The sequence below is a fragment of the Semicossyphus pulcher genome, unplaced genomic scaffold (genome assembly GCF_022749685.1).
Source record: "Semicossyphus pulcher isolate SPU_LCO1_2020_fin unplaced genomic scaffold, fSemPul1.0.p SCAF_20, whole genome shotgun sequence".
In the NCBI taxonomy this organism is placed as follows: domain Eukaryota; kingdom Metazoa; phylum Chordata; class Actinopteri; order Labriformes; family Labridae; genus Semicossyphus; species Semicossyphus pulcher.
This window is the reverse complement of record NW_027211694.1, coordinates 3,542,642-3,686,820: the sequence shown is the minus strand read 5'-3', so window position 1 is coordinate 3,686,820 and position 144,179 is coordinate 3,542,642. Positions and strand designations below refer to the sequence as shown.

General features: G+C 41.0%; 4 protein-coding genes across 12 annotated transcripts in view; 1 reads left to right on the top strand and 3 right to left on the bottom strand.

Moving 5' to 3' along the window:
* Nucleotides 1-8,827, bottom strand: part of gnsa (glucosamine (N-acetyl)-6-sulfatase a) — a 12,943-nt gene extending 4,116 nt beyond the window's left edge. Inside the window, exons 1-11 of the mRNA XM_069671402.1 lie at nucleotides 8,540-8,827; nucleotides 6,862-6,921; nucleotides 6,537-6,740; nucleotides 4,668-4,733; nucleotides 3,022-3,120; nucleotides 1,881-2,048; nucleotides 1,660-1,742; nucleotides 1,295-1,413; nucleotides 906-1,009; nucleotides 470-571; nucleotides 5-115 (exon numbers count right to left, since the gene is read on the bottom strand). Of these exons, the coding sequence (XP_069527503.1) occupies nucleotides 5-115; nucleotides 470-571; nucleotides 906-1,009; nucleotides 1,295-1,413; nucleotides 1,660-1,742; nucleotides 1,881-2,048; nucleotides 3,022-3,120; nucleotides 4,668-4,733; nucleotides 6,537-6,740; nucleotides 6,862-6,921; nucleotides 8,540-8,707 (1,284 nt within the window). The 5' untranslated portion in view covers nucleotides 8,708-8,827. The remainder of the gene's footprint in view (nucleotides 1-4; nucleotides 116-469; nucleotides 572-905; nucleotides 1,010-1,294; nucleotides 1,414-1,659; nucleotides 1,743-1,880; nucleotides 2,049-3,021; nucleotides 3,121-4,667; nucleotides 4,734-6,536; nucleotides 6,741-6,861; nucleotides 6,922-8,539) is intronic.
* Nucleotides 8,828-10,438: 1,611 nt separating this feature from the next.
* Nucleotides 10,439-33,991, top strand: tbc1d30 (TBC1 domain family, member 30). Of its 3 annotated transcripts, XM_069671499.1 has the most exons (15): nucleotides 10,439-11,062; nucleotides 13,622-13,786; nucleotides 22,197-22,258; nucleotides 22,528-22,593; nucleotides 24,328-24,453; nucleotides 26,143-26,328; nucleotides 26,438-26,507; nucleotides 27,013-27,111; nucleotides 27,340-27,508; nucleotides 27,693-27,798; nucleotides 27,891-27,997; nucleotides 28,258-28,397; nucleotides 29,559-29,795; nucleotides 30,515-30,601; nucleotides 31,825-33,991. In XM_069671499.1, exons 1-15 carry the CDS (start codon nucleotides 10,570-10,572, stop codon nucleotides 33,048-33,050), a joined length of 3,339 nt encoding a protein of 1,112 aa, XP_069527600.1. In that variant the 5' UTR covers nucleotides 10,439-10,569; the 3' UTR covers nucleotides 33,051-33,991. The 3 variants fall into 3 exon arrangements, with proteins under 3 accessions (XP_069527600.1, XP_069527601.1, XP_069527602.1); XM_069671500.1 differs by lacking the exon at nucleotides 30,515-30,601; XM_069671501.1 differs by lacking the exons at nucleotides 10,439-11,062; nucleotides 13,622-13,786; nucleotides 30,515-30,601 and adding an exon at nucleotides 18,783-19,079.
* Nucleotides 33,992-35,508: 1,517 nt separating this feature from the next.
* prkcq (protein kinase C, theta) lies at nucleotides 35,509-59,390 on the bottom strand. The gene is given in 18 exon segments (XM_069670984.1): nucleotides 35,509-36,493; nucleotides 36,707-36,835; nucleotides 37,128-37,316; nucleotides 37,723-37,861; nucleotides 38,004-38,066; nucleotides 38,566-38,657; nucleotides 38,749-38,922; nucleotides 39,292-39,458; nucleotides 39,546-39,675; nucleotides 39,735-39,922; nucleotides 41,747-41,876; nucleotides 42,225-42,310; nucleotides 42,418-42,449; nucleotides 42,539-42,719; nucleotides 44,873-44,933; nucleotides 46,705-46,904; nucleotides 53,174-53,525; nucleotides 59,334-59,390. Coding segments are annotated over 17 exon segments (2,238 nt in total). The 5' UTR covers nucleotides 53,292-53,525; nucleotides 59,334-59,390; the 3' UTR covers nucleotides 35,509-36,334.
* Nucleotides 59,391-83,431: 24,041 nt separating this feature from the next.
* On the bottom strand, nucleotides 83,432-140,466 carry sfmbt2 (Scm like with four mbt domains 2). Of its 7 annotated transcripts, none has more exons than XM_069671037.1 (21): nucleotides 140,302-140,466; nucleotides 133,206-133,386; nucleotides 130,906-131,000; nucleotides 119,202-119,442; nucleotides 115,720-115,740; nucleotides 104,078-104,166; nucleotides 102,578-102,827; nucleotides 101,833-101,930; nucleotides 99,543-99,644; nucleotides 98,177-98,407; nucleotides 97,211-97,337; nucleotides 96,908-97,021; nucleotides 96,745-96,805; nucleotides 94,553-94,620; nucleotides 90,753-90,889; nucleotides 90,225-90,334; nucleotides 88,165-88,340; nucleotides 87,834-88,003; nucleotides 85,549-85,821; nucleotides 84,843-84,992; nucleotides 83,432-84,408 (listed from the first exon to the last, which is right to left on the bottom strand). In XM_069671037.1, exons 2-21 carry the CDS (start codon nucleotides 133,294-133,296, stop codon nucleotides 84,268-84,270), a joined length of 2,745 nt encoding a protein of 914 aa, XP_069527138.1. In that variant the 5' UTR covers nucleotides 133,297-133,386; nucleotides 140,302-140,466; the 3' UTR covers nucleotides 83,432-84,267. The 7 variants fall into 7 exon arrangements, with proteins under 7 accessions (XP_069527138.1, XP_069527142.1, XP_069527140.1 ...); XM_069671041.1 differs by having other exon boundaries at nucleotides 84,843-84,965; XM_069671039.1 differs by having other exon boundaries at nucleotides 96,745-96,787.
* Nucleotides 140,467-144,179: the final 3,713 nt, after the last annotated feature.

The following is a 144,179-nucleotide window of genomic DNA, read 5'->3' as shown; positions in this document are numbered from 1 at the left end:
GTACCGACACTCCAGGTCCCAGCAGCGGGCAGGAGGGATCCGTCACGTTCCTCCCTTCTCCTTCGTACTCCACCAGGATGTCTGTTCTCCAGCTGCTGCTGTTCATCATCCCCTCCTGGTGACACACACAGGCACAAATTGTGTTTTTACTCATTCCCTTTCCATCGATCCTTTTCCATCAACCAATCTAAATTAAAGTCTGTCTTCTTTAAAAAATTATATACATTTGTAGGTTTAAAGTCATCATTTTGAATAATTAAAATCAATTTTAAAAATACAGTTATGCGGACAGCAGTCAGACATCTAAACCAGGCAAACTGTTGAATTGAAACCGAGTAAAACATTTAAGAAAACAATGAGACTCATCTCTGGATCAAATTCAGTGATGCGACATCTCTGTCGTCATGGTGACAGTCTGTTTCAGATCATTCGGACACAGAGAGAGAAACATTCAGTTATCTGTTCTCACCATGACGGGCAGGAAGGACATGCCGTCCATCTGCGTCTTGTTGACGTCGTAGCCGGCGATGTCCAGGATGGTCGGACCGAGGTCCACGTTGGCCACCAGAAACTGACAGAAAGATGAGCTCATTTAGTCTTTGTGTTTACTTAGAGCCTTTCAATTCATTACATGTATTATTAATTCATCCTGACAGTAATGTGTCAAGAGTTCTGTCCTATGTGTTAAAGCGAACCCTTTCTAGGTCAGTGTATATTTCATGTGAAAGTAAGTAGTTTCCTCGAGATTAAGGCTCGGATAATAAAACAAAAATGTGTTTAGTTTTACAGCATAAATCAAATAATGAGCATATCTTATATGTATCAGGTCATTGTGTAATCATCTACAATCACAGGTGCAGCGTCAAGCCTGGACACAACACTGCTTTGTGTGTGTGTTTGCGTACCTTGGTAGTCTGGTTGGGTTTAATATTCGGTCCTCTGACCATGAGAGGAACTCTGATGTCAAACTCGTAGAGCTGCCTCTTATCCATAGGAAGAGAGAACTGGCCTGAAAGATACAAAGACATGATGATTTCTTCACTGTTTTGTACGATTTCAAAACAAAAAAACATTAGCTGAATGTTCTCTCAATAAGGGGGGGACTCGAACCTCCACCAAAGCCCCATGCTTCACTAAATATGGACTTTGTGCCTAATCACACAATGTTAACAAATCCCTCCAACAACGTCTGAATCACTTGTTCCTTCTTAATTTAAAATTCTTCACATTCTGTTCAAAATGTTTTGATATGCTGAAGTAAAAACACCTGCTGTGAGTGTGTGCAGGTACATACCTGTGTGGTAGCCGTTATCGGAGGTAAAGAAGATGTACGTGTTGTCCAGTTCACCTCTGACCTCCAACCGATTCACTATTTTCTCCACCAGGTCGTCCACTGACAGTAAAGTTCTCCACCTGCAGTAAAACATGCACCAAAAGGTGAGAAAATTACTTCGAAAAATACCTGGAACGATAACAAAATACTTCAGTTTACTGGTAAAGGTCATTCAAAGTTTAAGGTTAAACTCTGAGTATCGACAGAAAAAAGGAGAAGAGGAGGAGAGGGAGAAAGTGCAAGGGGGGTTATAAGGAGGAAGAGAAAGTAGAGCAGCTGATGAAGTCATTGAAAGAAGAGGAAGTTAAGAAGATGTAAAGACTGACCGTTTCCTGAAAGCATCATCCAGAAACTGAACGGACGAGTTGGTCATGGGGGTTTTGGCCTGTCTGATCAGCCAGTGTTTGTCCTGAGGAGAGAAGGAAAAACAACAGGTTCCTCTCTTTTATTTTAAGTACTGAATCAACTAAAAACACACGTCAGGATACATTTAATCGTTTTCTTGTGTCTTGACATCATGATAATGATGTCCAGAGAGAAGGCGTACCTTCCCGTGGACGTTGAAGTTTGGGTCTCTGGGAGCTTTTGTGCTGTTGAAGCTGTCCTGGTACTGCGGGGCTGCTGTCCACGGGGAGTGGGGGGCTGGTGTGGAGACCATCATGAAGAACGGCTGGTAGCTGGATTTATACATGAGGAAGTCCAGAGACATGTTGGCCTGAGAGAGAGCGAGAGAGGGAACATTAAAAACAGGTTTCTTATCATCCTGATGCGTTAGGATGAAAACAGACTAAATTCAAGTTACTTAAAACGTGACTTCTTATATAAAAGTTCACTAAAAGGCAACAATAATTTCAAATCCTTTTATAAGTAGTTATTCAGATCCTGTGTCTGTGCACTATTTGCGCTGGCAGCGCCCACTACCTCATTTTCGGAGCGCTGCTCACCTGCGCTTACTGTTGCTAGGTTACGACAGTTGTCTGGCGGCACTTCCGCTTCCCTCGGTAGTGACCGTTAAGTCTGTTTTAAATCGCTCTGTATGCGTAATTTTTGCTTTTATTCACGGAAATTTTACAAAGAAAACGATAAATAAGTAATGACACCGTGTCCTGGCGTTAGCAGCAGCTACTGTAGAAACTGTGCCCTCAAAAAACGAAAGGATCTCCTCCGCCATTGTTGTTGATAAAATTGATATCTGATGTCCCGCCCCTTCTTGATTTTGATTGGTCGGTGAGGGAGAAGCGACATTGACGAGCTGTAGTTGGTTGTCATCTTATTTTTTGTCAATCGATTTATTGAGTAATTGTTTGAGCTGTACAAAAAACTGTTTGATACTTGAATTTAAACCAAAAGCATCATATTTGATAATTTCATCAAATGTGTAATGCAAAAACCTAATTTGTTAAGAATCTTAAGCGATCAGAATATTTTAGAAAAGTACAATATATCTCTCTGAGATGTGTTGGAGTAAAAGTATGAAGTGGCAGGAGAAGAAAAGATTCAATTAAAGTGTCAAATTAAAAGTATATGTTCAAAAAACATTGATAAACTGTAAATATATTACATATAGAAAATAATACCAAGAATTGACAAGATAATAGCTGAAGTTATTAGTTATGACAAAGCCAACAACAATAGAGAGCATTATACAGAAAACCTATAATAACATAAAATGTAAACAGTTGTCTCACCAGCACGTCTGTCAGGTAGTCTTTGCTGTAGTCGGCTCCGTGTTTCTTTGCTTTTCCATCCACAGACAGAGTGTAGTTGTAGTATTTCGAGTTCCTCTCCTGCAAAACACAAACAACTTTCATTAAATACTGGAGTTTTTCAGGCCTCTATTTATTTTGTAGTCAACAAACACACCTGTTAGGGATAGTAAGTACATTCTTGCATAAATTGCTTGATATTGGCTCTAAAACTGGTCATTTATCTGTAAAAGCTACAATCAAAACACGATTAAATCTGTGGTTTTATATTAAATGCGATCAGTTGTTTGCTGTTTCTAGGCCAGTTAATGTTTACATTTTCTGAAAGCAAGTTAGCAGATTTTAAAAGCTGTTAAGTTTTAATTTATTATGATCACATGTCCATACCGCCCTCTCTGCTCTTCACAGTAGCTGTTGGACATGATGTCCTCTCTACGAGTTAGAGACATTTAAGCTGAGAGCTTTAAGCAGAGTTAAAAGTCTCATGTGGGGCTGCAACTACAGATTATTTTTAGTGTCAGTTAATTTGCTGGATTGATTGATTAGTTCTTTGCCCTTAATAATTGTGAAAAACGTTGATCACTGTTTCCTTAATCCCAATATGATGTCCTCAGATGTCTTCTTTTGTCCACAAGCAGAAGATATTCAGCTTATCGTCATAGAACGAGAAAATATTCACATTTAAGAAGCTTGAATCAGACTATTTTCACTTAATTTTTCCTTAATAAAATACCCCAAATCCATTAATAAATCATCAAAATATTTTGCAATAGATTTCATAGTTGACAACAAACCGATTAATCATTGCAGCTGTTACCTCCTGCAACAATCTCTGCAGAAACAGACACTCTGCATGTGTCCATCTGTGTTATGATAAGCTGTCAGATCATGAGACCGTTTCTCACATCTGTGTTTGTTCAGCAGCACTGAAGATAAACTGCCAGACGTGACCTCTCTGTAATTACTTCTGTACAGCAGTTAGAGACGTACAGTAAACTCCAGATAATCGAATTCAGCTCGTTCATTAGTCTGGCTCCTTCTGCAAAGAGAGTCACATGACCTCATCGTCACAAATGACTGAACTCCGATCAGCCTTTCTGCAGTGATGTTAGAAAGCTAAAACCACCTCTGTAAACATTTGTGTACCATGCAGCAGGACACGGATTACATGCAGGAAGTGTGACAAATTATAACAAGCACCAATTTTTTATGTTTCTGGTCATTTTAACTTCAGAAAGGGTTACATGTTTCTTGCAGAAATCCTCTGAAAACCTCTTTAGTCTTTCTATTTCACACAGACAGCCAGTTGTAGAAAAGATCTTATATCAAAAAAGACCAAAAAAGATCAATATCAGTCTGGCTCATGCAGGAGAAATATCTATTTTTGTGCATTATTGCCTTTGCTCCCTGGACAGCAGGACATATTTCCACGAGTTTAATGGTATGGTGACTACTGAGAGCGAGTTCCTGGAACAAGCTGAGCTGGATTTAAATCGGTAAGAGTTTAAGGTTTTTAGTAGCAGGACCGATAGCTAAAGGCATAAATCTCTCACAAACTGGACCAGGATGTCAGACAGAAAAGAGCCTCGGGGGTAAATTTGTGGCTGTAAGGATTTAAAAAGTCTTACCAGTCCGACCCAGTAACTCCAGCCTGGAGGAACATGCTCCACTCCACCAGCGTCCGAGTGACCGTACTGAAACACACAAGCAGAATAATGAGGATATGTTTCAGGACATAAACACCAGCGGGAGATTTAGTGTTACAGCTGTACAAGAAAAACAGGATACAGATGAGAAGAAACGCTTTTACAACTAAACAGTGTGTTTCTCTAGACTGGTGTTAATAAATGTAATGAAACCATAGTTCCCATATTGCAATAAAAAAAATTTACATTTTCCCATTATTTGCACTTTTGACATTTAAACTGTCATCAAGTTTCAGTATTTTCCATAAGGTACAGGGTTATCCAAAAATAATACAAGCCGGAAAAGCTTTGAGTACACCGTTTACATCCATGCTAGCATCTCTGTTAAGCAGTACTCATGGAAAATGCTAATATCTGCATGCTAACATGCTCAAAACAACAATGCTAACATGCTGATGCTTAAAGCTCCTGTGAGGAGTTTTTCGCTGGTTATGAAGCAGACTGAAATTTATTCTGATTACTCTACAAAAGCAAACCAGACCCTCAGTAACAAGATGGTTATTTTTAATACCTGAAACCGCTGGCAGGGGGTAGGTGTCAGACAAAGCCATGAACTGAATGCTGCCTTTGTTTACATTTTCCAGGGCAGAAATTTAAAGCGAGTGATGAATATGATTTCATTTAAGAAAGCAGGATGAGGATTTTATGTTATAAAATACCACTTAAGCATGGACAGGACAAAATGAGCGAAGAGTTAAGAAGTACGGCTTTGTCCACAGGGGGCGCCAAAATCACACAAACCGAAAGTTCCTGACGAGAGCTTTAAAGGGGAACATATTTATAATGTTCGCATGCTGTCGCAATCTAATGCTGTGTTTGAAAAGTCACACTATACTAGCAGTGCGTAGTGATTGGGCCAAACTGTAGTATGTAAACAAAAGCAAAATGTGCAGTATGCCAAAAAGAAATACCCGGATATCGTACTGATTGGGAGAAAATCTCAAGTATGCATCGACCAGTCTACCTCGCCTACTGTATCCCACAATGCAAAGCGCTGGAACGTCACAGCGGCAGTTGAAATGACGGACAGCAGAAGCATTCCAACAGAAGGGGGCGCTGTAGCTAAAGAAGCAGCTGTTATTGTTTACTTCCACCCGGCGAAGCATACTGCAAAATTAATTTGAAAAGCTCCTCCATACTACATGCTACTGCCGAACGCAGTATGCAGTATATAGTATGTAGTATATAGTATGGCATTTTGAACACAGCCTAAGGCTAGACTAAAAGGATGACCTGACTAAAACTGACACATCCCTATGATGGATAAAAACTAAACTGCTCATCACTAACGTCCACACTAAGGGCCGTGTGTGTGTTGACCTGTGATAAGGAATTGACTGAAGATGTCACAAGTAAAAAAGGTTTGGAAACACAGAGATAAGGCGAGAAGGCAGGGTCGGGAGGGACAGAGTTAAGAGTCATTGTTTGGTTATTTGAGTGAAGTTGATGTCCTGGTTCCCTATTTGACTTTCTGTTAATCACAAGGATGGAGGCAATTTGGACTGTTGGACTGTTTCAACACAGTAACCTGCGTGACTGCTTTCACTTTTAGTAATCATCCGAAAAGGTCAACTTTTTTACGTGCGTGACATGTGACAAAAGACTCCCTTAACATGTTTTTAATTAACTGAAAGCAAATGAACAAGACCTTGAGATTAAATTAATCAGGGGCACCCAAAAGACCAATTCCTGCTTCCTTATCATGTCAAAAATTCTTGTATGTGAGCCTAATGCCTCTGCACGCACTGATAAGGACATTTAATGGCTGTAAAAAGTCCCATCGTCCTCTACCTGGTTGAGGTATTTCCCAGCGAAGAAGGTCTGGTATCCGGACGTCTTCAGCAGTGCGGGGAAGGTGTGGGCCTCCTCGCTCTTCTGCCAGGCTCTGCTGCTGCAGTTTCCCTCTAATGTGTTGTTGATGACGTGGTGGTTGTGCGGGTATTTACCCGTCAGGATGCTGGCTCGACTGGGGCAGCACAGCGGGCTGGCAACAAACTGGAGGGAGGATGATGACAGAGTGGAAAAGGCTCTAAACTTGAGCAATATCTTCTGTCCCAGCCTCTAAATGACCGCAGAGGAGACATTAAATAAAGTGGATGATAATGAAGATACTTACTGCGTTTGTGAATGATAGCCCTGCATCACCAATTAGCTTTTTCGTCTTCTTGAGCGGACTCTGGAAGGAAAGGATTTGTCGTGATGAAAACTCAACTCATAAACAGAATTTAGATCCATTTGGGAAAAATAAAAGTCTCCATCTGAACTAATACTGACAAGTTTAAATGTTAAACTCTCAAAGCTCAATCTCTTGAATCAAAGAAAACTGTAACCTCAGGAATATGACTCTGAGTAATATATTTTAACATCTTCATATTAATTTGACCTATTTAAGTAAATTTGGCATGTAGATAAACAATCAAAAGGCATAACATTTCAGTAAAACATCACATTTTACAGAACCATCCTTTACAGCTCATGATAATATTTAAAATATAGCCCACTCAAAAAAAGTACAAGTAAGTCTTTATTAAAAGCAGAACTACCAAAAACAGAAAATAGTTTCAGTTTTAAAAGAGTGAATATTTAGTCTCCTATGATAGTAAATAAATATTTTTAGGGTTTTGGACTCTCAGTTTTAAAAAACAACTAATTGTGGAGGCCTCCTTGGTTTGTAAGATATGGTGAGGTGCCCTTCCCCTCTATATCCTTAACTTTCATGTCAAAAACAATGAATCAATTGTTCCTAAAACATAATCAGCAGATTAATCTACAATAACAATAATCAGCACAAGCTGCAGCCCTACTTGTGATGGTAGTGTTTCGTTGATGTTAGGTTTGCAACTATTATATGAATATGGATTATTTGCAATAACTGTTTTCATTGTCAACAAATTATAATAAGTTTATTTAAAATAATTACATATTAAAAGAAAAGTATAAAATGCCAGAGCAGGAAAAAAACACTCTTAAATGTTGATCAGCGTTTACCAAAGCCCAACATTTATCTTATATCTTATGTTGTCTATCGTAGAGGAGTAAAGAAATCAGAAAATATTCACTTTTATGAGGCTGTTTTTCCTAAAAATAACTAAAGCCGATTATAAAAATAGTAGAACTTTATAAACACGGACAAAGTCAACGGTAAATATCAGTATTTTATGTTTTGCTGTAATGTGACAGTAAGTGTCTGGCAACCTTCGCAGCCAGACTTTTCACGGTTTTATTTTTTAAAGTGTAGATTATGTATCCATCTAGCAGCAGCCCTCCTGCAAATTGAATATGTATTTCTAGATGACAAGTCTAAATTCCCAATCAGTATTTATTGACATACTTGCATAAATCTGTCTCTTGTTCAGCACTGTTGATGTAACAAAACTTTAACAGAAAACATGCAGGCTGGTCTTTAGCAGTTTCAATCGTTAGTCATTGCATACTTTGATCACGGATTATGCTCGTAAATCAGCAGATATTTGAATGGAATCTGGTTACATGTAACCAGCTGAGGGGCTTTATAGGAGGGAGGGGTGTTTGCTGTCTAAACTGTGGGAGCAGATTGGAGCAAGTGATAAGGCTGCTGACTCTGTGAGATGCCTAAATGATGTGTCCAACCAGGAGGAATGCGAGCAGTCAGCCTAATCAGACTGCACTAAATGTAGCGCTAACATAAATTAATCACATATTTTACTATGAAACGGCTGGAATAAAGCTATTAATAGAATGTCACGACGGTCTATATATATATATACTGTAAATATATATATTAACCATAACGCATAACAATATAATTCACTTACCAGACCCCCGATAGCGATGTCCAAGTCGTCTGTGAGGATCAAAACAATGTTAGGTCTCCGGTATGATTTTGCAAACATCCCGCTGCCCAGGTAGCCCAACAAAGTGACGCAGATAAGGACACAATTTATTAACCTAAACGGACACGAGCGATTTAAGCCCAGTTCCATAATTTAATCTAAAACTACAGAAGCTGTCCGCCTCTTCCCTCAGCTCTATGTCTTATAAGAGCGTGAAATGTTGTCAGTGAGTCCTCTCCGGAGAAAACACAAGAACAGACTCGGCCCTGTTTCTGTATGAGACAACACTTCCTTGTTTCCTGGTCACGTGCTGCTCGGCTACGGAAGCCCGAGTCAGCTGATTTGAAGTCGTGACTCCCCCAGCATGACTAATGACTAGACATAACTGTTATTCTTTAATATAAAACATGGTATTACAGTCTTTTTTTTTGACATGTGGTTTATAACTGCAGTGTTGTATTTTCTGTCCGTATTTAATAAAAAGTAGAGCCGTTCTACCTCCAGAGTCCGTACAAATACACCTTGTTTTAGTATTTTTATTGTGTTGCTTTTGAATACCAATCCCAATCTGGTTTATTGCCAAATAGGTTTCCATATGTAGTCCATACGAATATGCAGTGAACAAGAAAATAAAAGATTTAAAAACACTTATGTCATGACCCGGCTCAAAAGAGAGACTACACCATGATAAACCTTTAAAAAATTCTTTATTAATTCAAATTAAACCAAAATAGACCATATTAAATATCCAACATTAAATATATAGCTTTATTTCATTGATTAAACCAAACAAAATATTTACAATATGAGGTGTGGAAATCAGTAAAGTCAGTGGTGTGTGATGTGTATGTTTGGAGAATGTGTATGTAGATAAATGTTGTATAATGCAAACACGAAACCAACCTCACCAAAACCAAATGCTGTGTGCCTGTGGAGCGGGCCAGAGGAGAGAGACAGAAAGCTTACTGCTGGAGCTAAGTAACCTCAGCACACTGGGCCCAAGCGTGCTGAGTTACCCCAATGAAAATATGTAATAAAAAAATGTATAGATGGACCACCAAATAATTTCATATTCTGAAATACAGTATATCTATTACTTTCAGCCATGTCATATTTTAACTGATTATATATTAAATAAACCACATAATTATTGTGTCATACTTATTAATAAGCCTAATATGATTTGACATCAACTTTAACATTCTTTAATCACCAAAAACAAAATGTAGCCCCTAAACCCCACTAAATATTTAAAAAACAAAAAATTGCAACACAATCAATAATGAGTAATAGGGACTATTGTATTATCATTACTTGATATATTGTATTATTATTATTATTATTATTATTATTATTATTGTTGTTGTTATTTTCTACGTTCTGCTTTCCAACTGCCGATACTAAAACATTTAGCCTAACTAGATATTAATTTGGCAACGGCAGGACAACATGAACAAGACAAATGGGGTAATATGTAACACAAAATGTTGATTAGGTACAAGAAACCTGATCTAAAATCCGTTGCAAGAAGTTTATTGTTAAATTAATGTTATATTTTGTTGTTTTCTAAATTAAATACTGTCAAATTATGCTTTTATAAAAGTACAAAACGACTTCCTAGCCTAGCCTTACCCCAAGGAAGCTGATTGGTCGAAATACTTTGGGCTCCCCCGTGATTGGCTAATCAACCACCTCCGGGACGGCTGCTGCACCTGTCGCGCGACCTGAGGAAAGTTTTTTAGCAGCCGTTTGAAAGTTCAGCAGAGTGGGCCGGCCCATTGTTCAGTCCTGGAGGAGGGGGGGCAGGATAATCGAATCCGGAACTTTCAGGAAGGAAACAAAAAGCTGTCAGACAGGTCTCCACCTTCCCGAGGAGAGGAATGGAGTGCTCCAGGAACTCTATCCTCCTCGAGACGCTCAAAGAAAACTTTAAAAGTTTAGTTATGTTCTCTTGAAATATGACTAGTCAAAGATAGAAAACAGTTACAGTAAGTTCGTAGCTAATTAGAAAAATGGCGTCAGAGGTGAATTTAAACGGGGATGAACTTTTGGAAGTTGACATATGCGACGGTGGCGTATGTTCCGAGGAAGAGAGCGGCGTTTTTGTTAATTCCACCGCCTCCATTCAGGATGATTTCTCCGGCTTTCATCAGTGGACGATCCGCCCCGAGTCCCCTAATGACACATCATCACCTCTGGCACAGCGGCAGCCTGGCACCGTTACTGCCACCCAAAGGACCAGCACAGCCGCAAACAGCAGTGACTCTGAATCCCATGGAGGAGAAGGGAAAGGTCCGAGGGCTTCCATAGTGGACTGTCTGTTGGTGGAGCTTTATGAGACGTACAGTGGAGGCGGCAGGAGGAATGTGGACAGCTGGGACAGCTCCACCGAGGCGTCCGGATCTGACGCCTTCCTGGGCCGCAGTAACTCCGGGTCCAGCTTCCTCCTGGAGCTCCAGCAGAAGCACACCAGGAGGCATCAGATGAACTACCTGGCTCAGAAAGGTGAGGGCAATGCCAGACATGCCAGACTGCAGACAATGCCCAAGAGTTTTCTATCGCTCGTATGCATGAGGCATTAGTTTTAAAACCTAACCCAATTCTTTCTGACTGTCAATATGTTTAAAAGTGACAATAAATCTTTAAATATAAGAGTTCCTTTATCAGGAATATGTCAAAAATGATGATAGAGTAGAATATACAAAAAAGTTATTAACATTACAGCTATTTATATGCAATTATTGATAAAACAAACAATCCCCCAGCACATAGATTTTTGTTCTGTTAGTATAACAATGACACGTGTTTACCACGGGTGTTCTTTACGTTTGATTCAAAGTAATGTGTGTTTATTTACTTCAATGATGCAGAAGATGTCCAGAAGCCACCTATCAGGCAGAGCAAGATGCCAAGCATTTACCTCAGTGGCTTTTCCTGATTAGTTTACCCTCCATAAGAGATGCATTATGGGTAAACAAGACCCCCCTGTGGCGATAGGAGTTCGCTCCCTTTTCCAATTTTAAAATCTTGAGATGATAATGAAATATTATGCATCAGAGAATGCTATGTCACAAAAAATTGAGCCAGTGGCCCTCCAGCTTCGGGATAGTTATAGCTTTGGTAAATAATTATCATTGTGCATACATGCACAGTGTTTCTTATTTACCTTCCAGCTTGAAGACAGACAGAAAATGGTAGGGGAGAAATGTCTGCATGGGTTCACTATAAACAAATATCAGGAGGAGCTAAACTATCTGTACGGTACGCAAGTATGCAAATGTTCATATACAAACAGACCCTGATAAGAGCGTTGACAGCTTATTTACTGCTCCTCACTGTGTGCTGCAACGTTACCTCAGAGTCTCTAAAGGCATGTTACTGTGAGTGCCACGCCGCCATTGTTTCCTCTGTTTCAGTGGAATCCTTCAGTCAACAGAGCCAGGTCCGAGTTCACTGTTTGCCCTTTTGCACACGTGAGGCTCCGTCTAGTTAAACAATGCAGAGAGCGGCGATCAGGAAGAGGAAACACTGTGATAATTCCCTAAGAACAGATAAAATGTGAATACCTCTAATGCTTTTAGTAAAGGATTACTCAACAGGCTACTGGTGGCGTTGAGGCCTATTTGTTTAAAGGGGAATCTTTAAAGCTAGACCCTTTCTTTACTTTTACATATTTAAGGTCTAAGTTATAGCTTTTGGAATTTTTCAGGTAGATTACTTCAGCCTGCAGCCACGAAAGAGTCTTTAATGGCTGTGATGTTAATGCACCTTTTTAAAGCACGGCCACTAGAAGTGCTCGTTTTCGCTACTGACAGGCTTATATTGCTATAAAAATAATCTGATAACATGACAGTAAGGATCCCTGCACAGAAGCCATTAAAACGCTCTTTACAAACCACCACCAGACCCCATTGAGAAAACAGTAATTTTACCTTGCAGAACACATGAAGATTCTGGTCTACCGCTGCCTCGATTGATTCGTTTGTTTATTAATTCTGTGACTTTGCTGTTTGGTGTATGAAATAAGTAGTGATAGGCTGATATTCTGCATTTTGACGCATATCGGCATCGGCCTTTTTTTTTTTTTTTTAATCCGACGGCCGATAAGAGTTCATTTCTTTGCAAATTGTATTTAACTTTGTTTTATTTGCTTTATAAAACTTCAGGAAGTTATTTATTTATTTATTAAAATTTGCAGTTAACTTTATAAGAGATGCTGCTGACCCTGGGAACTCCCTGCGCTTTTTGTTTGTTTGTTTAATAAACATATGCTTAAAGGCATTCAAACAAAGTTAAGTGTTGGAGTTTGTATTATTCAAAGTTTTGACGCCAATTTTTTCACTTTTACTGCAAATGAATATCGGCTCCAAATATCGGTTATCGGCCTCCTTGACTACTAATAATCGGTGTCGGTATTGGCCCTGAAAAAAACCATATCGGTCTATCTCTAGAAATAAGGAAAAGCTGCTCTCTATTTTGAAGCTGAACAGAATATAAAAGTATTTTCTCTCTTCAGTTGATACAAGACGAAAAAAGAACAAAAACAACAATGAACTCCGTCACCGAGCTGTAATGATGATGATGCAATCTCAGATTTGTGTTACCTTGAATTTAAAATAAGATTTTCTTCAGCCTAACACGTTTATTCTCTATAAATGTGAGGAGGATGTGTGTGTTTATGTCGGGCGGTGCTCTGGTTTTCATTTGCTCTCTGCCTGCAGCTTGGAAAACAGACAAATGGCGGTGATATTCTGATGCAACAGTGAAGTGCACACCTCACGTGCTTTTCAAACTGTATCACGTAGATTTATATAGAATACTAAATGAAAGCATCTCTGTGCTGTGAGCAGGAAGACATTAGGATATTTGTATTTCTAACTTCATATAAATATAAACCTGATTTAAACGAACAAGATAATATGGGAATCATGTTAATAAATCTCCTAATGATTGCACCTGTTGCACATTTTTTATGGATCGATGACAAACCTTTGAAAAACAACAGAAAAACTTCTACGACAACCCCGATTGAACTTTGACCTTTCTGTCTTTGTGTCTTTTCAGCCCCACAGGAGCTGCAGTCAATCATCCAGGAGGTCAAGTATCGAACAGGCCTGCAGTCGGCCAAGCTGCTGCGCCAGCTGAAGAGACGAGACCGACTCTGTCACAAACTGCAGAAGAACTACGACTTCATCACCGCCTGCCTCCAGGCTGTGTCACAAAAACGACGTAAGAATACACATTTATTCTGATTTCTTACAATCTAAAAGGCTTTAACTCCAAAGTGTGTTCTTGCTTATCAGCCTATATCTTCATGGACTCAGTTCACAACCAAACGAGCACAAGAATAAAAACATTTTGCCAGTCTTTTTTTTTTTTTTTTTAACTTTCTTATTATTGATTTATTTATTTTTTTCCAGAGAAAAACAAAACACAAACATACAAATATGCACACAGAACAAGTACATTAGACAGGGTCATCTACAGCAAGACACAATGGTGGGCTTTATTCAAAGCAAAGGGTTGGCAGAAATCAGGCTGATGGAAATGAAATAAATATATATTTATACAGAGAGAGAAACGCTCATTACCCAGAGCAAAGTTTCACTGTCCCAGTGCAGAAAAATAAAGTAAAAGACACACATTTTCCCCCACACAGAATATGCATTCAGTGGTAAAATCACCTCTCATCTATGTAGTCCCTCCATTTCTTCCAATATTGTCACCTTTTTCAGTATTGTATCTCAGGGAAAATGTCAACCTTTCCATGTTGTGAATTTCTTCAACTATTCCTATCCAGTCTGAAATTGTCGGACACTCCTTGCTCAGCCATTTCCTGGTTATTGCCTTTTTGCTACTTGCCAATAGTAGTTGTAATATGTATCTGTCTTGTTTATTTATTTCAGTTGGTATATTTCCTAAATATATAACACTGAAACTGAGATCCGGTTGCAAATTGATTATTGATTCGATTGCTGCTATAACATCTTCCTAATAAAATGAAATTATGGGACGTTCCCAGAATATGTGAAAATGGCCAGCTGACATATTGCCACACCCTCTTCAACATTGTTCTTGAGCTGGGTTATTGGTTTGTAAACTTTTGATTCTGGAAGTTATAAAGAATCTCAGAGTGTTTTTTCACATTTTGCCAGTCTTAAGTCTTAAGTCTATTTTGGTGAAAGGTTTTTCTCTCTTTTCTGTATCTAGTTTTTGTTATTAGAGAACAAATAGGTAAAAAAAACAACAACAATCCTGTTTCATATTGTTTCAAAGTGCAAAATAGTCTCATAAACCATTTTGATCCCACTGAAACACCAGTTTCTAATCCAGTGCTGTGAGGTAACCTACAAAAACACAATAACACGTCCACTATTTGCAGAACAGTGAATGCGTTTGCAAGCTACTATAGATTTACATGTTTGTACACTGTGTAGGACCCAGTCCTCAGTCGTCATATCACACGCAGTATGGAAATAGCTCTCATATTTACATAAACGACTGTCGCATGAACCCAAAGCGAATGACTGTGGGGGAGTCGTGTTTTCATTTTCATGTCCTGAATCTCTCCGCTCTTCTTTTCCTAAACATCCTGAAAACATCATTTAAATTCCTCCGACTCTTCTGTTACGTAAGAAATGTTGGGAAACAAGCGAATGAGTTCCTCCAGGGAAGAGATTATGTTTTAATCCTCATTCTGATCAATAGATTAATTTAAAATATCAAGACTATACTAATCTGGAACAAGGTTCAGCTGCAACTATCAGGTTTCACCCGATACCTGAAGAGTTTGTAACAACGTGGTAAGGTTAAAGCCCAATAAGAAGGCACAAAAAATATGTTTTTAGCTTCATTTGAAACAATCATATAGTTTTATTACTGTTTTAAAATTGTAATTATTCAACTTTTATCTTATTATCTTTACTTTGTTATTAATTTCTCTTCTTTTTCTTTGATTATGTTGTTCCTTGTGCCATGATTTCTCCTTTATCGCTGAATATTTATTGATTATCTAATCCTTATCTTCATGTGTAATTGAAATAGCCTACTTTGGCATCAGATTTAGTCTGAAATTATCAATGTTTTTAGTGAAAAAATACATCAGCTATGCTACTTAAAAAAGACGGCTCATGTGCTGCTCAGGTTTTAAAATAAACGCGGACAAAACAGACGCTGTTGTGATATTAGCACGATGCTAACGTGACCCTTTCACTCCAGTAAGGCTATTTATTTCACTTCCTTAGCAGTTCAAGAGTGACTAGCTTCTGAATATAATTAGCCTCATAGTCACATTTTTATTCTCACATTAAAGCACAAAAAGACTTCACTGTGCAGGCGCTCAGAGTCGCTGAGTTTTCGCCGTTGATTATTTTTGAACTCTTTCTCGTCAAACAAAACTGTCTACTGTACGTGAGGGCTTATTTAGCTTTGATTATTTACTGTTCTTTTCTGTCTGCACACAGCAGAACTGAAGTTTTCCACTCTGGAAATATTTACACGTGGGGTCATGTCCAGGTTGTTCCAATATTTCTCTCGACACTCGTGCCGTCTGCAGCTGCACGTGAAACTTAAGCGATCATCTTCAGTCATTGGTTGTGGTTATAAAAGCAGCTGCCAATATCAACACTAATTTGCTCTTTAGTGTCGAATGATATCAACATCTTCACATCATGACATGTGACATGTGAAATGTCACATGGCATGATGTAATTGTTTTTAATATGCTAAAAGAAATTAACAGTCCGACTGTCATAATTGTAATTTATAACAGTTTTTGGGGAAATATGTGTCAGAGCTGTGTGTGCAGTGAACATTAATACAAATTACTTTTATTACTATTTTTATATATATATTTTTTTATTTTTAGTTTGACCAGGAGTCTCGTCTCACTGAGGTAATAAATCTTTTTCGAGTGTCTTGTCCAAGAGAAGCAGCAGCAGAATTACATCAACATTAGAATCATCTATAGCCAGATATATTTGCATACTAGGGATGCACGATATCGGATTTTTTGCCGATATCTGATATACCGATATTTTTTTCCCGCATTGGAATTAGCGTACAGTATAATGGTGATACTCTTATCACATTTGTCACAACGGTCGGGGTGACGGGTCTTGAGATGGTTAATCAAGTTTGTAGTGTTGAAAGACTTTGCTTTGGCTCCTCCTCGCATCACCGAAGCTGAGCAGTCATTGCAAATAGCAGTTTTGTTATCTATTTCGGACACTTTGAAAAACTTCCACACCACGGACATTTTGGCTCTTAACTCTCTCATGCTGCAGGTAGACACACGTGACGTCATCACACTGCGCCGCGCAGGTCTTCTTCGCGCCGGGGACATTGCGCCGAGGTCAGGCATTTAATCAAGTATGCAACAGCCCATTATTTTATCAGTTAATTATATCGGCGTGTTGGCCGATATCCGATAGTTCCTTTTTAAGCCAATATTGGCCGATATCGATAACGTGCCGATAATATTGTGCATCCCTATTGCATACAAGTTCTTGAAAATGGCTTTAAATGCAGCAAGTGATGCAGCTCCTGTAGATTGTAATAGTGCTCTTGAACGCCCCTTTTTTTCCAGTTCATTATAGACTTTAGAGACGGTTGTGTACAAAATAACTTCCCTTACTTTTTGATTGAAAGGTTCTTTAAATTCTTGTTACATCTTTATAGTAATAAATATTTCTGTTAGAAGTTTTAAAAGTTCAATAAAAACTCAAATCAGTGATTTTACTTTCACTAATGTTGAAGTGAACTTTTTAAAGGTGTGTTTACCAGCAGCATAAAGTAATTTGATATTTAACAGCAGTCATCCAACTGAAACACTAAGAGACAGGCTGATTTATTATGATGCATTACTTTTAGTCATGGAACATTATCATAAGGCCTTTTTGTGATCATCATCAAGACTGTTTGTTGATATTGATTCAGAGTGTCATTACCAGTGGATGTGTTTTCCATTCAGGAAGCTCTCACTGTACCTGTTAGTCTGAGTCATAGCGTCATGCATTATTGATTTCGCAGACGTCATTCCTTTCATTGCTCTCCTATTTTATAAAGTAGATGACTCTGCTGAATCAATGTTTCCTAGATTTTTATCTGCTGGATATTTGCAGTTGAAGCATGTTGTGGTTTTTTTGTTACTGAGGTTCTCCATCTTTTAATATGGTAAGGAGAATAGACCAACCTCATGTTCATCATATACCTCCTTTGAAAGGTGTCTTTCGCCTCTGTAAATCATTGTTTAAATGTTGGTTAAAAAATCTGCTTATCCTGAGATGTAGTTTAGCATCTTTTGGTAACTTGTGATAAGTCTTGAGATAATCAATCTTGGACCCAATCTGGGAAAGTCCAGCTTCCAGCTTGCGAGACGTCATCAGACCGTGTTGTTGTCTCCACTTCTATCCAGATGTCTGTATTGAGATCATGATGAATCGATGAACCCACGGCCTCCAGGATTGCATTTAGAACAAGGTGTTGTCGCCTCTTTTGCTCTCCAAGCGGACGAAACAGAAACCAGATTGCTTCCTACACCAAAAATCTTTTCCCTCCCCTCCATTATCTGTTGCATAGACGGTACTGCTTGCTTTCAATGAATCATTTCAGCTCCAATGAACATACTACATGTTTGGGACTTTCTTCTGTTCTTCCTCTTTGCAAGGGCTCCTCAATCCTTTTACATCTGCTCCTCTGTGATTGGTGCAAACTTAATCGATGAGTAATTATAGATTTAACCTGGATGCACTATAAGATGCTGCAGGAATAAAATCTTTCCTTGTCTCTTTGCTTCTTTTATTTCCTCTACTCGTCTTTCAGTCTGCGTTAATGAAACAAAAATCCACCCCTATACTCTTTAATCATGCTTTCTCATTTCCTCCTCTCTCCTCAACCATTACCTCATCCTCTCTGTCTCCTCCCCACGTGTCTCTCCATCCTACCGCATCCCTCCATCCTTGTGACGACAAACCGGAGGAGGATGAGGAGGTGTGCAGCATCATCAGCAGCAGCAGCAGCACTGCCGACTACAAGCAGCACAACCCGCAGAGCGAGGGGCTATTTTTGACGTTTTCTAAATCAAAATTTTATGTGGATGTTTGAGTCGCTTGAACGCGGCTTCCTGGACGCTGCTGCACCACTGAATGATGAGTTAAAGCTCTGTCGTTTCTTCGGACATTAGTGTGAAACGTAAGCGATCACCGGAAGTGATTTGAAACACGGTAATCACTTGAATCGATTAATTCGTCTTGAAGGAGCGTTTTGCGGAACAGCTGCGTCTCTGGCGGGCATGAATTCACCCTCACCGGGAAAGCAGGGTTTTTAAAGCGATGAGGTGATTGTGCGCTCCGGGTCCAGATGAGGCAGGAGCGGCTCACCTCCGCCGGCAGGAGGCCGAGGACGGGCGTGAAGCAGCGGCAGCAGGGCGCGGGAGGGGTCGGTAACATCATCAGCAACGTCCTGAAGAAACGGAACGGGATATCCCGGAGTGCACCGCGGCTGCTCTGCACCTTAGAGCCAGGTGAGCCGCCAGAGCTCAATGTCCGGATCACGTCTGCTTATTAATAGATTTATGTGCATTATCGTGGTCAATATACGTTACTAAAATATATGCATAGGGATGCATGTTCAAATCTGCAGCTGCTGTCATAAATGGCTTCATTGTACTCAAATGTTTCTTTGTTTAATGCTTAAACTTGCATGCTCTCATGTAGGCTACAGTATGTCCCAGGTAATGCAGCAAGTATTTTTCACATGTATGCGCACTAGTTTGTTCACATTATTGTAGAAGACTTTCAAAATTATGGCGGATGCATCAAACTGTCATTAATCAGGCGTAATTTTGATCTTTTAGTGCAAAAGTGTGCTTAGATTTAGCTGCATTTCCTTACATTTGATGACTGCTTAAGGCATACTTTACAATGTTACATAGTATAATGTAATGTGCAAAATAAAGTATAACACAACAACAGCAATAAACACAACATTAATATTACTAAAGGAAAAAGAAAAGAAGGAAAGTCATGAGAACAAACAAGGTTACCAATAATATAGTGCACATATATGTAAAAATATATTATATATAATACAGTTATTCATGCACATAGTATATATACATACACATTTGAAAATACCTTCACAGATTCACACAAAGACAAACAACCCAATTGTGAATTAAACCCTCAAAAAGTGCATGTGAACATTGTCTATATTACCATTACCATTACCATTTTTTGGCTGTTACAATGCAATGATCCTGTTTCCCTATAAGAAGTATAATTTTTAATAGAGACAATATTAATCCTTCTCAGTGAGTTTGAAATCAAATCATGAGAGCATCCAGGGCGGTGGTAAGCTGCAGGTTAGGGTTCATAAATCTAATAATGTATCACACTGTGCAGCAGGAGAGGTCAGATAACATCCATTACTCCACTTCTTCTACTTCTTCACCCATGATGCAGAGGACATGAAGCCAGCAGAGTTCATAGTTCTCTGTGCAGTTCTGCAGTTGTTTAAAGACATAGATGCCTCATAGTACGAGGACGTTTCAGATTTAGGAGACCTATCTGACTTTGGTTTGTTCGCCTTACCTTTTCTTGTTTTGCACCCATGGTTGGTCAAATTCAGAAATATAACAAACTCGATCAAATGATGAAAAAGAGTCAAATATATAAGGCTTTTTGAACCTTAAAACTAAAGCTGCTTATTCTGCTGTTTAAGTCAAGGACACTTGTTTTGGGCTGTTTTATTGTTAATGTGCTTGTTTGTGTGGTTTTTATTGGATGAAGCACAGATAATATCCATCAGTTTATCTGCTAATGCCAAGGTCTTTGTACACAATCAGATGTCAGCTGTTTTGTCTTCTTTGCGCCTTTCCTTCATTCAAGAATGAACATCCTTCTTCCTCTTTCTTCTGACCTTATTACCATCTGTCCTATCTTCTTTTCCTCCCATCCTTCTTCTTTCCTCTCTCATTTTTCTCCTTCTTACTCTCCTGCTTCCTTCCCATCTCCTTTCTTTCTTCGTCCCCTTCCATTTTTACTTCTCTATTTCCTTAATACTTTCCTCCCTCCTCCGCTTATTTCTTCCTTGCCTCCCTTTCCTCCTCCCTTCCTTTCCTCTCTCTCCTCCCTTTGTTCCATCCTTTCTTCCAGCCTTACCTGCTTCCTTTTTCTTCAATTCCTCCCTGCCCATCTTCTCTTCTTCCTTTCCTTTCACTCATTCCTTTCATCAAATTGACCCTGCTTACCTGCAATTTCTTATGTCTTTTCTCCCTCCTCCTCTCTCCCTCAGTTGCCTCTGATTTAATTTCAATTAACTTCAACTCTACACAGATTAAATCCACTTATTATAACGTAGTGTAGCCTCTGCCCTTCTCTCTGATGTCTGCGTCCTCAGCTGGCTTTGTGTCAGCTGCGTTGGTGTAATCTGTGACAGGGGAGGAGGAGGGTTTTCCGTGTTAATCCTCTCCCAAAGCTCTGACAGGGAACCGCGGAATAAAGCGACGTTTGTGCAGAATGGCGCAGGACAAAACGGCAGAAGCGGAACATGCAGGTTAAACACACATTTTATCCTGTTAGAGGGACTTTTATTGAAATTAAAACGATACTGCTCATACTTTTAAAGCGATCGGCTGCAGTTAAAGAGACCGAGAAATCCTCCAGAGAGGAAGGGGAAGAGCAATGGCCGCTGCTGGAGCTGTTGGCACTGTGCCGAAACATGTCAGGACCTGCCCTCTTAACTTCACATCAAAGTTTCATTTCCGTCTAGTCTTCTGTGGGGGGCGAGGGGGGTTTAGTCTAGTGAGCTAAATATCTGTAAAGACGTTGTTGTGTGCGTGCGGAGAGATTTTAAACGATTTAAAATGAAGCGCAGATTGAAACGCGGATTCAGCACCACGCGGAAATGGACAGCGACTCTTCCGAGGAGCGTCACCGAACTCCATTCAAATAATCGGTGTTTTAAGATTAAAACTACAAATTATAGTCTTATTCTATAAATATTCTTTATTTACCTCAAGTGGTTTAATATATACATTTCTCCTAGGGGCTTGGTGTACAGGTGAAAGAAAAAACTCGCAGCTTCCGGTGTTTGGTGGCTTTTTTTTCTGCATTTGTTCACCAACTTTTAGATTTCTGGAAAAGTCTGCAAGCAGTTACACACCTGTGAAACATCTGGGAACGAGAATGTACTTTTTATTGAGGAGATTTGTCTAAAGTCTAAAGAAAATAGTGTTTTTCTGAATGGGGTTTGGTTTGCTTTATAACATTTAGTCTACTAAAGTCGGCAATAAAAAAGATCTCCATATAAAATGAACCAAGCTGTATTTAATTATCTTCCTCCTATAACTCACGACCTTTGCAAATGTTCAATGAAGCGTGTAACAGCGTCTGTCCCGGCTGATCAGAGTCCATCTCCTGTTCATAATTACTGTGTCACGTTCTCTCACCTCCATGTTTGTTTTTGCTGCTATCAGGCAATTTTCCTGTCTGCATCCGTGTCCTGTGAAAGAACACAAAAAGGAATGGCAGTAAAAGATGGTCACTGACATATAACATAACCCTACGGACTTGTACGATGACAGTGACCCAGATCTGGTGTAGGACGAGTTTAACCAGGTGTCTCTGTTTGTTTTTAGGAGTTGACACAAGGCTGAAGTTTACCATCGAACCATCGCTGGGAAAGAATGGCTTCCAGCAGGTAAAACACACAATGCAGTCAACATGTTTATCTGCTGCTGCTTTGTTTCTTCTGTTATATGTGATGTTGTGTTTGTACTGTATGTTTTGCTTTGCTGTTTGAGTGATAGAAGCATCAAAGCACTAATTTCTCTTTACTTCAAACAGATAATATGTGGTACTAATACAGCAAGTATTGATATTATATTGCAAAGTTACTCTCAGACAACCATGGCCTCAGTGGGAGTTAATTAGAAGTGTAAATAAAACAGTGTGTTATCTTCCCTGCAGTGGTACGACGCCCTGAAAGCTGTGGCCAGACTCCCTACTGGGATCCCAAAGGAATGGAGGAAGAGGGTATGTTACTCAAATTAAGCATTGTTTGACAATTGTCTTTATTTCCAACGTTTGCGAGGTAGTAATTTGAGGTACTTTTCTGTAGCTTGAGAATAACCAACAAAACATTTAGCCTGCACAAAATATATGCAGGTACGCCAGGTTAATGGCACTTCAACTGATGCAAGGGGAGTTTATACAGATTTATGATAATTACTTTTTTACCATTTGTCATGGCTGACATCAATAAAAGGATGATAATTTCCAATTTATGCAAACTTGAAAGGGAGAAAGGTTAAAATGAAGCGAGCAAAGATGGAGGATTAGTTACTGTTTGCATCTCGTGTCATGTTCCTTCCTCACATTATTTTTATTTTTATTTAACCTTTATTTTACTAGGAAATTATCCCATTCAGATACAAGATCTCTTTTACAAGACGGTAGCATAAAAAGTTTCCCAAAAACAAACAGACTAAAAACAGAGACATAAAAGTTTCAAGCACAGAACAGACAACAGACTAAGACAGGCAAGAAATTCATCTACCAATAGCTTAGTAGCATTCAGCACGAGGACAGTTGCATTCACTGATCAAGTGCTCCTTAATTTGGCTTTTATAGTCTTCCAAGGTAATGAATTGCTCCAGGTTGAGGTGACCCTGTAGCTCAGGCCAACTGAAGGCACCGAAGGCAGATCAAGTTTGAGGAATGACAAACATGATATGTGCGTGTGACCGGAGGCTGCGGCCGGTGTGCTCTCTGCATGACAAACTATTTGAGGAATCCATTTCAATGTTTACTAAAATATCTATTCATCCCCTAAGGTGTATTAAAAGTTGGAGTTATCGTATTGGTGCACATCTAACAGCATGTTTTCTAAAACCTATACATACCCATCTAACTGTGATAGGCTAACAAGGTAATATGGACCGATCGTTTATCTGCCTAGGTACACTTTTCGGCAGATGCATTGGTGCATTCTACATTTTTTGGAAGAGAGATTTTGTAGCCTCGTTGCAGCTTTGTCATTGCTGCACATTCTGTAAATGTCTGCAGAAACTCCATGGCACACGTAAAGAAACACTGACGAAAGCCTTGGGCTGAATCAGCTGTTGATAAATATATTTTTTCATTAAAAGTGTTATACTTATTGCAAGTGCTGACATCTTTATGTCTACAGTGTTATCTTTGAGTCGGCACCAATAACGATGTGGAGTTTTTGAGTTGAGCACACCAGCTCTCTCTGTGTTTGTACACTTAAAGGAACAACATCTTTATTATGTCTCTTTAAGTGTCTCTCTTTGTCATCTCTGTGTTAAACCCAGAAGGTAATAAGTAAATGAACGTGGTGACCCAGTTGTTCTATCACAAGAAACGTCTTCTTTATTGTAGCTGACCTGCACGCAGAGTCTTACAGTCTGCAGAGACGTTTCAGTCTAATGGAACAATATGCAGAGGCACTTTGTCTACAACGCTCCATTCATCTCACATCATCATAACTTAATCTGTGCGAGGAGAGAGCCGGAAAGGGAAGTGATTAGTTTCATCTTGTCGGAAGGAATGAGATCTTGCTTTAACTTGGAAACTAATTGAATAACTGAACGAGACGCCTTTTAGACGAGAAACCGGAGAATGTTCTTGATGGTAAAAGAGGGAACTTATTTGTCTGTCCGTAATTCTCCTCTACATATAGCACATCCTTTGATATTATCCTTTGATTCATGTGTTTAATTCAGTGTGTATGTGTTGTGTCTGCAGGTTTGGCTGACTCTAGCAGACCAGTACCTCCACAGTATCTCCATCGACTGGGACAAGACGCTTCGTTTTGCCTTTAACGAGCGCAGCAACCCAGACGACGACTCCCTCGGCATCCAAATCGTCAAGGTAATCCCACTTTATTGTTAGCTAGGGGTTTGGGGGCGAGATAAACGTGTATGTGTGTTTTTTAAAGCGTGTGTCCTGAGTCAGCAGCAGGGTGCCCAGAGCTGAAGCCTCAGCGTTTTTCACAGCGTGCAGATTTAATTAAAAAAAAGAGACCGAAACAAAAAGTGTAACAGAGGCTTTTCAGGGTAAAACATAGTATCACTACTCAGTGCATTAGTCGCTCAGTAGCTTATTTAGAATGATATTCATGATACTATTATGTATCATTGGTGTGTCATGTGTAACTATGGTTGAATTAATGTGCTTTTGAAAGTGTTACTCAAAGTTTGGCTGATATTCAGCATTTTTAGTGTGTTATCGATTCAATAGGATGAAAAGTATCTGATGTTTACACCCAGAAAAAGCAATTAGATGATCAATTGGAACTGGTTCACAGACATAAATGCTGTCAAACTTTTCACCAGAACTGTGTCCCTTTTTCCGTCCTGCAGATCTTTATTAGTGTTAATATTATTTCATAGTGAACAGTGTAGAGACCAAGTCAATACTTTAAGCCACTGACGTCCTTAAACAAGCACGACCTAGTTCTCTACGCTCTGTGTTTACTGTGTCTGACCGCTTTAAGTCCAAGACAAACTTTGCAGTTAGACACTCCAGTCCGTTATTTTCTAACTTTGTGTCAGTTAAAGTCGATCATGTTTCCAATAAGACGAATACATCGAGAACAACAAGTAAACACTGACTGCAGCAGTTTCTTTACAGGAAGAACATCTGAGCGCACGATGATTAATTCACAACTTATTATTACTTAGTAGAGTTTTTCTTACACACCTGTATTTTAGTCCTCCTTTTTATTGTCTTATCTTTGTTTCTAAATCCCCCGTTCAGTGATTTTAATGGCCTTTTATCATCTCTCTCGTGGTTCTTTTAATGGCTTCTGTAATGGACATCGTGAATGATGGTTGCCCCTCAATGATCTCTTGAGTATAAATAAAGGTTGATTGAAGACGTAATCATTTAATTGGTGACATTACAGCTTAATTTAACATCAGAAACCAGTTAAAAGGTGGTTGGTTGACAGAAGCTTTAAAAATGTCACAGCCTTCATCAGCAACATGATGTCTGAGAAACTTGTATATACTTATGAAGGCAAAAAGATAACCCAGAGTTGAGATTCGTTTTGTCTGCCTTTTATGTTAGAAGAAGTTCAGAGGTGGAGGACGTGGACTATCTAAAAACAAATGTCTGGTCTAACTGTCCTGGCACGGGCCGATATGTGCAAACTACACACGTCTTATTTGACTAAGCAGTCAGCCTGTTCAAATATCTTATCTTCAGGAAGTGCTGAAAAAAACCAACATCTCTGTAAGATTTATAAATAAGCACATTCTGCTAAAAAAACCCCAATAATGTCGATAGGCTGGCGTGTGACCGTGGAGATCAGTGTCCTGGTAGAGGATGTTTGTTCATGACTGTGCGTCAGAGAGCGTGATGACTGCATCATGGAAACACTTCAGCTCTTTTCTTTTCCTCAATGACTCAGAGATTCAACAGAGTAACTCCTGTTTCCATAAACACATTAAAGTCCAGCCATCGACCTCTCCGTGTTTGTTGTCTCATCACTGCGTGTGTGCTGCACGCTTGAATTAATTTATCCAATTACTTTAATAAATTAATCCTCGTATCCAGGACCTGCACAGGACGGGCTGCAGTTCTTACTGCGGCCAGGAGGGGGAGCAGGACAGGGTGGTGCTGAAGAGGGTGCTGCTCGCTTACGCCCGCTGGAATAAAAGCGTGGGATACTGCCAAGGCTTCAACGTGCTGGCTGCACTCATACTGGAGGTTACCGAGGGCGATGAGAGCGATGCACTTAAGGTACACTCAAACACACACAGATGCGATGAATGGGTTACTTCCTGTTGAGTACGCACTTTGAATAATGATAAAATGTCACCGCACACGTTTTCTGCTCTTCTACATTCAGGTGATGATCTATCTGATTGACAAGGTGCTGCCGGAGAGTTATTTTGCCAACAACCTGCGTGCATTGTCAGGTAAACACAATTATAAAGGAAATTTAAGGAAAGGAAAAGATGGCACATACTTATTCAATGATAATTTCTATCGTGCAGTTACATTAGAGAAGGATCAGTCTCTGTTCGGATACTTAGGAGGATTCAAGTCTCCTCTGATAAAGGATGAAAACATTACTTAATTAACCGCAAATTTACCTGCAACAATTCTGATAACTGACACATTTTAAAGTTTTATTTTGCCATTATAAAAACATTTTTTCCTGCTTCTCGATTGTGACTATTGTGTGCTGGTTTAGTCTAGAGTTTGTAGACTGTTGCTTAGGGAGAGTAGGAAGTGATTAAAACTGTTGTTAAAGTTTGTTATTCCGGAGATAAAAAGGTTAACGGATGTGTTAGCATCAATTAAAGTGACGTAATGAAACATCTACCAGGCCTAGAGACGTGATGGATGATAGTCCAGTTCTTTTCATGTTGAGTCTCCTGTCACCGTGTTGTTTTAATCTGTATCATCTCCTTCTTTCAGTTGACATGGCGGTGTTCAGAGACCTGCTGCGTCTAAAGCTGCCCAGACTGTCTCAGCATCTCCATCACCTCCAGAAAGCTGCCAACAGAGAGGCTGGAGGTACAAATCTGTGTTTCTGTTCTACACAAATACTACTGGGTATAATTAATCGTTGCCAACAGAATTAAAAGCTTAAAGTCGTACATATTTACGAGAAAAATCTCAGGCATTCTCTGAGATTGAAGTTGTGAATTTACAAGAGATTTAAGTCACAAATCTATGAGAAAAAAATACAGTTCCTTATCTCAAAGAAACCACAACGCTTCACTGTGACATGTTTCCTCTCAGGCAGCTACGAGCCGCCCCTCACCAACGTGTTCACCATGCAGTGGTTCCTCACCATGTTCGCCACCTGCCTGCCGGCGCCCACCGTGCTGAAGATCTGGGACTCGGTGTTCTTCGAGGGTTCAGAGGTGCTGTTCCGGGTCGCCCTCGCCATCTGGGAGAGACTCGGAGAGTGAGTGAACCTTTAATTACAGAAATAAGGATTTAGATAATTTTTACGTTTGTATTCATTCAAACAAACTTAGAACCATTAGACACTCCGTTGAATAAGAAATGGTTGAACTACATCTGTTTAATTGTAGTGATTAAAGCTAATGCACGATTAATACTAATACCTCGGCTCTGTGTCTGAACAGGAGGATCGAGTACTGTCAGACAGCAGACGAGTTTTACAGCACGATGGGCTGTCTGACTCAGGAGATGCTGGAGCACAACCTCATCGATCCCTCTGAGCTCATGCAGGTACGGGATCAACAAAAGACCCGCGCACCTTTTTAAACCCTCTTTTGAAATGGATATACAAACTGTTAACCTGCTTCTTCTCCATCTCTCAGGAGGTTTACTCCATAGCCGTATTTCCTTTTCCTCAGCTGGCCGAGCTGAGAGAGAAATACACCTACAACATCACGCCGTTCCCTACCTCAGTCAAAGCCAATGGAAGGTTTGTTTGATAGTAATTTGTAATAAACTTCAGTAGCATTGTGGAAAACTCTCACCATGGTACCTATCATTGATTCCTCCAAATTACTGCCTTTAGTTCCAGCCAACAGATACTTTAAATCCACTTTAAACTAAACTAACCTGCATTTTTATTCTCCACAAACCGTCTGGAGGCACAAAACAGTGTAATGTGTAAAATAGTGAGAATATACTGTTTGTCATTGAAGCAGTTGTGTTGATGATGTTATTATCTTGTTTCAGTGGTGGTCTGGGCAGCTGGGAGAGCGACGACGATGCCGACATGGACGATGAAGACTCTGTGGTGACGGCGCTCGGTTGCCTTGGTCCCCTGGGTGGCCTCCTGGCACCCGAGCTGCAGAGATACCAGAAACATCTCAAAGGTCGGTGCAGCCGCGTAAATCTCTACACAGACTTTCAAAAGCAGCAGACAGCCAAGCGTTCACAGAGACAGAAGCCAAGTGGTCTAAGACAAACTGCCGCCCCAAATCCTCATGTTCTGACCTCGATTTGACTCCAATTACAAACCGTCTCTGATCTGTTTCCTCCAGACAAATCCCTCGCTTCCTCCTCTTTCAACGGCTCCTCCAAAGATGAAAAAAAGAATCAAACAGCCGGAGGGGTTTAGTTAAAAACATTCTGTAAGATCTGAAGCAGCAGTCGTTACTCTCAGGAGAGGTTTAAAAACAACTTCAGAGAAATGAGGGCTTCATTTAACCGCAAAATTAGATCCTAGTGCAAGAGACTTGACCTGGTTTATAAAGAGAAGTATGGCTCATTCACAGAGCTAAGTGTAGCAAAAAAACATGAATAAATCATTCTGATACCGCACTATAATTACAGTAAACAAACTAAACAGGAAGCCTCTTCTGTGTGTTTTCAGTTGTGTGCTGCTGCGGTAGAAATTATGCCGATGAAACACACTGACCTTTCCCAGTAAAGCCGAAATTCAGTGAAGTAAATGTCAAAAATGTTACAACAAACACACACTCTGACCTCACTTCAAACGCTGCTTTTTTCAAACAGCATCAAAGGAAAACAAACACAGGAAAGGCTGACTCAGTCTGCTGGGATGGTTTCATCCAGAGACCTAATACATTACCGAGGCCTGCACATTCTACTCACGTACATTTTGGGAAATATTTGGTCTTTCTAAGATAAGATAAATGCAACAAAGACTCCCCAAATTCTGTTATCATCGTCCTCTGATAGCATCTAGATGTTTTTTTTTTTATGCAGCACTTAGTTTTGTGTCCTGATTGGTCGGCTGGACTTGATTAAAGGGATATAAACGTAAAACTGGGAGCAAATAAGCAAGAAAAGGAGCTTAAACGGACCTCTGGATTTTGCCCGATTTGTGTATTTTGCTGGAGTGTTTCCTTCCCCTTTTTGGACCACAGCCCTCGACTCTTATCACTGACTCTCTCAATCATCAGCCTGTCAATCTTATAATAATAATGATTAGAATAAAACTTTATTTCATGATTGGCTAACCAACACAACATAAGACCTGATCAGTGTTTCCTCCTCTTCTCGTCCTCCAGACCAGCGAACGGAGCAGGGGAACATCGCGGAGCTGAGCCCCGGAGCGGTGGGAGCTGGAGGGGCAGGAGGCGGAGGAGGAGGAGGAGGAGGAGGAGGAGCCAGGGCAGAGCATCAGGCAGCGATCAACAGCATGATGATGGAGAGAATGAGCACCGACATCTACGCCCTGAAGAAGCAATACGCACGCATCAAGAGGCGGCAGCAGCAACAGGCTATGCAACTCTACATACGCACAGGTGGGGAGACGAGTGATCAATAGGTCATATTTAAAACTTTAACATCGTCATCATTTATTTATTTTTATACTGTTACTGCCTTTTCTGTTGATTGTTTGTTTACATTAATGTCAGCAGGGAATAGCTTCAATGTCATAAGAAAAAAGTAGTTCCCAGAGTGAGGCAACTTGGTGCTGCAAGATTTGTTGATTCCATTTTTTTATTGCACATTTTTAACATGTTTATCCACATTAAAAATAGGGAATCATCATTTTTTTAACAGAATATGAAAGCAGTACATTGAATTATAAACCGATTCTTAAATTGTAGGCTTGAAGAAAAAAAAAAAAGCAGTGCTGTTCGCCTCGAACTTTGCAACCCTCAAAATGCCTGTCAGATCGGGTCCCTATGATAAATGATCACAGCTTCTTTGTATTTGGAGGCTATTGCATGCATTTATTATAGAAAAGTGTATTTTTTATACTCTAGAAAGGGTAACGCAGAGTAGAGTCACTTGCAAACTGTTTACATACGATGGCAGTTGCATCCAAGTCGTTACCAAAACACAAAAACCAGTTAAGGCAGATCTCCGTCTTCTGCAAGCAAAACTGTGATCACACCTCCAGAAGCTCAACCGCAGAAAAACAAACACAGATGAGGTGATGCTGCCTCGGTGGTGTGACAGAAACGCAAGCACTCAGCTCAAAGTTAAATGCTGACGATGATGATGTGACTCACAGGACCTGAAACCGAAGTGACCACAAGTCCCAGGGTCCCTAAGGAGCATCCCGACAAACACAGCGACAGTACCGACCAACACACTGACGGTACTGGTGCCCAACCAAGGCCTCGTCTGAAACTGGGTGTTCTGGGGCGCATTTAAGGGCCTTTAATGATTCTTTATGTTTGGATTGAAGTCATTAAATTTAAGGAGGACGGTGGTGACTGTAAACACTAAATCAGGTTTGGGTTTACATAATGTGACTTAATTGAGTGGTTTGAACAAGAAGCATTATGTTTGGTTTGGGACATACGGCCGCTGGGGAAACTGGTGATGGTTTGTCGTAAACCAGCTTCATTCTAAGGATTTATTTGGAGACGCCTGTCACTACTGTGGAAGTCTGTTACATACCAAAACCTTTTAATATTGGTCAGCTACTGTCTTTAGTCATACTATAAATAATTCCAGTTCTAATAATGGCAAAACACTGTGTACATTTAATGAACCAAAGAGCTGATGTCTCGTTAAACTGAGGACATCTTCAGCAGTGACAGACGTCTCCAACGATGATTGATTTTGCAGATGATTCATGTTTCCTTGGCTGTGAGCTGCAGGTTCTTTCTGGATTTCTATCACTAACCTCTTCTTTCATCTATTTTCCTCTCATCCCATGCTAACGTATGATCTGTGAAGCTTGTATAACAGCATTACAGCGAGATTTGATTTTTTTCTCCCCCCCTTTCAGATTCAAACATCTGTCCACATGCTTAAATACATTCACCCCTCTCTGCCCACACTAATCATCAGTCACAGAAACAAGCTCTGTAATCAGCTTTTATAAAGACGTGTTTACATTAACATGGTTTACCCACACACAAGCCAAAATACTGTACATTACTGTACATGTTATGCAATATGAGCGAAATTAATATGCACTTGGCTTGTAATCCAAAATACTACACGTATAATTCTGTGAGAGTCTTGATGGAAAAGTCCATTTAAAGGAGGAAAAAACACAACTTTGGACGCCCTCTGGTGTCTGATGGAGGTGCAGCTCTTATGGCGGCAGCAGCTCTGAACAGCTGATCGATTTTTTAATGTGACTCAGCTGTTGCATCTGTATGATCAAACATAAATCAATCCTTTTAAAACTTATCTGACTAAAGTGAAATTGATTGATATCTCACCATGATTGAAAATACAAATCCATTGTATAAAGGACAAACCTAAAACATTAAAAGATTAAGTATAGCTTAACATATGAAACTGACATCCCTCTTGTAAGCCTGTTTTAATGTGTTTGTCCTCTTACCTCATCTTTCCCTTTAGACAAATGCCCTGCCACAAGAGTCCTGCCCTCCCAACTCAACCCATCCAGCACAGTAATCAACCACCTCCTTCTGGGTCGGAAACCACACGGAGCAAGCTCTAGACTATCATGCACTAGCACATCCCCACTACCAGGGTCCCAATCTGCTTCCCTCTCCCAGAATCAGGGCTCCCCGGCCAGGCAGCGCTGCGGCTCGCTGCCCTCTAACAGCACTGGATCTCCCGGGAGCTGTGGAGGAGGTGCCGGGTCACCCTGGCGCGCTCATGTCCGGGTACATCGGAGGAATATAGCCAGGGCCCGAGCACAGCTGGGGTTTGGAGATTCAGAAGAGAGGGAGGATGATGAGGAAGGTAGAGGATCAGCAGGATTGGAGGGTGAAGAGGAGAGGAAAATTGAGGAAAATGGGAAAGAAGATGAGGAGCAGAAAGAGGGGAGTGACTCTTCTTTGTCTCCATCTCTGGATCCCTCTGATACAGTATGCGAAGAAGTTCCCCAGGCTGCAGATGACACAAAAGACGCAGAAGTTGCTGAGGTTGTGGTGCAACTGGACTCTCTGGATCTAGACAGCCAATCAAACACAGATACACGACCCACACTTCCAGAGCCTAAACCAGAACCCCAAGTCCCGCTTCTCCCTCCTCCACCGTCCTCAACCCGCCACAAAGAGTCTGACTCCTCCGGTTCAGAAAGAAACACCTCCGACAGACACTTTCCCGCCATGGCTTTACCTCCACCTAACTTCAACATCTCTTCTTCCTCACCCTCCACCATGAGTCCATCAACTTCTCCAGACCCTACACCCACCTCTCTCAATCCGTCCTGCTCTTCCTCTCCCACACCTCCATCAACCCCAACACCAAGCACCACATCCTACCTACAATCATCTCCTTCAGCTAACGATCTCTCCTCCCTCGCTCTTCCCACATCCTCTAACTTCTACAAAACATCCTCCCCCTCCACTCCCTCACTTTCTTCCATCTCCTCATCATCTGGATCTCTCATATCCTCCTCCCCGTCGACCCCAGCTTTTCCATCTAACGGCACCATCGCTTCGAAACAACAGGTCTTTTCTCCGTTCCCTTCCGTGAAGCAGCCCAGGAAGTCGGCTGCAGCGAGGAATCTCGGCCTCTATGGTCCTACATCCAGAACACCCACAGTTCACTTCCCTCAGCTGAGCCGCAACCTCAACCGCAGTAGTGGTGCTGGAACCACCGGGAGAAGATGAACACCTCTGCACTCCTGAACTGATGCTAGAAACACACACACCATATGAATTCAAACTACACCATGTTGCCTACTGCATATCAAGAAAACACACAATCTTATGTGAAGTAGATGAAATGGAAAGTCCAGATCACTTTATTATTGATGTTGAAATGTGGAGATTGTGGTGCATCTGATGAAAGGGTCATCCTCGACGCCACAAACCTTTGCATACAGACGTTCAGTAACTAGGTGACTATTAAGTGTAAAGGAAATGTCTTCATGTATTTTAACTGCATTGGTACTGTTCTGCTAAGGTAACACAGGACCTAAGGTCTGTAACAGTTTCATGCCCTTTACAGTGGCCTATGCAGGTCCCTCTTGACCTTAATAGAAACATGATTAAAAAAGTGACATTGCATTTGTGCTGGAAATCTGTTTCTCTTCAGTAGGTTCTGAACCCTATGAAAGGATTCTTCCTGGACTGAAACACAAAGAGACTCAGTCCTGGACAACACTTTACTTTTGGACTCATGGACCATATATGGAAACATGATGAACTACTTTATTTTCCTCTGAGAAAACACAATAGCCATCCGGTTGTTCCTATGCCAAGTATTTAAAAAAAAGTAAAAACCCAGAAAGAAGATATACCTATGAACTGCTGTAAATGAAGAATCATAAAAACATAAATGTGCCCAAAAAACTTCCCAGTCTTTAACTTTCTGATGTCCTGAAGCACTTAACATAGTTTTCCTGTCAAATGGTGAAATAACTCTGTATGTGTCTGTAACTTGACTGTTTAAACACAAGGAATGTATTATCTCTGTCACTAATTAAGTACGTGTGAATGGGAAAGCTACTTTGTTTTAACCATTGCGATCTCAAAACTGTAAAATGCAATGTGGCAAATCAAAATATGAAGGCAGATGTTCACACAAAATAAACCTGCAAAGCACCTCAGTGTTGATTCCCAGTGTGTTCAGTGTAGTCCCATCACATTAAAAGAATCTTACTGGAAAGTTTCCACAAAGCAGCTGTTGTTACGTAGCTTCAGATAGAGTCCAGTTGGGTAAATACAGGAAAAATAGGATTCTAGGACAGTTATGCTACAAGCCAAACTTTGATAGAGGACATAGGCTTTTGACAACATTTATGGCTATTTCAAACATTTACAGATTGCTGAAGGCCCTACTTTGAGATTATCTGGTGGCTGCATAAAGAAAAACAATTTAAAACCATTTTCTGTGTTGCAAAATTTCCATTTAAACTACATAAACATTAAATATATACAGTATCAACAAAATGTCTTTCCTATTGTTTTACATTTTCATACCTTATAAAATCTTCTTTCTCAAGCTCGCGAGAAAAGAAGTGCGTCATGTAACTTCCGGTCGCCATCTTTGTTTACACTCCCAAACATTTGAGAGAGCTCAATAAATTAACTGTACAATGGCCAGTTTGCTAGAGGAATTTTTTAGTGATCTGGAAATGTCTTCAAAACGGCGGTAAGTGTTGTCAATTGTCCAGCGTGTTTTTTTTGATGAAGTTGGACATGTGTTAACTTAAGGCTATCTCAGAGCAAAGCAGGTTAGCCGCTAGCTAGCGGGTAGTTAGCCGTTAGCTAACGTTAAGCATAACATTCCAAAAGTTGTAAATGAAACCGGGGCGGAACTACGCTGCCAAAATCTGAATATTTAAATGCAGATTATTTTTTTATCGTGATACTGTGAAGTAAATTGTGGTTCAGCAAATGTAGTTAGTGCAAAACGGGGCTAAAGGGAAGTTAACTTTAGAGCTAGATGGCACATTCTCTAGTTGTCATTTTAAACCAGTGCTGTTGACCTAGTGTAGATGGGAAGATGGTCAGCAACACATTTCCTTCTGGCTATTTTCAGAGGACATTTTTTAATTTAATTTCCAGATTGTTGGAATCCTGATATGAAATTAGACATATATTATGATGGAGGATTGACTGTTTTCTAACAAAACAGAATTAAATGTTTTGTGAATTTCTAGGTTAATTTCCGTAATTTAGCAACTTTCTGACTCTTTATATCTCTTAGCTTATCATTTTGATACAACACCCAGAACTTTACTTTTACTTTACAAACTTGTTTTTGTTGTCTCTTTTCCCACATGAAGATAAACAAGGAATACACCAAGAGCAGTTCCCCTTTCACTGTCCATAAATGACCTTACATTTTGAGGGAAATCTAACAATTTTATGTTAGCAATAGAATATCAAGAGAAAGCTGCATTTATAGCTACAAATATTAGAATAATTAATGATGACACAAACTAATTTTTTTGATTATATAGTTTATTCAACATCACCATAGCAACATCTCGTCATGCATGTGGAGTGTTTGTTTGCTTTTCTCGTGCCGTCCAAAAGGTGTTGTCCGTCCGCCGTCTACCATCTGCCTGAATCCATGTGAACATGTGAGCATTAGTTTGACTCAGAAACTAGACCAACAGCAGTGTAAAAAAAACCACATTTTATTTAACAGGATTCACAATGAAGAGAACTTTAAAATCTACAGTACGCAGGGATCTAAAGTACCTGATCCAATAGACATCATCAGTAAAACTCCTGAGGTACGTTAAGAAAACACACGTAAACAAAAACCCTGTAATTCAACTCTGCTTCACATTAACAGATCTACAGTACATCCAACTTACATCAACAGTATTAGATTACATTTATTTACACAACAACGGGCTGTTCAAATACATTTTGTACAACTCATGAGGAGATAAAAGACTCATTAAGCTATGGAATAGGAAAAGAAATAAGACCGTTACAAGACAAAAGCTTGAATTTGATGTAACCAAATTTCTAAGTTTGCTTTACTTGAACTTCATAAAATATTATGAGGCGCCATTATTTTATTACAACACATCTTCTTTCAATATACCCACTCTAAAGGGCAAAAGGTCTAATTAACTAGATGCTTTTAAGCTTAAAGGAATTGACGAGTCTCTGAGTTTTTAATTACACTGTGAAAAATTGGACTTGGAAAGTGTAAATTATGATGCCAGGAGTCTTGATATGCTGTATGGTCTTTGTGGTGTGTGAAATTTAAAAAATAAAGAGAGAGAGTAAAGACTTAGAACAAAAATCCTTTCTCAGCTGCATTTATGTACCTTACATTCAGGACACACTCCTTAGTGGTTATATTAATATGTTTACAGTTGAGTTTTGTGACATTCATGGTCAAAAGTCTCCTTAGTTTGTTACGGTTGCTGTTTTTAAGTGCTGATTGTGACTTGTTTGTAGGTAGTAGATTGTCAGGCTGGTGGTCATGGCGATGGGATGCGGTTCATCCCCGGGTTAACAAAGGAGAAGTTTCTGAACATCGTCTGATCGACGCTGTTGATGAGTGTCCGGTCTGCACACGACAACCGGGGCTTCTCATTGATGAACTCTTTGTCAAAGTTGCTGCAGTCACTGGGCGAAGACTGTGAGAATGAAAGGGAAAACATTTCAACACACAATAATACAGACAATACAGAACTTGTTTAATAGACCAAAAATATTAAAATTCTAATATATCCATGCCAAGTTTTGTCCCAAGAAGAAGAAGCCAGCCCTCTCTATGAAAAAAAATCAAGCCCATTAAGATGGCGTATTCGAGTCGGACACTGCTGCTCGTAGACTGTGAATATACTTACTAAAGTTGGCTTGAATGGTGGCGCCACCTGCCGTTTTTCCAGGGCGTTCCAGTCCGTGCTGCTGAAGAAATTGTGCTCTCTGATGTTTCCTTTGACTCCCAGACGCTCCTCAGGCTCCCTTACAAACAACTGCAGAACAAGTTGGAGTCACCGGTTAGAAAAAGAGTCAAGAGTATCTTCTGGGGCTTCTTCATAGTGGATCTCAACATTCACTGGTGTGCTGCTGTCTTATTATTTTACAGAAATCATGTTTTCAACAATCAGCAGTCAAAGAATTTATCACTTTATAATTGGCTAAAAATATTGTGTAGCCTAAACCCATTAATGGAGTAGGAAGTATGTTTTAGGTTGGACTTGGTGATTAGTTTAGTACCCCCAATGCCCCCCAAACACAACCTTTGCAAAGCACACAGTGTCTGACCTTGACCAGAAGGTCTTTGGCGTCTTTGGTGAGCCAGCGGGGATAAACAGGGTTGTCCGTTCGTATGGATTGAAACAGCTCCTCTTCATCGCGGCCATGAAACGGAGACTGACCGATCAGCATCTCGTACAGCAGCACTCCGAACGACCACCAGTCCACCGAGCTGTTGTACTTCTGACCCAGCAGGATCTAAACAACAATCACACATAAGACTGTTAGAACAATCTGTCCTCAGCTCTGGTTTCAGTTCTTAATTTGCCTTCAATGATATGCAGGAGATATCCATTGCAGTTTTCTCGAGGGATACAAGAAGAATCTGTGCGAAGTGGCAAAAAACGGGCATGTTTTTCTGACATCTCAAATCTGTGACAATATTAGACATGCCTACAGGTTGTGTCGTTAAAGATCCCAATATCAGCATTTTGGTCTGTTGTATGTCCTATGTTTTGCTGTACTGAATTCAAGTTTGCGATTGAGTTGTGGCCAAGAGAATAAGGACGTTACAGTCCATGCAACTGTCTGCATTTGTGTGATTCAGTGGTTTTCAACCCATTCATCTATAGTTTAAAGTGTTTGTGTGTTAATGTGTGGTCACCTCAGGAGCGATGTAGTCTGGTGTCCCACAGAAAGTGGACGTCCGCGACTCTTCCTGCATGTTCTCCTTACACATGCCAAAGTCTGCTATCTTTATATGACCCTCAGAGTCCAGCAGCACATTATCTAGCTTCAGATCCCTGCAGAGGAACAGAAGGATATAAGAAAGCTTTATATATATATATATATATAACATAAACAGGAAGCAGTTCTCAGTTTGGCCTCCTATGTATTACTCATCATGAGTTTCAGTTCTTTTTCTGGCTCTAACTCAGCCTCTACCTGTAAATGACTCCTTTCGAGTGCAGGAACTGGAGCCCACAGATGATCTCTGCTGAGTAGAAGCTGCAGGAAGACACAAATAGGAGGATGAAAAAAAAACATCGGGGATGTATTACTTTTGTCTTTCTTTCGGCCTGTTTCATTTGCGTCAGTACAAAGTGTCTCTAACCAAGAATTACAAGGAAGAGGACAGGATGACTCCCTTAAAGATAGTGATCGTTTAACCAAACGTCCTAGTGACTCGTGTTTTTATTCCTTTTTTCACCTGCGTCATCGTAGCAATGCAGGACCAACATGTCAGGCTGTAAATGTAATGATGTTGACATTGATGACTAACTATGGCTTTGTCAATTTGCCAAGTCCTATTATTGAGACACAAACATGTTTATTTATGCTGAAACATTTTAACATGGGGTCTAAAGGGATTGACTTGCTTTGAAGCCAGTCTCAAGTGGCCATTTAATGACCTACAGTTTCTCTTTGGCTTAATTTTTCAGACTCTTTGTTTGAACTGGCAAGTATTTCACATATTGGACAGTGTGATTTTTGAGGGTAAACATACGTGGTCCTGTGAAGGTCAAACTTGTGGCAAGTCTGGATGTGGAACATGAGATCGCCTCCATTCAGATACTCCATCACGAAGAACAGGTTCTCCTGGACACAAAATTACAGAGAGGTCAGGGCCGCAGTTTGCTGAGGAGGGTTGGAGTGAATGTCTAAGTGTTCGAGTATACGTGGTTCTTACCTTTGTCTGGAAGGTGCAGTAAAGGTGCGTGAGGAACGGGTTTTCCCAGGCTAAAGAGAGGACCCTCCTCTCCACCATGGTGCACTCCACGTCATCGTCCATCAGCACCACATCCTTTTTCAGAGCTTTCACCGCAAAAAACTTCCCGCTCTTTTTCAGCTCGGCTAAAAACACCTGAATGCAAAGCAAAAAAAACAAGTTGCTGCAGCTGGACAGTTTCAGTGTTTTCTTTGCATGTTGTCCACTCATTTCTAACGCCTTCTTTCTCATGCTGATGCAAAGACTTTGCTGCCACCCACATCAAGGCTACAAGACGTCAGTCGTTTTTCTGTGGAAAGTGGATGCACGAATAAATGTGACGATGGGCTGCATTAAAGTTAAAGTGAGAGTATCCAAAATATGACTAAAGCCGTGTCTATTAATGAAAAACAATTCTACATCCCATTTTCACTTTGCATCACTTGTTGTAATTTCAGAAGTAAAAAAGCAGAGCATGTAATACTTTGAATTGTTTCTTGCTTTTAATCAGATCATCTCCTGTACCTTGCCAAAGCTGCCTTTCCCGAGCATCTTGTGCAGGACGAAGTCATCAACAGTGAATTTGGGGTGGTCCTTCTTTGGAACGGCGTAGAGAGGCTCTTCATCCGACACCGCCTCAGTGATCGACTTGCTGACGTCGCCTGGTCCGTCCCAGGAAACGCCCTGCGTCTCTGCAGGTCGGGAAGCAAGACATTACAAACACTATCAAAAAGGAAGTGAGGGGCTTGATGAGGGTGAAGATTTAAGATGTTGTGTACCTTTGTTTGCAGGTGTAGCTGTGGCCGGTGCATCTGTTACAAGCCCAGATGGAGCTCGGACCACTCCCGGCTGTCCTACACTTACTGGACCTTCCCGACTGATGATGTCAGAGTCTTTGGTGCTTCTGGCCTAAAGGCAAAGGTAGGACCAGCATCAGCATCATCCGACACTTACAACCCATCATCCACAAACGAAAGACCTTAGTAACAACCCTCAAAACAGGTGTTTTAGTAGCTTTGGGACAGGTTTTATAAGGTTGGTCTCACCTGCTGTTTGCTCTCGATGATGGCCAGAGCTTCAGCCATCAGTTTCTGGTTCACCCCGCAGAGGTTGGCCACTTTCTTCTGACATTTATGATGGACGTTCATGCTGCATTCTGCACAGAGACACGTCATGAAAACATGACCTTTGAGAACACCTTTTTGTGTCTGAAATGTACATGTCACTGATTGTTTCTCTGCATGTTTTCACACATAGTTTTTGATACAACAATGCGTCTTTAGTCGGTCTGTATTTAATTTGTTTAAAGAGGAAATGATCTACTTGTGGTACCTATTGTGTTGTTGCATGTTTCCCTCATAGCACATACTGGCCACATCAGACAGAATACTTTACCCTAACGTCTCGTACAACCTAACTGCAGGAGCCTGTTAGCTTGGATTGGACGTCTGATTAGTTTCACATTGAACACTTCGGCTTCCAGCTGCCGTGACAGCTGCACACTGCTTCTGGTCCAACATCCAGAACCATGCAAAACATTTGACGCTTTTTTCTGATGGGAAATGTTGAATTATCCGCTGACGTGGCAGCTGTTGGAAGGATATATCTAATTGTAGACACTGAATCGGCCCTGTGAATATCACCATGTCTTTGGACAAAGTAAAAGGTTAAATGTTTCGACACCTTCCAGCCGCTTATCTTTCAAATACCACATGAAGACCACTGACTCTGTACACGCTCTGCCTTGTCTCTGTGGTTTCTTCTTTTTTACCCGTTAATCTTTTAAATCTTTTTCTTATTTATTTATCTGAACAGAGGCTCTAAGAATACAGGATGTATGGTGCACAGAGTGTAGCTCCCTTTGTTGCAAATGATTGATTTTGGCTAATATAAATAGAGTTTATTGGAGTTGACTTGAACAGCCCCGCCGCTGTATACACAGGACTCTCATACACCTACAGGGCCTGTTGTTTCTTTATATTTGTTTATGTAATTCTTACTTTTACACTTGATTATTTTTGATTGAAAACCAGCCTTTTATCACATACTTAAAGGAGAAGTTCAGTATTTTTAAACTATGCCTTATATTTGCAAATTTGGGTGTCGAAATGACTCATAGGAACAAAAACGTCTGGAATCAGTCCAGTAGTACGCCTCCACCTCTGCCGTAGCAGCGATACAGCTGCGATGGCCGCAACATAATCATTCAAATTCAAAGTACGCCCACTAAAAGTGCTTGTTTTTGCCACTGACTCAGATTGCTACTCCAGGTGTCCGACAACATTACGGAAAACATCGTCCTTTTTTTTTTAAAGAGCAAGATCCTTTTTGTGTAACCAGAAACAGAAGTCTCGCTCAAGTGGAAGTCTCGCTCTGAAATCTCGCTGGTGGTGAGATGTTACCCGAACAGGACGGTGGAAACGTGAGTTAGAGTTGGAGAGAGGATTTGTTTACGTAGAGGACTGCCAGCAATAATATATTTCAAAAGCCGTGGCTGAATATTGACCGGACGGCATTTGAATTTGATGGCCGTCCCTATTTATTAGAGCCAGAGTGTACGGACGAAGAGCTCATACGAATTTGTAAACATAGGGCCCAGGTTTAAAAATGACGAACTTCTCCTTTAAGAGTGTGCCATCCTGCAATGTACTTTATATAGTGTATGTAGTGTATGCCGAGTAAAACATCTTTAAATTAGACCTGTGAATCGAATGAATGTGTTGTTATAAAGCTGGAAAAAAGTTTTGTTTGTCTCAAGAAAAGGTGCTGTTTCATTTGGACAAAACAGTTACTGAAAGAATTATTTATCTTTTATTATTATTAGTGTTTTTATTACTGCTTTTGTGAACCTATTCTTTATTGCAAAGGGGCAAAAGTTTCTTTAAGAGGTGACGCTTTAACCCGACAAAGCATCGGTCCAGTTTCTTAACACAACAAGACACATTAAAGCCACAGTAATGATAAAGCTCCTGCCTCTCACCCTCACATTTGAGCCCCTGCTTGGCGAGCCCCCACAGCAGAGTCCCGCAGTGTTCGCAGAAAGTCGGACTTTTGTAGTTGTGCACTTTGAACCTGTGCGGCATGTCGATCTTGAAGCGCTCTTTGTGGATCTGCAGACACAACGCATCACATCATATCCCCTTTAGGGATTTAGCCTTGCAAACATAGCAAAGAGCAGCTTAAGAAACACTTCCTGTATGCAGACAGTGGGCGGCAGATCTGTTCTTCTTTTCTGTCTATTAAACCGTTAGATTTTTTTGGGTTTCATGCAGTTTTCACGCAGCAGACATTGTAGAGGAAGTGAAACAAGAGAAAGAAGATTAGAGCAGCAAAGGAGACAAAAATGTCTGTCGTATGATGCCTCTTACCTATTAGTAAGCATTTTAACCACAGCGGGGTGAGGATGACGGACTGTGATGGAGCATTTATGTTGAACAAAGAGAGTCTGTCTCACTTACCATTGTTTCCTTGCTGTTTATGGCTGAACCCGTGCATTTGGCGATGACTTTGTCTATGCATTTTTTGTGGATAGCTGCATTGCACTCTAAAAAACCCCACAGAAAACACAGTTAGACAAACAGAAAAAGGGGAAAAAGTCATATTTCGAGCTTTTCCATCCAGAAGGTCAGTGGAAAATAAGTCGACACTCACGTCTGCACTGGTAGCCCTGCTTGTTGAGACCCCTGCGGTGGATAAAAACACATTCAATGACTCATTCGAAAAGGAGGAAAATGATTTGGTTTATGATGTGGTGTCTCCGTTTGTTTCGTACCAGACAAACTCTTTGCAGACGGAGCAGAAGGTCGGTTGAGGGAAGAACGTGGCGCTGAACTCGTGGCATTTCACAACGTGAACTTTGGCCTGTTTGATGGCTCCTCGGCGGTGATGGAGGGCGAACAGACCCTCTCTTTCCCGTTCAGACTCCGGGTCTCCCTCAGTCTGCCCCGCGGCGTCTGAAACACATCAAACAACCTTTTATTTAAAAAAAGAGCAGACATGTTGTTTGGCTCAGCTTGCATGGACAGAGCGATTGCTCACTGCAAAGCAGATTCACACATAGGTTTATCTTTCTCACCCTTGTGTGTTTTAAAAGGTGTTACTTCTAATTAACATAAGTTTGGTTTCAGCGTGTCCAAAGCATCTCACATGAGGATGAGTCATTTTTGTTGGTTGCTGTCCCACACACTGTTGGTCTAGTGTATTGTGAAATGATCAGAACTTAGCACATATAACACTATGGTGTAACGCTTCTGATGTGAGAAAATGTAGTTTTGAAATGTAATATTGTTTAAAATGGTACGTAACTTTTTGTATTAAATTCAGGTGTTGCCTTTATGAACTTGATAACACAAACGCAGTGGATTAAGCTGATTCTTTTTTTCTGTAATTTTCTTTCCCAACATTTTGCTGCTTTTTTCCTCAACATGTTCTGCTTAATTTGAGCGCATGAAAGTACAATGTAATCCTCAACTGGCTGAGCTGAATCAAACTAATTTAGCTGCATCTCGTTTCATCAAAAATGTAGTAACTAGATGACCAAACAATCTCCTGAGTCTTGTCGAGGGAGGGAAGCCAGTGGGCTTTCAAAGACGGCAACCGGTTTCGAGCGTCATCGGGTCTTCCTCAGGGCACGGAGAGGAAGAGTCATGAAACAGAATGCAAGGTGAGGTTCACTTCGTCAAGTCGCCTCAGTGTTTTACTGCACTGCACTTTTAATAGTTGTGTAGTGATAGTTTCTTGTGATGTTTTTGAAGGGGCTTTTTATTCAAACTGTGTAGTTGCTGAGACGTGTGTATCCACACTCTCTTTTGGCTGCAAGAAACAAGATGGCAACAGTCAAAATGCCAAACTCAAGGCTTCAAAAAGGTAGTCCACAGGGGCGCAGTTCAGCTCAGTTGGTAGAGCAGGCGCCCCGTGTACAGAAGCTACAGTCCTCGTCGCACTGATCGCAGGTTCGACTCCCAGTCTGCCGATCATTTGGTGCATGTCATCCCCCACTCTCTACTCCCAACATGTCCTGTCTATCTTTAGCTGTCCTATAAATAAAAAATAATCTTTAAGAAAAAAAAAGGTAGTCCACAAACCAACGGGTAATGATGGCTATGTCCAATTCTTATATACAGTCAATGGTAAGGACTTGTTTAGCATAGTTTAGCATTAAGTGGAAGCAGGTGGAAACAGCCTGGTTCGGATTTAGTCAAAAATATGCCAAATAGCTCCTTTTCTTTTTGCCTTAATTTGACAGTTTATATTGTAGTTAAATTAATTCGTGGTCGGACAGCACTGCGACGACAACATTCAGAAAGCTTTACTCAAAGCCACTTTGACCTGCCGCTGGTGGAAAACATTTAAAGTTCCAGTAACACACAAACAAAAGATTAAACTTACTCAACTTAAAAATAAGAACAGTCCATGTACTGCTGAATCATTACTCAGTGGTGGAATAATTGTCTGCTCGCATCACAGCGTGGAATTCATGAATCTTATTGTTAAACCACAGTACGGCAGTTTATTGTCTTTAAACAGGTTGCACAAGTGCTGCTGAGTGTCTGTTTGCATGCAGTCCAAGAGGATTGTCACAGCGAATGCTTTGCCACCTGTTGTTCTGAGCAGTGATTTCTTATTAGCTGCGTCTATAATTAGAAACATTCTTCCTATCAGTTCTCAGCGACTCCTCGGGTCTCTGTGTGGTGTTAATGTCAGCCAAGCACAAGCGAAAGGATCGAACACAAAGCACAGATGCCTCCTTTGACGCTGAAAGCGGCAATGACTCGAAAATCCATTTTTTATATTTGAGAAAATTTCAGGCCGGGAAGATTAAGGCTTTATAAAGACAAGAGGGTGCACGTAACAGAGGCTTTTCAAGGACGGCAAAGACAATTTGGATGATGGCTTGTGTTGTCTGATCACATTCACTATATTCATCCAGTATTTCACCATTTTTTAATCTCCCCAAAACAGAAATCATCCTTTAAAATCCTTTGAACAGAAACATGGAAACATCTAAAATAAGAAATCTTTTACATCAAACCGTTAACAACAGAATATTGTTGTCAGAACTGATGCAGAGGCAGACGGTTGAGATACATAGGTTTGAATTACTCACCACTTTTCTCCAGGTAATATTTGGCCTCCATCAGCAGGCGACCCTGCGGCTTCAGATCCAGCTGAGACAAAAAGAAAGAGAGAAACTGAAAACAACAGAAATATTTCACGACTCGATTTCATGAGAAAAACGTAGAGGATAAAAAGGGAAGGATGTGGATTCAGAGTGATGATAACGATGATGATGATGCATGCAATGCTGGCTTGAATGTGACAGACAGTCTGTCTGTATGGCGTCAACAAAGACCAACAGCCTGTGAAGGAAATTCAGCAGAATTGGATTTGATTCATCCACTGTACTTTATTTGTGTTTGTTTGACTCTTAGTTTGCTTTAAGAGACAGTTGGCAGGAAGTCTTTGATGAAGCTCAAAGTCTTCCTAGGGAAATACAATCTCTTCTTCCGATGACGTGATGCGATGTACAAACAAATTAGCAAGAACTGTGTAATATGCAAGAGCAGTAATGGTGTCTATGTCACTAACGTTGGGTTAAGAAGGTGACAAATTATTTAAATTCTTCATTAGATGATGAACAATAGAGACATGGAGAGGAAACCTGGATGGAGAGGGAGTAAAACATTTTAAGATGCATGACGTGTTAGATAGTGTACGGGAGGCATTAGTTGCTTATTTAAAGGGCCAGTTCTCCGATTTTCAACCTCAGGCCTATCATGCTACTATGGGGAGCTAATGCCATTATGGTAGGGAAAAAAATGCAATGTTGCTCTGTGCCTTTGGAGGACGCTAACGCTTCTCCAATTGGCCCTGGAAAACCTCCATCAGACTCCCTAAAACTGGTCAACTGGCGGAGACCAGGGAGCTCGCGAAACTACACTTCCTCAATCTAGGACACCCGCCTCCATTGATCGGCTGCAGCGATCTCTTTCCCTCTTGCTCTCCTTACACTCCAGTACAGCGCAGGTGGACACCATGATGCTCTGTTTTTGTTAAGTTTGTAGATATTTTAGGTAGAACTCGATGTTTTACCAACTGTAAAAAAGAACGAATAAAACAAACGGGAACCCCACTCTGTAACCACTCCCCTTGTTGGGCCGTTCCTTTCAGAGGGAGGGGCACAATGCACGCTGGGTGTTGTAGGAATGTAGAATGGGCGAAACCACGAGCTGTTTGAACTTTTATCCACAGCTATGGAGTCAATTTCAAATATTATTGCTTCTATCGATTACAGAGAACGCCAGCTTTGACTGACTCCTCCTGCTCCTTTGAGGTTTGGGAAAGACTGTGTATGATGTAGGGTCTCTATTTACAGAACTACAACTATATTGCTTTGGAGATAATTTCCCATCATGCTCCTGGTGGAAATTTAGAAGAAGAAAACATATGGAGCAGAAACAGAAGCAGCTTTGGCCACTGCTTCTCCTCCGTCAGAAGTGGTTTGCATTATCTGCAGTGATTGTGCCTGTAAAGTTAGCTGGGTTAGCAATATGAGCTTGAAGGCAGCTAGTGAGGCAGCAAGCGAGCGTTGAACTATTATGTCACATTCACGTGAGACACGGTGACAGCAGCCATTATGTGGGCAGTGGCTTTTGCTGTTAACTATCTGGTTTGCTGCTTCCTGTTGGTGTTGGAGTGTCTCTACAAAAGAAGCCTGCTGGTTTATTCTCTGAGCGATGCATGTGATGATACTTTGCACCACAAATGGACACAGTTTGTTTGTTTTTTTTCCCTAATGGCTAAAGTGTGGATTACCATTTGATATAAAACATTACCATTTGGTGTTTTGACCCAAAAGTGAGTCAGCCCATCTGGACTTCTGCTGAACAGCTGAACAGCTGAACAGCTGGTCACACACAGCGATGCAACGGCACTCACCCAGATCTCCAGCTTGCCGTTCTCCTTCTTGCACCGCGTTGCGAGCGTGTCCAGAGCCACCGTGGCCTCAGACTTCAGCTCTGCCGTCCGGTCCTTCACCATCACGTGCATGATGCGGCCGCGGTGGACGTGGGCATCGAACGTCGTGCTCCACGGTGGGTACATGGTGGGCTTCTTCTGCTTGTACACTTGGCCCTTTTCTGGAGGAACAAAAGCAGAAGACTTTTTCACTGGCAGGCTCTTTACTTTGACCTTTTGTTAGAAACAGGAAGTGGGATGAAAACAAAGCTAAAGGTGTTCTTGTTACAGGCAGGGTAGACGATGTGACAAGATGAAGCTGGAACTGGAAAGTCAAGTTTGCACAAGGTGTTTTGGTGTGTTCTACATTAGAGATAGACTGATATGGTTTTTTTCAGGGCCGATACCGATTATTAGTAGTCAAGGAGGCCGATAACCGATATTTGGAGCCGATATTCATTTGCAGTAAAGGTGAAAATATTGAATAATACAAACTCCAACACTTAACTTTGTTTAAATTCCTTTAAGCATATGTTTTTTAAACAAACAAACAAAAAGCGCAGGGAGTTCCCAGGGTCAGCAGCATCTCTTATAAAGTTAACTAAGTTAACTTCCTGAAGTTTTATTAAGTAAATAAAACAAAGTTAAATAAAATTTGCAAAGAAATTAACTTTTTCTCCTCTCCGCCGTGTGTGTGAGCACTCTGCATGCAGAGTAGTGACTGCAGACAGAGAGGCACGGCTGCATCAGAGCCAAAATAACCCAGTTTTAAATTGATCTCTTATCGGCCTTCGGATAAAAAAAAAAAAAAAAAGGTCTTAAAGGAATGGGACAGATATTTGGGTAAAATATCATAATAACAAGTTTAAAAGCTGTGAGGAAAGAAGCACCTTCCGAAGAGACGGACCAACGGCTAAAAACAGCTTGAGACATATTCTCAGTGGAAATACTGGCACATATCGTGGACCTGAAGAAACACAAATTGGAATGATGTTTAAAAAACACTGTTTGAGCAGCCTGGTTTCACAATGCCCAGCGAATATCTACAGTGCAGTTGCAGGAAATACTCATCAGGTTATTAATCCGCCACTGAAAATAGTCCCTAAGAAATTGCCTTCTTATTTCTTTTCAGTAATATTTTCTATAAACATCAACGCCCTGCTTATTAAGGAAAATACTGAGCATTTTAAAAATTAAAGTGCATAATCAGTTCATGTTTTAAAGTATTTATCTTCAGAATTAACTAAATAACTTGGTGCTAACAGTTACAGAAAGTTGTAAAGCATTGAAACAGCCTTTTTATAGGATGTGTTGACAATCATGAAAGTATAGAATAACACTTGTCTTACTCGTTGCAAGTTTTGATTAATAAAACCTGGAAAAGGGGGAAGATTTCCTGCCAGTTCTGAAAGCTGACACCAGGACTTAATCCAGAGAAGAGGGATGAACGTATAGCGTTTCACTCTCGGGGGATTAAAGGCTCTGTTACAGTCCTGAGCTGTCGCTAAAAGCTGAAATCCATGACTCCTTTACGTTATATTAATCTAACGCCATGTGTAAATGTTAGATGTCTTAACGTTACAGATATTTTCTGCTCCGTTATCTCGGGTAATAACTTCAGCATGCATTGCAGGATGTTTGATGCACTATGTGAACATTTCACCCCCTTGCCTGCAGGCCTTTATGATTATCGTCTCACAGTGTCGAGAGATTTCGATCGCATTACATGGCCACAAAATAAAAAAAAACCTCTCCTGGCCTTCATGATTGACATCTGGTGATGTTTCTCTGTGATAACATCCTAAATATCCACTTACATAACAGCCACATGCCATCCTGCTGCTCCAACAATAAAACCCGTTAAGCTTTTTTACTCCCAATGTGATCTGCGCCCGTTAACATCATCATCGTCGGCTCACTGCAGCTGCCGATTTAAGCACCCAGAGAGGGAAATATGCCCGTTTGTGTGCAGATACTTCATCAGACTCTGAGTGGTTTTCAAAGTGAGTTTGCTTGTGGCGCCGTGCAGAGTGAGAGGTGTTAGGTTTTTGTGTCAGCAGGTACTCTGTCAGTTCCTGTGTTGTTCTGTGAAGAAGCACCAAAGTGGCATTTACACTTTTTTTCGTGCCTCTGCTGCTCAGGAGTCTACATTTTTGTTTAATAAAGTCTATAATGGAGCTTTTTTTTTGTTTCATTAAAATCCAAAGTTACAGCATTCTCCTTCCCCGGGCGTGCCCTAATCCTGGTCACCAAATCCTCACTAAACAAAACATTAAATCCCTTACTAATGAAAGTCCATTAGCAGCATGTTGAGGCCTTGACTCAGCAGGTTTGCCTCGCTTGAATAGGATTTGAAAAGTGGAAGTAAACCAAGAATGGGCCACTGTTTGACTGCAGGTACAAGCTGTCGAACAAGACTTTCCACGAACACAGGTGGAAATACACAAAACGAAAAAAAAGGAAACTGCTCAGATTCAGTTACACGAGCGAATAACGACCAGTGGTTATTGTGAGAGCAGCTACAAAGCAGAATTGAAATAAAAGGCGTCCTCTCAATGACTTCTTGTTTTTGTTGCATTTTAATGACCAAGTTTGATATGTCTTCTTCTTCTGTGCTATAGAGCTGGTAAAAACAAGTCACTGTTTCCCGACATCAACAACCACACTTATATTTACTTGACCCGATCCCACACACGCCTTCCTGCTGCCCCAAATACTCACCAAAGACCCAAATGTGGATTAATCCAAACACAATTGCCCCCAATAATTACGCTGTTTACTTCTGATTGAGTAACATTCGGTAAACGCTAACGAGACCAGCTGTTTCAGGTTATGTGTGACCCATTTATAAACATGAAACTATATATCATTTGTGTTTTTAGAGGTGTATGTCTTTGGTCGGGCCAAAATGTTTGAGTAGGTAAGTCAGAAAGTATTGAGAGAAAGACTAAGGCTATGTCACTTATATATACTATTACATAATGAAAGTGTGCTTTGTGCTTTCTTTGAACTGCCACTAATACTAATTTCTTGTGACGGTTATGATCCTATAAGGAACCCAACATGGGTTTCATCATTTTCAAAAGTCTCCAATTCAACCCGCTCACACTGAAACCCATTACTAGTGTTTTCTGACTGATACTGGATCAGTAATGTTTGTAAAGTCTACTGCTGTGTTCAAAATGCCACACTATACGAGCAGTACGTTCTGATGGCCAAACTGTAATGATGCAAACAAAAGCAAAATGTGCAGCATGCCAAAAATACCCGGATGTCGTACTGATTTGGAAAAGCATTTCCAGTATGCATCGGACCAGTCTACCTCGCCTGCTGTATCCCACAATGCAAAGCGCTGGAACGTCACTGCAGAAGTTGAAATGACGGACAGCAGCAGCATTCCAGCAGAAGGGGGCGCTGTAGCTAAAGAAGCAGCGGTTATTGTTTACTTCCGCCTGGCGTAGCATACTGCAAAATGAATTTGAAAAGCTCCTCCATACTATGAACTACCGCCAACTGCAGTATGCAGTATGTAGTATGTAGTATATAGTACGGCATTTAGAACACAGTCTTTGTTTCAGGGGTTTGAAAACACCTGAGAATTTTTGGATCCCAAGGTAAACTTAGCTTAACTTCAAAATGCTAAAGTATTAGTGTGGATGTAGCTTAACGCAGCGTTGGATTTTGGTCTTTTCAATGACTTGTTGGCAGTAGTAAAAAATACAGAATACTGGGTGTATTGGGTTTAGCTCAGCAATTAAATCGGCAGCTCGTATACAGAGGCTATAGTCCTCGACTGGGTGTGTCATCCCCCTGTTTCCATAACTATCCACTGTTCTCTCACTCAAGACATAAAAGGCTAAAAAATACTGAATATTACCAGCTTTGTTCTCGAAGAGTTCACCAACAGGCCTTTGATATAAAAGGTACAGCTACAAAAGTTATAGGGGCGGCTGTGGCTCAGTGGTAGAGTCGTTATCTCTCAGTCGGTGAGTCGTTGTCTCTCAATCGGAAGGTTGGCGGTTTGATCCCTGACTGCTACAGTCACATGTCGAAGTGTCCTTGGGCAAGACACTGAACCCCAATTGCTTGCATAGATCATTAACTCTCAGATGTACGTCGCTTTGGACAAAAACGTCTGCTAAATGACATTGTAACATATAAGGCGTTGTAATTAAATATAAAAAATGAATCAGTACTGCTGTGTTGTCTTGATACGTACAGAACAGTATTTATCTTATCTTAAGTTTTGTGGAGCAAATCTTAAAATAATCATATTTAAACCATTGTAATCTTCATTTTTTGAGCAGAGGGAAGTCTGTTTGGATTCCTGAGTTTAGCAGATGCTTTTGGCCGATGAAGACACGTTTACTTTGAAAAGATCTTTAAAGCACTTTCGTTCAAAAGAGTCAAAAAGACTAAAAGGGGGGGCCTCTCAACTTTGTAGAGGACTTCAAAAAAGGGCTGTTTATTGAAGTATTCCATCGCTTTTAATTGAAGATGAGTCAGAGTGCATGATGGGAACTATCCTTTTTTTTGGAGGGAGTTTCTATTCACCAGCTTTTATGGTGTAAATGAGTCAGAAACGCAGACAAATCAAAACACAGCAAAGCTCATTATGTCATGTCCAGTTCTGTGCACATAATTCTTTCTGCTGTCAGGCACCAGTGTTTCAGTTCTCAAGTCCGTGTCGTTGAGGCATGGAAAAAAGTGTTTCGGGGTAAAGTTAAATGAAACTGGCGTCCTAGTTCTCAGTGAGTCAGGATATCGTAAGAGAAGCACACAGACGTACAGGAGCGTCTCTGTGCTGCCTCGTAGAGCCAGTTTTGTGGTTTTTCGAGGAAAAGAAACATCAGAAACCCTCTTTCCTCTCAGCGCCGCTCTGTTTTTAGCTCTATCCTGCACTCGTATTCACCCGGGGTTAAAGACAGACAGATGCAGAACAAAGATATCTGCGCAGAGTCTGTTATCATGTGGGACGTTTCCCAAAGTTGCGACATTTAATGTGAATCAACAACTGAATGACGATCACAAGAAAGGAAGGGTATTTTTATTTATATACATGGACCCACTCGCGTTTACAGAACTATCTTTATCCAGCTATATGACGCCCGACATCCTATATCTCCTGCTAGTGTTACAGTATAGTTTATATTTAGCCTAAGTCGACTTATTAGCTACACTTCTATATGACCTGTAGTATTCATATATTGTAAACTGAAAGTGAAAATAGCTGATCTGTTATAAATATTTTAAGATACTCTTGTTATTTATAAAACTGCATTTCTACACGGCTTTATTTATCCCAAACGCCCACTTGTGTTGCTTCTCTGGACATAAACTGCATCACTTCCTGGTTGGTGGAGGAGTTATTTTTTCAGAGAAAGAGTCAGTGCTCTTTATTTAGCAAATGATGCGTACAGGAGGAACTGGAATTATTGTTGAATTACTATTTTGTGCCGTCAGACTGTCAGAGAAAGAAACATGAGTCTCAATGTGTCCATCACAACACAGAGATTTGAAAATGTTCTTCTTTCACATTTCTGCTACCTGAAGCTATACCGGTTTAAGCTAGGGCTTGAGCTAACGATTACTTTCATTATCAGTTATTTCACTCAATAACTGATTGTTGACTGTTGCCTGGCTAACATGGGAAACCCCAAATATATTCATTGTTCTATCAAAATAGAAGACGAAAAAGCAGCAAATCATGACGAATAAAAAAGCCAATGAAAATTTGGCATTTTTGGTTGAAAAAGGACTCAAACTATTAAACCATCATCGAAATAAACCACCAAAACAAGTTTAAGGAACACACCTTTATAATTACACACCTGCTCTACATTAAAGTTAGATTTCATAGAGTTAGATTATATTTTTTGTATTGATTCTGATGCTTAATGTCTCCTGTCTTACACCGACACATTTGATGCCAATCTGGTAATAAAAATCATTTAGCTTGTAGCTGTTACTTTAATTGATTTGTGTAGTCACTAAGTGATTTACGCGTATTTTAACCGTCTAAACGTTTAACCCTTGTTAAACTAACTGATGGAAGAACCAATTCTTCAACAAATTATCATTACACACATTTTGTGTTAAAGTCTTTTCATCGACAGCTGAAGTGCAACTGTCCTCATCAATTTCGATATGTAAACATGTACATAACACATCTAACTCTTCATAAAATGTCCCAAAAACGCTGAGATGTTTGGTTTACATGTGGTGACATCCAAGTAGCTCTTAAACAACCAACGATTAGCCGAGTAGGCAGAGAGTTAGCTGACAATCAATCAATGGTTTCATTCAGTCGTCAATCAAAACCGGCCTGCGGAATATGATGATTGGCTGCTTTTCTTTCACTTTATACCCTTCAAGCTGAATGAAGTTGAGACTACGGGCTCTGGGAAACTGTTACCAACACTTTTACAATAAATACCAAGCCGTCACTCACCTGTGTCGATGGCCTCCTTCATGTACACAGCACAGTACGGGTTCAGCACCTCTTCGTGGTACGCCAAGCCCGGATCCATCTCAAAGTTGGAGAACCCAATCCGCAGGAAAGGCGACATGGCTGCAGGTTTTTATCCTGTTTCTCCGTGCAAATATCCAACAACAACCTCCAGGGAAACCTTTGCGATTTTTGCAGTTTTAAAGAGAAGAGATTCTGTGTCAGACACCTTTCCTCCGCCGCAGCAAACCGCCGACTGGACCTTTTCCTCCGGAGGAAAAAAGAGGCTGGCAGGGGAGGAGGAGGAAGAGGAGGAGGCAGTGGGTTTTTTTCAGCCCTTGACGCTTTAAAAAACCTGAGAGAGGAAGAGAGAGAGCAAGTGAGGTTTCATCACATTTGACAGCTACCTTCAGGAGCAAGTCTCCCTGCAAACTCATCATTACTTTCAGCAGCTTTGGAGTTATTTTGACCTAAAAAAACAACAAAGGAACACGACAAACATACCTCTGAACGTGACTGCAACACAAATAAAACCACGCATACCTTCAGGACTTGTCAACACCAGCTGTCACGCTTGGCAGAGCCTCCACAAAAACACAATCATCTCTCATAAATCTCCTTTCTTTGTGTGATATCTACACTCTTTCTGCCTCCACTGCAGCAGTCTCCACCGCGCCGTCTTCAACTTGGTGACGGTCGATGTGATATTTGAGGCCTGCCAGAGAGCTGCATGTGTGTGTTTCTGTGCGTTTGAGTCTATGTGAGTGTGTGTCAGTCCCAGTGGTGGAGAGGAGGCCGGGAGGGGACTATTAATAGAGCTGAAATACTAAACGCAGATCACCACCGCAGTCCGCAATGGTTGTTGGCGTCATTTTCGGAAGCTGGCACAAGTCACCTTCTTTACTGTAAACTCAGCTGACCCTGAGTCAGAGGTGTCATGTGAACAGACAGACATAGAAATACAGGAGGTGGATGAAATATTTGTAGTAAACTCTGATGGAATTGTTTTAGAGAGACTGTAGCAGGTACAAACTCACTCAAGTACATGTAACTACTTAAAATATATATATATATTAATATATATTCTATGTAGTGTTAGATCTATACTATCACTGTGCTGTTGTGTAGGTTAAATCTGCACTGATCAATATTTTTATATAAACATTCAAACGGACCGCCCACAGACGGTCGTGGGAGATTCTCATTTGCATAATCCTGTTTAAATCGCTCTAAAGGAATCACCATTATAGCTACAGCCTTCATTCTTTTTGCATCTGAAAGTTAAGACTTCCGTCTTTTTCGTCATCATGTTTTATGTTAGTTGATTATGTCTTTGTATTTTAATGCAAGCATAAATTATGTCAAAATGTGCGGGGGGCAGTGGGTGGCTGCGTTCTGGCCGCAGGTGCTAAATCCTGTTTAAATTGATCCATATAAATAAAAATCATAATAGCTACAGCTTGATTTACATAACTTACATAACCTGTAGGTTGGATGGGGTTTAAGGATATAAAGCATTTGAAGATATTCCAAGAAACCAGATCACAATAAGCAAAAATACCAGTGTAGGCATCTGATGCTGATGAAACCATCAAAACGCCTTTGCACACTGCGCGACAATATCTTATAAACTAGAAAATATACAGAGTTTGAATAACTTCTGGAGTGTTAAGAAATATTTTGTTCCTTTTTCTATATTTAGGCTTGTTTTGGATTAATATTTTTGTTTGTTTATTTACACAAATTAAATGAAAAATTTGGTGTTTTTAAGATTTTTAGGGATTTATGACACAATTTCAAAACTGTTATTTATTATTATAGTTTATTGACTCACAAAAAAGTTATAGCTTCAGCTGTAACGATTTTAGGAATATAAAGCTGTACTGTAAAGGTGCTTTTCGACCAAAAGTACCAGGAACTAAAAGTTCTTCTCTTTATGGAACTGAATGGTTCCTGTGGCCAGTTGTTGTCTGCGTTTCCACGGCGGCCCAAAGTCCCGGGAAGATTATGCAAATCAGGCCAATGACGTATGGAGAAGCAATAAAAGTAACTGCACTACACCTCCAGTCCAGTAGGTGGCGGTAAAAAGAAGATGAAGGCCATACAACAAAGATGACATAAAACGCGCTGAACGGGCCGGTATCATCGCTTGTGCGACGCTACAGTTAGCCTGTTAGCATGGAGGAGATTCAACTTGTGCTGGTTTTGATCGCGCTTTATTGCATCGCAAATTGTTTCAAAGCGCAGTGATAAACAATCTCAAAGCATGATGATAACAGTGAGCTTGCAGCTGCCGTCTTTTAAACATAGCGGGTGAAATAAAACGCTCGACCAATCAGAAACAATCAGCACTGAAAGTTCCTGGACCTTTGGAGAGTACTACCCCCCGAGCAGGTAGTAAATAAATTACCCCTGAACTAAATTTAGACCCTGGTTCCTGCTATCAAAATGCACAGAGTTCCTCAAAAGGTTCCTAGTTCCTCTGGAACGTTTCTGCTGTTGAAAAGCACCTTAAAATAATCCAGGAAATGACATCACAATAAGCCAAAATACCAAATGTAGGCACCGGACTATTTCTATGGCAGAGCTTTAAGGGTTAAACTTTAATACTCACTGCCAAGCTATTTTTTATAAACCAAGCATATTGCAATAAGTACTTATTCTATGTTGTTTTATCCCATTAAATCCTGTGCCATTAATCTTTCTTGCAGAAACGTTTTACATGTTATAGTGCATATTTTGAAAATCTCACCCACACTCTCCTGAGCCGACACAGATTGAAACATGTGAAACCTGCAGCGCTGCAGCCCTCCCCTGCAGCCTCACGGTGCTGCCTTCACGCAGGGCTGGTGGGAGTGAAACTTCCGGTGCCTAAGTGACGATGGTGTAACCACACTTCCTGTCTCTGGGCGGTTTTATTTGTCATTTTGAAGCTTCACAGGTGGGGCTGCTGCAGTTTGAAAAACACAACTTCGCTCAAAACACGGCTGAGACTGAGAAGAGCAGAAAAACAACTAAAGCTGAGAGTATTAATGCTAGTACTTGGTGTTAAAAATACTGAGATAGTTCGTTTATAAGCAACATCCCCAATTGATTGATTCAAAGTCCCAACATGTACACAATTTAAAAAAAGATTATTTTACTGCTTGGTTCTTAATGTTTCTGGATATCACTAGTTTACTTTTGTTTTGGTGAACTGTCAAGACAACGTTAAAAGTTAAACGTGTGTATGTTTTTGTTGATTTTAATAAAGTTTTAAAAAAATCATAAAAATGATGCAATAAACTCTCTGATGAGTAAAATCCAGTCTGAGAATGTCTCCTGCACGGCTTCTTGATCAGTCACGCTCTGTTTTTCTTCCTCTGTCGACATCCTCTTTGCATCTGCGACGATTTCACTATTGAGAATACCGAGCTAAGAATTGTTTGCCTTCAAAACTTTCTGCGAGAAACCTGTGCCTTAGAGCGTGACGCTCTTCCCCTGAGAGATCGTACCCACTCAACCCGAGTTAAATCGTGCATATCAGGTGCACTGTGCGTGGCACGGGAGGGAAAAAGGCGGCATTCTTCTGTGTGCCTTAAACATTATTGAAGCTGTTGTTTTAAGGTGAAATAGTTGATGTTGATTCATGTTTCTTGCACAGGTTTGAAGCAGAAAGGTCAATGTGCTTATCTGATGGGACAGATAGGAAAAACATGCATAATTTGACTTAAAGAAAATATACAAAAGAGAAGCTTATATAGCGTTTAAAGCCGATGTGATGTAAAAGCTGTGACGTGCTCCTGGATTTCCTCGGTGTATGCCCTCTTTCTTCCTCATGAAGTAACCGCTCTCTGGATGTAAGAGGATTTAAACAGCAGCAACACAGGGGTCATTGTTAGAAGGAGCTGCTGAACTTTCTACCGGTAAACCTTTGACGACTACTTTCAACCAAATGGGCAGATTAAAGGCTGTAAATCAGCTGCTGATGGAGTTTTATGTGCTTTTCCACACATGAGGACGTAAACACATTCTGTGTTCTTTTTATTCCGAGGCCGACAGAAGCTGTTGAATCTTTTTCAGCGCACAGAATAAACAGCCGCTTGTTATCTCTGAGATCACACTTTTATGTGTGCAGGCATCAAGGTGCCATCTGAGGCAGGAGATTCACTGTAAGCCACCACCCATGAGCACTCAAATGCCACCCCCACCCATCCTCAAACACACACACACAGACACGGGGAAGGTCAAGAGCAAGTGTGCCAACACCAGACCTTTCTGAAACCTTTCATGACGGAGGGCAGAGTCGATTGAGCCTCCCACCTGCCCCTTCTGTGCAGAGCACCATCAAAGCTCTGTGCGTGTGTGTGTTTGAAGTAGCCCTGATCTTTGTTGTTATTGACAGGTGGTCCATGTGTGTGACAGAAGCCTTTGACTGAAGCTGCACAGACGCTCTGAGCGTCCCTGAAGTGACCACTTATTCATAGATAGTACATACAAGGATGTGACCCTCGACAGCTTACATCAATGGATTATCTAGCGAGTGAGGCTGTGGGTTAACACTGCATCAAAGAAAAGAGTCAATTTAAAGTGCTTTTTATCATTAAAAGGGTCAATTTAATAAAAAAATAAATTCGATTGACTAAAGTTATTAAAGTCTTTTCCCTTGAATCATGCAAATGTCCTAAAATCAAATTGCTTCTGTGCTGCAAAAATGACCTAAACCTGCTGATCTGCTGTTTAATTTCAATGTCCAACGTTAATTTAGTGTCATTACATTTTATTTATTGCCCTTGCATACAATTTAAAAGTACATGTGTTTTATTTTATCCTTTTGATTAAATAATATCCCCGTTTGGCATCTATAAAGTACATCTGTCTGTCTCTGATTCACTACATTTCGGAGGGAAATATTGCACATTTCCTCCACTACAGTTAAGTTACTTGCAGACACACAAAACATTTAATCTTTTACTAAGACATAATACCTTATTATAGACTAAACTACCGAAAAATGCATAGTTAGTTACCGCTAAAGCAGCTACATTACAATGTTGCTAACATGCTATGTTTATTTGCAGGCTGGGATTGCAATAAGCAACATTTACTAAGGTATGAAGGAGTTTTTCCATGTATATGCTACTTTTTACTTTAACATTACACCTGTCACTCCACTACATTTGCAGAATTTGACAGCCACAGTCACCAGCTGCTTTGCTGCGTCAGGTTTTATTAACAAATATATGATGATGTAATAAAACCCACTTTTATGGATACAACAATAAAATGTATATAAAGTAGTGATTTCTTCCTGGACAGGTACACCATTTAAATTCTGCTTGTAGCTACTTTTAGTCAAGTAGTGTACATATATTACTACTATAGTATAATCTGTGGTGTACATCCATTTATATGCTACTTTTGACGTCTACATCAGTGTATTTGTGAAGAAAACATTGCAAATGTTTCTCTGCTACAGTCCCTTTAACAGAACACATGGTATTTATTTATATATAAGATGCCTTATTATGGATTAAACCACCTAAATGTATACACAGTAGAAAGTTACTGTACATTTCAAGCAGCAATAATACAAACTAAATAATACTACACAATTGACAGGGGTTATTTTGCTGCCTAATGTGTGCTTTCACTCTTAATAGTTACGTTATATTTAGCTTAAAAATACCACCTTATTTAAAGTAGTAGCATCATGTTATTTTTACTGTGTGGTATCTTAACTTTAACTTAAACATGAGATCTAAATATAAAGTAAGTGACAGAAGCAGATACTCTCTCAAAGATGCAGTAGTACATCACTAGCCTACCAATTTATCCCTTTATGACAGATTGCAGCTCAGTGTTTTACAAGCCTGTCATGAGTTTGTAATGTTGCCAAACAAGCTAATAACAATGAGAAGCTAATAGCCGTGATTAAAAACACAAGCGAGAACTTAGATAGAAACTACTTAATGCACCAGAGGCTAAATGTCAAACACATATGCAGCTGTTTGTGGTGTGTTTATGTTCTCATTACACAGTGAAAGCAACTACATGTGTGCTATAATTTACAACACCCCAACTCAGCAGACCGTAAATGCGGTAAAAAGCAGGAAGAGTTTAGTTTGAAAGAGCAGCAACTTTATAAATACGGTGTAAGATGTTCAAAACAGTAAAAACTAACCTGTAAGAGAGCACTGAAGTTTACTGTCCGCGGGCAGACGCTGTTCTCCATCCGAGCATTTCTCTGACAGACCGGAGGGAGCGGGGACGCTGCATTTAACTGTGATACCATGACGCGTTCAAAGACTGTCGGTAATATCAGAACTACCTGGAAATTATCAAACATGGTGGCGATTTAAAACAAAATTACAGACAAATGGGGATTTTTGTGATTACATTTTTTTAAATCATTAATTTAGAATAATATAGCAAACATTTAAAGGTGCAGTCTGCAATAAATGTGTAATACATTAGATACATCATAAATAAGTGCTCCAATTGATTTTGAACAAGATTAATCACAGCTTCTGCTACATCTGTGTACCATTTAATAAAAAAAATAGATTAACCAATTTATTTTGCTCTTAAATGTCAATATTTCTGTGCAGTAGTACATTTTTAACTTAGACAATTCAACGTCCGAGGAGGCTTGAACGCAACATTGTTCAATCCACCCACACACACAAATTGAAACTTCAAACAAAGAAGAGAAACTTGCAGGGCACATTCAGTGAGCTTAGGTGTGGGAAAGCCATACCTTCAGTGTTTTACACAGTCCTGAATTCAACATAAACGTAAAAACAAACAAAATTATTCTTTTGAAATGAATCTTTTATTGTTTGTTTGCCTGCTTTTCTCTTTCCAGTAAGTTGAGGGCGGTAGTGGGCGATATGAGACAGCTGCAGTGGTAATATTAGTACTGTAATATTATTGGGTTTTTTCTACAGAGCTGAATCATCTATTAGGTTATTGAAAATCAACATTTGTGGCTTACCAGGGGAGGATACCCTCATTTCTGCTTTTGAATGCCTAGTCATATGACAGTTTGGTTTTCTGTTAGTCACATTTATGGTGAAGTTGTTGATGCTCAGCGAAAGTTGGCTGTTGAATCACAAATGACATATGCCTAGTTCTAAAAAGCTATTTTTAGGGGAAAGAAAACACGCAGATTTGACTCATCAAATAACAAAAAGAACATATATTGCACTGTGAAATACAGAAGCCCTCAGTGGACATGCATCCATAGATTTCCCAGGTTGTTTTCTAGAGATCTCGTGATAAGAACGCTGCACCACCGTAACGTCACATGATCATAACTTGTATCCCCAGTGTTGCAAAAGCACAGGTCTGTAACATCACAGTGACCAGCCTGTTGTTCTGCTTTCTAGATTAAGAGAAAACCAGCTTTGTCATCTCAAAGTAACGAGAAAGATAAGTCGAGATGTCGAGAAAACAACCAGAAATTACTCACAGGAGTAAACAAAATGTATGGATGCATGTCCAATTAGGGCTTCCGTAGTGAAATACTAAACAGTATGAGGAAATATTCCTGAGTGCAGCCACATAAATTACTTTAATCAACACTTTCCTGCACGGAAATGTAACATTAAAAGCAAAGTTTTATTATTGCAGTGATATTATATTGCAGTGCATAATGTTGTGCATGTCCAACCCCTGAAACACAGTCTTTTATTTTCTTTAGATTCCTAAATCTATAATGTTTGTGGCTGACCGCCGGGGTCAGCCCTTGTTGCGGCCGTCGCCGTTCACCTCCCCATGTATGTGACTAATTATGTTGGAGTGTGTTTGATTGTGTGTGTGTGTGTAGCTGCCAGAGAGAGAGAGAGAGAGAGAGAGAGAGAGACAGAGAGAGAGAGAGAGAGAGAGAGAGAGAGAGAGAGAGAGAGAGAGAGAGAGAGAGAGAGAGAGAGAGAGAGAGAGAGAGAGAGAGAGAGAGAGACGTCTGCAGCGCGCACCTGCTTTCAAACACGTTGTCACTGGCCTTATGAGGACAGTCCTTTAACACATTGCCCACAAAAGCGCACACTGACCTGATGAGGTCAGCCACATACTAGGGTTTGACCTAGTCTTGTTAACTGACGTGGGAATGATTGGCCAACTTGTGCTTGTGTCTTCAAAGATAATTCCGTATATACAAAAAATGTAAGTCATCTAGTATCAAGAACTAAGAGGAATGAGTTTATGCATCATGAAACAAGAAGAGATAAGACACATTTCTACTTACTTTTAGAAAACAAGTTAATATGAACTAAAAACTGGTGAAAAACTGTAGGATAAAATCCCTTTCCAACATAAAGTACATAAACACAAGTTCAACACATAATAGATGTAATACTTCTCATTTTGTCCACCAGGAGGTGCCAGTGTTCACGTAATGGCCTTCATGTTTGCAGCATGCAGTAATAGCGTTTAGGTGGATTACGTTCAGACAAGGCCACGAGTAGTACCAGGAAAAAGTAATAACCTGACCTCATCAAGATTAAATGTTTTAGATTGAAATGTAGTTAAAAATAAAAGCAATATCCATTTCATTTCTGATTGTGCAATGACTCAGCATTATTATCTGGAGCACGATTACAGGCCCAGATTTCTCAGAATTCATCCATCCATCTATTTATTCATCCATCCATCACATGAAGAAAGAGCAGTCCAAACTCCTCTTCTCCTCCCGGACATCACATCCATCATGTTTGTCCTACAATAAGAAAAGGCGCTTGATTTTTTTTATTTGAATTTCACAGCAGGACAAGAGAGCCTTTGTGTGTGTGAATTCAGTCAATGATTTCACACTTCCTCTTCTTGTAGCTGCTGACAATTGTGCGCCTCTTTTACAGTTAGTGTAATCCTGCAAATACACACACAGAAGGAGCATTCATAGTTACTAATAGTAGTTCCCACAGAGAAAGAATATGATGAGCTTTATTTATTGAGCAGAAAGTGTCAGAAAAAAAGAAAATGACTGAATAAAGGATGGACTGTTTCTAATGGCCAGCAGGGGGCGACGCCACTGGATGCAAAACGAAGTTTGATTGTTTAGAAGTCTGTGAAAAAATGAGTTTATGGTCCTTATCTGTAGTTTCAAGTCTTCTCCTATCCAACATGATGCTCATTTTGTAACTCTTGGTCCAATTAAAAGTAACAGGGTCTCTTTTAGGGCGTCAACAAGGAAAATGTTTTGTACAGAGTCCTGTCTTATTCTGTTTAAAGCCGTTTTTTGCTAGCTAAAATTAGCATCCCACTTAATACCACATTTACTCCAAGTTAAGGATGAACCTTTCTAAGCTAGCTCCAGCTTTACTTAAAGGGCCAGTTTCCCGATTTTCAACCTCAGTCCTATCATGCTATTATGGGGAGCGAATGTCAATATGGTAGGAAAAAAATGCAATTTCGCTCTGTGCCTTTGGAGGAGGCTATCCGCTTCTCCAATGGGCCCTGGAAAACCTCCGCCAGAATATGTAAAATGTGTCATCTGGCAGAGGCCAGGGAGCTCGCTAAACTACACGTCCTCAATCTAGGACGCCCGCCTCTGATGTCATGTCTCATTCAGAATCTTCAGTTTTGTAGTGTAGACTGCAGACCTGAAGATTTTTTAGACGATCCACCGGTATATTCCTCGTCGTATTTCAGATTCTGTACCGCTCTCATTGCCTGCAGTGAAACAGTAGTTTTTCACTCCAGCGTCTCTCGTTGGGCCGTTCCTTTCAGAAGGAGGGGCGCAATGCACGCTGGGTGTTGTAGGAATGTAGAATGGGCGAAACCACGAGCTGTTTGTACGACTTTCTCCACAGCTATGGCGCCAATTTCAAATATTATTGCTTCTATCGATTACAGAGAACACCAGCTTTGACTGACAGCGGCTTTTTACAGGGACAAATTGCTCCTTTAAACTAAGTTTTGTTAACCCCTCCCTCCTCTCAAGCCTGATTGTGACAGCCAAAATGCCAATCTTGAGGCTTCAACCCACCCGTTGGTCAACTAAACAATGTATGACGTCACATTGGCACTGTTTACTCCTTATATACAGTTTACAGCTGCCCTGTACTGTCCTCATGAACATTTCAGTATGTTTAATTGACCTATAGAGTCTTTCACAGTCCTTTAACGTCCTCCACTGTCCTGCAAATGTCTTTGTGTTTTTGAAGTGGTAGGAGAAGTGTGCAGAGGCTTTGCTAAAGTAAAAGTTGTAATAGGAGCTGCTACAGGCTATTTTCCACTATCCTTTATTTTCCTATTGCACTCTCCTGTGCAATCTTCAGCCTTAATGTACTTTCTTCAAATGTACTGCCACGTCTTTACTGTCATTACCATCCATTACTGGTACTGTACTGTTCTCTACGGCTCTTTACTTTCTTCTATTAGACTGCGCTATACTCAGATGTCCTTGAAATAGCCTGTACTGTTTGTACTCTCCTCTGCTGTGCGGTTTTGTCTTTTAATTTCCGGTACTGTCTCCTTCCTTACTGTTCTTTTTCCTTATGCGCTGGACTATCATATACTTTATTCAACTGTACATGACTGTGCTATGCCTGTCCTGTATTCTTTACTGTCTTATACTCGTCTATTCTGCCATCTCCCCCTCCTTACTGTCCTCTAATGTCCTTTACTGCACTCATGTCCCATACTGTCCTAACCTGCCCCCTCCTGCCTCCAGCCGTACTGTACCCATGAACTTACAGCAGTGTGTTGTGGGAGATATTTGCCTCAGCAGAACAGAACAGTAGTTCCTTCAGCAGACAAATATTGCTCTTGGCCTGTCGCCCGTCTCGTAGCAGATGTTTTTAAAGCGTCTTGAATTTCTAAACCTGAGCTGAAAGAAACTTCTTTTGGGATTTAGATCATTTCAAATGTTTTTTTGTGTGGTGTTTTTAGCCATTTGTTGGATTATATCTATCCAGCTATCATCCGTCAATCTTCAGTCATATTTTGTGTAAAATCGATGTCATGGCATTAAAGTTGTCTTCAAAAATCTGGAAGGTTTTAATTTTCACAACTGCATTTTTAGTTTCTGTTCCTGGGGTACTTAATTTATAAAGTTTAAGACCACTCCTCTTTTTTATGTCTTTTAAAAAAATACTTTTTGGCCTTTATTGATAGGAAAGTGACGATATGACATGTAATGTGGGGAAGACAGAGAGAGGATAACATGCACCCAAGGGCCGAGGTTGGAGTTGAACCAGCAGCCGGTGAGGCGAGGACTTTGCCTCTGCACTTGGGGCACCTGCTCTACCGACTGAGCTAAACCAGCACCTCCTTTAATGTCCTTTTATAAAGGAAGACATCCACTAATAGTGATGTTTCTCTTCCTTTAAATCCTTCCAGTGCACTGCAGGAGTTTAGTTTGTTTGCAAAGATCAGCACTCCTTTTTCTCTTCTGCACGGTGAAGCAATCCGTCAGGATCCCTGCCAAAAACCAAACTGCTAATATAGTACAGAGGTCGCTCGAGGCTGACAGTCTCCTCAATATTGATCTCATACATTTAACTTTTAAACCTTTTTGCAAACTAGCAACTTCTTACATTTAGTCTGCATTCTTTCATTAACACAAAACACCTGTTCCCATCCTGCAAAACATATTTGGTTTAAGAAAACATTATGCATTTTAACAGAGATATTTTATTTATTTTAACTCTAATTTTTTCTTAGTGTTCACAACAAATAGTCGACAAAGTACCTTTTAGAATGACATGAATATCTTCCTCCCACTTTACAAAGGGATGCTGACTAAATTATTTTCCATGCTCAGTTTCTTGGTAAAAGTTTGCTGCCAAATTCACTCTCAAAAATGAGAAGCTGGCTCGAAATCTATTCCGTGTAGAGGTCCTCTGTAGGCGGTTTCATAAAACACACTGAACTATTTCAGTGAGCAGAACCACAACAGTCCTTTTGTGGGTTTCCCCGTGCATCTCTCTAAATTAATCATCCTGCATGAGCTGAAAACGAGCTGCAGAAAATCCTGCAGAGCCTTTTTTTCTCTCTCTAATCGGGCTCCTTTTCGTGGAATAAAATGAATTTGAATATTGAGATCAGTGGAAAAATATCAATCTGATTTAGATTGATGATGAAAGTCTATTAATAAAACTCACGTTTTAATAAAGTTGATGTTTTTTTTAAGGAAACAGTTCAGATGAATCTCAGTTTGAGTCGTGAGGAGGATTAGTGACAGACAGACACATACAGTGATGGAAAACATTATTCTTTTGTACAGAGCATCAATACGGGACTGAGGGGCGGAGCCTGTGAGTCCTTTTTTTTCCCCCTTCACATGTTGTCATGGAAACCAGCCCAGCAGCCAACCAGCTGCTGCAACAATCCAGAGGAACCCCCCCACCTCCTCCTCCTCCACACAGCCATGCTTTTACACACACGACCCCCCCTCCTCTCTCACATTCATGTTGCATACCAGCACATGGATTATTCTTAACTGAGCAGTGAGTGAAAAACACACACCTTCTACCTGACAATACACTCACACACACATTCACATAGACACATTTGCATGTACACTAGCAGTGCAGGGAGTCGATGCAAACTGTGACTTGGCCGTGCAGCTGTTGACTGTACTAAAAAGACCCAAAACAGGAAATGAGTCAGCTTTTTCAGAGTAAAAGAAAACCGCAACATTTACACACAAAGTTTACTAAAATATAATTTAGCTGCCAGGAGCATGAAAAGTTTTCCTTTGAAATTAGGAGCCAGAAAAGAAGACACACACATGCAGACACACTGGGTGAATATTCTGCATGCGTACATGTGCACACAAATAGAGCATGATAATTGCACCGCCTGCATTAACATCTGGTCAGTCCTCACTGTTTGATCGTACGACCGGTGAGGTGAAGAGGAATGAAGACGTGTTCGCAAAAAATAAAGACAATGAGGGAAAAAATTAAAAATAATAAGGAAGGCTGGTTTATTTACATTTCATACACAAAGAGGCAACTCAGTGTGCGTTACACAAATAAAACAGACATCCCAGGGGAGATAAAAACAGAATGCTTAAACAGAATATGGGAATATTAAGATATAGTTAAAATACTGAGTGTATGAAATTGTGCTAAAAGATCATTTTAAAAGGAATATAAAAATAATTGACAGAGGAAGTAGTACTTCACAGTTACATGACAATTAATTGTGTAGTGGTAAAAGCAAATTTAAACCACAGTACAGCATAAAGTCAGGCATTAAATATTTAGCTCAAACAAAATTGCAAAAGTGTTAAACAAAGAAGGCAACGTAAAAGTACTTCTAATGTAGAATCAGAATCAGAATTTGGTTTATTTATTTATTTTATTTAAAAGGGACCATGTACAGTTTAAAACATAAATGTCACCATTTCATGCGCCGTACCAGATTATAGCTTTAAGCTAATTTGCATCTGTAGTCCCTTGGCAGGTCAACACAAGACAATAACAAACAGAACAGAGTAAAACATACAACAAAGTAGCACATCATATATATATGCTTGTCAAATAAAAGCAAGCCGTATAGACCATAAGATGGAAGTCCAGGTCAGTGAGTGCAGAGCTGAGCAGCATTTCAGGGCAGTTTATACATGAAGAGGAACGTGCTTTGGTGTTTTGGTGCATCATGATCAAAACAGAAAGTAGAAAATATAAGAAAGTGTGAAAACAAGAATCATACATCGGAAATTGACGAAAAATTGTAAAAAAAAAAAAAAATTAAATGAAAAAAATACAAAACTATAAAAAAAAAAAAGGTAGAATATGACTTGTTCTTCAATTAGGGAGCAGATAATATGTATTGATTTTCCAGGTTCGTGCATTGACTTATAAACAGTTGCTGATTGAAATGGAGCTCATTTATAACGGACACTTTAAAGACTTATTGGTGACTATTTTTCCCAGAATAATGATGAAACAATTTATGTGACTGAAATACAATCATACGATTTTAAAGTCGAGGTCAAATGAAAAATGTCATTTTAATCCTTTTAGATCACATCCCCGGTAATATTGTGCATCTATTTGACAATATAGGCCAAAAAAAATACGCCTGCACGTCCTGTTTCACTCGGAAATACGTCATGATAGGGAAGCTAGATACTCTCGAAATGCTGTTACAGCTCGACTTTAATGCTGGTCTTCATTTTGTTGCTTTTTGTGCCACTATCATTTCTCCACATGGAAATGGCGTAGGCCTTTTTAAGAATGTGACACTCAGAAATGTTTTTGTTGACTAATATTGTTTTTGTTTTTTGTTGTTGGAATATTGTTAGTGGAGGAAAGTCTGTGAGATTCAAACTAGGAAAAAATGAGTCGACTTTTCTGCAGTTTGGTTCATAAAGAAACTTTCCTCCTCCTGATACAAACAAAAGTGCAGGATCAGTCAGATGAACCGGCTCAGTCTGACTGTTTTAAACGAGCTAACGTGTCGTCTGTGAGGTTTTAAATTTCCCTTACACAGTGAAGAAGAGGAGGGATGTGTTTCATCGACCTTCCTGAGACAAACCTCCCGATCATCAACACGGGCCGAGTGTCACATTACTGACAGTCCTACACACACACACACACACACACACACACACACACACACACACACACACAGAGTTTCAAGCCCCATCTGTGGTGCAGATTACTATGACAGGACGACAAGACTCTGACTTCCCTGTGAGGTGACTTCTGACAGCGTGAAGTGAGGTCAAAGTGTGACGACAGACTTAATGATATTCTCCTTTTACTTTACCGATTCTTTAACACATGTAAAACTATTGAACTTCTGTACTTGTTGCTACGTTTGCTTTGTAGCTCATAAAATCTCTGTTGTCAGGTGTGAATCAAATCTTCCCACAGTTTGTTAGCTCTTCAGGAAACTAAGAAAAAGTCTCTTTTTTTTTCAGCTTGACGACACAATCCACTGCAGAAAAGATCTATTTAAAGGATTTTATTCAACTTACAAAGAATATGTAATCCTTAAACTTTCTAAAAGTATCCAAACTGATGTAAGAAGGTTAATTAAAAACCTAAAACTTCATATTTTATAGATTACACCTGTTAAATTTGATCATTGATTCCTTGACTTTAAATCTGGATTTCCTTCCTGCACATTCTCACACATTAGTGCATTTTAACATCATCATTCTTCTTTAAACTAAAGTAGATTTAAATGACGTGTTTGATGCCAATTTTCTGACCTCATGTAGAGCAAAAGGAGGTCAGTTTCATATCCTCGTTTCACTGTGGGTAAAAACATCTCTGATCGATTTCATCTTTGATTAAACGTCTGCTATCCTGTCAGTCAGTGTCATCTGACTGTGGTCTGATGGATATGAGGCAGTTTGATTGATCATGTTCTGTATGCATCAAACAAATCAATACTGCACTGAGAGGCAAAGGAAAAACCTTAAACCCTGGAGTCAGTTATGTATTTGAAATGTCAATAGAGTGTTTTTACGATACTCTGCAGCCTAAAGTGTTAGTCAGGGGTCTATACGGGAGATTTAGCATTTTTACATGCTCACAATAAGCTTTCTCCTCTTATAAAATAACACACAATTACTCATTTGCAGACAAAGACAAAAAAAAAGTTGCTTCGAAACAGACAGAAAAAGCCGTTAAGCTAACGTCTTACTCCCAGCTTTTTTCTCAGCTACAAAGTCTCAAACTTTGTTTGACCTTTTGCGCACAATATCTGCTGCTAATAGCAATAAAGGCTCAAGAATGCATTACCAAAATAATTCAGTTAAGAGGATAAGAAAGTAATAAATGATACCAATGAATACGTTTCTCTCTTATGGTGTCAGACATTTACATCGGGGCCGTTTCCATGCACTTGTTGCCTTTCACGATCTGTCTTTACAAATGTTCCTGCACCTGGGGAGGAAAAACTTGTAGGTGTAAGGAGTAAGTGCGAAGGCAGACAAAAAGACAGCCCAGGCTATTTTAATCTTTATTCTATGCAACATCTGTCAGGCCTCCCGTAGAGTTAATTGTTCCACGTTTTAAACCGAGAATTCAGATGTATATAAAAGTTAGCTCTGTGGAAGCCGTTAAGTTAAATGTTAAAGAGCATGTAGGGAGGAAATGAAATCTATTTTCAAGCGCAAATTAAATCAGAATCTGTGTAGGAGCTCCGTGTTGGTGCACATGTAGTTAATTTAGCAGAAGTATCAAACTGTGCAGGAACACTGAGACTCACTTAATGGTTTCCAACAAACGAGAAGTAGTTAGATTTTTATATTAATGAAGTTTTTACCTCTATTTTCCTTCTGCCTGACTGAGCTGAGATAAAGGTGTTAATGAGAAATAAAACCAACATTGATATCGCCACTTTAGAGTCATCTTTTTTTAGCATTTCCTGTGTCAAAATATTCAATGTGATTTCCATGTAGGCTCGCTGCTCGGCCAACTCCTAATTATACACTTCTTTTTCTTTCTTTTTTTGAATCCCCTCCGCTGCCGCCCACCCGCAGCTCTCAAACACTCTTCTTCTTTCTTCCCACACCAGTCCTGTTGTGTCCCAGTCCTCTGCTGTCTCTGTTCAAAGCTGCAATTTATCTCCAGTTTTATCATTTCATCCGTTCCCCAAACGATAGCATCAACGAATGCATTACCTTTTGAAAGAGAGATGAAGGGAAGCAAAAAGGGCTGAATTCATACCCTCTCTCTCTCTCTCTCCACATATCAGATGTATGCCTCGCCCGGTCGAGCCAGGCGTATGGAAATGGAGCTGTAGCAGATGGGAGGGAGTCCCACAGGCAGTCCAGATGACTAATGAATAATGAACAATAGAGAGGAAAGTGCTCCGTCGTATAAACAGAGGTGTGATGTTCAAGATAGGCCACCGTTCAGCCCCCGCTAAACATTAATCAATAGTGAATCGTGTCTCTGCGTCTGAATCACACGAGCGCCGCATCAATTTGCCTCCACTCAGACGTCTATTAGCTTATCAAAAGCTCAGGCAGCGCATAATTTATGAGACATGCCTTGCTGGATTCAGATTGCGATCTGTTGATGCGGGGGATACAAGTATCTCTCAGTGCAATTCATTAGAAATGAAGACAGATTATTCCCACTGGGGAGGGATGTGGACAAGTTTGGACTCCGTCTGCAGGAGGGGAAATTAGCCGAGCGGAGCGGACTGTTTAATACATGCTGCTGCTGCTTGCTGCACTTTGAATTTCTCTGCCGATTTCCGTGTGTGTTTTTTATATTCATGTGGATACAGGCCAAATGCAGAGATTTCCTATGCAGCTACTGAATTATGCAGCTTGTTCACAATCTGCTATAGAAAAGCAGTAAGTTTTACTGTTTGACTCAAGTAGAAAACAGCACTGGATTCCTGTTTAAGCTGCCATTCTGAACACAGATTTCCAACATATATACATGTGATGAATTTGTTGACATAATGTGAGGGTAAGCTTTAACACCTAATACCAAAGAAGTACCCAAAATAAACAGTAGAGCTTGTGCTGTATCAAAGATGAGTCCTAACCGCAGCGGCCTGGTGTCAAATTCAACCTGCTGGGCCTTTTGCTGCATTTTATCCCCTCTCTCTCTCTTTCTCTCCCCAGCCACTCCTCTCTCTCTCTCTCTTTACTCTAACAAATGAAGGGGGAAAAAGAACCTTTAAAAAACCATCAATATTTAAATACCATGACTATTTTACTTTTGCTCAAGGGCGATCAATTGTTATGAAATGAAATGTTGATAAATCTAAAACCTCCAACATGAACATTTGATCCCTTAGCGCCTGTCTTCCTCATATTACACCTTTAAGTGGCTTTAACGTGGATAAATTCCTTGTATACTTTGCAGTCTGGCAGGGTTACACAGTTAGTCAAAGAGCTGAAAAAAAAATGAAGGGAAGGCGAGTCTTCTCCTTCGATAATAAGGACTGAATATAATGTTATTTGTAACAGAAATACATTCAAATTTCTGCCTGTTAGACCTCGACTGAATGACAGTTTAATGCATTGATAAATAATGGGTACTCCGTGGTCTGACATTTTAGCTTAAATCAGTTGCTACAGTTGTCAAGACGCATATCTGAGCACGCTGGAATTATTAACAAGAGGAAGCAACCTTTTTTTTTCTTGTCATAACATGATGACCATTTTATCATCTCAAAAAAAAAGGATAATAATAAGGATAATAATAATGAACATGTAATCTTCAGGTCGTCTTTAGCAGGACCTGATTTTGGTATCCAAAGTGTTCTGGTTTTTGGCTTTTAGTGTGTTTGTACTAAAAGTAGGGGTTGCATGAGATTTTTGCAAGATATTCTAAAGTCGATGCCGCCTAGTTGCTAATGATGTCATAAATAAAACCACAGGAGAGCTTTGCAACAACCAACAACAGCATGCAGCTTACACACATACTCTTTAGAAGCAAGTGGAAACACAAACAGGCAATAATGTATGCAACAATAACATAGTGTAGTAGTGCTCTGTTTTCCTCCCACTCTGAAAGTGTGGGCCAAAAAGCTGCTGCTCAAAATCTTGCTCCAGCCTGGCTTTTTTTCCCCTGTTTCCAGGCGACGATTTATCGTATGATAATCCTATAAACAGATATCTGCATACAAATGCAGCTAACAATCTTTTGTTTGACGTCATATCTCAGCCTTAACGCCGTCTTCGCTTCTCAAGTCGGACTGTAGACAATGCAGAAAAGGAAATCTTGGGTTGAAGTCTTTTATCACTAACCGCTGGCTACACCGGAGGCCCCTGAAAAGTTTGCCGTCGCTCCCGGAGGTTAAATCTTTGTGAGATGATATCCGATGAAATCTGAGATTGATCTTGATCATGACCTTTGCACAGCCTCTTTTCATTTTCTATTTTATTCTATCTTTATATATATTTAATATTTTTCTCACCGCCTTTTTAATTAAATCCTTTTTCAGCAAATGTATGTTATTACCACTCAGGTTTCTCAGTGTTCAAATCAAAAGAAGCATGTGGATAAAAATGCATCTCCTTACTTGCACAGTGAAGCTCCTTTTTAGTTAGTTCCTAATTACCCTCACTGTTTTATAGAAGCTTTATCAAAGCCAGACAAACCACTGCCTGTTGGAAGCCCCATAAAAACAAATTCCAATTGTATTTTATGTATTTATTCCAGTGATATTATCCTACATTTGCATCTTAAACCACTATATCGTCTGCATAATGGGAGATACGTTTGCCCTCAACATGAAGATGTGAGTTTTTTCTCAGCTACAGAAGCTCAGTCGCTTTTTTCTCTGTTCACACTTCCAACCCACAACCGACTGCAACAAGTTCACATGTTCACTGTGTTGAAACAAGGCAGGTTGAGAGGCTGCAACAGAAAAGAACATTGCAACACCTCATCAAAAAGCAACTTGTGAGAGGCTGCGAGCAACGAAACACAGATTAGATCTAACAGAGTGTTTTTTGGAGAGGGCGGTTTTCTGCTTTAAGGGTTCAGAGAGTCTGAAGTAGTTCAGCTGACAGATCGAGCCTCGTCTTCATCACATCTGATTGTTCTCTCTCTCTCTCTCTCTCTCTCTCTCTCTCTCTCTCTCTCTCTCTCTCTCTCTGTGTGTGTGTTGACCTAGATTTCAAGCCTACAGTGCAATGCAAGTGATGGTTTGTGTGTAACTTTGTGTGTGTGTGAAAAAGACAGAGAGCTCAGTCTTTGGTTAACCATACACCTCTCCTTCCCCCACATTCAATCATACCTACACACACACACCCACACACACACACACACGCGCACACACACACACAGTAACAGTAAAATTAGCTTCACCCAGCTGTGTCCTGTCACACACTCGGTGTTTTCAGTGTTTTGTCTGACCTGAATACAGTTTTTTAAAAGGCTGACACTGTTATGATTGTGAAAAATTATGCCTTTTTTTTTACTCCTTTTTTAAGCATTTTCTCTTTTTTCATTCCTGATTAATCCAGTCTTTAACTTCCTGTTTGGATTGATGACTTGATATACCCATGATCGATTTGATAGATGACTGAAAATAAGGACAGTGTTTTAATTGTTAGACTGTGCACTGTTTTTATTGAGCATTTCCCTCCTATATCTCCTATTTTTATTTTTTGGCGAGAGATTCACTTTTTGTAGTTTAATTGTCTCAGGCGTTTGACTTCTTATATTTAGTGTATTTGGTGCAATTTTCAGTTAGAAATTAGGTAATAGTAATCTAGATTTTAACATGTTTTACACACATTTTAGTGGATTTAATAACGAATTTTGGCAGATTAAGAAGTTGTAATCTCTAAGATCTCAGTTTCGTTCTCTTTGGCAACAACTATGGCGACTTGTGGGAGCACACTTCCAGATATCCAGACAGTGTCTCATGTGTGACGTCCACGGTTGGCTCCGGTTGTAACTCTTGATTTTCCTGGCTGACGGTCGCTTTCCTTTTCAGACTGTTTGCTTCATCTGAGCGTCGAGTTTGTTTCTTCTTCTTTGGATTTTCACTTCTTGTTGAAGTTGTATCTGTAGTCATCCATCTTTTCTTTGTTTGTTCAGCCATAGTAGATTACTGTTTACCCGCAACACTTGCAGAGAGCGGAAAAGCAGCCGCTTAGCTCCGCCTACCCTCTCTGGCAGACCAACCACTGCTGGCTGATGGAAAACGCGCCCTTGTGATTTTGACACCCAGTTTATAATAATACTATACACTGCAAATGCAAAGGCTTTCATCAGTGGGCCACAGGCTCAATCACCATTGTGTCACCTCATTGGGCGATAGATAGTGACTTAACAGACATTTATTTAAATGAAAATCCTCAAGATTATTACTTTAAGTGGTTAAATGGTGAACATAACGCGTCCTAGTGCAATTGATATGTAAGCATTTTAACATTCTGGCGAAGGCTTATTCTAACAGAATCTAAGATAAAACTTTATTAATCCCAAAGCAAATAGGCTACTCGTACCTGATTGCTTCAAAATTTCAGTACGAAAATAAGAGTAAAACCAAGAGCTCATCAGATATGAGTCGAATATATAATAAAGTGTAAGAGGGTTAAATGCAAAGAAACGGTGCCTAAAAACAATAATGGAATAACAATGGAGGTACAATAAGTTGATAAAGGAAATTAATAGTTTTGTGTTCTATTGCAGCATATTACATTTTAAAGAAGCATATTTTTTGTAGCATAAAACACAGTCAGATCTCGTCCTGTGATCGGCCAGTTGAAATTAAACCATCTGTAATCGATCTGAGTGCTGTAAATCCATCCACTCACACACTGACAGCAGTGAGTGGATCTGAAGTAGTTTTTAAAACATAAATATGTTGAGCCTGAAAGCTCACTTCTAACAAAACAGCTGCCAACAAAACAAGCTCAACTCAAGGTCCAACCACTCGCCCACTCGGGGGTTTGTAGTCCTGCTGCCTTTTCAGTCTTGCCGATCTGTATCTGCATGTTAAAGCAGAGCTTTGTGTTACTCCGGCATACAGTAAGTGACTTTTACAGCTTGACTTCGACACGAACTGACATCTACGGAGAGAGCATCATTTAAGTAACAAGAGTGTTTTCCAGTTTTATCATGCAGACAGTGCACAAGTATTGATTGACAGGATGTTAAATTGGCCCTAATTTCAATGCGCTCACTTGCTTTATATGCATTATGTTTGATATTTATTCATCTGGCTTTGCAGCTGGCAGAGAGACTGCTGGTCAGATTATTGCTGTGCTTGTAAGAGCTCAGTAAAACACTGGTTGGAACCAATGACTGTATATAAAGATGGACGCTTGTTTCCATCGTCTCTCGCCAAAATACCCCCGGAGCTGCCATCTTGCATCCAGAGAGTGTGTAGTGGAGATCGACTGGTGGAGATGCAGTATTGACGTCCAGCCTCTCCCTCTGCCCAAAACATTGTAATATATATTCTACACATCGAAAAATAAAAACATAACTGTGCTTGTTAGCAGCCGTACATTCAGATTAATTAAAACCGTACATACTGACATTATGAAGGACAGAAGTTAACACTACTAAAATCATAATAATCTAGTTTATTATTATATAGAACTTATCAAAACCAAAGTGCTTTACAAAACATAAAATCCCAACAATAAAGTACACAACGATGAAGGAATAAAACAGAGAGACATACATAATAAAACAGGATCAACTTAAAACAATGGTTGACTGAAAGAGACAATAAATAAAACACCATGGATCAAATATAAAAATTACATGAAGGCCTGTCGATAAAAAAGGTCTGTGATTCAAAAGAAGAAGCTGGAGTTCCTCAGGTTGGTCGTACCACGGCAGAGGAGCCCGAACAGCAGTATCTACTGACAGAGCTGCACGAGTTTTTAAATTGTATGCTCAACTTTAAATAAACAGAGCAACACTTTTAGTTCCATTTCGGCTCATGAACAAATTTAGCATCCAACTAAGCAACTTCGAGCGTTTTCACATTAGGTACGATTGCTTCATACCATACCCGGGTACGGTTGCCCCCCCCCCCCCCCCTCTCCCCCGCCGGTCAGCTTTCGCATTAATAATTTCGCTCCGTACCCGAGTACACTTGCAGTAGGACTCTGAAGCAGAAGGTGGCAGTAATGCACCTCAAAAACAAGGAGAAGAAGAAGAGTGTCATCAACTACGCAGCAAGGTTTATGTGTGAATCGCATGATTCCAAGCCCATACAAGAGGAGACGTTCTAACAAGCAGTCCACTTCCACTCGGCTCCGGGTCCCTAATGTGAAAGCCCCCTTAAAATTTGATTCTTTACCTGAATGTGGTGCATCATGGGTAATTTCAGTGTGTCTTTGGGAGTTGGATGGATAGGTCTATGGATATCTGACTTAACGCTCGTTCTTCCTCTTGGCTCAATCATCACGCTGCACTTTGTGCTGTTTTTTCAGCTGCTTGAACAAGTCAGTCGTGTTGCTTTGTGGCGCAGACGCAGGTTTCATGACCTCTTTGCTGATTATTTCTTCTTGCTTAACATCACTCGCCCTAAACCTAAAATACCTCATACCACAAGCGATGATGAGGCCGCTTCAGGGGACCAGCTCTTCGTCTTCTGTTCCAGACATTTGACTTTTTTTTCTCCCGACCGTCTCTGTTATTTACCCTTCCACTCTAACATGATGCAGTGAGGTAGGCGCTCATGACATGACATGCCAGCTCCCCCAAAAGTGAAGCCCAAGCCCCTCAATCGCCCCCTGGGGGAGCGGCTTTTAGTTTAGGGAGCGCTTGATTTGATATGCAGCAGAGTTTTCCACCGGTGGAGCATTTTAATCATGTTTATTTATTTGTGGAAAGCCAAAATGGTGATCGGGATTAATATTCAATTAACTGTGCAGTCCTATCTACTGAGATATGCACTTATTGTTATTTTCAGGCCAATTATAAAAATCTGTAGCCTACATTGTTAAAGACCCACATGTGGGAGTGATCTGTAAGGCTGCTTTTTCTCACCTTATCTCATACAAATGCTTAAAATAGCAAATATATATTTACACCCACACATTCAAGAGAAGGCTCCTGTTGTATGTTGTCAAAAAAGTCATCAACTAAAGTCACATCGGATTTTTAATGTCACAACAAGTGAAGCATCACAAATGGATATATGTGTAAATATTTTTCCGTTTCGTTCTCCTTTCCAACCACCAGACCTCCACCCGCCTGCTTCCCTCCCCCTCACTCGTCCTCCCGTGCTCTCCTCCTCTCCTCTTCAACCTCCGCCTCCCACCTTCTTCCTCTCAGACTCACCCACAGCCGAGTCCTTGAAGCTCTTCACCAAGCAGCTCCAGGATAATGACCCGATGGCAGCTCTTCTATGTAGCATCATGCTTAACTGAAAAGAAACATAGCTGTAAACGCGGTTTGTGATTTTAAATCAGATGAAGCTTTTCTCTGTGCGACCACTCAATACTTCATGTTCAGTCTGTGACTTCCTACATTACCCAGAGTGACTCTCACAGCCCACAGAGAGAGAAAGAGGGGGCACCGGCTTGTTCCATTCAGCTGAGGTTCAGTATGTAGGAGGAGGGAGAGATATCGAAAAGTTTCCAGTCAAGGAAAAAACACAGGGTCATACATACCACACATTCAAACAAAAATACATCAACATGTGCTCCGATCCAGGCTGGGCATTGCTTATTAGGAAAGATTGGTGTCTCAACTCGACAGACTTACACTAAATCACTCTCCTTACTCTTAAAAAACATAGATTATGTAGAATATCTGGCGGTCATCTGGGGTCTAAAAAGTGAATCCAGAAGATATAACTCCACTTCTCTGATTTATTCACTCAGTAAACATGTTTCTAATGACTTTTTGGTCTCAATCTGTAGTTTCAAGTCTTTTTTAACACAACATGATGTTCATTTTGTAAAGGGCCGTCCCATTTTGAGCAAAATAGACAATAGGATAAGCTAGGCATTAGCATGTGGCTACCGTGTGATGGACTAGTCGTTCCACTGCTACCTGAAAAATGTCTGGTTCAGCGTTCAGTTGTACTTAAAGACACTTAGGACTGTTTGAAGTTAGTATTATTTAAAGACTGTATTTTATTTGCCAAAATTTGCATCCCAATTACTACTAATGTTACCATAAATACAGATGCTCTCTAACTCTTTGCTAACAAAGCTAGTGCTAGCGTTAGCTGATAACTAATGTTTTTCTTTTTAATCTAAAATGTTGGCTGTGACCTATATATCGTAGCGACCAATAAACCAGTATAAAATGCAGAGAAAGGTATTTTATTGTGTTGTATTTTTCGACGATGGCGCTATAGTCTAGCTAAAGCTTCGCCACAGACATGTGTGGTCATGATCGCCAGTGTGGCTGCCACCCTCACAACAATCAACATTATCGTTGGCTGAGCTCAACTATTGCACCAAAAGCTAGCAGGATTACAAACATGGGGAAAACAGATGGTGGGCTGTCATTTGTGTGTGTTTTCAATGTGTTTTAAATGAAAATGTGTTGAAATAATTTACGTTTTCAGTAATAAATAGCTATAGAAAACCTTTTTTCCTCTGGGTTACCTCCAAAACAGACTGCGTCTGATTTTACGGTATATTTATATTCCGGGTTTTACGGTAATTGATAGTGGTAGGCAGACATTGGGTGTATATAAAGCTGCAACTACTCTACACTATTTATTTTGATGAGTCTGTCGAGTATGAAAGACGGCACAAAATGCTGATGCATCTTTCATTTTTCCAAAACTCAAGATAATGTCTTTACATCTGTTTTGTAAAAAAGAAAGTTAAAAATAGACAGACTTTGAATTAACAATGATTGAAACTCACATTTGAGAAGCTTACAGTGTTTGCTAACCCCTCGCTTATCTCCAGCTCTCCTCTCTTCCAAATACAGTCCTTCCTTCTTACTATCTTTCTAGCGGGACTTTCACCAGCATTTTCTGTCTTAGGAGACCGGAAAAGCATTTCACTATGCATTGTACTTAGTGTAAATATGACCGATGAGATTTTGAATTTTAGAATATCTCACTTGTGATTGCAGCCAAAATATCACCTTTGTACAGAGACGCTGGTTTTGAACTTCCCCTACATTTAACCACAAGTTTTCACGGGATGTCCCTCGAGTCAATCTTAGTTGGCGCTGAAGAATACAGTTTGAAAACAACCCAAACGTTTAATGAGGACTGTCTGAATGTACAAGAAATAATCTGTTTGAAATGTTGGGAGTTGAAAATATTGGCGAGTTTTCATTAAGAAAATCAAAAACAAAGATGCATCCTAAAAATCTGCTTAAATGTGTCACTGACGGATTGTTCCTTTAACAAAGACAATCTTTTATCAGTCAGTCTGACAGCATGGCCGACATTATACCGGCTCTCCTGTCAATATTATTGCTCCATCACATCTGCCACCACCTTTAACTAAAACAACAGAAGCCACATCACCTGAATATGAAGCATAAACTCCCTGTCTGCTTCCATTCAAGGCTTCCCTTTAAATCTAATGTGTGTTTACTCCTCTGCTGTCATGCCTTCGTCTGGATTCACACACAACACTGGGGGGAAAAAATCATGCAAAGCGGACGTTTGATTTGTAGTTTCCAGGCAACAGTATAAGGTAGCAGCTTTTCAGAAAGACTCAATACAAAGAGTGTGAGTTGGGGAAGCGTTTGTGTGTGTGTCTGTGTGAGAGACAGAAAAAGCTATTAAATTAATTCAGCTGCACCCGTACAGAGCGCTGGTGAGGCACGACACATCTCGCTGCTGAATGTGAATCACCGCCTCTTTGTGAATTTCTATTGGCTAATGTTACACAGGGAAGAGTGCAAATGAATCAGCATATCAGGCCATGTGTTGCATGCATGACTAACGCAGCATTACGTCCAATTATGTTGCTACATGAAACAGCTATCACCGCCTCATAGGGGGTAATTTCTTTTTATTTCGCCACCAGGAACTGCGCTGCTAATAACACACCCGCCTAATGGCTCCATCATCTCATATATAGAGTTTTAATGACGGTGCTGACAGTGTTTTCCATTTCTGTTTGTTTGATGAACTAAACTCTTTTATTCTTTTATCGATTGTGCCACAAACTCACCCCTAAAAATATTTAGTTTTAAAGATTTAGAACTTAATGGGATATATAAAAAATACACATGGAAAAATCCTTTGTGATAAAATCTAGCTGAACCAGATTTCCTTTTTATAATTCAGTTGTTTGTGCCCAGTCTTGTTGCATTATTCTGTTTATTTAACAGGGTGTTGCTGCGAAAGCCATTCTGCTCAGCCAACAAACCGTGTTAAATAAAGCTTAAATAAGCATGACTAAATCTGGATAAACATGTTCCAGTATCTTTTGACTGAAGAGGAAAGACTTTCTGAGAGCTTGCGTTGATTCCCTTTTGTTCAAAAGGACATTTTATTTCAAGCAAGAGAGATAAATTGCAGCTTTTGTTTGCACACTTCAATTTCTATTTTTACTCTCGGTGACATTTCGCTTTGCTTTGTTTTGTCGCACTTCGTGTGTAATTGCACCATCTGGTTTCTGTGGAATACATTAGTGTCTGTCAAGGCTGTCTGTTTTTGTTTGTACCACAGATTAAGTTTGGAAAAGTAATTTTAAAAACCAGCGTGACTGACATCGTTTGACATCCTATTATTAGTCTGGTGGTGTTTTCATTTTGAAATAGAAAAATATTTGTCTCAAAAACCTGATGATTTAGTTACAAATGTTATGATTAAGGTCTTTGTTCCAATCCACTTTGTTGACCGGATATGTTGCTATTTAAAGAACATAAACTATATTGTAACAGTCAGAGGTTTATAATGCAGTGTTTGTTTAAGGTACCACTGCCTTGAGAAGAACTTAACCATCATATTTTGTGTTCCATGTGTACATTTACATTGATTTTAAAATTGATTATTTAATGCTAATGATTGTAAAAAAGTTTTGTTATACTATTTTTTTTTTTATTACCTAAGTATCACAACCATTTATCCATTACCTTTAGCCAAATATTACAACCATTTATCCATTACCTTTAGCCAAGCATCACAACCATTTATTCATTAACTTTAGCCAAGCATCACAACCATTTATCCATTACCTTTAGCCAAGTATCACAACCATTTATCCATTACCTTTAGCCAAGTATCACAACCATTTATTCATTAACTTTAGCCAAGCATCACAACCATTTATCCATTACCTTTAGCCAAGTATCACAACCATTTATCCATTACCTTTAGCCAAGCATCACAACCATTTATCCATTACCTTAAGCCAAGTATCACAACCATTTATCCATTACCTTTAGCCAAGCATCACAACCATTTATCCATTACCTTTAGCCAAGTATCACAACCATTTATCCATTACCTTTAGCCAAGCATCACAACCATTTATCCATTACCTTTAGCCAAGCATCACAACCATTTATCCATTACCTTTAGCCAAGTATACAACCATTTATCCATTACCTTTAGCCAAGCATCACAACCATTTATCCATTACCTTTAGCCAAGCATCACAACCATTTATCCATTACCTTTAGCCAAGCATCACAACCATTTATCCATTACCTTTAGCCAAGTATCACAACCATTTATCCATTACCTTTAGCCAAGCATCACAACCATTTATCCATTACCTTTAGCCAAGCATCACAACCATTTATCCATTACCTTTAGCCAAGTATACAACCATTTATCATTACCTTAAGCCAAGTATCACAACCATTTATCCATTAACTTTAGCCAAGCATCACAACCATTTATCCATTACCTTTAGCCAAGTATCACAACCATTTATCCATTACCTTTAGCCCAAGTATCACAACCATTTATCCATTACCTTTAGCCCAAGTATCACATCCATTACCTTTAGCCAAGTATCACAACCATTTATCCATTACCTTTAGCCAAGTATACAACCATTTATCATTACCTTAAGCCAAGTATCACAACCATTTATCCATTACCTTTAGCCAAGTATCACAACCATTTATCCATTACCTTTAGCCAAGTATTACAACCATTTATCCATTACTTTTAGCCAAGCATCACAACCATTTATCCATTACTTTTAGCCAAGCATCACAACCATTTATCCATTACCTTAAGCCAAGTATCACAACCATTTATCCATTACCTTTAGCCAAGTATGACAACCATTTATCCATTACCTTTAGCCAAGCATCACAACCATTTATCCATTACCTTAAGCCAAGTATCACAACCATTTATCCATTACCTTTAGCCAAGTATCACAACCATTTATCCATTACCTTTAGCCAAGTATCACAACCATTTATCCATTACCTTTAGCCAAGTATTACAACCATTTATCCATTACTTTTAGCCAAGCATCACAACCATATATCCATTACCTTTAGCCAAGCATCACAACCATTTATCCATTACCTTTAGCCTAGTATCACAACCATATATCCATTACCTTTAGCCAAGCATCACAACCATTTATTCATTACCTTAAGTCAAGTATCACAACCATTTATCCATTACCTTTAGCCAAGTATTACAACCATTTATCCATTACCTTTAGCCAAGCATCACAACCATTTATCCATTACCTTAAGCCAAGTATCACAACCATTTATCCATTACCTTTAGCCAAGTATCACAACCATTTATCCATTACTTTAAGCCAAGCATCACAACTATTTATCCATTACCTTAAGCCAAGTATTACAACCATTTATCCATTACCTTTAGCTAAGTATCACAACCATTTATCCATTACTTTTACCCAAGCATCACAACCATTTATCCATTACCTTTAGCCAAGTATCACAACCATGTATCCATTACCTTAAGCCAAGTATCACAACCATTTATCCCATTACTTTTAGCCAAGTATCACAACCATTTATCCCATTACTTTTAGCAAGCTAACTATTTTGGTTATGCTGCTTATTGTTCTGTTACTATGCTAACTATTCCGGTCATTTGGCCCTGTACTTTTTAGTGTTTAAACCATTTAATTCTTAATTTTGCTAACTATTTAGACAAATTATTCTGTTACTTTTTTGCTAGCTAACTTTTCCAAACATTTATCTCATTACTTTTAGCAAGCTAACTATTTTGGTTATGCTGCTTATTGTTCTGTTACTATGCTAACTATTCCGGTCATTTGGCCCTGTACTTTTTAGTGTTTAAACCATTTAATTCTTAATTTTGCTAACTATTAAGACAAATTATTCTGTTACTTTTTTGCTAGCTAACTTTTCCAAACATTTATCTCATTACTTTTAGCTAGCCAACTATTTTAGTCCTTTTCACAACCACCCTGGCATTTGCAGAAGTATGCCTTTTTGCTAGTAATTTAATGCAATGCTATATGCTAAAATTAAATTATTTCCATTACTGTATAATCCATGAATTACTAATGATTTATCCCGTTTTAAGTTTTAAAAGATGAAGATTGACGGCCTACATGTGTTCGATTGTTTCAACAGAGCAGCAGGGAGGAGTGTGGTTCCTCTTTAGCTGTGACTTTGTGCATCACTCTGTTTGTTCTGTTAACCACAGTCAGGTCTGACTTCCTAGATCTCACCATGTATGTTAACCCCTACTCTTCCTTGTCACAACTATAGCTTTAGATATGAAGAGCTGTCCTGCAGAGATGTGTTTTTATTGCTACTCAGAAGATTATTTACAAGACACAGTGAGTTCAGGGTGAAAAACAAAAAGCCTTCCTTTGCTTGCTTCTGAGAAAGTTGCACGTGCCACTGATGCTGGTGATACAAGTAGTTTCACACCTTTTAGAAGCATTCGGTATTTGGTAGCTTTAGTATTAACAGTAGAAATGGTTGTACTGTGAAAGAAAGTTGATGACAAACATAAAAATCAATAGAAATTTATTTTCTCACTTATCAAAAATATCTGCCACACATTTGCATAGATGGACACAAAATAGCTTACATGATTGTTTCATGTGATTGTAACAATGAGGGAGCAAAGCTGGGTTTTTAAGAGGTTGGGTATTTACCCAAACAACACGTGGGACGCCTTTTTTTTCCTCCGTAAACACAAACTGAAAAATAAATGCACATCCTGGTTTCTGTTGGGGTTTGTTTCAGGTTGATATAACGTCAATTATTTTCTCTACATCCCATTAGATAACTCCTTATAAATTAGGATAACAATAAATATTCCAAATATATTACTTCTTGGTTCATTAAATACTTATTGAATATATTTTTCCGGAACCAATTATATCACACAAAAAGGGGAAAATCTTCATGGTCACTAATTATTTTTAACTTAAATGCTAGAAAGCTCCTCTATCACAAATAAAAATGGAAACAAAAAGCAGAAAATAAACACAAATGTCTTCAGGAACGAGTCCTCAGCTTCTTCTTCTTCACAGATCAGTCAAGCACACGGATCGTCCGATGCGATTCGTTCTGCCGGAGTCGGCAGGTTGGGGAAGTGTTAATGGGTACTGCATCACATTTTTGCACAAACAATATCCCAGAAAGTAATCCTTCAACTTCTCCTCTTGTAACTCAGTTTGTTTCTTTCCAATGCAAACACTCCAATATAATCCACAGAAAATCCACATTGCCAAAAGTAATCCACCAGGAGGCTCCGAATCCAACCGTTCCCAGTCGTGCATGTCCGCATTATTTCCTTCGTTTGAGCGGGTGTTCAGTGGGCAACGCGTTGCACGTTGATCAGTTGGCGTACTGTCTGTAAAAGGCCACCTTGACGCGCTCGATCTGGTGACACAGTTTGATGGCTGGGCCGAGCTTCAGGTCCATACACTCCTGTACGGTGGGCAGAGTGAGTAACAGCAGGGCCTGACCGTCGATGTCCTGAACAGGAAGAGATACAAAGAAACGGAGAAAGATATAAGAGTTCAAATGTTGCTGGTGATGTTTTTAAAGCTTTCAACCTTTAAACGACATATTTCTGGAGTGTATTTACTTTTCCTTACTCCTTAAGTATTTTACCAACTTCAGACTAACTGCTTTTGTTTCTACTACACTAAAATGAGGGCAAATGCAAATTAAATGGGGAAATGAAAAGAGGTTTCATAAATCAGATTTTTGCCTGTTATAGATAATAAACGTCAACCATCAAGAAAAAGAGAGGTTTTTAATCAGCATGTTGTCAGGCATTAGCTTAAAAAAAACGCTAATCAACCAACCCATTTACCCCGTCAATAAGGGGGTCAGAACAATTTCATTAAGAGGCTAAGGAGTGAATCACATCGACAAATGTCTTTACAATGAAGTGCGTGTTTTACCTGCTCCTGGAAGATGCTGGCCAGAGACGCACAGTCAGTGGAGTTGATAAACTGAACGACTTCATCCACGCTCCACTCCAGAGGGTTCCTGTCCAACACCAGCTGCCCCTCCTCCTCCTCCACCTGACACAGACGCACATTAAAGACACCCTGTAAACGAGTCAAACACACAGGCCCGCTTCGTTTGGGTAAACCTTTCATTAACTGCTGGAGCTGTCCTTTTCTGTTGATGGTTTACCTGCTGTAAATGTTCAAGTTGGAGCAGCGTGGTTGTACCAAATTGAATTTGTGGTATAAAGCTGCACAGGCTGTATTGTGTATTCATTATGTAACAAATCAACATTAAGTAATTTTGTACACACACTGCACGATCGTCACTCTGCAACCACAAAAGTGCAAAGAACCTATTAATATGGCAAAATGTGTCAGCTTCTTCTCTTTGTGTTGATTAGCTGCTAATGCTAACACAATTATAAAAAGGTCCCAAATGCTGTTTCAGAGAATAAAATCCCTAAATACATTTTTGGAAATAAAATATAACAAACACACTTGAGGCTTGTGACATTTTTTGGACTTCTTTTCTGGTTGGAAAAGAGTTAAAGTGTGTTCTTTGGAAAGGTAAAGTATAACGTTATATTTAATATATATGAACATGACTTATCGTGAGGTGCTAAACACTGTCAGGGTGTTCTCTCTCTGTCCGTACCTGCATGTCTTGTCCTTTAGCCGGCTGATATTTGTTGTTCTGGCTGTAGGCAGACAGCGAGCGAGTCGACCTCCTGCGGCCCTCTGGAGCCTCCCGGCTGCTCGTCGTGTTTCCGGCGCTGAAGGCCCTGCGGAGTGTGGCGGCCCGGCGAGGTCGGCTGCTGGTCACCTCCACCGAGGAGGCGTCTGTGTGGTCCTCACGAGGCTCCGAGCTGGTGCCTTCACTGCCCGACTGCATTGCCATCTCCTCATCCTCCTCTCCCTCGTCACTGTCCTGATGGAGGAAGAAAAGGCTCAGAGTCAGAGAGGTGAGGTGCACGTGATGTATCTGAACAGGAAATGGGTTTAACAGTCTTTTTCTTGGACAATGTTTGAAGAATATTTAGACACATCTTGATATAAAATTGTAACAGAACAGACGGCAAAAATAATGGTCGAACCCAAGCAATCTTTAACTCCATTGTCGTCGCACAGGAGGAGATATTTGAGCTGACAGGAACGGAGGTAAAATGAGTCTTAAGTATCTTGTAAGTGACGCCAGGCGGGACTCATGTTGTCCTGACAGTCTCAAGTTTCCACTAAGAGCAACGATCAAGAGTCTAACGAGGAGTTAGACACATTTGTAATCTTTGGTTTGATTCCAGATGATAAAATAAATCCTGGTTGTTTTTGTTGTTATAGAGCAAAGGAAATGTTCTGAACCTTCAGATAATTATTTGGCAAAATAGCAAAAATACACCTGGAATAACCTGTTTTAGTTCTTTAAATGTCAATATTTGGTACTTAAATATGACTTTTATCACTTTTGGTAACCAAAAAAGGCTGTACTTAAAGTGCTAATCTCAAAGATCTCAGTTTCGTTCTCTTTGGCGCCACCTATGGTGATAAACGGTAACTGCAGGAGCACACTTCCCAGATATCCAGACAGTGCTGCATGTGTGACGTCTACGATCAGCTCCGGTTGTAACTCTTGATTTTCCTGGCTGACGGTCGCTTTCCTTTTCAGACTGTTTGCTTCATCTGAGCGTCGAGTTTGTTTCTTCTTCTTTGGATTTTCACTTCTTGTTGAAGTTGTATCTGTAGTCATCCATCTTTTCTTTGTTTGTTCAGCCATAGTAGATTACTGTTTACTCGCAACGCTTGCAGAGAGCGGAAAAGCAGCCGCTTAGCTCCGCCTACCCTCTCTGGCAGACCAACCACTGCTGGCTGATGGAAAACGCGTCACTAACTGGGCGTCTGTAATACTGCAAATGCAAAGGCTTTCATCAGTGGGCCATTGGCTCAATCACCATTGCGTTACCTCATTGGGCGATAGATAGAGACTTAACAGACATTTATTTACATGAACATCTTCGAGATTATATCTTTAAATATGACCTTTATTACTTTTGGTATGTAAAACAAGCTATACCTAAACACATTTTATGTGTTTATTTAAACTAGTATCATGTTTAAGATTTAATGACTTTCAATCAAAGTTTAATTGATTGATTAAATGGTTTACAGAAGTTAACTTAATCAAGTTCTGGTCATTTTTAAGACAAAAAACGTGATTCAGTCTCTCATCTGAATTTTTATACTCAATAAATCTGCTCATGCTTTCTTGATTGATTATTGGGGCTTTAAAATGTCAGAAAATGTTTCCAATAGCCCGAGGTGTCGCCTTTAAATGTCTTATATTTGTCCAATTCACAGTCTTTAAGCCAAAGATACTTTGTTTACAAGGATAGGAAAGTGGAGGAAAGCAGCACATTGGTGGAATTTCATCCTTAAAAAAAGACCTTAAATGATTTATTAGTTATCAAAACAGTTGCTGTTTAATCTTTTGTTGATTAAAAAATCAATTTGGTGTTTTAGCTTCATAAAACTTATGAATGATGAAGATAATCATGTTGCAGCTCTTCTTAGCACAATCTGTTAATGTGTCTCTTGGCGACCAAAACCAGCTAAAATATTTTCATCCTCAGACGTATAAAATGTATCGCACATAAAACCAAAGTACATAAAAATGTAGATGTATACAATGGACATTAAAAATGTCGGGCCTTTAAATGTAAAATGTAAAATATGTGCGAGTAAACTCAAAGCTGAGCTGCATTTCGTGCCTGTGCAGCTCCTCCTCCTCCTGCTGCTTCTGTCTGTCTGTGCATGTTTGTATTTTTTAATTTGACAGTACACTTAGTCACCACCTGTTTGCATGAGTAGGACGCCTGTTAACAAAACAAACTGAGGAAGAACGACAGTGACAAAACAGGCTTCAAGTGGAGGAGAGAAGTGTGCTCAAACCTGCGGTGAGCCAGCAGGCGTGTAGTCCACGGCGGACGAGCGTCTCTTCTTCTGCACAAAGATTGCTTTCCTCTTCTTCCTGCGGCGCGTCGGCTTGGCCAGCTCTCCCTCCGCTGTCTCCTCTCCTCCCGGAGGCTTGGACAGCTTCCTCTTCTTCCCATAGTAATAAGCTGCGGGACGCAAAGCAGATGTTGAAAACAATGCACCCAAAACAAACTTTACCCACTCATCAGAGACAATTACACACTCTGCAGCCGTGTCACAGGCTTTGATTTGGCTGCTCCTCATAGCTGTGGTGCAGGAAGTGATGCGTTTAATGACACACACTCACTGTATTTGGTTTTGGTCTGGACGGAGCAGTTCTCTGGGCACTTGTCGGTGACGAGGACGGGGCTGAACAGGTTCGGGCAGCACTGCAGCTTCACACACACCTTGCGGCAGAAGTCTGGGATCTGGTCTGCGAGGCGGACGATCCGGATGGTGGAGCGATACGTTTTCCCTTTGTATCTGCGAGGAAGAAGGGAGCAGGGAGGGATGTCGTGACATTGTCAGGCACTTTTATTTATGAGATCGATGCGTAATTAAAGTATCTGTAATCCATCACAGCTCTCAACGGTGAACGATGATTGCTTGCGCAGCAATGATGTGAAAGAGGGCTGTTTTAGGGGAGCCGGCGGGAATTTAGATCGTCTACTGGAGGAGGGAGGAGTGTGACGCAGGGTCACTTCTTCAATTTTACATTTAATGGTGAAGGTGACGAGAGGTGAGCTGGTCTGTGTGCAGAGCTCAAGGACAAATCTGATCTGCAATCCCATGTGGCTGTTCTGAGTCAGACTTTGTGGGACCAAATCTTACTGAGGATTTTGTGCAAAGTTAGTTTTTACTCTTTTTTGATCATTTTACAGCTTAAAAACTTAAATAACAAGAAAGAAGGCAGAAAAAGAGCTCCCTACTGTTTTATGTAACTAAGAAGTCTTTAAAAAATTTTATTGATTGATGCACTTTCAGCCTGCATGATTTAAAGTAATCTTATAGATTTTCATGTAAATAAATGTCTGTTAAGTCTCTATCTATCACTGAATGAGGTAACACAATGGTGATTGAGCCTGTGGCCCACTGATGAAAGCCTTTGCCTTTGCAGTATTACAGACTGGGTGTCTGGGAAAAAAATCCCAAGCGGCGCCCAGTTAGTGACGCTTTTCCATCAGCCAGCAGTGGTTGGTCTGCCAGAGAGGGTAGGCGGAGCTAAGCGGCTGCTTTTCCGCTCTCTCCAAGTGTTGCAAGTAAACAGTAATCTACTATGGCTGAACAAACAAAGAAAAGATGGATGACTACAGATACAACTTCAACAAGAAGTGAAAATCCAAAGAAAAAGAAACAAACTCGACGCTCAGATGAAGCAAACAGTCTGAAAAGGAAAGCGCCCGTCAGCCAGGAAAATCAAGAGTTACAACCGGAGCCAACCGTGGACGTCACACATGCAGCACTGTCTGGATATCTGGGAAGTGTGCTCCTGCAATTACTGTTTATCGCCACAGGTGGCGCCAAAGAGAACGAAACTGAGATCTTTGCGATTACCACTTTAAAATAAAGCTTCACCAGTGTGAGTAAGTCAAATCCAGTGCATGTTTTCCAAAGAAAAACTGTCCTTTTTTTGCTGCAGTTGAGGGATTGCAACAAAAAGGAACAGTTGGGAAAAACTCAATCTTACAAAATGTAAAAACTGCTGAGAACAAATCAGGTTGAGATTCCTGCAAAAACCCTCTAAACATAAGAGCCAATTAAAATAAAACAAACAAGAATTCTGACATGTTTTTTGTTGTTGTTGATTTAGTGCTTCTACAAACAGAGTCAGACATGACTTGGCTCCATGGGCAGCAAATGCAGCAGAAAATAGAGTAACTCCTTTGTTGAGTCGTCAAAACACTCATGCATGAATGTGATCACTGTGCCGTGCAGCCCGCCGCAGGTGACTCACTACAACCTCTGACTGGCCGATTCTTCCTCGCTGCAGCCAGAAAAATGGGGCCGTTTTTGATTAGAAAACATGGAGCATGCAGCCCGGAGCTGTGGAATAATTTGGTCTCTGCGTGCAGCCGGCAGTGGAGGAAAATGTGGACCTCACAGAAACCACTGCAGCAACAAAAAAATCACATCAAAAATTCAATGGAGGGGCTGCTAAGTGGACTCATAGGGACAGAGAGGCTCTTATGTGAGGCCTGCGACTGGGTTTGAACAGCGAGGAAGAGGTGACAGCTTGTTACGATATAGTATACATTAACCATTAAAGCCAGTAGGGCACGTCATTTTATAAAATCAAAGCTGAAATAAATTCAGCCTATTCAGGTGAGCGCTCTCCCTCCTGCACTTCTGTGTTTATAGTTTCCTCACTTGGCTTTGAGGGTCTCCTCCTGGCAGTCCCAGCTCGGATCCTCCAGCTCCTGCAGCTCCTTCAGGACTCGCCCGGGCTTGTAGGCGGCGTTGATCAGCATGCTCAGCAGCTGGAGGCAGACGCAGAGCTCAGATTAGAAAAAAATAAATAAACTCAAAGTTCACGTTAAAAACTTGAAGAGGAATCAGACGAAACGATGAACATGAAGGAACAAAACTTGAAGGACAAACACGGATCCTCTTTTGTAAACTGTGGACACACACACACAAAAAGTGCACCTCCTTGTACACAAACAGTCCCTGGAGAAATTAAGAGTCTGTTTTGCCGAGCGGTGGCGGTGTGTATGTGTAAACACACTTGACTGACAGCTCCTCACATTAAAACGAAGGCTCTGCTGGGAAACTGCAGGTGGTTAACAAGACATCGCTGTCTCACCTCCTCCCTCCTTGAATCTCTACCACCCCTCCTCCCCCTCTGATTAAACCTGCTCCTCTCCGTCTCTGCACCTCTACCTCTGTTTGTCTCACCTCTTTGAGGACCAGCGTGCACTTCCCGGGTCCGACGGCCTGTGGCAGCTCTGCGATGCGTCCCTTGTTGAGGTATGGTCCTGAGAAGCAGCGGTGGTTCACAAAGATCTTGGAGCAGCAGTATCTGTTGGCCGAGCCTGGGACAGAGGAGAGACAGGAGACTTGTTAACATGCCGTAGGTCAGTAACAACCTCTCAATGTTTGCTCCAAACTTTCTCATAGGATTAATCAACTAAATCAGAGCACACTAAATCAATATAAAGCAAAATATATAGAAACTTCTCATTCAAAAATAACCAAAACTGTGGTTAAAAATGTGCATAAATAAGTTTTCATTGTTCTCTTAACGCCCACCTTTTCCTGCCTAAGACGCTGAATATTGAATTATTCTTATTGTTTATCATATTTTTGTATGCAACAATGAAAAAGGCTAAATTAGGGTCGACACAAACATGCTGCACTACCGCCAGCACCTGAAACCCCACAGCTCGGGGTGAATAGTAATTAGATGAGCTGATGAATATTCATGAGCGAGTGGGAGGTTTTTAAACCAGCAAAGGAGGGCAAAGGGTCTCCTGGAAACAGCGTTTAACCCGCTGCTCTCTTTGTGCTCCGCTGTTACATGTTGTTTACATACAGATGCACCAAAAACATGCAGTATAGCTGCATCTGTCCGGGATGCTTTGGCTGCAGAGATGCATCCAAAAATACGCCTACATAGCTATGCTCGGCCTTCCAGCAGCATTTAACAGAAAATCTTCAGAATTTGATTTAATCTAATTGGTTAAGGTATTTTACTGAAATATTGGGATGCAGCTTAAAGGAGCAAAAAAAGCCGCTGTCAGTCAAAGCTGGTGTTCTCTGTAATCAATAGAAGCAATAATATTTGAATTCGGCCCAATAGCTGTGGAGAAAGCTGCGGCTCGTGGTTTCGCCCGTTCTACATTCCTACAACACCCAGCATGCATTGCACCCCTCCCTCTGAAAGGAACGACCCAGCGAGAGACGCTGGAGTGAAATACTACCACTTTCCAGTCAAGGACATTGATCGCTGCAGACGGGACAGAATCCGAAATACGACAAGAATATACCGGTGGATCGTCTAAAAACTCTTCAGGTCTGCAGTCTACATTTCAAACCTGACGATTCTGAACGAGACATGACATCAGAGGCGGGCGTCCTACATTGAGGAAGTGTAGTTTTTGGAGCTCCCAGGTTTTCCAGCGCCCACTGGAGAAGCTGATAGCGTCCTCCAAAGGCACAGAGCGAAACTGCATTTTGTTTCCTACCATAATGGCATAAGCGCCCGATAATAGGACTGTGGTTGAAAATCAGCGAACTGGCCCTTTTAAAAGAGACGTATCTGGAGCTGATTTATTCGTCCATTGCTTTGTGAGACTTGTAAAAACATGCGGAAGTACCTGCTAAAGGTCATCGTGATTACAGATGTTTACAGTGTTAAAATGTCAGCGTTATGTCTGAATAGGTTTGCTTGATACGCTTTTAGCCCTAAAGCTTATCTTAAACCTGCATGATTGTTTCTCTGTTTGGCTGCCACAAGTTTTAGAGCTGCATCGTAACACACACATAATAGAAAATGGACAACAAAATCCAACTCTCGTAGCAAAGCTGACATTTTCTTTTACACTTTATCGTGTTCGGGAAAAAAAGGAAGCTGCTCAGCGTTGTTGTTTGTGGGTGTCATATTTCTTGTTCCAGCTGACAACCGGCCAAACGGAGAGAGTACAAGTTCCACTGCAGAAAATCTGATAGCAGGAAAATGCTTCAGTTCTCTAAAGCTTTAGTGATGGATGAGGATCAGTGAACACAAAGGGAAACATTCTGTATATATATTTAGTGTATTGTTTTATGTGAGAGACCAAAGAGGAAATGAGACTCAACAGGCCGCAGTGAGAAGCCACATGTTGCATCTTGTTGTTCTTTCATCATCGTTTGAATCAAACAGGGCGATCGTTCTGTCGCCAGCATGACTTTTCCTCCACTAAGATAACATTATCACTGTGATCACTTTGAGTTCGCTGTTGGATTATGATTCCTAAAGCCTCTTTCATGATAACAAATCACAGTTTGATGGATTGCTCTCTTCTGGTGGAAAGACAGGTACTGCCCCAAGCGAAGGAGTTCAAGCATCTCGGGGTCATGCTCTCGAGTGAGGGTAAAATGGATCGTGAGATTGGCAGACGAGTTGGTGCAGCTTCAGCAGGAATGCGGGCGTTGTACCATGGTGAAGAGGGAGCTCTCAATTTACCAGTTGGTTCTACGTTCCAACCCTCATCTGTGGTCATGAGCTTTGGGTAGTGACCGACACAATGGGGTCATGGATACAAGCAGCCAAAATGAGTTTCCTCCGCAGGGTGTCTGGGCTCAACCTGATACCCCTTTCCCGCGTTGACCCACGTTTTTCAGACCCGGGAAGACCCGCTAATAAATGCCGATTGCGTCTTTTCCCATTGCCAGTGGAGTATCCGGCTTTTGGTCTCTTTTCTGCTGCGTCACCGTGACGACACAAGCGCGCCGGAAACCTGTCGCCTTATTTCTTCGTCCCCAAGGATCAGAAGAAGCTCTCTCACCTCACTGTCTTGCCAGTGTTGCTGCATCTTGCACAAAACAAAGAACAAATTCGCCGCTGTATGTTCTTCTGTGTTTACGCGAAAGCGGCCGGAACTTCAGTGTGCGTCAGAGCATCGTGCCAGGTTTTGTGTTCCCATCATTGCTGATCAGAGCCAAGTCGATAATTACCCGGGTCTACTGCAGAGTCATTTGACCGGGGTCTGAATGCCGGTTGTAACCTTTCCCACTAAGCACTAAAGCCGGTTGTTTGCGGGGTTCTTTGACCATTAGGAAAGGGTCTTTAGAGAGACGGTAAGGAGCTCAGACATCCGGAGGGAGCTCGCTACTACTTCGCATCGAAAGGAGCCAGTTGAGGTTGTTCACGCATCTGATTAGGATGCCTCCTGAGCGCCTCCCTGTGGAGATTTTCCAGGCACAGCAAACTAGGAGGAGACCCCAGGGCGGACCCAGAGCTTGCTTGAGGAATTATATATCCCACCTGGACTGGGAACGCCTCGGGATCCCCCCAGGAGGAGCTGGAAAACGTCTGGGTCAACTTGCTAAGCCTGCTGCGAACGCGACACAACCCCGGATAAGCGGAAGAAAGGGATGGATGGATGGAAATGACAAAACTTTCTTTATGTGCTAATAATGAGTTTCCAAATAAGATCCTTTTTTCCATATTTATTTGTCTTCATTTATTTATTTGGCTGCTACAAAGACAGCAACTACTCTTCCTGGCGTCGTAGAATCGATAGCATCAACACTGATTGGCAAAAGCCTTAACTCAATTATATTTTGGGAAAAAGTTGTCTAATAAATGATAAAAGTGATGAGAATTTCTAAGTGAGCAGAGAGGTTTGACTCTTTTGCACCATAATGCTTATTAATAACCTTTATTGACCTTATAAATAGTAGGGTATATTTTAAATCCATCTCTGATGCAGCCTGAGAGAGAACAGAAACTTCTTTGTTGTGATCTTTAAAAACTCCACTTTTAAGTACTATTTGTTAAATATCCTGCAAGAACTTAAAATGTTAAGTAAAGATAAGAGAAGCTTTTAGCTTATGTGCACCAGACTACTTAATGTAGCCAACATTTACTCTGCAGAAGACAAAAACAAGTGATGTTTACGCGCGCAGGGTAAATGAAGATCTCTCTTTCATCACAGCAGCTCATTAGAAATAATTACTGCAGATAAATCGTGTGTAACTTGGCTCTTGATTACCTGGATCAACGGCGACGGGCTGGCAGAGGCTGACAGGAGCCGTCTCCACCGGCTGGGACGGAGCCAACCTGCAGGAAAGAAACGCAATCAATAGCGTCAAAGTAATCAATGAAATTATCCCAACCGATGTAATCAGGCAGGAAACAACAGAGCAGCCAAACGATCGCTCGTTTAGCCGATCAATCTTCTCTGCAGCTACTACGGTTTCCGTCAGATTTAGAGGCACGTGGGTTCAGAAGCAGCAAGGGGGGACACAGTGGCAGAAAGGGGGGTTATTGATAAAAGGATTCCCCCCTGAAGGTGAGAAATGGAGTTAGCGGTTGGATGAGAGAGCTGACAAAGTGCTGCTGAAGACCTCATATTTCTCCTGCCATGTCTCCCCCTCCTCCTCGTCCTCCCGCGGCTGCGTTCGCCAGCCGACGGTGTAACATGTCATTTGTCAACAAAATCAATCAGCGCCCCGGGAAAGCAATTTCTGCTCTAAAAAGCCACTGTTTCAATTAATGTCTTCAGATTGACAGAGGGAGGGAGGGAGGGAGGGAGTGAGGGAGAGGAGCCTGGAGGGGTTTCTGAAGCAACCTGTGCTGAGTTTTTTTTGGCTCGCAGGTAGAAAGATAGAAAACTATTTTTCTAAGTGCGCTGAAGTGAAACAGACGAAGGCTGCGTGTCGGTTTACAGTGATGCATCGACTGAAATACTGACCACATGCATCCATCAGTTTCACTTTCCACTTAACCGTCATTTAACACTTCGAAAACATGCTGAGGAGCTAATGAATGTGCAAGGTACGCACAGGGAGAAAGAATGCACACTATAACCATCAATAAAACATTCAACAAATTTCAGTGTGGTGTTCTGCAAGAATAAGAAAGCATTTTGCATTTCTCAAGTCGATGTTTTTTAAGGGCCTGTGTCCTCTAACAGCGTTTTTTTGTGCTGCCTATTTTCTAAACAAAACCAATGCAGTTCAGCGTTTTCACCCCCTGCGTCAGCTGTTTTTTTGTCGCTGTACTCACAGCACTCTCAGTTGAAAATAGTTCAACTTTTGGAACACCTCTGCGCTCATCAATGCCACATCGACCAGTCAGAATCGAGAAGGGGCGGGACTTTAGACATCAACTTTGTCAACAACAATGGCGGAGGAGAAGCTAATCCTTTTATTTTTTTCACGTGAGTAAGAACCGCATTTAAATTTATTTCTAATTTTGTGATTTTCCTAACATTTTCTGTTTTGTATTTGTGAGCCCTCTGAAGGTGCTGAGGGCGTCCTTAGAAGTGGGTGGGATGGAGTATGCTGGGGAGAAAGTGGGCACAGCGACACCGTCTTTGACCTCAGCCGCTGCCTCGGCCTTCAGACCTCACACAAAGAGTTCTCATCATCATCATTCACAAAATCTGTGATACCGAAGAGGGCTGCTATGCCACAATAAATGTTTTTCTGTGATTCTCAAGTGCTGCAAATAAAGACTGTGAAAGACACGATTCCTTTCCACTGTTTGAATGTTTTCTTTGTAAAATTACGTTGAATAAAAGCAAATATGAAGCATACAGGACAATTTAAAACACACTTACTGGTCACTACCAAGGGAAGTGGAAGTGCTGCGATACAACTTTTGCAGCATGGCCGCTGCCAGCACCAAAAACGCGGTTAGTGGACGCAGGCCCTAAAATGGCTTTTGGTTAGAAGCCTGAAATAAGATCTTTGCTCGACACAACCTCGAGGGATTTTCTGTCACATAAATAAAGTCAGTAAATGCGCAAATACACGAACTTTGAGGTGTTAAAGTCTTTTTTAAATCGAGTTGTTTACAAGCAGCTTAATATGACTACAGAGGTTAACCGGGACATTAGTGGTTGTCACTTTAAAGTCATGTGACTGTGGTGTAGCTGTGGTGTAGGTGCAACATTACATAGACTTAAAACAATGAGGATACGGGATGTTCATATACGGAAAAACAAGTCAACTTTTGTTTCCTGCAGAGCTTATTTTCTGCAGTAATCCAAACTTATTTGAAAACTCCCGATGACCTTTAGTCGAGGGAACCAGGACCTACAAAAATGCATCCTCCCTGCAGCACTCTGCAGAATATTGGCAGCTTCAGCTCAGAAATACATCAGCATTCAGTAAACCGTCAAACCCGCACATCAATCAAACTCCACCTGTGATAAGTTCTGATAAATATTTCTCTTACTGTTTCTCCGGCTGCACCACCGCTATCTTCTTCTGCTTCTGGCCTGCAGGAAAAAAAGAGTCTGCATTCAGCTGTCACTCCCAGCTAAATACGTGTGTGTATCTTCTGTGTGTGTGTGTGTGTGTGTGTGTGTGTGTGTGTGTGTGTGTGTGTGTTTACGTACAGACAGGTTTGAGCGGTGGGGTCAGAGGGTAAGTGTTGGCCTCGCACCAGCCGACAGGGAAGATGTCCATGGACTCGACGTCCACGAGGCACTCTGACAGCGGCTTGGCCACACCTGGAGACAGGTAGACAGCAGAGAGAGAGAGAGAGAGGAGGGGTGAGGGAGCTGTCACACACACAAAGACGCACACACACACACTTTTTTTTCAGAGACACAGCAGGAGTCCTCTGGCACGTTATCCCCCAACACTTAATCCTCCCTTGGCACGCACATGCACACACACACACACACGCACGTCTGTACCTTCCAGTCGGAGCCACAGCAGGCGTCCTCTGACCTGTGTGATCTGAGCCACACACACCTCCGCTGGCCGGTGAGGGTTCACCGCCTCAAGCCACATGTCCTTGGCAAAGCCTCTGTTCTGCCATGTCTGAGCGGACACACACACACACACACACACACACACACACACACACACACACAGGAGGAGAGAGGAGAGAGAGAGAGAGAGAGGGGAAGGGTTTATTTTACATTAAGAACAATGATCCAACCTGAGATAAGCTAAAGCATGGCTCCTTTTAGGGCCTGTTACAAGCTGCAATAACAGGGATTTTGCAGGTTCATTGCATGATGCACTCTGCAGAGAAAGGGTCAAATAAACGATACCTCTGTATTTTTAAGCATATCTTATTAATGGATGAAGATATTACGTCTGGATCTTCATGGAGAATGCTGGAATTTTTTTACCTTGGCCCTATTTTTTTTTACACATTTTGGGTTCTCTAACAGGTGCAAAAACTAAGCAGCGGCAAGATTAGCTGGCTGGCTGCTGCATAATCATTTGGAAAAATGCATCTGATATAAGTATGTTGACTCAAAGTGCTTGTTTTTTTGCAGTCTCAGATTGCTATCCTCAGTGTCTGCAAGCATCCCTGCAGAGATAAACCATTTCCTTAAAGAGGAAGATGATTTTTTTTAACCAGAAAAGTCCGTTACATCACTCGCTTCAAAGCAACCAAACGTCATTGACAAAAACAGTAATTTTAACTCACAAAACACTGAACATGCTGGTCTCTGTCTCTAGTTTGTTTGTATTATTGTGTGACCGAGGTGTTGTACTTCGTTAGCTTTGATCCATCACAACACAATAACACAAAAAAGAGAACAAAGCAGCGGTGGACAAGCAGCTCCCATGTTCTGGTTAAGTAAAAGTAAAATGGCTGTTTTTATCAATGGAGTCTGGTGGCTTTGAACTTCCTCCAGTCTTACATCAGGGAAGCAGGCGTCAGGGGCCGCCTCCGTCCCACTCTGCTTCAGGTAGTCGGCCCAGTCGAAGTCCTGGCCCTCGTAGCCCCGAGGTCGCTCCAGAGTCACGCCGTTCTTCAGACACCACTGGACCGGCAGGATGCCAGGTGAGTCGGAGTGACACACCACGAACCGCGGCTTTGAATCAGTGGAGAGATCATCCAGAGATACCTGGAAGTAGATCTCATTGTAGACCTGAAGGAGGAAGTGAAAGAAAACATTTTAATTACAGACGTTTATTATAGGAACAAATTTGGTCTTTGTTAAATTATGCTTGGTTCAAATGATAGCAAGATGCTAGGGAGGTGCATGATGGGAAATGTAGGATCCAGTGTTTTTAAATGGATTTTTAACAAAAATTGCTCATTACTTGCCCCCGAAAAATTTAAACTTGTGAATTTTAAACATTATTGAAATGTATATATTTATATATTTGTAGCATTATTTGTTTTAACCTTTGAAAAAAACATTTGTTAAATTAATTTTGGAATTATTTTTTAATTGTCTCATGCCGACATATACCTTTAGCTTTAATATAGCACCTGTTATAACTGAAAATTAGGGATAGACCGATTATCGGCCGGGCCGATATTCGGCATTTTGACGCATATCGGCCTTTTTTTCTTTTTTTAATCCGACGGTCGATAAGAGATCAATTTAAAACTGGGTTATTTAGGCTCTGATGCATATGCTTCAAGGCATTTAAACAAAGTTAAGTGTTGGAGTTTGTATTATTCAAAATTTTGACGCCAATATTTTCTTTTTTACTGCAAATGAATATCGGCTTCAAATATCGGTTATCGGCCTCCTTGACCACTAATAATCGGTATCGGTATCGGCCCTGAAAAAACCATATCGGTCTATCTCTACTGAAAATCTATGTTTTCTTTACATTAAGAAAAAATTAAAATGTCACAGTGATCTAAGTTCAAATGAGCTTTCCTATTTAATTGGTATGACTGTTGAATACTGCACAAAATATCAATTATAAGCTGCTTTATTCCAAAAACAGATCGAGTCTACATGTATTGTTATGTAACATAAAGCACACATATATCTATATATTTATATCTTTACAACTACAGAACAGTAAAGGTAATTTTATTACTCAAAACTAAAATGTTCAGTCTTAATTTATAGTTGGAAACACTGTAAAAAAAAAACATGAGACGATATCCAAAAAAGAGTCCGCATTGCGCATTGAGTAACAAGGCTTCTTCTGGGCAGAAACATCCACAAATCCACTGAAGCATCAAAAAAAAAAGAGCTGGGTGGAGTCTGCTTGAATTTTTATTTTTAATAAACATTTCAGTGTTTCAGCTCGACTCACCTTGGCGACAGAAACGGGGCAGATGTGGAGCTGCTCCCGCGGAGAAACCATCTCCAGCTTCATCCCCGTCTTGAAGGAGTGTTCGGGCAGGTCCACGTGGTCCTGACACAGTAAAGTCAACACGTTAGACGAATGTGCTCCACTTTCATTAACGCACACACGCGTGAGACAATGTGGGTCAGGAAAACCCTGCTGGGTGGGCGTGTAACGGACGAGGAGGGGTTTTATTCCCACGTTATGAAGTGGTGATCATGAGGCCTAAGAACTATGCTTTATGCTTCTTACTGATGACATTTGTAACTATCTCGGATATTTTTTTAAGTGGATGAATTGTTTGTTTGATCAGCCGTGTGGCCGCGTCTTCCATTCAGTCTAAAACAACCGGAGACACGTCCCTTCCTGTTTAGTTTTTGGTGTATTGTTCGAGGAAAGACGGACTGTGCCAGACAGTGGGTGTGTCCGCAGTAGGGGCTTTGATTATGAAGGAAATAATAATAGACTGAGCGTGAAAATAAGCTGACATCTTCTCAGATTTGCACTGTCATAGTTGTGGATGCTGTTGTGATCTGGGGGCTGGGATTTTCTGGCTTCATCCCATTATGTTATGCAAGAAGATTAGAGCAGTGGTATAAACACTGCTTATTCTTTGAAGGTGGATGAATTGGACTTATTGCAGCCTTTTTGTTGCTTTGACTGTGTTTTGGTCACAGAGTTTTCATGTCATTCTTGTTATTGCCGTTGGAAGTCTTCAAAGTGCTGCTCTTTCATCTCCGTCACACATAAGATGTAGTTTTGTTTCTGTTGTTTGGATCTAGGAAGCTTTGTTTCAGGGATGTCTCCCTGCTCATGCAAAGGACAGCGCGATTATCATGCATGAGTAATACTGCACAAAAGTACGATTCTCAAGAGGGATTTTAATCGTGCAGCCAAACCTCGTAGACTTACGAAAGAAGATTAGGGCCACTGGGGAAAAAAACATTTTTTTTTATTTTTTTTTTCGGAGAAAAAAAGTCAGAATTCGGAGAAAAAAGTCAGAATTCTCTTTTTCTCTGTATTTTCTCGGAATTCTCTTTTTCTCGGAATTCTGACTTTAATCTCAGAATTCTGACTTTTTTTCTCCGAATTCTGACTTTTTTTCTCAGTATAAAAACTTTTTAAAAAAAGTCAGAATTCTGACTTTGTCTCTCCGTATATAAAAAAAAATTAAAACATTTATTGGACCTTAATTTCTTTTTCCCAGTGGCCCTATAGACTACATCTGTCTTTTTATGTTTCTTTATTTGAGCAGGGACTTTAACCTTATATAAAACAAGGAAAGATATATTGCACCGGATGTTAGCAGATTGCCATTTTCCGCCCGTAGTCCCCGGGCAGGTAAGTAAAATAATTAAATAGTAGGAAGACATTAAAAGAGTACTAAATACATCCCCCACCCTCAAAACAAACACGACACAAAACTAGACATTAAAAGAGCACCTTAACCCATCTCCTATGAAAACTGATACCTTTAATACCAAAGGCCTTATCCTCATATAAAAGTACTTTACAGTAATGGTTAAACTTGTCCAGTTGAAGATGCAGTGTAGATTAAGACAGGCGTGGTTTCATGTGTCACAAATCTAAGGAATGATCAGTTTACTCGCAGGGTTGTCTCCTCCCTCGCTTCTTGATTAAATCTGTTTGTTTTGTGCTACTCGGTTAGCTCGCTAAAACACAGTCTGTTTGTCTGCAGCGACTCATTCAGAGCAGATATGCACAGTTTTTTTTGCAAGCGGAGGAGTGGGTTGATATTTGAATAGAGTCGGGTTTTATTTGCATATTCATGTTCGCGTGCATAAGAAATGAAGGCAAAGGTGAGGAGTGACATTTAGGCTTGGTAAAAAAAAAAAAAAGTAATATGTAATTTTACGACCAGAGATTATTTATTTAGCTGTTTCAGGAGGTTGACTTTAATTCAGTTCAATAAAATGTCCTTCATGTGATGATGTCATTTGTGATGATGTGTGACCTCTGCAGAGAATAAGAAATTCTTCAATTCAAACTGAGCTTTTCTTTCGTCATTAGTGACAAATCAGATAATTCATTCACAGAAACCTGAAATGATTCAGAAATTAAAGGCCTGTAAGAAAATAACATTATTATTATTTTCCCAGTGTCGGTATCAGACAATAGAGGTAACAGTGGAAACAATAGAGCTCATCTCATGCAGGTAGTCCTGCAGTCTGGCTCCATGCCAACAACAAACACACACACACACACACACAGAGAGCAGAGAGGTGTTTGAACTCACCTTGAACACCTCTAGCGGTAGCGGGTTCTTCTGTCCGTCCTCTTGAGCGTCCTCCAGAGCCTGCTGCCAGTCGGGGGCGCTCTTCAAAGACTGGAGGCCTGCAGAGAGGAGAGATAGGTTGGCGTGATACTCTTACTAAAATACTTACAGTTAGCGTTTTTATTATCACTCAGTAAAATTGTTACAGCTGTAATGTTTATTTAAGCTGCATCATTACTTTATGTTTTAAAACATTGGGACATACAAGAACATAAAAATCAACAATTAATTTATATTTTATCTCATTTTTTATTAAACCGAGCTTGTTTGATGCAATTTAGTTTGGATTGAGAAAAATAATCAGCAGTCTGGTCGGACCAAACAAGCAATTCCAAGACAACACCATAGACTCTGCATTTTCTGACATTTTATGAAATATCGAATAAACATTAAGAGAATAATAATGTAAAGAAAAGGAGGATTCATTTAAAATTAAAATAAATATAGTTTTAGCTCTGATTTAAACCTGATTTAAAGTTAAAATCTTAATTTAATAAAAGGTGAGATCTAGGGGAGGAAATAGGCACAGGCCGTTGAAAGCACCACAGCAGTTGAACCTGTTTAAAGTCTGAGCCAACGTAACTTGAATAGACAAACGAGTTGAACAGAAACATCATTAAAGTTTCAAACTCATAATAGTAATTAAGTTTTCAAAGCTCCAACAGGCTGACAGTGAATAAAAGGTGAGAGCAGATGAGTTCATTACCTGTGGGCGGCTCTAAGGCGAGACGGTTCTCCTCAGCCCAGCCGAGTGGGCGGAGCCTCACATCCAGGTAGAACAGCCAGGCGTCCTGAGCCTGGTGCTCCTCAGAGAGGCCGGCGTAGCGCAGACGGAGCCTCCCTCCCACGTTCTGGACGACTCCGACGGGCCAGTAGAGGAACGGGTCCGAGACGTCCTGGAGCTCCAACACTGAGCCCTCCACGATCAGATCCACCGTGTTCTTACCCCGCAGAGGCTGAGAGAGAGACACAAAGGAAGGGCTTCATTTATTCAAATATCTGAAGGAAGATCAAGAAGGTAGAGCATTTAATTGGTTTAGCCGTTTCTCCTGGTTTAACCTGATCATATTATCCAGCAAGCTTGAACTTGGTAAGCTGAAAAATAGACATTTTTGGGGTTTTTTTTGCATTAAATCTAAGACAGGAATCTTAATAGGACGAACTTGACAAAAACACGTGAAATTAATTTTTAGAGGAAGTAATGACGGATCAGTTTTAAAGATGCAGGTTTTTACAGCTCGTATCCTTTCTGTAAAAACTTCCTCTGAATCTCTTTGAACAGCCTGAAATAACAGGTGCTCTTTGGATACTTCGGGTTTGCTGTGGTAAATTCATTTTGTATAGGGGTCTTTGCAAGGGTGAAAAATTTTAACTGGAAAATGCAACTGTCCATCAAAAAACCATCCAAGGCATTCTGTAGGATTTATGTAGAATTAAAAAGCCTTTATTTTACATAAGAGATAGACCGATATGGTTTTTTCAGGGCCGATACCGATACCGATTATTAGTAGTCAAGGAGGCCGATAACCGATATTTGGAGCCGATATTCATTTGCTGTAAAAGTGAAAATATTGGCGTCAAAATTTTGAATAATACAAACTCCAACACTTAACTTTGTTTAAATGCCTTTAAGCACATGTTTATTAAACAAACAAACAAAAAGCGCAGGGAGTTCCCAGGGTCAGCAGCATCTCTTATAAAGTTAACTGAAAATTTAAATAAATAAATAACTTCCTGAAGTTTTATAAAGTAAATAAAACAAAGTTAAATAAAATTTGCAAAGAAATGAATCTTATCGGCCGTCAGATTAAAAAAAACCCAAAAAAACCCCGATGCCGATATGCGTCAAAATGCCAAATATCGGCGCCGATAATCGGTCTATCCCTAGTTTGCACTCTATAGCATCCTATTAAGCAACTGGGTAATTCTGGTGTTTTTTACCCACTAAAAATCCTCCTTTTTAAATACATATTCTTGCATCTTAAAGAGTAGCGGCTGCAAAACTTGCTGCAATGGCTGCAACATTATTTTTGCAGGCAACGTCTTTATGTTTGCCTCAGACAGTGAAATTGCACTTTAAGCTCCGTCTGTTCCTCTCGGTCAGCAGGGACAAACCTTAAAATAAAGTTGTGTTTTGATTTTAATTGATGTAGAACAGTTGTAACAATTGATTCCCCTCCTCCCCTCTGAGTGATGATCCACTCACCCCCTCCAGCAGGTTGGCGGGTGCCGTCCTGGAGCCGGTCAGATCCTGAACGAGGAACTCTGTCCAGTCGCTGTGTTTCTCCTTGATGGCTGCAAACACATGAAAACACAAAGAGCCGACACTAAGACACAAATTCATAATCAAAGTGTGGAAACTGAGCACACGACATGTGAATTATTTCTGAGTCATCACCAGAGAGCAGCGTGCATGTGTAGATGCATGCAGTGCTTGCAAACACAAACATATAATTAAAACTGCACATGAAGTATTTTAACAATGAATTTGATCATTTTTATGCACAACAAGTGATAAAACATGAAAGTATTCAGTGTTTCTTTCCCTTACAACACTTCATGGCTTCATTCACGCTGCAAACATTAATCCTCAAATCTGATTCATGGCTGGAATCAGATATTTTTAAGGTTTGAACATGCAAATAAAAGCAAGAAAAGACATCACATCTGGCATGTTTCTGCAGAAGTAAACACATTAAATTAATAACACTGAATTAAATGGTGCAATTTAAATGATAACGAGCAGATTAACAGCTGCAAAACAAAGCAGAGACGTGTGATTGTGTCTCTTTGTGCAGCCGTCGTGGCCGTTTCCATGCAGCAACGCGAGATCACAGGTGCAAACAGAAACCGGTTTCATTCAGAATTTTCAGACATCAAAAAGGTTCTCAGGTCGCTCAAAGCTTCCTGTTTGAGCGGTAAACTGTGCCGGAATTCAAAACGACGGTTGAGGCCGAGGTCACGCTGCTACAAATTGGGTTTGTACGCCGGGTTAAAGAGAGCAGGTACGAAAGCAGAAGAGAAAATGTCAGATTGAGGCAGACATTAGGAAATAAAACAAACCAGCTCTCTGCTGTAAGGACCTGACAAACTGTTGATCTATAATTACTCTCCACACACCCTCCTGATGCTTTCTTCCTCTTTTAGTTATTTTAACCTTATTATTATTTTATCTGTGTTATATATTTTCCTCCTTATGTTGTGCATTTCACTGTAATCTCTACGAGGGGGCTAACAGTCACACCAAAGTTGGTCAGCTCATACAACAGTCCATTTCATCTTAAGAACTGTACATGGCGGCAAACCAAAGTCTGATATTTTGCCATAAAACAGGAAGTTGTTGTCACCCTAGCTTAAGTAATATAGTGTCAAATCTGAAAACATGCTAACAGTCATAGCGTCACATATTCAGGAGGAAGTACACTTTATTTTGACTTATATTGGTTGCTCTCTGTTCCATATGCCCGAACTGAATTGGGTAAAAAGGCTTTTGTTCACTCTGCACCTTTTGCATGGAATATGTTGCAGAAAGACTGAGTTCATCTCATTGAGCGCTTTTAAATCCAAACTGAGAGTTCTTGAGGCCGACGCCACAACATGCACTTGTTCTTCATAATTCGCTTGTAAATTTAATCTTTTTATTTGTCTTTGTTTGTGTTTTAACTTTTACTGTTTTGTAACTGTGTTTGGTATTTGCTGCTGCCTGTCTCGGCCAGGACGCCCTTGACAAAGAGGTTCTAATATCCAAGTTAAATAAAGGTTAGATAAAAAATTAAAAAATGATATAAAATGTACACTGTGCATACTACACTTGACGTAAAGCAACATAATGCAGGTTTAATACATGTGGAGCGTCCTAAACGCATTAAAATCCCCTTCTGGCTGCATTCCTCCTTTATGAGAGCTGCTATACACATACATTATATCATTTTATCTCCATAAATATTAAAAATAAATACAGTTTTGGTGCCCAATGTTTTTTTTATTGTGATTTATTTCCTTGTTTGTGTCCTGCACAAAAACACACGTATGCAAACTCCAGGAGGACCGGAGCTCTGCCTTCGAGCTAAAGAGCCAACTTCCAGCAGATTTGCATGCAGACTTGTGTTTTTTTGTGTACTTCCTGTTTCCCACAGTGCAACAGTGTTACATAATTCCTGCTCTTGCGTGTCTTTGCTCTTCATTTGCTTTTTGCCTTCTCCTGATATCAGCCTACTGTCTCTCCCTCCTCCCCCCCCCCTGAAATTCCTCGCAGATCTAGAAAGATGCTGTGTGGCCTTCAGTGTCCTGTGTGTTTTTCCCTGTTAGTCACACACACACATTAAAACCCTCCATAAGCTCATCTACACTTGTCGGAGTGTGTGACGCGCTGCCAGATGAGTCAGGGTTACAGAATGAGTAGAGCGTGGCGTGTGATCTGACGTCCCCTGCAGCACTGATTAACATCAAGCTGAAGTGAAAGTGAAACGTTGTACTCACTCAAACATGAGAGTGGCTGCTGGAGTTTGTCAGAACTATATTTGTTTTGTTTGTTGTTATAGTTGTTTGTTTGAAGCCTGCGTGTAAATTTTCACAGTAAAACAGCCTCGGGAGCATTTACAGCGTAAAGCGTTTCCCAGGCTTAACAACAAAACTAACTTTAAACTACGACGCTGTTTTTTACAGGCAGTCACTAAAGTGTGCATTTTATAAAGACAGAATCCTCCTGCACACTTTATATCAGGAGAGGCTCTTGCAATAAAGGCCAACAAGTTATGAAAAGATGATTTCCTACTACTAAATATTTATTATTTCATCAATCATCATGTTAACTTAACTTGTGCTTTGTTCTCTCCTTTGCACTTTCATTTTGACGTTTTATGACGGCAATTTAGATAATACTTAAACTGCTTTAATTCATTAAACTTTAACCAACATCAATTGCTTTCAACACTTTAGAGCATGCTTGAAACAAAGAGCGTGATCTGAATCATGAGCCCTTTTACATTGTGGTTCAGCGCTGTAAGTCAAGTCAAATTTAAAACAACGTAAACTGACCGAAGTGCTTTACAGACAGTGGCAGATAAAACAGCGCAAGAGATACAACACTGAATATAAGACACCACAGTATACAATTCCACATGCATACACACACACACACACGTATATACACCCATACATACGAAATACTTTCATAGGCCAAGGAAAAGAGGAGGTGGGCTTTGAGCTGAGCTTTGAATGAATTTATCGAGTCTGCACTTTTGATTCGAGGAGGCAGTGACTTCCACAGGTCGGGGCCAACAACTGAAAAGGCGCGATCACCCCGAAGTTTTCGCTCAGCCCGAGGGACGACCAGCAGGGACGGCTCAGAGGATCTGAGTGCTCGTGATGGGGTCCAGGGTCGGCTAGGTAAGAAGGAGGCAGTCCATGGAGCGTAACGAAGCTCTGCCGTTTTTCGCCGCATTTATCACTTTACATTGAACCAAGCCACCCCGGCAGCCGCAGCGTTCTGGCATTGTGGAAGCAAAAAGCATGCAACACGCGAACAAACAGCACGAGTTTGACATAAGGTCGCCTCGACAACAGGCCAGAGCAGCCGATTGCAGTCGGGGGAGGAGTCATAAAGTCGGTCACTTCTTCGTTGACAAGTTTGCTGCTCGCCTCTTCAAGCATCTATAATACCAACACACCGTAAATTGAAGTGAATAAAGTCCTCATTTGTTGTTATTATTTTCTTAATTGGATTTAATATTACGTTCTCATATTTTATTCAGGGGTTTTGTTATTTGGATATAAGCGTCATTGCAGATATGTTCATTAAGACAGCGTTCATGAGGAATGTGTGAAACATTACATTGTGAGGACTTTGATAAAACCGTTTATGAAGTTTAATGAATAAGAGACATCTCATCACTTCCTTGTGGGGGGTGTCAAAGCTTTTTCAGCCAATAGGATTCACTCAAAAATGAGCAGGTCGTTTCACATCGAGCATGGAGCTGTGCAGTCGGTGGAGCAACTGGCCTTGAAAACTGCGCCCGCCTTGCTCCCGGGTTTCTTAGAGCAAGTCGGACAACAATCTAACCGTCATGATATGTGCTTGGCAAGGCGCCGATCGATTCTGCGCAGGCCTCGCCCATCTCAAACCCGCCTCACACACACACACACACACACACAAACAACGCTGTTCCACCATCTCGCCTCTATTACTACCTCCGACGCCGGCTCAGAGATGGAACGACTTCGCCCCACCATTCAGGCGCCGTGCGTTTAAGACTCGGCGGGGGCGCTTGTTTAGCTCAGTTGGTGGAGCAGGTGCCCCATGTACAGACGCTACAGTCCTCGACGCACTGATCATTTGGTGCATGTGATCCCCCGCTCTCTTCTCCCCACATTTCCTGTCTCTCTTTAGCGGTCCTATAAATAAAGGCAAAACAAAAAAGACGAGGCGTAACAGAGGCGTGATAATCCCGCCTTTAACTGGCAGTGTAAAAGGGTCAGTGAGAGAACGATCCTACTTATCTCCTGATATTAACTCAGTAAATATTTTTCTGATGAGTTCATGGTCTCAAGTGTTCTACAAAACAGCTTGATATTAATATTTTAAGTCACAGTATTATTAAGACTAAAATAGATGATAAAGACTTTTCTACCTGCAATAGAGACGTCCTGTTATTTTGACTTCCTTTACAAAAGGCAGAAAAATACGCTTTTTAAGAGACGTTTGCTTCTTTTCTTTCATTTTGATGTTTCTGTATCAGTTTCAGATTCTTTAGTTTTGATTTTTCGTTCCCCAAAATGTTTACTGGAAAGTTAGTGATGTAATTATGATGCAATTATCACAGAGGGAGAAGCTTTTGTAAGACACACACACTGTAACAACTGTAATCGCTCTCTGATCTCCTCTGATCAAAATGTAACGTCTGCTAACTTCTGCAGAAATTATTATTATTATTCTGATCCCTTTTTAAATCAGACGTGTGAGTAAATACAGCCGACAGAGGCAGCTCAGGATTTTAAACACATAATTGACTCATGAGAGAACAGATCAATAAATCCTTCTGTGGCTCCGGACTCCAGAAGTCTGAATCAAATCAACGACGGTGGAATTTGCCGGCGAATAAATCAAATTGTTTTTCCTGTGAAGGTAACGTGGCCTCGACGCTCCCTGAACGCCTCTTTAATAATAGTGTTTTTCCTGCGAGACTGTTTTCTTTCCTCGCTGCTGCTGCTGCTGCTGCTGGACTTTGTAAGCACACACACACACCGTACACACACTCTCCTGTGTTGATCTCGGCCGTGCAGAAATAGATAAACTATTTTTACAGATCCTGCTGAGATTAGTCATGAGGCCATTTGGAGCTCAGCAGAAGCAAAAACATGCAAACCTCACCCTCTCTCTCCCCTCCTTCTCCCCCTCTTGCCTCCCCTCCCCCACCTTGCACTTCCATTATACTGTACTCCTTTTTTTCCTTCATATAAATAATGATCTATTTTTCTTCATTTCCATCCCAAAGGCAGCAGACACGTAGAGGTGAAAGCCTGAATTTCACATAACAATAAGTGCATAATTAACCTTGAGGGAGGAGATCTTCAAAACACCCCCTCCTCCAACCGTACTGCTACACTCTCCCCTCTCTCTCCCCTCCTCCTCCCTCGTCCTCCTGCAGGCCCAGGCTGCACAAAAGCTGGCTCAAATCTGCAAGCAAATATCTAGCAAAAGAAAATATGAATTTACATGCATGAAACTTATCATTTGCATATTCTGCAGGCTGCTCTTCTCTTCCAAACAAGCCCAGGCTAAGTGCACAAGCCTTATTTAAAAGCTTTACTTTAGATAATCAATGTTATAATTAAAGAAGAAGAATCGCCTCTGTGCAACAGATTCTAATCAGAGGTAATGGGGGCGAATTAGGCCCGTTTCCCCCTCCGTCTTTTGCAGTCATTACGCGCTGCCTGGCACGGAGAGGAGCAGCGCGCGAGGGTAGAAGCCAAGTCAATTCAAACGATTACCGTCCTCCATTTTTACTGACGGCCGTTCCAAATAGGCCACGAACACAACGAGCGCAGCATGTCAAATGTCACACGGCGTCATTCCTGCGTTTATTGAGAGACGTTTGGCTGCTGTGTTTGGCTCAGCGACACCCGGGCAGTTTCTGACGCAATACTGTGAACGGCTTTATAGCCCTGATAATGACAGGGTGGGGATATTAGAGCCATTTGTGTAAATATGGATTAGCTCCGTGATGTGTTTGTGGTCGGCGATGAGGAGGCCCAAGGGAACAGAGAGCGCACAGTGAAGACGTGTGTGTGGCTGTTCTTTTCTTTAACTACAAACCCATTCATAAATAAACCTTCTACATTCAAATACATTAAAAATCAAATCTATTAAAGCAGCCTGATTAATAAAACTACAAGGAACACACTCACACACACACACACACCCTTAATTAGTTAATACAAACATTAGAGTTCATGCAAATCCTGAGGTTACAGCAGAGAGAGGTTGGTGTTGTGTTTCGATCAGTTGCGTGATCGTAAAAAGCTGTTGGTTTACAAGAAGGTATTGCAAAAGGAGGAGACATTGTTGGTGCAGCAGGGCAGCAGTCACAGAGGGCGATGGCAAAATATGCAGAGTCAACTGTCAGAAAAATCACCCTAACTCTACTTCTCCCTCAGCAGATGGCTCGTCATCGTGCAGCAGAATGCACCGGCTTCAAAAACAAGCAAGAAGAGCAGAACGAAAATGTGCTGGTGTTGAATTATTGTGTGTAAAATGCAGGTTTAGCTTTTTAAAGTTCTTCTCCTGGTGTTAATTAAACCCCTGAAAGTTCATTAAAAACCTTTAACACTGTCTGTCTAAACGTACATGGAATAAAGACAACAGCTTATAAGAGCATGCATACTCTTTTTTATACAACTGAATGCAATCCAATTAAAAGAGATCTGCAAATAATTAACACACAGATCTTTAAAGGAGCAGTTCGCCTCCAAAGCTGGTGTTCTCTGTAATCGATAGAAGCAATAATATTTGACATTGGCGCCATAGCTGTGGAGAAACTCGTACAAACAGCTCGTGGTTTCGCCTGTTCTACATTCCTACAACACCCAGCATGCATTGCGCCCCTCCTTCTGAAAGGAACGGCCCAGCGAGAGACGCTGGAGTGAAATACGACCGTTTCGCTGCAGGCAACGGCTCAGAGCGGTACAGAATCTGAAACACGACGAGAATATACCGATGGATCGTCTAAAAACTCTTCAGGTCTGCAGTCTACATTTCACACCTGACGATTCTGAACGAGACATGACATCGGAGGCGGGCGTCATAGATTGAGGAAGCGTAGTTTAGCGAACTTGGCCTCCTCCAGATGACACGTTTTACGTAGTCTGACGGAGGTTTTCGAAACTAAACATCTTATTAAAGGAGGAATTTGTGGCTTACTTGTTGAGTTGGATGCATTAACATCTGCAGGTGTACTTATTAAAGTGGAAACTGTTTAAAAGTGGAGGACAGGATGCTGGTGGAGCTCAGTGGGTAGAGCAGGTGCCACATAAACAACCCACAGACCTCAGCTCCCGCCCTCTGCCCTTTGCGTCATGTCATCACCCCCGCTCCGCTCCCCATATTTCCTGTCACTCTTCAGCTGTCCAATAAATGAAGGCGGAAAGGGCCCCAAAAATAATATATGTATATAAAAATAAAAGAAGGAGTAGATATGAGCGCTACATTTGTTTTCTGAGGTGTAAAATAAAGATTGAGCGCTGTAACTAAACTTTACATGATGCCGTGTTCAACACGCACCTCCTCATAAACGTGGTGATTACAGTATCTATGGAGATGTGATGTTGAGACTACAGGAGCAGTGATTGTGCTGCTCGTGTTTGACATGTTTGTGGTGCCGCTGCAGTAACGACAACACGAAGCCGTGCTCAGGTTTCATGGCAACGATCGCACCACAGTCGTCTCCTATTCAGTGTTGAGACAAAGCAAACATTTCCATCATCGCTGTGTTATAAGAGCGAGTACAAGAACGTAAAGACCGCAGAGTTGGAACGATGGTTTCAATATTCAATAAGTCGATTTGCATCTTTTTTCAGAATGAATCATTTAAGCAGAAATGGCAAATACAAGCAATATGAGGCAAATATCTGTGGTTTTTGGAAAATGTGAATAACCTTTAACAAATGATTACTAATGAATGAGGGAAAACATCTGGACTTCCCCGTTAGCACGGATCGAGGGGTTTCGGGGGGTGGCACAGAGTCCCTGGAACTTTAGCTGCGGTTAGACTTATCACCGGTTCAAGAAAACACGATCATATCACTCATCCTGGCCTCCCTGCATTGGCTTCCTGTTCATTACCACATTGATTATAACATTTTACTTCCAGCTTTTAAAGCTCTACATAACCAAGCCCCTCCTAACGCCTGTGAGCCGGGGCGGCCTCTCAGCTGATGTGCTGGTTGTACCTACAGAGCCCGATTGAAGACGAAGGGCAATCAGGCTTTTGCAGTCCGGCTGCCCAGTCTCTGGAAAGACCTACCTGCTTTGCTAAATCTGTCTCTGCTTTTAAATCTCTTCTTGAAACGGCTTTCATGTTTGTGTTTTAAAGTTATTATCTCAAAGATCTCAGTTTCGTTCTCTTTGGCGGCACGGTAATTGCGGGAGCACACTTCCAGATATCCAGACAGTGCTGCATGTGTGACGTCCACGGTCGGCTCCGGTTGTAACTCTTGATTTTCCTGGCTGACGGTCGCTTTCCTTTTCAGACTGTTTGCTTCATCTGAGCGTCGAGTTTGTTTCTTCTTCTTTGGATTTTCACTTCTTGTTGAAGTTGTATCTGTAGTCATCCATCTTTTCTTTCTTTGTTCAGCCATAGTAGATTACTGTTTACTCGCAACACTTGCAGAGAGCGGAAAAGCAGCCGCTTAGCTCCGCCTACCCTCTCTGGCAGACCAACCACTGCTGGCTGATGGAAAAAGCGTCACTAACTGGGCGCTGTGTATGTATTTAAATGAAAATCTTCGAGATTATCACTTTAAACTGTTTGTAAATAACTTTATAACTTTGTTAGGAGAAGTGCTATAAAAGTAAAGGTTATTATTATTATTATTATTATTACATGTAGGTCCTGGTCCCTGCAGTGGAAACACCTCCTAAAGTCTGGGGGAAAGTTCCTGCAGCGTAAACTTTGGTTGTTTGGGGTGAGGTCGGCATGAACTGCTTTAACGTTATTGTAAGTTTGAGCTTTAAATCGATGTTGATTTGCAGAGTAAAACTAAAGCAGAACCCTGATACTTAAATAAAAGGTGTTTTCATGGAGCTGTGAGATAAATCAGCCGTCAGCTGTAAATCAGTCGCTACACGAGAGCTGTCTCTATTTATCAGGGGAAGATAAATATAGAATGCTCTCTGAAACACCACACTACACCCCCCCCCCCCCCCACCCCACACACACACACACACACACACACACACACACACACACACACACACAGAGCAGAGGACAGGTCTATCTCGGAGCATCATCTCCAGCAGGCTCTGGCAGGAAGCAGTGTGGTGAATTCATTATGCAAATCATCTCTATCGGGGATCTGTTCAGCGAGCGGCCTCGGCGTGTCACATGACCAAACCTGTGATGTCGCTTTAAAAAGCTCTTTACGTGAATGGCTGAATGCATCTCACACACACGCACACACATACACACACACACACACATATCAGAGACTGTGGGAATCCACAGCAGCAGCTCGACTCTGTCTGAACAAGCTTGAGCCCCCGAGCCCGACCCAGAGGCTTCATATACATACACTGTCTAAACACCATAAATATGTATAGTGAGCTGAATTATGTTCTCACTGTGTGAATTAAACCTTTCTGCTCACCCGTCAGAGGCTCATACAGAGAGAGAGTTATTAACCTTTACTCCTTTAAACTTGCTGTGCACATTTTGTGCACTTCTCTGGATTAAATTCGAAATAATCTTGATTAAAAAAAGACGCATAACTGTCATCTAAAGCCTACACATCTTTAATTTAGCATTAAATGAGTAACTACATTTAAATCAGGGGGAAAATTACATTTAATTTGTCTTTTAAACGACTTCTTAATGTCTAAAAAGGAGCAAAGATTCTGCTGCAGACTCGTGCCGTTCCTTCACACAGCGATGCTGATTCATACGAGTACAAAAGCTTCATCAGTTTGCAGAGTTTATACTGGAGGAGCTGAGAGGGAAACTGTGTGTGTGGGATGACTCACTGAGTCTGATTTTGGTGTGTTTGTCGTATGTGGTTTGTCCAACCGAATCACTTCTTTGAATCAATCTGTTGATTTACTGCTTTATGTAAAGAGGATTTACCAGAGACGCAACTTCCAGCAACTGAACAGACAAGTGACAGTGAACGCTTTGAGGACCATCGTCGGGGGCAACGCATTACAAAGTAACCAGCTAGAGCCGGACTGTGCTGTGCCATATCATATCATTCAGACTATACTTGTATAATTTTTTTTACATGAGAAGAAAGTGTCATATTAACGGCTACGGCTAACAAGTTGCTGTTCGCTTTAGAAGCTCTTGCCTCCGCTTCAAATCAATACGAGCATGAGATACCCGTCTGTCCGCGTAAGCCCCGCCCCTGCATGCTCGCAGTGTGTGAGCGTGAGGAGGCGGGGGCGCTTAGCTGAGACTCAGCAGACTTCAGTGATTGACAGATATTAGCAAAAGAATTGAAGACAAGAAGAGAGCGGCCATCGTCGTCACGCGCTGCTTCAGGAAACACCGGCAGCAGCGACATGACGCCTGCACAGTGAGCATTAAAACGTTTTCCCAAATCGTCGCGCAAGAGCAAGGAAGTAAATTCCTTGCTAACATTATGATACAGGGAATTTAACCCTTTCCATATTTCATGTTGCAATACCAAAGCTACAGATTTAACTTTTAGCCGTAGCCTGACGTCGCTAATCGCTAACAAATATGTTGTTTTAGCTTAACAAACAGATTTCCACTGCTGACAGTCTTTCGGTTAATGAGCAATCCAGACAGTTCGTCACATGCTCCAGATGTAGGACGTAACCGCGAACACGGCAGTAGGAAATTAAAACGGCCTTTAAGCTTCCTAAACATGACGTCAGTGGAAAACATGGCCGCCGTGTGAATATGGTGCAACCAACTGCCATTCCAGCTTTTGTTACGTCATCATGTCTTTTGTCAGGCAGATGCAAATTTAAAAAAAACTAAGGCTCTAAAATAAATCACCTTCTTTAGATTTAATAGATAATATGAAAACATATTAATAAATAATTAACATTTAGCCACTGCAGACTGAACATAACGTCAGCAGTTAAATGTTTGTTTGTCTCGCCTCAAAGTTTCCGTCCAGTTTGGTGACACATTTTGATTCTATCTGCCAACGACACATTTTCCACACAGCTCTTTATTTGACCTTTGACCTTTCAACACTTCACTCGTGGACTGGTGACATGTTTTTGTTTTTGCTGTTGCACGGAGAGAAGTTTATCAAAGCATCACATTTCTAACTGAGCTGCTGCACAAGTTATCATCCAGGAACAGCTTGGTCGCATGGTGTGTGTGTGTGTGTGTGTGTGTGTGTGTGTGTGTGTGTGTGTGTGTGCCATCACTGCAAAGCCACACTCAGCTAGAAAGGAATCGCATGCAAGAGGAGGCAACCGAGCAGCGATGTCACTTCCTGTATGGAGGTGAAAAGAGGAAGAGGAGGAGGAGGAAGCAGAGCGCACATGCAGCTCTGAGGCCTGTGTGTGTGTGTGTGTGTGTGCGTGTGTGTATGTGTGTGTGTGTGTGTGTGACAGCCGGAGCAGGCGAGTGATTCAGGCGCTCTGTCAGAGCTGCTTACCTTTTCTTAGGTAAACGTTATCTGAGAAACAAAAAGGACACAAATGAAACAGGTGTAAGCTCTCCAAAATACACACACAAACACACGTGGCTCATGTTCAAGCTACACACACACACAGAAACACACAGACACGAAAAAATGTGCATAAAATGATGCAAATCGTGGAAATTGAGCCTCAAAGTTCATATTTACAAACTGACAGCGTCCTGCAGAAGCCTCATTAGGGAGCACATGACCGCCTTCATTATGTGAGCTAAGCTTCGTTACACATGCAGCCACGTCAGCTGTCAATCATTATTAAAAGTGAGCGCAAGATCATTTTAAATACGAGCGAAGAAAGAAGGATTGTTGAGTTTTTCCTGTAAGATGCAACAACTTCTTCATGAGCTTCAGCTGCTGTTTCTTTTAACAACTCAAATATGACGGATGGAAAAACAGACTTCTATAAAAGTCATTCAAGCGTAGACAAAAAGTTCTTTCCTAACATGACGCAAACTTTAATTTAACTCATGCTCGGCTGTTTTCATGAGACTTCACTTGAAAATAATCAGTAAGCCAACTCTGGTGGAATAAATCAAATGGTTAAAATGTATATTTCATCCTTTGGGTGACATGGTCCCTTCACAAATTAACGTTTCAGTCACACTGCTCGTGTTTGCGATGGTTTAAAAAGTTTCTTGCAGCAGCGGAACATGAGTTTGGCACCGCGGCTCCGGCCTCATCGCTCCTCGCAGGTTTATTTTACAGGCAGAAATCTGAGGAGTGATGAGATCGTATTTTAAACCACCCTGCAGGTGGATGCTGGGGTGGTGGTGGGGCAGAAAGTGTGAGCGCAGGGCAACAGTGGCACTGACAGAGCAGAGGGAGAGGCTGGACAGCTTAAATAGAGCGCCACATTAGGAGGAAGTGTTTGTCAGGTGATTGTGGAGAATGATGCCTGAACCAGCTCGCAGGCGTCACTCCATTAATTATTAATTAGTAGTTATGGAGGTTAACTAAAAGGATTTGTCGACTTTAAAATACTCATGTGATCAATCAAACCAAATGTCTCCAACAAAATGTTTATTCTCCTTCAAACAGCCTGAAATGCTGCTGACTTTTTTTCTTGTTTAGCTTAATAATTGACGACATTTGCAACAAAAAATTGCTCAAATTAGTTGGTTTCAGCTTCTAAGTATGAACATTTCCTGGATTTAGTGTCTTCTAAGAACATTAACTGCATATTTTACAGTTACGACGACCAATAGGTCAACTTTTTTGACATTTTATGAGCCATTAATGGAGATGGCTTGATCAATAATATAAACGATCAATACTTGCAGCCCTACTTCTGTCATATCCCGTTTGGTGACAGAACAAAAAGCTTCTCCAGCAGTGTTGAAAGCAAATTCAATGTGCGGTTAATAATCGTCCACTGAGAAATAAATGAAGCAGCTTATGAATTCAGACGTTTATGAAGCGCCCGCTGCTGCGAAGGACAGAAGAAGAAGAAGAAGAAGTCAATGGAAAGGACACGTGGCGCCGTGAGGGCCGGGACACCCAAGTCAGGTGGTATCCAGGTCGTCTCCACAACAACGGAGGCGCACGGCGTCCATCAGCGGGGGAAATAAATGGTCTGAGTGCGAGTCATCTATGTGAGGGCGAGGGGACGCGACGCTGCGCGAGGACATGTGTTTAAAAGCTTCAGAAAAAGTTGTGATTCCGAGAGAGGGAAGGCAGGAAGTTTCTATGATGCTTTATCTTGGTAAAAAAAAAAGTTAGGAGATGAGGTGTGAAGATGGCTTGAGCGTGATGTTGAGGGTGTGATGTGTCAGTTAAATGAACGACAGTTGAGCCACATCGAACAATCAAAGCTGTGAGGGAAACCTGTCTGTCCACTCAGTTTGTATAAAGCTGTAAAGACGGGAGGCTCACAAAGGTGTGTGTGGTTCTGTGTGTGTGTGTGTGTGTGTGTGTCAGACTGACACAAATTGCGGTGAACCAACCATCAGCTGACCTTATTTATAAAGATCAAATAGTTTCTATTCACCGTCGTCTCTTTTGGCTGAAACATGGACACAGTCTGTTCTTTCCATCACACCAATCAGAGCGCTCATGCACGACATCCTTTATTATTAACAATGGAAACTCTGAGTCAGAAAGTCCCGACGAGTTCAGATTCGTGTCCGATCAATGCACGACAAACTCAACTTTTTAAAGTTGCCCTTTGATGACATCACTGCCAAAATCAACAAGCGCAACTGAGATCCATTAGGAGGCACCTTAAACAGCCATGCATGTTACTTTAGCGAGCGCTTTCACTCACATGCATCTGTTAGCTGTAAGGAGAAGCTACTGTTATCACTATGTGCAAAAATACTGTCATCCTGCTTGAAACAATTGACCTCTTAAATCTATCGCTGAATGAGGTAACAATGGTGATTGAGCCGATGGCCCACTGATGAAAGCCTCTGCATTTGCAGTATTACAGACTGGGCGTCTGGTGCGACTTCAAGCGATGCCCAGTTAGTGACGCGTTTTCAGCCAGCAGTGGTTGGTCTGCCAGAGAGGGTAGGCGGAGCTAAGCGGCTGCTTTTCCGGTCTCTGCAAGTGTTCTGAGTAAACAGTAATCTACTATGGCTGAACAAACAAAGAAAAGATGGATGACTACAGATGAAGCAAACAGTCTGAAAAGGAAAGCGACCGTCAGCCAGGAAAATCAGGAGTTACAACCGGAGCCAACCGTGGACGTCACACATGCAACACGGTCTGGATATCTGGAAGTGTGCTCGTGCTATTACCGTTCATCACCACAGGTGGCGCCAAAGAGAACGAAACTGAAATCTTTGAGATTACAACCGTAAGTGAGGCATCAAAGGACACTAACCCTTCTTATGCACTTCCAAAAAACCTCCAATTTTGACCAGTTAGAAAATATAAAAAGGCTGCTATAACTCTTTAATTCTCGTGGCCTCACATCTCAAAGACACACCCTCCTTTAAAGTACCTGCTCCAACAAGCAATAATTGAGCAGCAAATTCCCCCAAAGTACCTCAAATTAACAACACTCATTTAATTATGAGGCACAGAGCTGTTGCACAAAAGGAAGTCATTTTGAAAAATGATCCCTTCGTCATTTTGTCTGACAAAAGGCTTTCTGTTTTTAAAGTTTAATATGAACATAAAAGCTGATAACTTCCCAAAAATAAAGATAAAAACTTCCCTGAACCCTCTCTGATACTGCACTTTGTACTGCAACACCTTGATGTCGTTAGTTTATGATTGTTTTTATCAATATTTTATGATTCCATGAAGCGATAGCGCAGAATGAACAAACCACAGTCTGTTTTCCGATTGTTCCTTCAGCCATAGTGTTCATGATTCGCACTCTTCAGCCTGATTTGCGTCGGATGCTGCGTGACGGCCTGATATGTGAGAATAATCTGATCTTATGTGTGAGTAAGCTCCCCGTTACAGGAGTGTGTGTATCCGTTTCTTCCTACCTTCAGGGGGCATGAGGGTCTTGTTGTTCTGCGTGCACCAGCCCACCGGGTGCAGCTCGGCGGTCATGACATCGCACCAGAAGTCGGCCTTGCGGTCGTCCCCGTATCCGCTGAAGCGAAGCAGCAGCAGCTGGCCGCACGTGGTGATGATGGTGGCCACCCAGTACGTGTCCGGGCTGCTCTTGTTGGCCACCTCCAGCTTCATGCCGGGCTGGAAGCTGCTCTGCAGGCTGATCTCCACCTGAGAGGGAAACAGAGTATTAAAGGGATACTCGACTCTTGTATTTTTACCTTTACAGAGCATCTCAACCTTCCTAAACTGTCGGTTACATTTGCTTAAGGCTTGGAAAAAAGTAACTGTAGGTCAAAGGTGAATGAGGGGGATGTTTATGGACAGATTTGGTTACAAGTTAGACGTTTGTCTTTGTTTTCTCCTTCAGATAAGTTTGGTTAAAGTCTGACTGCTCATTTTCCTCGCTCTGCTGGACTCTGTTCTGCTGCTGCTGCCAACCCCACATGCACGTCTCGGGATCCAATTTGGTAAGGAAATGTTCGATTTGGATTCATATGTTGCTATTTTCCAATCGGTGCACCCGGAGCCTCGTCGAAACCAAAAACATAAATCCAAAAAATCTCTCATGCAAAGTCACCAGAGCAGCTCCAACTTCTGCAGAAAGCGTTCGTGCAAACCCGCCGCCGCCCTCAGCGTCTTAAAGAAACCTGTGCGGCTAAAAGGTGGAGGAAGTGCAGGCTTTAATATGTAGCAACGACTCTGTGATATTTATGTAATAGAGCAATAATGTGGAGATGACTCAGATCTTATTTACATGCTAGGAAACAGAGTTAAGGGGAACTCCACTCGGTTTACACATAAAGGTCAGATTAAGGGAAGTATTCTCACAGTTTGGGCTCTGGAAAGGTTAAGTGAGTAAAACCTTTATTTTAAGCTCTCTTAATGTATCTTTGCTTTCGAAACTGGGGGCTTTACAAAGAGTTATTTTGTCCTTAAAGCCCCCCTCCGAGGAAAATCCAGTTTTAAACATCTCCATGTGGTGTTCTTCATGTGCTACAAGACATTTCAGGGACGACATCAGCAGTCATCTCCGTGGCTGGGCCTGTCTGCTTTTAAACTGCAGTGTACCGAGGACAGGCTGAACAACACGTTTTATAGATCGGCAGGTTTGTGACGTCACAAACCTAAGGAGCCAATCCCGTTAAAGGACGGAGTGACGCTGTGCCTATCATTATGTGCAACCTATGGCAACCACTTCAGCGATGCACGAGCCAGCTGTAACCGTCTTTTTTGCAAACTCACTAACGTTAACGCTGACTAAATTACAAGCTAGCTAAGTTGCCACTAAACGACGGCAGAGACGTGTTTTGTTTTTGCGAGGGAGGCGGCCGCTTGAATTTTTAATGAGGAAGGAGGAGGAGACACCTTGGGAGGATTTTTACAAGGTGTATTATTTCAAGCAGAGCACTTTATACGTCTTAAAACTGGAGCTGCTCTTTAAACACTACAGGTGGATTTGTTGTTGAGTAGCAGACGAGGAGTGTTGAACGTGTTCTGTTTGATTCGTGTTTCCTTGGAGAATTGAGATGTTTTATTTATCACTCTTTTATTTTTCTCTCCTCTACTTTTATTTAAATGCTCAACATAAGGATGGCAATCATGAATACATGAATTACAGTGTTAGAAAAGGAAGGCATGGAGGCGCCGATCGCCCAACAAAAGATGCTTCAGAGCTGCGTTTTTAGGAATTTAAAGGATGCAGTTTTTATGTCTCACATTTCGGACTCACAGAGGAAACACTATATTTCCAGAAGTCAGAGGAAACGCAGACTAATTATCGAGTTCAGCTGTTGCATCCACACTCGTTTCTAACAGGTGCTAAAATCCAAAACAAAGACTTAAAGGGGGGGTCAAAGTTCAGTTCAGCCTTTAAACCTGCCACTCTGTGTGGCAGCAGAATATGGTGGAGGGGTGTGTTTCAGGGTTTGTGCTGCCCCCCTTTAGTTCCGGTGAAGTATTTTTAATGATACAGGGTGCAAATTGCTTCAAACTTTTGTGTCAACAGTTTGCAGGAGGCCGTTCCCCGCACAGAACCCTGACCTCAACCCCGCCGAACACCTTCGGGAGGAATTAGATCTCGCTAATGCTCTGTTGGCTCAATGAGCACAAATTCCCACAGACTCACTCCAAAGTCTGCGAAGCTTCCAAGAAGTGCGGCCGCTGTTACCGAGCAGAGGAGGGACCGACTCCACTTTAATGCCCCCGGTTTTAGGGAAATCCTTTGGAAAGCTTTTCCAAGAATGAGACGTGCATTAAGCTCACGTTGTGCTCGTCTGAGTCTGCCAGATGTCCGCTGACTTTTCATCAGAAAGTGTCTCTTTATAGTGCTTCAATTCTGATCTTTAACACTCTTCATGGTGATGCGATTCTTAACGGGTGAAGAACTGAAAAGTAGAGATAGACCGATATGGTTTTTTCAGGGCCGATACCGATACCGATTAGTAGTAGTCAAGGAGGCCGATAACCGATATTTGGAGCCGATATTCATTTACAGTAAAAATATTGGTGTCAAAATTTTGAAACAAACTCCAACACTTAACTTTGTTTCAATGCCTTTAAGCATATGCATCAGAGCCAAAATAACCCAGTTTTAAATTGATCTCTTATCGGCCGTCGGATTAAAAAAAAAAAAAAAAAAAAAGGCAGATGCCGATATGCGTCAAAATGCCGAATATCGGCGCCGATAATCGGTCTATCCCTACTGAAGAGTACACAATTCTAAAACAGGTGATTAAAATGTAAACATCTATTCTAGATTTATTTAATCTATTTAATCTATTTAAACAGTCTAATTTGACCACCTGGATTTAACTAAGCAAACAGGTGAGAGCCTTCCATTGGAAAAGTACTGCAGTGATTAATATGTTTCAGCTGGCAACAAGTGAGGATCTTCTCATTTCTTAAACAACCATGCCGGAGGACATAACCTGTGGTCGTGGGAAAGAAGTCACCACAGCCACCACAGAGTCCAGACCGTCACCCCATTGAGCATCTTTATGATGTGCAGGAGAAGACTTTACGCAACGGCCCGACTCTCGCACCATCAATACAAGATCTTGGCGACAAATTAATGCAACTCTGGACGGAAATAAATGTGACATTGTATAAGCTTATCACAACGATGGCACAGCGAATGCGTGCCGTAATCAAAGCTATATTAGAGTTAATTAAAAACATGACAAAAAACAAGATAAATTGGGTTCAAACTGATGTAAAATTCTTGTTAATATTCACTCATTCTTAATTTGCTGCCTGTAAAAACGTCTCACAAAACTTCCCAACTTTTCTGAAAGCTTTAGAGCACAAAAAGTAAAGTTCAACTAATATAAAACACAGAAACGTTGAAACAATAAATCAGCATTTTGTATACTCACTCTAATATAAAAGTAATTGATGCCGCAGACGCAGACGTCCCTTTGGCCTCTGTGAAAGTGTGACGGCTGTTGTTCTGACATTTAGCAGAATAAATCATTCACCAGGCGACTGTTTGTTTCACTGCTCTGTTTGTCTCTTTTCCCCTTCGGCTGTCTCAACCCCGCAGGTGAACCTGATTACTAATGAGGCGCACCTGGCCTTGAATCAGTCTTTAAGACAGCAGCACATCAGAGGGGAGGCTTCTGCTGTGGGGACTGCTGTGGTTCTGCCTCTCAGCGGGGATTCTGTGTTGTGTTGTGGTTGATGTTCAGTTGACTTCAGAGAATGTTTCGGTTGTTTGAGTGTCCTTAAATAGATCCCACGTGGTTATATCTGGGTCAGTCAGTAATTAAAAAGTCCAAATAAAGTTAGTCGCAGTTCTAATCAGGATAAGCAAAACCCCAAATGTGTGATTCAAATCACAATATTGCATTCTTACATCAACCAGTTTCGGCAGACGGTGACTGATTTTGATGACTGATTTTGATGACTAACATTTCCCTTTGCAGAGAGCAGGAGCTCGCAGGCCGAATTTAAGATGCACAAACGGCAGCAGTGGCAGAATTTGCACATTCAGAGTTTGCTGAAATCAACCTTTTAACCTGAGCAGGCCTCGACGTGCAGAGATGCCCTCTTTCTTTATCTCAAGCAACAAGCGTCCTGAAACATCACTTTCCTGCTCTTCGCTCTCACAGGAATAAAGCTTTAGCTCCTTCCTGATAAATATGTCTGTAAAAAGTACAATTACAGGCACAGAGAACGTCAACGTGCACGTCGTGTGATATTTGCGCGCTGTAAGGTTATTAACAGAATGTGCTGGATGCTTTGTAGATGGCAGGATGCTGGAGGTGCCCCGACAAGTGCGAGTGGAATTGCCCCAAAGTTCGGGACTTTTGGAGATCAGATTATGATTTTATTCAAATATTTTTTTGGCAAGGAAGTCCCCTTTTGCATCAGTTTATTCCCGCTGGGGGAATTCCTCTCGCATTATAGATAAAACTCCTGCTTAGATGTGGCTTATCAACGTCTTCCTGCAGGCAGGATTGGAAGGTATTTTGGGAAATAGAAATATTTCTTAACCTCTCTTGAAAAAAGTAAAATAAAAGTGTTGACAGACGAGCAGGTACAGGTGCTCTCTAGGTAATAAGTATAATAAATAAACATTTTAAATCTGCATAAAAACTAAATCTCTGCCAAACAACAGCCCTCCAGTTTGTCCTTTTGCAGAGAAAAAGCAATAAATCTGCACAGCAGTGAATGCAGCGCAGCATAATGCGTTTCCACCAATAGCCACAGGCTGCCACACAATTCTTGAGAACACTGCAAGCCCGACAGGATGTTCACATTGAACGGTCGCACAAACGCACACACTCACAAGTGAATGGAAAAAGCCAACATCTTAGAAATAAACACAATGCAAACGTCCGCGTGACTTCCTGCTACAACAATGCAAACGTGCTGTATCACTCTGCTCTGCTTACGTAAGAGAGAGAGAGAGCTACGGGCAAACACTGCCTCTGTGTGTGTGTGTGTGTGTGTGTGTGTGTGTGTGTGTGTGTAGGCCTGAGAGAAATCACTGTTTCAATTTGTCCAGGCTCACAGAGAGGCAGAGACGAGGGCTGCTCTTTACTGAATCACATTTTTCCGGGGAATTCATGGTCTGTTTCCCGGTGACTCAATCCACTTACCAACGAGGCAATTTAGCCTCCCAAGAGGCCGCAGACGCTCGCACACAGTTTGTCCGACATCAGAAAACACACATATTCTAATCTAGATCCATCGCTCGCAGTGATGCAAGAAACGGAAAGGCAGACGCACTTCTTTAAATCTTAAATCAGACACGTCTCCACCTTTGCAGCCCGGCAGCTGAGCGCTGCGAGGCTCAGCGCGGCGGACAGCTGCTCCGTCAGCTGAGGTGGATAAAGACCTCGCATCCAGGATCAACTGCCCTCGCCCATCTGGTCCTCTGCTGTGATGTAACGTGTTAACGCAGGCAGAGGGGTGTAGGTGAAGGGCCTAGTTTTTAAATATCATCAAACTTGTGCAGAAAAGGGCGGGAAATTTATGAACTTTCTGCAAAAAACACTTCCTGTTTCCAATCTTCCAGGTTACTTGAAGGGCAGGGACACAACACAGGCTTGTAAAAAGATGTTGGATCAATAATTTGTTACCTTTAAATACCATATTTGTTGAAAATAAAGTATGGCGATGAGAAAAAGTGTCGAGAATTAAGTCCAAACTTTTGAGATAACGGTCAAACGTATCCTTGGGGATGCTGTCGAGCTGGCGGGTAGAGTAGGACGGAGTTTGGAGGCTCCAGCTAACCTTGATTAATATTGTTATTCTAAGCACGTCTTCGGCTCTACTTAAAACCCCATCAAGCTTCATATTGTTTTTCATGTATACATTCATCGCGTCACAAGCGAGGCCCGGTCAACAAGCCACAACCATGGCCTCCCTTGGACGCTGCGTCCGCCTCTGAAAGACCGAACTTCAGCTGGCACTTAAAGATGCTACGTCAACTACCAGCGTTGACCTGCAAGCTTTGAAAACACAACTAGCGACCGACAAGCTAATATGTTAGCGCTGAAAGGTGCTGTTGGGGAAACAGTCAAGCAAACCACGATTAAAACCCTTACAGCTAGAAAACAAATAACTGGAGGCCAGATCAAGACGGAGTAACGTCAGGATACTGGAAGTACCGGACGGTCCTGATAGCAGCACCACTGTGGCTGTGGCTGCCCTGCTTAAAGAAGCGTTCGGTCTGGAAGAAGAACCAGTTCTGGACCCTTCAACCCAAGCCTGGTGAACGACCACGAGCCAGTGTGGTTCATTACTTCAAACGTATCCTCGTCCACAGCATCCTCTGCACCCGTATTCTGGGATGCTATTTTCCCCGTTGGAAGAATAAACAGTGTGCAATAAAAGGAAATCCAGGCTGAGACAGCCAGAAGCACCTCCAGGCCACAAACTACATGACATTACTGCACTGGTGCTGGAAGAACGACAGATTTTACAGCCTTGCAGAGACACAGAGGCAACATCTGCAGCTGTTTCCAAAATATACACCTTTCTCGGACTGCAGACAATCTTTTATGAAGCGCTCTGTCAGGGACTTTACGGATGACTGACAAGCTTATACCAACAAATAAGAAGAAGGAAAAACTGCACATAGCAACATCCACCCCAGTGAATAAATAAGCCCTCAAGACGCTGCAGATCAACGTGTCTTTCAATCAAACCTTTATTCACAAACAAGACTAAACAATGTTTTTGCGTTAAGCTCCAGAAACACTGGAAACCCTTCCTGACTAATGAACACATTTCAGCCTGCATGCGTCCAGTTTACAAAGCAGCCTTTTTGTTTCACCTTTGTACTCTAAGCCCAGCTGAGATAACTCAAACCGTGAGTCACTTTCTGAGACACGAAAAAGCTCCTCTAGAGACAGTGCTTCTTGTGAAAACAGTTGTATAATGTCCTCTGTCATGATGATTCAGTCGATTCTATTTAACTACAGATACGGGGGCTGATGAGGGTTTAAGGGGAATTTTAATATTTTGAATCCTTGTTTTTTGCACAGTTTTGGGTCTAAGCGACGGATCAGTCTGAAAACTTTTGAATTACTCAAGAAAATGTAACCAGAAACAACCATACCATTGTTCTTTCAAAGTCACCAGACTCCATTGACAAAAACAGCAATTTTAGCTGGCAGAACACTCCCTTCTCTGCTCTCTACTGCTGCCTCAATTTGGTTAGTTTGTTTGAGTTATTGTGTAACTTTGGTGTTTTAATATTTGTGTAACAAACAACAGCACAAAAAAACTAACCAAACAAGGCAGGGAAAGACCAGCAACGCCTATATTCTGTTAGGTAAAATTACTGTTTTTGTAAATGGAGTCTGGTGGCGTTGAACAGAGCGATGCAACAGCGGTTTTTGGTTTAAAAAAAACAGACACACACAAACAAATAGGTCGGTCTCTTTAGGGTTCATCTACATAATGTTGTCAGAGATTTTGGATAACAACCTGAGCCTGTCAGTGGCAAACTGACAACTTTTAGTGGACAGACTTTGATCAGGCGCAATTGCCCCAAAGGATTGTGTTGCAGCTTGTTTTATGTCTGCAGGCTGAAAACCTCTACTGGAGCAAATTCAAAATGTTTGCACCCCAAAAGAGTCCAGGTTTAAAAATATGAAACCACCCTTTGAACATAATCTTTATTTCCTGTTTTCAGTTAATATAATGCATTCATGTCCTGAGTTACTGTGCCTATGTTTTTACATGTTTTATATTTTAACCCGACTGAAATATGTCCCCGTCTGGGAAACTAAACTTTAAGTCGAGTATAAACCAATCTCTGTTCTTATTGACTGTAGTCTGAGAACCATATAGTCTCTGGAGACAACAGTGATCATGTCGGGCATGTAGCCGGCGGTTAGCGATAAGCCACTTCCAGTAAGACTTCCTTTTCTGCGTGCTGCATCGTTCACAGAAATTTCAACATCATGATGCAGATTAAAAAGGATGTTTTTTCTCGCCAGTGTGCCGAATGTTGCAAAGTGGTACTCACGGTGATTCATGTTGGTCCTCTCTTTAAATAACATAACAAAGAGTCGGTCTAGACCTGCTCATTTTGTAAAGTGTCTCGAGATAACTCTGGTTATGATTTGGCGCTATAGAGATGAGTAAAAAGTAAAAATGAAGCTTTGTCCTCGAGGAGAAGAAAACTACTTTAAAATGCTCCTTCGTTGAACGGAGGTCGGATCGATCATTTCTGATGCATTCGAGGAAGTCGGGAAATCTGAACACTGAGCGGCTTTCGTGACAAAGCGTCAAGGGAATTTATCTCAAGTTGAGTTTTAGATGTAGAACAGATTACAGTTAGCTGTTAGCTGTTAGCATGCAGATGTCTGTTAATAGAGATTGATAAGAAGCTGAATCGCCGATCAATTCAGTTCTGCCTGCTTTTGCTCTCCACACAGACTGTTAGAATACGCCACAGCCTGCCGATACGTGATCGGTCAATATTACTCGGACTACAAACGTACTAAAAACAGAAATCCACATCCCTACCTACAGATGCTACGTTTCTATGTAGCATGTTGAACTGACTGAGAGCCCCTTTAATAACAACAGCCGTACAATAACAGGAAATCATCTGAGATTGCACCGTGCATTCTGTGCCAGTTGTTGGTACTTTCCACTTTCTGTATGTTTAGTCTGAGAGGAGAAGAGCATCTGGTCGTTATGAATAACCCCGATCCTCTTCAGCTTTGACTTTAAAACTAATTCATCATCATTTCGGCACCACAGCTGTTCTGCTGAGCTTAGCATTAGCAGGAAGAGCAGCGACATTTAGCAGAAACACAAATTAGCTGATTCAGGTTTATTCTAGGAGAAAAACTTTCAGTTACTCTGTCCTGTTAAAAACAGCAGCTAACAGATTCATCTTAGATACTGAAGAGGAAGAAACAAACACAAACAGAGCAGCAGCAGCAGAGGCGAAGCAGGTGAGTCTGACATGTTAAACAGGCCGCACAGTCGCTGATGGCAACATGCAGCTCAGGTGACCTCTCAGCTGACCCGCACTATGATTGTCTGTCTGAACTAAGTCAGCCGGCTGTGCTTCGCTTCACTTCTGTATCAGATACGAGGCTCAGCCAATCGGAGCAGCAGCACAGCAGGTCTGCAGAGCCGAAGCCAAAAATGAGTACTTTAACCTTCTGGGACACATCCGAACTCTCTGCGTGTTGCAACATAGGAGATCATGTAGATTGCATTTAAACAAGTTAGTGCCCGAGTTCCTTTAAATCTGATGACTCAGTTTTCTCCGGAGTTGAAGCTGTGAGCCGTTTCCAGAAGTTGAGATAAAAATCAGACGGCTAACACAGACAGTAACGTAAAACTCCTTCGACTGATTCTGCATAAAAACTGCAGATTTTTTGGCACTTCTGGTTTTGTACTCAGTTAACTTTCAGCAAAATCCAACAGTGATGATTAGATTTTCTCAAGTTCTGCAAATTTCTACTGACCGAGAGAGCGATTCCATTTCTACCATCACTGCCTCTCTCCCTCTCTCCGCTGTAACCATGGCAATAACAACGCTTCAAATAAAGACGCTGCTGCGAAGAAAACTTCAACCCAGCGGCGCATAACATCTTCACAGTCGCTAGTTTCAAGATGAGTGTCACAGATTCGGTATTTGATCGCAATCTCCCTTTCTGTTCCTCAGTTAGTGATGCCACAGTCAAGTCGACCTTTGACCTAATTCTTCTCATTTTATCCTGTTAGACATCCTCTTGTAACTGTGTTCTAATAAGTGTATGAACTCTTGAGTTAAGACATCACAGTGACCTTGACCTCTGACCATTGCCCTCCAAATTCTACACAGTTCATCCTCAAGTTCAAGTAGATATTTGTGCCAAACTTCCAGGTTCTCCCTCCCTGGGTTTGTGCTCCTGTGCACAGTTACAATTTCATTTAGCAGACGCTTTTGAGAGAGTTTATGCGACACGAGCAACGATCAGGACAGGAGGGAACAAAGTCAGTCAGAGCCGACATCCAGCTTCAAGTGCGATCGGACACAGGGTGTGTAGAAACATCTCCATCATGTCGTCACTATCATCGTCAGCTGGGTCTTTAGCTTGTACCACTCTCACATCACTACTGCCATAGTCTGAATACCACTGGCCCACTCCCCCACACACCCGTGTACGTCACTGACACGCCTCCACCCGTAACCAGCAGTTCATTCATTTATTCATTAAATAACCGAGCAGAGCTGTGTGACGTTTGTTGTTTAGTCCATTTTAAAGTCAGCGTTTGCTAATTGTTGTCCTTTGGATCTAAAGACGGTGAAGTTTAGATCCTGAAATCTAAAAATACAGCAGCTGCTGTGACAGAGCAGCTGATGACTGGATGTAAACTCTTGGACTGTTTTGGCTCTTTTTCCTTTCATAACCTTTTGTCGCACTGGACTGTAACATTGTTTTATGTTTGAAATGAACTACATTGAACTGAAAATGCAAAAGATTGAAGATGAACTGTCTTCAGTTGTTGTTTGGTTTAAAGAAATCCTGGACTGAACGTGTTTCTTTTGTCTTTGTTTTCTCTTTTGATATAATCACCCATTTAAATTGAATTTATTCAGTTTGTTGAGCTTAATTGTTTGTTGCTGTCTGGTTGTGTCTATTTTGGGTTCTAAATATGTTTTCTGATTTTTGGGACCTTTGTACGCTTGACTTAAAAAGAAAAAGATACCGACTCATCAGTATTTTTAGGCTGCAGCCTAACTGGCACCCCGGCACGAGGCAAAACCGTTACAAGCTTCTTGTTAAAGGTGAAAGGGACTCTGCGGACCGAATGGAGTTTGGTAACATGTCCACCACCGGGGGGGGACTGAGGAGAAGAGTCTAGCTAGCGATTAAGGGCGCTGTTGTGCTGAGTAGGGCGCCTTTCACTGGCGGGAGTGTAGACCTGGATGAGGGCGCTCAGGTAGGCAGCTTTTGTAAACAGGGTTTGAATGAAGTTGATGGATATGAACTGTTTTGGGTTGAAGACCAGTCGCGCTGCTGCGTTCTGGAACATCTGCAGAGGTTTGAATGTGCCCTTCAACTTAACAACCCCAGACACTGATGCAGCCGCCTCTGAGGCATAAAAAACATCTGGATTAAAACAGAAGTCATGGCATCTCGTTCTTGTTGTCTTGCTGCTGCATTTGGCACGATTTGGACTTTCTTTGTTGATTCTGATTTATTACTTGAACAGGCGTCACAATAGTCAAAGCATGAGGAAATAAACGCATGAATGAGGAGTGGATCAGTTGTTGATTTAACAATAATGAAGTCAACTATAAAACCTCGCCCTACTTGACAGCAGCGACACAGAGAAGCAAAATGAGCGCCAGAGAGTGAATTATCAGGACTCTTAAATCCACTGTTTACATTTCTGTCTGTTTGTTTGCTGAAATATTTCAAACAGCTCTCGTAAAAAGCAAGTTAATCCGCGGTGCTTCTTTTTATCCACCGTATTGTTGCCTTTTGTGCTTCAGTAATTACCCTCAAAACGCTGCAAAAGGTCGTCTAACAACTTGTGCGTCACGAGGGAGCAGAGCCAAAGAGAGCAGCGCTGCAGTATGTCTTTAAAGGATTTCTGCACATGCTACTTATCTGAGAGGCTGTGTTTAAAGGATCACAGCGATGATACGCAGTCACTCACATGTTTGAAGGTGGTGTGAGGGGCGGCGTTGGCCCCCGTCTCCTCCATGTACTCCTCCCAGTTAAACTCCGCCTCCTCTTCCATCGAACCTGCGTCTGAATTCAGCAGAAAAACCACACGTCAGTCATCGGCGATAAAAGGGAGCCGCCTTGTCTTCAGGCTAGCTGTGGGTTTCATTTATTGGACGGGACACAAGCAGCAATTAAATCCTCGCACTTTGTAAATGATGCTGATCTGCCAAAAACACAACAGGATATTATCTGGAGAATGAGAGCGCAGCAGGCTGCAGGTCGTCTTATGCAATGCCAATTATGAACACTTTGCCAGTGGGAGGCCGGGGCAGCTGAGATAGTATGTGTCAGTTTAATTCACCATCGTGTGTGTGTGTGTGTGTGTGTAAAGGCTGTGTGCGTGTGGCGTCCTCAGTGTGAAGAGCGCGGGACTGAACCTGCTCCGTCTAATGAGAGGGGACGGTGGGAGGCTGATGGTTTGATGGATGTAACGTCTGCTCGCTCCTTCTTACGAACACACAGACGCTTACACACACTTGTTTACAAACAGAGCTGAACTCTTTGCACAGCTGACACATTATGTGTCAAAAATCACACCAATTTTTCTCAGAGTCACAAACATACTGATGGAGTCAACTCAAGTTACTTTGCAATTAGAGAACAGTTCTGATGGAGAGAGAGAAACTTCATGAAAAAGGACTGAACTGCAAAGGAAGGCTTTTATTAATAAATGTAAAGTTTTGACACCTTCTGAGGTCTCTGGACGCTGCATCCAATTCTTTTTAAGATTCTCAAGACCAGCAGACGCTCTGAGATTCACCAAAATGTTTTGAAAAGGTAAAGTCGTAGGACTTCCTGCAACACCTTAAAATCCAAGATGGCTGCTCTGCACAGTGACCATGGCGTAAGCTATCGTTAAAATATACTTTTTATTTCTGTCTTATTTGTGTCTCACTGAATCAGAAGAATCTGACGCCGAAGAAAGAAACGGAGCAACTCAAAAATTCAGAGATAAAAGTCGTAAATGTGCCAGAAAAAAACTGCCAAATTTGTGAGAAAATAACGAGCAAATTTATGAGATTATAAAAATCACAAATTAGTGAGTTAAATTGTGTTCATAGGAACCTTTTTGAGCCGCGACCCGCTCCGTCTCGATTCACCTGTTTCTCCTCTCTGCCCTGTTGGCACTGCTGCTCAAAGAGGCGAGCATGGCTCGGAGCTCGGAGCGTATTTATAATCAGCCTACGATAGAAACATGTTAAGACTGGCAACAGCACGGTTTAATAAGGGTAGACAGAAGTCGATTCTGAAATTAAATACAGAGTTAAATCCCAGATCTGAAGAACGTTAAAGGGACTGTTGTATTTAGTTTTCTGTCCTTAACTTTGAAGTTGCAAATGGAGTTGCTGTGATGCAAGAAAGACGACAATAAAGTATCTATTGCGTATTTTCTCTGCACACAAGAAGCAGACTTCATAGAGGAGACAGACACGTTTCTATGCTCCCCGTTTGCCCCATCACACATGACAGTTACCCCACGCACTCATGGCGGGTACTAAAAGTAACAAACCTGCATTAAAATATACAAAAGCAGTTTAAATCAGTGGTTTCAGTTGTTTTGTTGTGTGGAAACGAGGCTTATACAACAAACAGCGACCACAACATTGTGGCTGAAGATTATATTATGTACGTTACGCACTTTGGTGTTTGTCCGCAGAGGATTCATACATTTGCCTTTTTCTTTCTGGCAAATTTACGACTTTAATCTTGGATTTTTTGAGTTTTTTCTCGGAATATTTCTCTTCTCCTCCTGCTTTGTTTTTCTTGTTTTTACAATGGCCCTAATACGCTGTCGTAAAAGAAGCCGCAGCACTGTCCAATGTTTATATCTGCACTTGTTGCTAAGATATCTGTACGTGCAAAATGCTGAACCTGCCTACATTTACTGATATTTGTTGTCCGAACTTGAACCCTCGCACAGACCCCACCCACTGAGCCACTGGTGTAACATGGGATGCCCGATGGTGAATTAACTATCAGCCAATTAAGGGAAAGAGGAAAGGCAAAAACAGTGAAGGGAAAAACCTTTTACTTAACTTTAAAAGCAAAATCTACTAGAGAGTAAACAACCAGAATACCATGAGGTAAATAAACAAAGAGAACACAAAGAAACTTCCTCTTTCATCCATCCACAGTTTTCCTCCCTCTCAGATCTGCTGACCTGATCGAGGCCGCTTTGTGGAGCCGCCCCGGCCACATGAAAGGTGGAGATAAAATCTACTTCCTCACCTGTGTTCACCTCCTCCTCTCTGCCGTTGGTCGAGTAGCGGGGCTTCACGGCCGCGAGGGCCAGCGGCTGCTCCTGGCTGCGAGACTGCATCCTGCACCTTCACGGTCCTGCTCAGCGTTAACCTTTGACCTCAGGTGAGTCACTTCTCCCTCACTGCATCTCTTTCCTTCCTCCACAGGCCTGGTACGGGAAAGATGCGAGGAGTTAATGTGCTGATTTATCAAATCTATCACACTGTCTGACTTTTGCGTAAAGGTTTCGACATTTGCTCTAAACACGTTCTCGAGTTCGGAGGAATTTCCCTGGAAAACTAATCCGGCTGACAGGAAATGTTGCGCTTTGTGATTCCTGCTTCTTTAGAATAAACAACAGAGGAAGTGGGCGGTTAGTATGAACAGAAACCGCCACCAAAGGCTGAACGGGCAGAGAGAGAAAAAGAATGCCATCTCCAGAAACTACTTCAACACCAGATCCAAGAAACAGACATGTGGAGAGCAAAAACTCTGCAGCAGTGAGCCTTTAGCCGCCGAACGAGAAGCAAAGAGTCAGAAAGGAACATTAAATCTCGCAGTTTCCAACACTCAAACTAATTTTCAGCCTCATTACAGACGAGTAGAAAGCCTGTTATTGTGTGTAATTGCAGAGCAGCCTCTGTAATATCAGGTTATGCATATTGTCTGCTGGCCGCCTGTATTTGCATACCGCAGCAAACCTCCATCAGATAACCAATCAGAGGCAAACAAAGCAGAGAAACTGGAAACACACGAGCGCGCGGATCAAACAGAAGTAAAGAAAATGTCTCTGTGGTTTAATTTAGAAAGTAAAACAGGAAGTGTGACCATAAATATGTTTATAGACGAGCGACCCGAGCTGTCACACGCTGGGCTGTGATCACTGTGATATATTAAACACAGTTAGCTTAGCTAATGAGGTCATTAGTTAATCTAATTAATGTGTCAATTAGCTCATTTTTCTTTGTCAAACCAGAAATGAACACAAGTGTAATATTAGTCGATTAATGTGGCTTCTTGTGATGTTTCTGATTTCTTTCTCATCACATTGAAGCTGCACACTTAATCGAATATTTCACGATTTTGGCTTCCCACGATTAATATGCAAGAAACTTATATTATTAGGAAACAATAATCAGCAAAGAGGTCCTGAAATCTGCGTCTGCGCTGCAAAGCAACACGTCGTTCACGCAGCTGAAAAAACATCGCAGCGTGATGAGCGTGTGAAGGCCGAGAGGAAGGACGAGCTGCTCCCCGTCAGACATCCAGAACAGAGATGCTGCACAGCGGGACACCCTGTCCACCCTGCAGCTCTTACACACACTGAAATGACCAGTTTGCTTTACATGTTGTTTTAAGAAGATGCACTAAATTCAGGTAGAGAACCCAGTTAAGTCTTAGTTTGATGCTAAATTTGTTCATGAGTCAAAACGCAAACATGCAGAATGCACAGACAGGAAGTGAAAGCGTTGCTTGGTTTATTTAAACATGGAAGTACATTAAAAAAAATGTTGTCCCTGATTTTAATATTGATCAAAATGATCATTTTGGCCACAATCATGCAGCCCTAGCTGGCGTTATATTCCCCTGCTTTCTTACAGTACAAACCTTTTGTCTGAAGAGCAGTTGTTTCTCACATGTTTGGTTTGTTAGAGCGCAAAAGAAGCGACATCGACTACTTGAGCTTATCAGAGGACAGAAGAGAGGAAAGACAAAAGAGTAACCGCTGCTAAAAAAGTTTCAACTAACAATTACATTTAAGATGGATTAATGAGCGTGCGATTTCATGAACTAACTGATAAATGGGGTGAAAAGAAAAGAGACAAATGCTCACAATATGTTCCCAGAGTCCTCAGATGGCCTCATCAATTGTCAGAAACAGGATATAAGAAAAGAAAAGTAGCAGATACTCACTGCAACCAAAGAAGTTTAGCTTAAAACTTAAAGCCAACAGATACCTTCGCTCTGCATCAGTCAAGTGTTTTAAAGCCAGTCAAAGATTAAGATTGCACATGGAAACAACATCTTCAATGCAAAACAAACCAGTGGACTTCTACTCTTAAAGACAAAACAAAACAAATGGTGACTCTCTAAATAACAGCAGCACGACAATAAGAGAAATAATCACCCTCACAACAGCAGAGCCTCTGTGCCGCTCGCCTGGCAGTTGTCCTAGTGTGTCACGCAGTCACATCACCACTGACTCGCTCTGTGACTTCCCCCCGCTTTCATCAACCTGGCAATTAAGTCAGAGGCACGCCGCTGTCACACATCGATCCTCAATCAACACAAAATCAACTCCAGCATCAGGCTGCTGTTCACAACTTCTACATCCAGGAGAGCAGAAAATATCCTTCTCGTGTGATCCGGCATCCTGAGATGTTCCAAGAGAAGAGAAGTGTGAGAATCCTCCGAGGAGAAAATATAGAATCCAGCGTCCAAAACACCTTTTTACATCCTGAGAAAATTAACAACAGGCAGACAATGCTGGAGCTGCTGCCGAGCTGAGAGTATTTACAGAACTGTGAGTCGTCAGAGGCAGCGTGTGTGTGTGTGTGTGTGCCACCTCCCACCTCCTCCTCACACACACACAGAGACCCCTGACGTCCCACAGTGGCTCCGACAAACATCCACTGCGTAAACAACAAGCTGAGCTAATTTGGCTCACATGACGCCGCTCGCTGCCCCTCTCCTCCTCTCGCAGCCTATCAGCGTTTTCTTGCCTAAGTGCCCCCACAGTCTGCAGCAGCACTGACACATCGCCGTCGTCAGCATGCAGCCCTCCACAGCGCTCATTAAAACTCATTAAAGTGCTCTTGAACGCCCCGTATCAAATACTGCAGGGACGGGGTCGCGCAGGAGCTCTTGAACCTGGTTTTTTACTTTAAAAGTCCCCTCGAGTGCATGCTCATATCTGCTTGTCCCAACACTCCAGTGAAGCTATTCAAAGACAGAGTGAGACATTAAAAGACAAGATTTTAAACTTACATAAAGCTGACATTAACGAGTGAATGAATCAGGAAGGAAATCAGCAAAAAGGGCAGAAGAGTCACAGATTCTTGCTGCTCAAATTGCAGCTTTTTCCCGGTTTTATTTCACTGTTAACTGAATATTTAAAGGTTTTTGAATAGTTCATCACCTTATTCAAGCAATATAAAGACATCGCTGTGGACTCAGGGAACATTTTCAACATTTTTCTGGCTTTTTAAACATTTTTTTCTTTAAAAACACTTAAAAAATGTTGTTTAATTGCAGCCAAAATGGAAGAATTCACCCTTCAAGAGTCTCTGCATTGTTGTCTCTCTACGCTCCAGCACATTGCATTTAAATGCATCAAAGGCTGCGCGGTTAAAGCGCACGCTTTGAGCTTTAATTTGAAGGTTTTAACAACCACATCAGATAGAAAGTGTAGGAACTGCAGCCCTGTCATTGTCCTCCTGCGCCGTCCACAAATTAGATGGCAAACTTATATTAAAAAGAAGGACGAGGCTGCCGGACTCGCACTGATTGCACAATATTAAACCTTAAACTTGTTTCATTTTCAATCCAAAGTTAAGAGACGAGAAACAGGAAGTGTGTCATTGCCTAAATACTTCTGAACTGCATCGCTCATTTCCCCAAAATTCACCCTGACATATTTATCGTGTTATGGAGAAAAGGTCACATATTTTTACGCTTCTTATTAAGTGAATTCAGCTCGAGGTCCCGGAGAATGTTCTCATTTCAAAGCCGACACACATTTACGTGCAAAGGCGTTAAAAAAAGAGTTTGTCCCACTGTGGAGGCCGTAAAGAGACGTGTGTGGGAGCAGTTTGAATGTGAGTTCTGTAACTGTCTCTCTTCACACCAGTCTTCCTCACAAAGAAAGGCAAACTTTGATTAGAAAATAACATTAAAAGGTCTAATTTAATTGTCTTTTTCACACCGTCAGCACGTTGAGGTGTTTCTTTTTTTGCTCCGTCGCTGGTTAAACAAGTTTTTAAACCCTCAGGGACGAAAAACATTCACATGCTTTTGTTCTGAAGGTGGCTGCCAATATCTCTGAAACAAGCTGCCGTTTTTTATTGGAGTTTTGCACTCGGTGAAGCCTTCTGGCCTGCAGGAAACAGCCCCAGATTGAGCACTGGGGGATTAAACCGGTCTGGGCGAGTTAATCTCAGACGCGGGACATTTGTGCCCCCACGGATTGAGAGCAGTTTTTTATTGATTAGCCCCTAGTGGGGCGCTGAGCATCCACATGTTGTCCTCCTGCCTTTCCCTAAACCCATCCATGCCAAAGATTTAATGGGGGATTTAGGAGATTAACTACCACTGCATGGGCTTGGGTTTTATTGCATTACTACCTATTAGGTTCTCCTCTTTTAGCCCCGTCCAAGAGTTGTTTCCTCCTGGCAACAGGAGGTCTGATACAACAATTTGTCCTCTGTTTCCTCCTCCTGATTCCTAGAGATTTTAACATGTGTTCACAATGCAGCCAGTGTGTTTAACGCTGAATTACGATGCTCATCGAGATCAGCTCGCTATCAAATGATGGAGTGCAAACACAAAATGCCCCTGGCCTACCACAAAAACAACAGCAGAAGAAGAAAACAGAGCAGCAGCCAAAAGGGGGGAAACTCCCTCAGACCAGAGCGTTCTTATTTCAACATCAATGACTGGAAACAACTTCCAACACACACACACACACACACACACACACACACACACACACATAAGCACAACACACACACATAAGCACAACACACACACACACACACACACACACACACACACACACACACACACACACACACATAAGCACAACACACACGCACACAAGCACAAAACGAGCAGCAGTTTGGAGAAAACAGCAGAGGTCAAATCTGATATTTGCCTGAGTCCTCCCCTTATTCAAATACAAACAGAGAGTTAGTTTTCCAACAGACGAAGGGAAAGACAGAAAGAAAGAAAGACAGAACAAGAGAGAGAGAGAGAGAGAAAGAAAGACAACGAAAGGAAAAAGAAAGAAGGAAAGATAAAAAGGGAAAGAGACAGAAAAAAGACAGAGAACAAATGGAGAGATAAAGACAGAAAGAAATAAAGAGACAGAAAGAGAGAGAGGCCGAAAGAAAGGGAGGGAGGAAAATAAGAAAGAAAAAAAGACAGAAAGAAAGAGATAAAATAGAGAAGAAGATGGAAAGCCAGAAAGAGGGAGAAAGAAAGAAAGAGAGATGGAAAAAGGAGAGAAAGAGAAAGGCAGATGGAGAGAAACAAACAAACAAAGAAGAATAAATAAGGGGAAGAAGTGACAGAAGGAAAGAAAGAAAGAGACAAAAAGATGGAGAGAAAGGAAGGGAGGAAGGAGAGAAAGACAGAGATAGACTGAAGAAAAGGCAGAGAAAGGCAGAAAGAAATCAAAAGGAAAGAGACTGAAAAACTGAAAGAATGAAACAAAAAAAGAAAGGACAGAAAAAAAGACTGATAGACAAACAGAAACAAAGATATATGAAAGAACCGGGAAGAAAGAAAGAAAGAAGAAGAGAGCCCGACTTCCTGTAAAGACCCTCCTCTGTCTGTTCCACTGATTGTCTTTCTTGAGAAACATTCACACAAGATTAACACACAATGCCTTATCAAAAACAGCTACATGATAAAACATGGCCGTTGGGTGGTTCTTCAAAATAAAAGCCAACAACTCATCAACAGTGTGCAGCGAGCAGGACCCATGCTGACCACCTCTCCTGTGAAACAGCTCACAGCCCAATTTAAACCATGTTGGGAGTTTTTTCATACACAAGTGCTCTTATATTCCTCACGCGCAGCTCCACGGAAATATAAATATCTTTAGAGCAACAAGAAGTCCAGCAGCATGATTTATTCATTGCACATGAGCGGCTCCATAACGCGCGGTCTTTATTGTTTCTGCTCATTATGGTGACGAATTTAATCTGGAGGAAGAATCCTCGAATAATGCAAAGCTGTAGGATTTGCAGTCCCCTCGCAAAAAGAGAAATAATTAGACTAATACGCGCGGTTTAATCCAATTATCTGCTTAATCGGAGCAAATGTGCCAAAGAGACACAATAAACTGAGTCCGAGTGTAAAATCATTTATATTTGAATCGCAAAATGGGGAATTAAACGATCCTGTCGCCGATTTTATTTTGAAAAACGACGTAAATGTGATAAAATGAGGTCTAGAAAGACACGTATCGTGAGAGCTCGAGCATTTTTGGATAAAAGTGAAAGAGGAAACGTTAAGTGCACATGAGGAAGATGAGGCTGAGGGGTGTAGCCGACCAGCAGGCAGGCAGGCTGGCTGGCTGGCACTCCGGTCATGTACTTTGCACACTCAAAACTGCAGCGGAAAAAAACTCCCCCGGAATCGCCAAAAGCACACTTTGAATTTAATTGATTAAACCTCGTGTTTGTCCATCAAAAGAAACCGAACCGGGCGCGTTATCTGCCGTCGTTTTATTTTTTCCTCGTTCAAAGATTTTAAGGCGCAGTTTTTCCCCTCGAACACCATAACCCGCCATGTTGAAAGTGGTTTGACATTTTGGCAGTGTCCGGTATTTTCCAGTGGCTTTTACGCACCTATGGGTGACGGAAAAAAAATCCCAATTGACTCATTTAAAGGTTTCTGACAGCGATAAGTCATTTCTAACGTTAATATACGAGGACAACTTCGCGTTCGTATCAAATAAAATTGCGTCGTTGTCACTGAACACAACATTAAACCTCGTTAAAATAACGTTTAAACTCCTGCTCGTGCATATTCATAAAATTCACCTTATTTACCAAACAAATAATTACATTAAAGGCACAAACAGAGACAGAAAACAACCGTATTACCACGAGTGCCACGAGACAGCGTCCTCTCCCCCGGTGAAAGCTGTTAATTACAGCGCGTGCGAGACACTTTCAACAACTTGGGCTCGCGAACGAACGCTCGCGACTATTTTCTCGTTTCTACAGAAACCGCCTCGGGAGCACTTCGGGGTAGGAGCAGAGAGATAACTCTCCCTGTGTTTCTTTCGTCGACATAACGAAAATAACAAAACGCAGCAACCTCCGGAAAGCGCTCGAGCCGTCACCTGTCTTACCTGTCCAAGTTTTTTAGTCGCCTCTCCTTCACGAGACCCCCTCTGTTTTTTTCCTCCCCTCTCTCCCTCTCTCTCTTCTCCTCGTTCGCGTGAGCCCGAGCAAAGCAACGCGAGCGACGTCTTTCAGCTGCTGCTGCCCCTGTTCCAATATGGCATCTCCCTTCTGCGCATGTCCAAAAACATCTACAGATATTTTCAAGCCAACTCCTTCACAGACCTTTTAGTGCAGCAGCGAAAAAGTGTTTCTTCAGCCTGATATAAATAGGGAACTGAAGACGCCTACAAAACCAAACACACCACAGCGAAAAACTGTCAGTTTCACAAGCAAACATTATTTTTAATTCTCATTAGAGATTACTGGCATTTATCTTTAAATATCTGCTTAAATATTAAACAATTAATAGTAGCTTGTAGCCTTAATTTAATCTAATTACTCTTTTTTGTGTGTATACAGGCAGCTACTTGATCGAAGACCTATTTTCTCTTAAACTGTACAATTTTATAAATAACAGGAAGTAAAACTGCCTCAAATAATCATCATAATAACAATAAAAATAATGTTATTTCAATAAAATATGCAGGAATGCATCTTACTACAGCAAAAACACAAGCATCCCCTCTTCTCTGCCCTCCTCTGTGTATGAATAAGCATAAAAGTCAATCATTTTTCATCTGTTAAAAGCATTTACCCTTTGAGTGGTTCATTCTGCTCTACTGGGCAATATTTTTCTCATATTTTGGCGATCGCTTTCCTCCAAACAGCTCTTGAGAAACAGCCTGAGATTTTGTTATTTTAACGTGGCCATCTCTTATCAAAGTCAACAGTATCCTCTAGTGGTAGCAGCGCATTGCACCACTTCTAATATTTCGGCAGATGCAGTTCAAAGGTTAGCGTATAAAGACCTCTAAACAGACTCAACCACAGTAAGTCTCACTTATGGAGAGATATAAGCAGCTGTAGTGGATTATTTTTGGACACTGAACTAAACGGAGCTCTCAGGGTGGAAGTAAAGTTTTGCCGACAGAAAGTGAAACCTAACTCTGTGATTCCCGCCGGTATAACGCGGGGTTTTATGGGGTATTTTCCAAATCAGCCTTCAGAGAATTTACTCTTAAACAAAATAAAAGGTTTGTTTATGAGTGAAAAAGGTTTAATTACGCTGCACATTTTTCTGGAAATCCCCTGAAACATCCCCAGACTTCCATCCAAAGTGGAGTGGGTCATAAAGAACAACTTGAGTGGGAAAGAAACGTCATACATAATATTAGTTTTGTCTAGTTGCATAATGTCTACAAGAGAAAAAGTTCTTTAATCCATTGCCTAGACTATTTAAAATGTTTTACCTTAACTGTAAGAGTCAATAAAATGACAAAATATATCTTTAAAAAGGGAGTTTGAAACACCTTATATGAGTAATTTAGGTCAAAGACATTAAAGAGTTTCTCTGTTCGGTTTTTCCGATTAAATTAGGTCAGAAGTAATGTGGTTCTCAACTTGTGGGTTGGATCCCCCAAGGTTCTGGGGGGGTCACAAGATGATTAAAGAATAAAGCACAAATTTTACCACAAAATAATGTTTACATTTTCAAGCTTTTGTTATTTTTTTACTCTTTTAATTTGACATTTCTACTTTTTTAAGCAGGACGCCGTTAAACAAACGATCTTTGAGGGATACATCACTCTTCGGCTCTAGAGACATTTTGTGAATTTTAAAGGACCGCAAGCCGAAAAAAGTTAAGCTTTAAAAAGTCACCATACATTTCAAGCTACAAAATAAACGTTGGCTACTATGACAAAGACTGAAACAATAGTGTAAAACTGCTATACGGATTTTATTTTGAAACCTGTAACAGGAAGTTGGGTTGAGTGTTTTATTTACGGAGGCGGATCTGATTCATAAAGACACAAAGGACTCATGTAGACAGGAGATGAAGAGGCGCTCGTGCCGGTGTGATGCCGCTGGAGGAACAGATGGTTGGAGCGTGCGCTGTGCCCCATTAATCTGCCAGAGAAGAGGCTTTTCCGAGCGCGAGAGACAGGATTATGACCCCCCCTCCTCCTCCTTTTCTAACACACACACACACACACACACACACACACACACACACACACACACACACACACACACACAGAGGCATACTCGACCTGTGCATGAGCCCGCACGAGGCAGAGGACAGTTTTTTGTTTTGGCAAAAAAAGTAAATAGCTATGTTTCGAGAATAAAAGCCTCCTGTGAAGATTCAATGAACGTCATTCTCATAATGAGACCGACTCCTGTTTTTTTAATTAAGGTTATTTATTAATGCTTGAAACCAAATGTCGTGCCAGTTTGGTGGAATAACAACCAATGTCTTTGAAAAATCAAGCGAAGGAGAGAAAGCAAGGACAATATCCTATTTTTAACATAGGTGTTTGGTTAGTTCATAGAAGCTAATGAGAAAGATTAAAACTTTCTGTCTGAGTTACGGCTAAATAAGAGTTTATTTTGTCAGTTAATGTGAATAAATGTTAGTTTTGCCTGTATTTCTCTTGTGAAAGTGGCTGTGTTGATAGGCTTAGTTGATACAAGCAATTAGATCTTTAAGGGACATGTCAGAACCAAACCCAGTTCATAATTTGGTCATTTTTGGTAAGATGGCCGGGTTGTAGCCGATGTTTATTTAAAAGTGATTAACATTTCTCACAGCTGTGTTGGTGTATTCTCACACTCAGTTCTGCGTTTATAAAACAGAAATTAATTAGAGCGTGTGTGGAAGAGGCAGAGAATATGTTCTAGTTTAGACAAAACCAGAGCATTTGTAGGCTATAACTAATTAAAACTAAACTAACTTTTTAAAGTGAGTTTCTTATAGCGTCTTGTGAACCTTACTTGACGGCTTCTCTTAGTTTGATACTGTAGGCCTTCATGTTGGCTCTACGCCTACCTGTCCGGCTCCAGGTGTATAATCCTCTAACGTCTCTAAATTGGTCTACATCAGATTATTGTAATCAGGAAACCCATCCCTTCACCTTCCCGTCCTCTTTAACACATTTAGCCCAATAAATTGAGCATGAACGAGTTGTAGCTATCAAACAGACTTTGCATCTCAATATCGCCTTTATTGCATCTCCTCGTGAGGCTGTGGTATCTCTTGGGCCCTCGTGCGCGCGATGAGACGCACGTCTGACTGCCAAACAAAAAGGCTCTGAGGCGGCCTCGCGCACATTCAAGGAATTCTGCTGCGAAAACCGCACAGACTTTTGCGTCACTTTAACCGAACTACAACAGGAAGTCAGGTCACTCTTACTACAAAATAAAACGGTGGAGTAAAGATATTGTACATTTTGGGTGTTTATCAAGTTGTTTTTGATTCTATCCCATTTAAATAGGTAAATGTTGATGAGAATACCTGTGAAAGACAGTAGTTTCGCACCAAAAGTTCAAAACATTTCATAAGCAAACAAAATATCACATTCAGATAATATTAGTATATTAATGTGGGAAAGATAAGCTCAAAAGAGTCATTTAAATTAAGTGATTTAATTAAACAATCTTTAGCCAGGTAACAGATGGCTGTGTTAACCTAAAAAAGAAAAATGCTATTGCCTCCTCTATCTGCCCATAACTGTTTTAAATTATATCTATTATTATCCATAATTCTGATTTTATATTAATCTTTGTTTTATAATAACTTTAGTTTGCATTTTATTAATTATTATGTAATATAAAATGGAAGAAAGTAAACTATTAGCCTACCAAAAGTAGTTTCTTAGCACTTGCCCAAAGATATCATTACATGAAGACAGACCTCGCTAAAGTTTATTTTAACATTTAAGGTGGACTATCTTTAATTGGTTTAAGTTAAAGTTGTAATGTTTTATATTTGTTAGACATATTG

Excerpts from the sequence above, each read along its gene's own strand:
- tbc1d30 (XM_069671499.1), top strand. The coding sequence starts at position 10,570 with ATGGCGTCAGAGGTGAATTTAAACGGGGATGAACTTTTGGAAGTTGAC. Across the intron at positions 26,329-26,437 it reads ATGAGAGCGATGCACTTAAG|GTGATGATCTATCTGATTGA; the intron begins GTACACTCAAAC and ends TTCTACATTCAG. Across the intron at positions 27,112-27,339 it reads TGCCAACAGAGAGGCTGGAG|GCAGCTACGAGCCGCCCCTC; the intron begins GTACAAATCTGT and ends GTTTCCTCTCAG.
- sfmbt2 (XM_069671037.1), bottom strand. The coding sequence starts at position 133,296 with ATGCAGTCTCGCAGCCAGGAGCAGCCGCTGGCCCTCGCGGCCGTGAAG. Across the intron at positions 115,741-119,201 it reads GACCCTCATGCCCCCTGAAG|ATAACGTTTACCTAAGAAAA; the intron begins GTAGGAAGAAAC and ends TTTGTTTCTCAG. Across the intron at positions 90,335-90,752 it reads GCACGCTGGTCCTCAAAGAG|CTGCTGAGCATGCTGATCAA; the intron begins GTGAGACAAACA and ends GTCTGCCTCCAG.